Here is a 111,748-nt window from a genome sequence, read left to right as displayed (position 1 = left end):
GCACTCCGGTTTCAGGTTAATTGGCCGGTCCAAATTGTCCCTAGGTGTGAATGAGCGAGCGAATTGTCTGTCTCTGTGTGCCCTGCGCTGGCTGGCAACCAGTTCAGGGTGTCCTCTGCCCACTGCCCAGAGATGGCTGGGATGGGCTCCAGCACCCCCGCGACCCTACTGAGGATAAGCGGTGCAGCTAATGGATGGATGGATGGAAAATAATAAGGTTCATTAATTACGACTAAATTGTTAACGTAAATAAAATATGGATTCTGAAAATAATGAAAATTAGATAACTAGGAAAACTTATCTTATTTTGAATAGAACGTTGTTGGGGCGTCGCCCCAAAAAATACGCGGAGAAGAGAAATGACAAAAAGGGAAACGCGCTTTATTGCATTCGGGACATGTTCAAAGTTCCAGACGTTCAACATTGGCTTGTATAGTGTTCCCAAATAGAGTTAAGATATCTAGTGAAGGTCGTCCGCCCAGCTTGTGACCTCTTGCAACAACGTCATCCCACGACCTTCACCAGATGTCTACATACTTATTATTAGTTATTTTTCACATTCCACAACACTTTCAATTCACAATATTCGCAGATTCGCTGGCCAAAAAACTGAGAAGAAAAATGTTGCAGTCTGATCACTTTGAATCTACATAATATGTATTCTTTTTTCTGCTTTGTAGCACTCCTTTTTGGTTTCACCCAATAATACAGCATCATTTTTTGGTTAAGTGTTACAGTATCCCTTTAAAAATGTCTTAACATTTTAGCTTAGTCGTGTTACTTTTTATTTCATGTATTTGTGTTAATATCATTCTCATTTTTTTCAGAGAAAGCTACCCAGAATTTTGGGTTGCCTCGCTTACAAATCACTAGTTCTTAATATTTGACATAGTCTTCGAGTTCTTTGAATAAATGTGAATTTTAAAGATGGCGAGCATAAATAATGATGAAATGTGCTGTCATTTCATTGCTCCAATTTATCTTTCGTGGAGATTTAAAAAAGGAAAATGATTTGAATAACAAGTGCACAGGAAATGAACTCGCATAGATTGAATTTTACGCTTTACTGTGTATTCATAGCAGTTGTTTGAGCTAAATTGCGAAATTATTCCTGGTGCGGATTGCATAATCTAAAACTCAAGCTTCCCTTCATAAAAAGACTGATTCTCATTCAATATAGATTGAGTTTCTCCGTGACTGGCAGTTTGTGCTGATTCTGGTGTCGGCCCTTAATCACTGTTTTTCTTCTGCACATCTTCCATGTGATGGATCAAAGATCGCTTCATATTCACACAGAAATATTCATGGAACCGATCTCTGCCCCGAACTCTCCGAACCCGCACCGCTCGTCTTCAGTTCCATCCGTCTTGAAACTAGATTTCAGAATCTCAGTCCAATCACTCGCTCTTGTATTCAAGGGATGTTTCTTGGCTTGCAAAGGGAATTCAATTACATGCTTTTGTGTCAAGTGTTTGTCACAAAGGCATAAAAGGCACTTGGGACTCGCTCATTTATGATTGCATTGCAGAACAGAAAGTCAGCCATTTTCGTTTGCGACGGCCGATTCGCTCGTTTATTGTAGTAGACGAACTTGACTGTTTTATGCGTTACGTTACCGCTTTTCCATCCTTAAAAACAATAACCAATTTGTGTAAAAAAATCTACCGTTTTTTTTTCAACTTTAAACAACAACAAGTCTTTACTCAAGACTATTATTTTAGTTTATGGCTGGATCATCTTGAAGTGAGACTACAGTGCCCTAGTGGTATTGGCCCCCAGATAACTTTTTGTTATTTTGCCACATTTCACTCGTTAAAAGTTAAAAGTAAAAATGGAAAACATTTTCTAAGAATCAACAATATGTAAGACACAATTGTGAAGTGGAACCATAATATTTCTGCATTTTCTATTTAAAACGGGAAAAAAATGAAAAGTAGGTGTTGCAAAATATTGCCCCCCTGTTCTCTCATCTGATCCAATGTCCACCTACATGACTGACAATGACAAAGTGCATTTATCCTCAGTTTATATGCACCTGCTCTGTGATAGACTCAAAGGTCTGTGAAAGGAAACAGACAGCAGTATGACGACCAAAGAACACACCAGGCAGGTGTGTGAGAAATTTATGGAAAAGATGAAAGCAGGAATGAGATAACAGAAGATTTTGCAAAATATACACATCTTTCGGAGCACTGTGCAAGCAATAATATCAAAAGGAGAGAGCATAAATCCACTGCAAACCTCCCAAGACCGGGCCGTCCCGATAAACATTTGGCCCAAAAGAGAAGAAACCCAATTTAGAGAAGCAACCAAAAGGCCCATGATTACTTTGGATGATCAGCAGGCATACACAGCTGAGGTGGGACAATCTGTGCATAAGACAACTATTAATCAGACTCTGCATACATTTTCCCTTCATGAAAGAGTGGCAAGGAGGAAGTCCTTACTTAAAGAAGACCATAAAGAGGACTCTGAAACCACATGGGAGACAAATATAACATGTGGAACAAGGTGCTCCAATCAGATGAGTTTAAAATTAAACTTTTAGGGCTGGATGCAAAGTGTTATATTTAGAGTAAGACTAACACCGCCCATCACCTTGAAAACGGGATCCCCACTGTCAAGCATGGTGGTGGCAACGTCAATCTTTTCTTCAGCACGTACTGGTAAGATCGTTAATGGGAAGATGGGTAAGCCAATTACAGTGCGATTCTCGCAGATAATCTGTTGCTTTCTGGAAGAGACCTGAGATTTGGTCGCGGGTTTACCTCCCAACTGGAAAACGACCTTTAACAAGTAGTAAAATCTACAATGGAATGGTTTAAAACTAACAAAAGGGGTTAGAATGGCAAATCCAAAGTCCAGACCTCAATTCCTCTGGAACATTTGTGGAAAGATCTGAACAATCCTGTGCTGTATAATGTACAGAAAAGGATGGCATTTTTAGCTTTTTTATACCCAACAAGTTAAGAAAAAAAAGATGCTTATTGACCAATCACAAGACAAAAAAAAAGCGTCTTAAAGGTAACCGGCTTTTGGTTGGAGGTGAGCCTGCTCTTGGTGGTCACTTCTATAGAGCTAGTTCGTAAAGGCCATCAATTAAGGCCTTGGTGGGATCGCACAGCCCGCCACTGGTATGCTTCGCTGACAACCAATCAGCTGGCACAAATTTGACCCGTTTATTCTTTAATAAGCACAAAGCAAAAGCACAACAATCTCTTGCTTTCGACCTCCTCGAAGTCCACATGTACTCACGACCACAATAAGAAAATGCTCATTTTTTCAAAGCAGTTGCTTTTTTTTCTCAGTCGATTATAATTTTTAAAATCCAGTGTAAGGTGACCCCATCAACACATTCACCCGTTTTGGCTGCAAGCCGGCACACCAATCTGCAACTACCCTCAATACAGAAAGCAGACACCGTCTCGGCAGCAGACGGCGCCCTTGTTACAGATAAGACCAGTTGGTCGGAAACAATCCCGATTGTATGTTGGATGTTACTTACATTACATTAAGAAAATAATGGGATCAAGATATGAACCCAGAGGGACTCCACACAGTAGGGGGGCTAAGGATGAAATATTTCTTTTCATCCAGACGATTAATTACTTTCTCTCAGAAGGACCTCATTAGGACACTGTTGTTGTCTGCTGTTGTAAATTCTTACACCTGGCGGGAATTCATAAAATAGCGGCAGCTTGCAAAGCTCATCCATAAACTTTCCCCCCACCAGATAAAGAAATCATACTGAAGTCTGTAGTAGATAGGAGGTTTTTGGGGAATTCGTTGCCAGGAAAACAAAAATGCCAAAACATGTGAGTTGACCTTAAAGAGATGGTGTGTATTATTGGATTCAGAGTAACCAAACTGCAATTTTTTTTTCAAGACGTTTGCGAGGTTTCTGTTTTTTAGGTACCTCTAGCGGCAAAATGGCGGACAATTATGTGTTCTTCTTCTCGGTGAGGCTCAAATTATATGAAATAAATCCAAATATCTCGACCTAGGAATCTATGTAAAAATAAAAATGCGTCATATCGTTGGTGTATTTTTGCCTATTATTTAAATTAATATTGTCTTTTAAAAACATTTTTTTATCACTAGGAGGTTCTAAAACTACGCACTGTCCTTTTCAACTACAAAGACATTCAGGTGCTGTTTTTTTTTTTCCTGATTGCCTTAAATAGCGCATACGTGGCTTTTATTTTAAGTAAAATAACATCAGTGAGGGTTTCTTCATTGTTTTCTGGTTGATTAATGGTTTTCAGCCAATACAGCAACACTGGGTTCCCAGCGAGTGGTCCTTGACTTTGGCGACATCCAGTTGACACATTGAAACATGTAGGTCATTGTTTGACTTACTTGTCTCTTGTGCTACTCTCACTACACACAGAATAATGTAGCTGGGGTTTTATATATGTGATGTAGTGCAACCGAAAACGAGTTTAATATTCCCCTTATATTCCATCGCTCTGAAAATGCTGGTCTACTCCCAAGAGCCAAGAAAAGAACCGCAGGTTCGAGAGCTTTCTCCATTCGGGCCCCGGTGTTGTGGAACGTTCTGCAGATTCGATCTGCAACCTCAGTGGAACCTCAGTGGCTTAAAACACACTTCTATTCTCTAGTTTATGAATGACCTATATTTCTCGTTGATGATATCTGTGAACTATTTGTTATTGCAACATCCATTGCAGCCTGGTCATCCAGGTTTTTTCATTTTTCTCATGTTGAGGTTTTTGAGTTTTTCCTTGCCCTCGTGTAGGTTTTAGATCAGGAGATGGAGTAATAATGGTCTTTAGTTTGCAAAAATCTGTGGTCTGTGCAGCCCTTTGAGACTCCTTGTGAATAAGGGCTAAAAAAATAAGCATGACTTGACTTGACTCCCCTTAGCAGCAAGATGGCTGACAATTATCAAAAAAGTTGTTTTACCACCAAGAGGCGCTAAATAATAGAAACTGAAGTCAGCAATGAACATTGGTTCGTACAATATGTTAGTTCGCTTTGAAATCAATCTTTTTACCTCAATCTTCCGAATATAAGAGCGTGTAAATACTGTATTCCTTACTGAGTTCTTTTCCTAACCTAATGTCTCAAAACCTGTCATCCCGGATGGATGGATGACAAAATCATTACCCTAGTAGCGATCTGCGCGACCATGGCAACGGTAAGCACGTCAGGTTATCGCAAAACTCAAATGATCGCATAATCACTTGACAGTTTGTAATTAAATAATTATAAGCCACGGAGATGCTGGATTTGTTGATTTCTAAATGGCTTTAAGATCACAACAGGGGTCCTTCAACGCTCCGAGGAACACATCATTGTTAACCTAATGAGGATTTCCTATTTACATTCAAAAATGATTATCGACGTTGCAAAAATCATTTGCATAAGACGTATGCGAAAGAATAAGCAATTAGAATTTATTACGAAGCCTGCTACTGATGTGTTTCTTGTTTTTTTTCACCTTGTACAATTATTAGCCTAGCATGTGATATGAAATTACAGGTCGGTAGCGCACTGTGAAAAGTAAGAAAAACAAATAACCTGCAGAGCGGAGCAATACTTGGAATGTTGGCATTGATGAGTCACTACCACAGTACCAATACTAATTGATTTTTGTTTGATTCGATATTTTTCATTTTTTAACACATTTCCTTATCAAAACATGTTTGATCAGTTTATTTCTTTTTTTTTTTTGTTATTTTGTGCAGCAAATCAAAATTCTAAACAATGCTAAAACTTGAAATATTGTAGCTACAGCATGTCCCAACATGGACTAAAATAAATTACCAATCATATTTCAGCGTTTGACAAAAGAGTACTTTATGAGTTAGTATGAGTATCTTTAACATTTCTTGTATTGGGTTATCATGGTGATATACGATATTTAGCATTTGTATATCGTGTTAAAAATTAAATGTACGTGATCATTTCTCGCTTTTCATCACCAAAAAAGTACATATGTTTGCTTTAAAATCAGTTACAGTTCATTCACAAGGAATTGAGAAAATTTAAAGGGACAGTGTGTAATAGTTGACCTTTAGGTTTTGCTGTAATGTAAAGTGCAACTGAAAAACGGGTGCTAAAAGACACAAGGAAAAACACCATTTACAGGGACTCAAAGTGACCTTTTTTTGTCTTCCTTTGTTTAATCTTTTGTGAACAAATAAAAAGAGAAAGAGAAAAAAAATAAAGACAAAAACAAAAAAGAACAGAATAAAATAAATAAAACGGAAGGTAAAAAGAACAAAAGAAAAATTAATAAAGAATAAAGGAAAAAAAGTGAAAAGAGGAAAAAGAGGAAACAAGAAAGACAGAAAAGAGAAAGAAAAGAACACAGAATAAATAAAATAGAGGGGAAAAAAGTCAGACAGAAGAAAGAAGAACAAGAAGAAATTTTACAAAAACAGAAACAGAAGAAAAAACGCGGATAAAAGAAAGACAGAAGAAGAAAATGGTAGATACCATAATAAATAGATACAAAATAATAAAAGGAGGAAAAGAAGGAAAAAATAAGAAAAAGAAAGAAGAAAAGCAAGTAAAGAGGAATAACACAATTTTTTATATTTTGGGGGTACCCGTAGCTGCACAATGGTGGACAATCGTGTCAGGAGGAAACCCACACAGGCATGGGGAGAACATGACCCTCTTTATGATTATAATTTTTATTTTTTATTTTTTTTATTTTTTTAATGAATTCATTTTTTTCCTACCATTAGGAAGCACTAAATGAGACATACTGTCCATTTGAATCAATTCCTTCGATACTTTGACTGATCCTCTCCACCCTACTGGTAATGTCAGTTTTATTCACTATGAATTGAGAAATTTTAATTCAAAACGAACCCATTGTAGAAAATGACCAGGAAGTCAGTCATTTTTATTTTATTTGTATTCGGAGATTCAAGATCTTACAGTCGGACAGAGAATTTGCATAAATGAGCCCCTAATCGTAAGAAAGTGTCGTAGAAAAACTGATGATGCTAAATGATGCATTTTTAAAATTTTAATCCAAATCTTCTGATGTTTGTAGAACATACCGTCCAAAAGAATTGTCATTTTGATAGTCGGAGATTAAAGAGCAAAAGCCATCGATGCCAGTGCCCCTAATCCACAGCGAATTGGTCGGACGCTGTTAATCGTCATCATATGCATGATAAAACATAAAGGTCTGACCTCTGTTTGAACAGCAAACATAACTTGTATTTGAAGAGTTTGTTATAACCAGATTATTTCGAACATTTGCACCCCATCTTTTTCTGTACTACAGGCCGGATTAATGTCTGACAGTATTTTTAGGTCCCAATCCTAATAATAACGGTGTAATCATTAGTAATTATGCTAGAGAAGAAAGGAACCCTCCAACTATGCTCCAACTACAGAACCATCAGTCTCATCAGCCGTGCAAGTAAAGTTATGCTAAAGGTCCTAATGACCTGACTGAAATCACACGCTGAGAACATCCAAGCCGAAGAAGGTTTCAGAGAGGAAAGGAGGACCACAGAACAGATAGCAATTCGGTGCATCCTATGGAAGAAGTTTTGACAACACCAGGGAACCTCCATCACGTCTATGTGGATTTTATGAGGGCGCTTGAGTATGGCAAGCCACTTTGTGGGCCACCATGTGGAAGTACAACATGGACCAAAACCTAATTCATACTAATGAACAGCTGTATGCCAATGTCAACAGTGGGGCCTTGGTACCATTGGAGTATGGTTTCAGACCACAGTCGGTGTACGGCAAGGATGCATTCACTCTCCAACTCTATTCAACATCTTTCTGGAGAGGATTATGACTCAAGATCTGGACCAAAATGAATGTACAGTCAGGACAAACCTTCGATTTGCTGATGATATTGTTGGATTGGCAGGAGAAGAAGAGGAACTCAGAGATCTAGTCAATGAAGTGGATCAAGCATCAACCCAGTACGGGATGAAAATCAGCACAGGAAAAAAAACAAAAGTAAGGATAACAATCCCCAAGGTATCATCACAAACATCACCATCAAACCACTAGAGCTTGAACCAAATTTAAACATGTTGGAGCTGTCATATCAGAAGAGGGTTCAGAACCAGAAATAATGGCCTGGATGGATCTAACCACAGCCGCACTTGCTACACTTAAACCCATCTGGAGGAACAAGAACATATCAGTGAAAGACCAGACTTATGCAAGCGCTGATTACTTCCATCATCCTCAATGCTTGTGAGACTTGGACTCTCACAGAAAAACTGGAAAGGAAAATTCATGCCATCGAGATGCTATAGGAAACTTCTAGGCATCAGCTCCATAGTCCATGTGACAAACAAAACAGTGCGCAACACCATCAGGGGGCACATTGGACCCTACTAAGAACAGTTGTCAACTGTGCGCAGACGGCAACTTCAGTGGTCTGGTCATGTCACAAGATCATCAGGACTGACCAAGATAATTCTCCAGGGCACAGTCCAAGGAGGCAAGAGGAGAACTGGGCCAACTACATTGAGGAATGTAATAGTGTCAACTTTGCCACTAGCCAAAAACAGGCCAGGAACTGTCACCGGTGGAGAAACTTCTCCAGAGTTGCGTCCTCATTGGAGCCCCAATGGTTGAGGGACCTGTGAACCGTGTGGAATACTTGGGTGTCTTTAAACAGGCCCCAACATTACATAACATGGGCAACCTAGCGCAAACTCACTGTAACACACTCTGGGTGATATTGTACATTTTAATGCAACATGTCATGTTGACCTCGAGTAGCACGTAATAAAAAATACAAAATCAACAAACACACAAAAAGTGTGTTGGTGTTGTGTGTGCCCTGCTTGCGTGTTCTCAAGGTAGGCATTCCATGCATCCTGGAACTGCAACGATCGATCTTTGCTCCATTGCAAAGGTCTTTTGACCCCAAGTTTGTTTACATCTATTGAAGACATGTTTAGGATAATCATTGTAACAAGACATAGTGGGCTGGAGTTAACCATTTTCTATGCAACTGACAAGCAACTGCGCCTACACCTGCAAACTAGACCGACTTTAATTCAAACATATTTCAAATCTCCGATTGATGTTTGGTTTGACCAAAGTGGGGTCGATAAGACAATGATTAAAAAAAACATAACAAGAGCATTCTAATCAATCATGAAAAACAATTCTAATGAGGCCTAAATATATAAAATAAGTTAAAAATAAACAAATATTCATAAAACACAAATTAAATCAATGTAGCCGATGTTGAATTTTTGGGTTTTAAGGTTTCTGTAACGTCTTGCTAGTTTCAGCTAATTTTTCCATTGAGTAACATTTGGCCTCATTTGTAGAACAAATATAAAAAAATAAAAATATGTGTTTCCCAGTAAAATTAAAATTAAAAATTCCAAAAGTATGATTTCAGAAAAACCCATATCTGATTTCTGTAAGAGTAAGACCTCTTTTACATGAAAGAAAATGGAAATAATGAGTTTATTCTGTTTTTCACCTCAATTTAAACTCAGTGTTTCCCCAAAAAATCTCAACCAATAAACTTTATATTTATGTCTATAAGTTTCCCCTTTGTATGTGTTATTAAATCCTACAGGCCATTTGTTTTCCATTTAGGAAGAAAAAAACAAATCTAACAGTCAGGGAAAGGTTACAAAGTAAATTCCAAAGCTGTAGGCCTCCAGCGAACCACTGTCAGAGCCATTATCCACAAATAGAGAAAACTGAAAATAGTGGTCAGTTTTGTAGTCAGTCGATAACAAGTGTATGAGGATTTACAATTATCCATCCATTATCTGTACCGCTTATCCTCAGTAGGGTAGCGGGGGGCAGTGGGCAGGGGACACCCTGAACTGGTTGCCAGCCAGTCGCAGGGCACACAGGGACAGACAATTCGCTCGCTTATTCACACCTAGGGACAATTTGGACCATTTGACAATTTACCCTGACATGCATGTTTGAGGAATGTGGGAAGAAACCCACGCTAGCACGGGGAGAACATGCAAAGGTTGGTAGCTGGATTTGAACCCATGACCTCAGATCTGTGCCGCACACGCGCTAACCACTGTTCCACCATGCTGCCCGATTTAGAATTATATTTTATATATTTGTTGGATATATATTAAAAAAATTATGTAGAAAAAATATAATTCGAAATCCTCATAGACTTGTTATAGACTGACTACAAGTGTTAAAACAAAAAAGCCGTAATAAATGAATCGGTTTTTTTGTCTCTAAGACTCATTTAGAAACTCCAAGGTCAAGCATTATACAATGTTCTTGCTTCTGCACGGTCTGTAGAATGTATTCAATACTATAAAACGTTAGATAACAATTAATACCGCTGACTTGGAGAGCTTTTGCCCGTCTTTGCTACGTGCCGATGGATTATGAAAATAAGACTTCGCTCGGTTGCTGTCAAACTTATCTGGTTGGCTCTCGCAATTTGGAGTGACAGAGTGTGAAAAATCTCTTACAGGAAACGCTGGATGTCTTATCTCATGACGGGGAGTAAACAAAAAGAAAAAAGGCGCTTAGATTTAGACTTCCCTCAAAGCGACCGCTTTGTTCCATTATGGTTGGAGGATGAACGCTAATTTAAAAGCTAACACTTGTCCGCCTGTTTTGAATGTAACATTGCCCCGGGCCAGCAATGAACAACCGTGACCGTTTTGTTCTTCTCACTATTTTTGGGGAGCCTGCAAAATTTCGCTCATCAGTTCAGTGACTAAAGATACTGTATTACTGGCGGGCGCTTTTCACGCAGAACCCAGCGAGGGCGGGATTTTGTCGTATTAACACAAAGATTGGAAGTTCGTGTCTTGCAATTTCTGAAACGAGTATCATGGGTGTCACTTTTCGCACGAGAGCAGTCATGGGCACGTTTACCCTCAAGTCATTTACTGTTACTGATTACGAGTTACTTCATCTAAAAAGTAGTTGAGTTACCCCTCAGATTACTGACACCAAAAGATATTGTGTTACTTGGACTTTGTGACCTTTCAGACATTTCAGACTTTAAAAAATAAAGAAATAAAACTGTAACTTCTTTAGCATCAACAATAAGTAGGACACAGTCATGAAATGGAACGCACGTTATTGGGCGCCATGACAACCGTGCAGGACATGACAATTCTAATTACTAATAATTACCTTGTAAATATTAGCTATCTATCCTAATATTATATTTTTTTACCTCATTCTTTATATTTTAATTATTTACAACATATTTATCGTGCAGTCGAATAAACAATGTACAGTACGTTGTAATCAATGAAAAAAAAGACAATTCTTAACTGTTCTACTCTAAGTTAGAAAAGTCAAATCCACAAATAATTACTCCACTGTATTTCCCTGATTGGGAAAAGGTAGGTGTGTATTCGTGTGGGGTTATTTATTTATTTGGTTGACCTTTGAAATACTCATTATATTGTCAGAACCTGATAGGGTCAGCACATGCTATAATCAGTAATTTCCCTCATTGGGTACAGGAAGGCATTTATTTTCATTAGTCGCATGAGTGAAATTGTTTGAAAGATTTAAATGAGTTCCTTTGACGGTGAAGCTATTGAACAGGTTGAGAACATACAGAAAATAAACTTTGGTTTTTCAAGAAAAGGTTTGACAATATATGATAGAAATTGTGTGCAGTTCTCAAAGACTGGATGTTAAATCTACTGCTTGTTTTCCTACAGCGATGACTAATTTAGATCATCATGCATGGTTACCCTTTATGACTTTAGATTATGGGAAGCATGTAGTTTTCAGGCTCATCAGTTAAGTGATGCATTTATCTTTGAACTCGACTTGGCTCTTTCTCTTTTGTACACTATGAACCTACAAAGATGATTTCCTATTCATTAAAGGTATATCATCAAGTCAAGTCATATTTATTTGTAAATCCTTTAATCTCAATCAGAAGGAGTCTCAAAGGGCTGCACAGACCACAGATTATTGCAAACGATGGACTACTGTTAGACCATCCCCTGATCCAAAACCTACATGAAGGCATGTCCTTTCAAACACACGTTAATAATATTACTAGAACAGCTTTTTTCCATCTTCGCAACATTGCTAACATTTGCCCTGTGCTGTCTCGGTCGGATGCGGAGAATAGAATTCATGCGTTTGTTACCTCCCGTCGTGATTACTGTAATGCACCACTGTCCGGTCTCCCGAAGTCCAAAATCAAGAGCCTTCAGCTGGTACAAAATGCTAAAGCGAGGCTTTATCAAAGACAAAAAGTTTGATCATATTACCCCGATTTTAGCTAACCTGCTTTGGCTCCCTGTTAGCTTAAGATGTGATTTTAAGGTTCTGTTGGTAGTATACAAAATCATGCATGGACTTGCTCCCACATATCTTTCAGATTTAATTTCCCCCAATGTTCCAGTCCGGAGCCTTCACTCTGAAAAAGCTGGTCTACTAGTGATACAAGAGCCAAGAAGAGATCCGCAGGTTCGAGAGCGTTCTCCATTCGCCCCCCGGTACTGTGGAATGCTCTTCCCCCTGATATTCGATCTGCAACCTCAGTGGAAATGTTTAAATCTAAGCTTAAAACACATTTCTATTCTATAGCATATGAATAACCTATGTTTTTTATTGACAATATCGGTGTATTATTTGCCCTCATGTAGGTTTTAGATCAGGGGATGGTGTCATAAAAGTCTGTGGTTTGCAATAATCTGTTGTCTGTGCAGCCCTTTGAGACTCTTTGTGATTAAGGGCTATACAAATAATCATGACTTGACAAGGTAAAACTCAAAAACCTCAACATGAGGAAAATGAAGAATTTAGCGCCTTCTAGTGGGGAAAATAAACTGTGTTCATTAAAAAAACATTGATTTGAACTATTAGAAAAATTACATGCATTATCATGAACATATTTGTTTTTGTAAATTGTTGTCGGTCAAGAAATTGGTATTTATTTTACAAAATTTGAGGCTCACCTTGATCAAGGTGGCCCTTTAGCGCTGCCCTAGTGGCTCAGTTTGATTTTTCTCTGAAATGTATGTAAATGGTTAAGATGGGGCAGGGAGATATATACAGACTCGTGAAAAAGTATTTGCCCCTTTCCTGATTTCTGTGTTTTTTTGCATGGATAAATCACTCACTCAGGTTTTAGGATCATACAATTGCTTTCAATATCACACAAAAAAATGTTCAAATCTAGGCTTAAAACACACTTCTATAGCATATGAATAACCTATATTGGATGTTGACAATACCTGTAAAATTTGTCATTGCGACATCCGTTGCAGCTTGGTCATGCTAGAGGAGGGATTACCTCATGTGCGGTCCCTTCTCAAGGTTTCTTCATTTTCCTCATGTTAAGGATTTTAAGTTTTTCCTTGCCCTCATGTAGGTTTTAGATCAGGGGATGGTCTAATAATAGTCTGTAGTCTGTAAATCTGTGGTCTGTGCAGCCCTTTGAGACTCCTTGTGATTAAGCGCTATACAAATAAACATGACTTGACTTGACAAAGACAACCCTAGTAAATACAAAGAGTAGTTTTGAAATGTTGATTCTATTTATTAAGGCACAAAAAAAAAACCTATCTGGCCCCAGCCGGCTGGGATGGGAAGCTGCGTCGTTGCTGTCAAAGACTTTTTGGACAATTTTACAGGCTCGAGGCGTCGTTACTGTCATGCACTTTCTCAACAAATTTTTACATATTACCAGAGCAGCCCCAGACTATCAAACTTCCACCACCATGCTTTACTATTGGCATCATGTTCTTTTTGACAAATGCTGTACCTTTTTACGCCAGAGGTAACAGGCTTCACACCTTCCAAAAAGTTCAATTTTTGACTCATCAGTCCACATAATGTTTCTCCAAATGTCTTGAGGGTAATCAAGATGTTTTTTGGCAATAGTCATCTGACTCTTGGTGATCTTCTGTGACAGCAGTAGTTTTTGCGTGTGAATTCTCCCATGTATGCAATTTTTGAATAGTGTCTTTTTTGTAGTGGAGTCATGAACTCTGACTAGACCTAAAGTAAGGCCAGCAAGGCCTGCGGTTCCTTGGAAGTTTTTTGAGGTTATTTTGAAACCTTCTGGGTTATCCTTTGCCACACTCTTGGAGTAATCTTAGTTGGTCGGCCACTCTGGAAAGGTTTGTCATTGTTCCCAGTTTTCTCCATTTATGGATAATGGCTCTGACAGTGGTTCACTGGAGCCTTACAGTTTTGAAAATGGCGTTGTAACCCTTTCTGGACTGATAGATTTCAATCCCTTCTTTCAAATTTCTTCTGTAATGTCTTTTGATCGAGGTATGTCAATTGTGTGTTTGAGATATTGTGTCTTACTTCACTTTGTTTAACAGATTTAATTTAGGTGATTTCTTGGTTCAACACAGGTGGTGGCAATCAATTTTGGGTGTGGCCAGTGGAATTGAAACTGTGATAAGTGACAGGTACTTTGTGATTCAACATGCGGGGGTGGGGCGGGGGTACATTTATTTTTTCACATAGGACCAGATAGGCCTGGATTTTGTTGTGCATTAACCATTGGAATTAATCAGGGGCAGTCGAGGGGCCTTGTCCTTCCCCACCAAAACAGGGACCAGAAACAGCTGAGTGACTTTCTTGTCCCTGGGAAAGGAACCTTCTCGCTGCCAGAATAGGATACAGAAGCAGCCGAGGGACTCTTCTCCCGCTCCAGGGACCCTTTCTCTCTTTACTGGGGCAGGATACATAGGCCAGGGCACGGATGTGGAAGCTTCTCGCGGGGTATCTTGGTGGTCGGGTCATTGCCATTGTCATCCTGCTTGCCATATCCATGTCATTTTCGCTGTCTTCCGAGATCATGACAGGTATGGTTTTGTTTGGATATTTTATTGTTTTGTGACCACTTGTTTTTCTGTTTGTTACTTTGTACCACCTTTCATTATTAAATACCATGCCTCTTTTTGAGCGCCGCTGCCTGTGTTCTGGCTTCCCTGCATTTAGGTCCACCTTTGCCAATGTGACTAAGCAATGCTTATAAGCAACACTACATTCATGGCAATTGGGGAAAGAACTAAGAAAGATGCTGAAATAACGGTTAATAGGGTTTTTTTTGAAAAATGAAACTTGTTTACGCAAATTATCTTTTTTTATTCTGGGTAGTATGACTTGTTGTGAGTAAATAGACACCGAGTTGTGTTTGTAAGGTTTATAATGGCTAAACAAGGGGAATTGCAATCATTGATAAGGGTAGCAATTGTCTGGAGTTGACAGGTATAGGTTCCCTTTTAAAATTCAGTTTCCTGTTTTTATTTTTCAGATGTGTTTTGGGAAGCAGTGTTTCATTTGTCGACTCCGCAACCAAATGAAATAAAAGTCAGTGTAAAATTTCAAAATAAAGTAGTGTTCCCCCCAATGATTTAGGATCTAGTATCAGTATTGTCACACCACTCATCTCTGAAAGGTGGGATGGTACTTTACACCCAAAGATAACAGTAACCAGATGATGAAGGTGCTGTATCTGAAATCCGACCAGGAGGCTTATCCTGCTACTGGAAACCATGAAAATCACTACTATCTGTTTCATTTGGGGGCAGGGAGCAAACCTCTATGCTAAAAAACTGTGTGGGCTGTACTCGCCCAAGACTCACCAGAAAAAGTAGAGTCCTGACGACCCAGGCGGTTAAGGGATCCTTGAACCCTGATTATTCCAAAAATGGAACACTTAATCACACGAAGCTGAATTTTAAACAAAAGGAACAAGAACCTTTTTTTTTTAGTTTCTTTTAACGCACCTCTACGCCAAAAGCCCATCAGCCCCCACCTGCTTTCCGCACCCTCGCATGCGTCATGGATTCTTCTAAACCTCTTCTCTGCTCACACATCGCTCGCTTCACTCAGCCAGCAGATTGCTGCGCCGGCGGCCGTGTCCTTTCCCACTACGGAGTCAGCTGAAATTACTCTGTTTTTCATTTTGCAAAGGAACAATTACAACAGTGACCATGGTGAAGATCTCCTATCATGTTGGATTTTCACGTGGTTTGGTGATCCTCGTGGTGGCTTTTGCCATGTCAGGTCAGATCAACTTTTCGCTTGTTTTGTTTGTTACTCTGAAGACTGTTCACAGTCAGATTGTCAGCTATGTATTACATATAAACGTTTCATGCCTATGTTCCTCTATTTATACGAACGTCTATTCAATAGACTCTATTGAGTAAATTACTAAAAAAGAGCCATATTGGACCTGAAGGTGAAATATATTCCGGTGTCTCGCTGCACGTTTTTTTCCGGAACCAGACCGAGTATCCACAGCTGGAGAGAATCAATGCAGTTAAGGACATTTTTTACAAAGTTTCAGAATGAAGATAAAATCCGAGTGCACTCAGGACCAGTCGATGGGAAGCGTCCCACACCAAAAGGCTAGGAGTGCTCTCCCTCCAAAAGGCATGCAAGAATGTTTCTCCCCCTGTTTTATAGGAACCGTCTCTCCTTCCCCCTCGTCTCACTCGGTTGAAATGTAATATTTATTTGTACAGCATTGAAAAATGTTAAAATTCTTTGTGTCATATTTGCCCTCTTATTAAAACAAAAATAGTTTTCCCCTCCCCCATCTTTTTGTATTTGTAAACATGTATTGAAACACGCCAGGGAGTAGTTCGGCAGCGCTCAAGAGCCTCCTGGTCCGCAGATTGCCGACCATTAAACTAGTTTTATGTAACGATCAGAACGGAATCAGGACCCAAATGCTTAGCGTTAACCAAAAGTTTATTGAATAAAAAGAGGAAGGGCAGCGCCTGCGATCCGGTGCTCGTTGGATGCAGGAAGCAAGCCGCTCACGCAATCGGATTGTGATCCGAATACTGAAGTGGATCTTCCGTAGCGGGAAGTGTCAAGGACGGAAAGACAGGTCGATAGCCGAAACAGGAGAGCAAAAACGTGGTCGGGATCAAAAACAGGTCGTAAGCCGGGACGGGAGAGCAGACGTGGTCACGATCAAAAACGGGTCGTAGACCGGGACGGGAGAGCAGACGTGGTCAGGATCAAAAACAGGTTGTAGCCGGAGACAAACGGGGAGCGAACAGGTGGAAAAACGGGTACAAAAACGGGACAGTCAGGGTCAAAAAAGGCTTGCCTTGTAACAACAGAGGTTTGCTGACGGACTAACAAAAGGAGAGTGACAGGACTGGGCTTAAAAAGGGACAGGGAACCAATTAGGTAGCCCGCAGCGGCTGGCACCAAATAAGCGGGCACAGGTGATCCAAATCAATAATCATGACAGTTTTATTGTCAGTCTTTTCAAGACTTATCTTTTCTAAATAAACAGAATTTCCATTGCAGTTTGCGACAACTGCCGGCGTTTAAATGACTCGGGGCCGGCACATTGAATGAATGCCCTCCTTGATATTTATTGATTTTTTTTTTCACTGCCAATTAGCAGCTACTTTGGCATGCCACACCAAACCACTGACTGAATGGGTACAGGCGAACAAAGCCAATCAATCACTTTAACAACCAATAAAGGTATGTTTTGAGAAAATGTTCAGAGGACCGGAGTCGTGTTTTGGTTTAAAATATGTACTGTTATAACAAAACTTTGATTAGTGTAATGGTTTTGGAATTTATGAATTTCACATCCCACAAGATATATCATTTTCGGATAATGGGACCTTAATCTATTCTTGCAGAAAGTTGCACCTTTCAAAGTGCTGCTGGTTTTAAATGTGTCTTCCTTCTGATGTGACTCAGAGTTGAAAACATTTGAAGTAATGGTTTTGAAAATAACGCCTGTACACTTTGTGTTCTCTCCTCATAAAACAGTACCGGTAAATGTAGTACTTTAAAGACATTTTGTGGTGTCTTTTTTGTTGAGGTGAATTAAAGAGCTCAATATAACCCAAAGATATGTTTCTTTGATATTTCATTAGACTACCTTAAAGACATCCTCGCGCCAACACTCGGAAAAAGAAATGTCAATGATGCGCTGTTTTTACTGTATTTATTCGTGTATAACACACACATGTATAAATCACAGCCAGTATTTTTTATGAAAATTTTGGTTTCACTTTTTCTTAGCACAAACTAATCATTGTATGTGACAAGACTGTTGAATACTTGCGGCCATGATTAAAATCTTTTATTGACAAACTACGAAAGCAATATTAACATAACATCCATCCATCCATCCATCCATTATCTTCCGCTTATCCGGGGTCGGGTTGCAGTGGCAGCAGCCTTTACAGGGAAGCCCAGATCCCTATCCCCAGCCACTTCTTCAAGCTCATCCGACGGGATCCCGAGGCGTTCCCAGGACAGCATAGATACAGAGTCTCCCCATCCTGTCCTGGGTCGTCCCCAGGGCCTTATGCCGGTGGGACATGGCCAGAACACATCCCAAGGGAGGCATCCAGGAGGCATCCTTTCTAGATGCCTCAACTGGCTCCTTTCAAAGCGGAGGAGCAGTGGCTTTACACAGAGTCCCTCCCGGATGACTGAGCTTTTCACCTTATGTCCAAGGGAGAGCCCAGCTACCCTGCGGGGAAACTCATTTCGGCCACTTGTATCGGGATCGTATTCTTTCGGTCGATTTATCTAGGCCGGACGCGGGTTACCGGTGCCCCCCTTCTGGAACCAGGCCTGGAGGTGGGGTCCGCTGGCGAGCGCCTGGTGGCAGGAGTCTGGCTGGCCACAGGGATGGGCCAAAGGTGTCGGGTGCATAGAGAGCCGGGTAGCATCAAAAGGAGGGGTCCTTGGCGCGCTTATCCCACCTACAGAAATTGGCTTTTGGGATATTAACATAATATTTAAAATGTATTTATTTAATATAGTTGAAAGTCTAATTCATTATCAAATACACCAAAGATTTGTTTCCGTTTCTTTGCATTTACTTGTACTTTTTCCCCACTCCCTTACGTTCATTTCTGGTCATGAATAAACATAGTGTATTATTGGAATAAAATCGAATGTCCTTTCATGGGTCCTCTATATCACTGGTGGTCTAGTGGTTAGGATACTCCGCGACCTGAGTTTGATTCCCATTGCGTGGTCTGTGATATCTTTCAACTGATCAATCATTGAACAAATTTGGTTGTATACCACCGTAAAACTTTGTGTATAACATGCACTCAAATGTATTATTATTTTCTTGGTAAAAAGAAATACGTTTTATTGTGGTACTTTAAAGTATTGTGTCAATACATGGAAAACAAGAAAATAATCTGGATATAAATTTATATTTGAAGTAGATGTATAGAAGGGATGTTCATTACAACGATTGCGATGTATTTGTCGATTGTGATCGACCGTTCGATCATAATCTACTGGTCGATCATGATCTACCAGTGGATCACTATCTACCCTTGGATCGCAGTGGCTTTAATCGTTGATTACCTTCTGACAATCAAAAGAAAATCAGCCTATCCTCACTCTTAATTGATATTCAGGACAGCCAGTTAAATGACAACTCAATTCGACATTCAGGTTTACCAATCAAGTGCACAAAGACCAAATTTACAATATCAACCGCAATGATGCTAAGCGCTAAACTAGTTGGCATAATAGCTAAAACAATCAAATACTTTTAAATTAACCAACGTCGCTTAAAGGGACAGTGTGTATCATTTACCCTCTCTTGGTGGTAAACCAAAACTTAATAAAAAAACAAAACAAGCAAACATTATTCCTTTACATGATAAGTAAAAATACATGAACTATATCTGTGCTTATTTTTAAATACTCGTAGGTCGAGAAATTTTCTTTTTTTTTTTTCTTCTTTTTTTTTAACATAACATGAGCCTCGCCTAGAGGGAGCTGACGTAATTGTCCACCATCTTGCTCCTACAGGTACCTGAAAAACAAAAACCTTTTTTAAGTATTAAGATGAAAAATTCTGCTGTTTGGTCACTTTGAGTTGCTGTAGTTTGTATTTTACTTGTGCTTTTTAGTACTTGTTTTCTCACGAGACAATACAGCGTCATCTAGTGGTCAAATAATAAACACTGTGTCCCTCTGAATTTTAAAACTTGCAGACTGACAAAAATATACCTTTTGGGGTGCCAGTAATCAATCATGAACTGCTTGTCCTCCCTTAATGGTAAATTTTCTACCATCTTGCGTTAAAGTTAACTTATATTAAACAATGCTTAACTGCAAGTAAGCACCAAAAAATCAATCCACTTACATAAAACTTGGAAGTAATATTTTGAGTGGAAATAAAGCTTTGTGGTGCCCTGATGTATTATGTATTATGTATATGCATTACTTAAATTGAATATATATGGATCTCAAAAATTATTTTCAGGCATTTTTGGTAAAAAAAAAAAAAAATCAAATACATTTATGAGTGTTTCTTACGCGAAAAAAAAGTGTTGAAGTGATTAGAGTTACTTCTAGAAAAGTATGTTAAATACGTATTCAACTGGCATCTTGTACTTGCACTTTGATGCCAAATATTTTTTCTTTAAAGCCCCAGTGTGTAATATTTAATCACTAGATGGCACTGCATTGTCTACTGCGAACGAGTGCCACGGAGCACCGTGTAGCAGCAAGTTGGCAGACAAACGTGGCGGCGACCCTAGTAGGGATTACTTTATGTAAAAGAAATATGAAAATCTCGACCTATGATTTTTTAATACAAATTAACATTGTTATGATGGTTCAAGTATTTTTGCCTAGTATTCAAATCCATTGGATTTTTCCTTCCCGAAATTTATACATATGTTAATTATTTGGACCCACAAGAGATATTTTTCCTTGCTACCTCATTTGCTTACTAAGAGAAAGAGTTCAAATACTGGAAAAACACAGATAAGACAGACACACACAGACAGACTGCCACACAGACTGACAGAATGATAGAAGATGGATGGATAGACAGACAGACACAGACTGATAGACTGACAGAAGATGGATAGATAGGTAGAACGACGGACAGACAGACAGAAACACAGACAGAGAGACAGAGAGACACAGACAGACAGACACACAGATAGACAGACACACACTCACAGAGTGACACACAGACTGACAGAGTGACAGAAGATGGATAGATAGACAGACAGACAGACACAGACTGACAGAAGATGGATAGATAAATAAGACAGATGGATAGATGGACAGAAGATAAATGGGCGGACAGAAGATAAACAGACAGACAGACAGACAGAAGATAGATGGACGGACAGACGGACAGATAGACAAAATGATGGATAGATAGATAGACAGACATCAAGGTGAAGATTGTTGGATAAGATGATTACAAATAGTTAAGTGCAGCAATAGCAGAAGGGACAAAGCTTTTACTGAAGCATACCCGCTCTTACCTGAGAGTTTTGTACTTGTGGCCCAAGGCCAATAAATAAAAATAAAACCATATTTGACACAGACTTCGACATATGGTATCTTCCGTTCAGTTAATCCGTTCCCGACACACAAAGACACGTGTAGCTTTCATCATTGCAGCAGGAAAAAAGCAAACAGATGATGCATCTTTACATACATATTTCCTTCTGTGAAAATCGATTGTACACGTCGCAGTTCCAGCATCATGGTACAAACAGTGGGGCATCGACGGGAAGTTTTCCTCCGAACGCTTCACCGTAATTTGTCTACCATTCCGCCGGCTTCTATGAGCAAGAAACAAAGAATGGAAATGAAAATGATCGTAAGGTGTCTTGGAGCTTTTAGGGGCGTTTTTACTCCTGTTGAAAATGCCAAAGACTTTTTTGAGGCTTTCTTGAAAGCTTTTTTACAGGCAAAGTGAAGAATGAAGTTTTCCCCTGAACAACAAGAGTCGGTGTCAGAGACAAAAAGTGCTGTTTTTTGTCAATTGCAACCAATCTTTAAAATCATAGGGTCAATCATGACTTTTCCGGCTCAAAAAGAATCACACAGAGAATCGCAATAATGATAGTGAAGTGTCCTATGGTACGGTTGAAGATACTCTCATAGAGTATATGGCCGTAAAAGTGTCCACCAATCTTATTACCTGTGGGACTTTTGATGATAACCTTTGTCTCAGTTGTCTTGATTTTACGAAGCGGTTACACACAAAAAAGATTCTAAAAAATATGATTATGATCGTGATGTCTCAAACAGCCTGTTTGTCATAAGACTTTTCATTTGAATTTCTGCCAACTTTTAAATCTGACAATTTGATTGTTATTAATCAAACGGGAATTAAAATACAGAAATAGTTGAGGAAGGTATTTGGTTAGATCAGCGGTTCGCAACCTAAATTGTTGAGCTATGTTGGACCATCTATCATTTTATTGACACTTTTTCATGTGTGTAGTTTGAAAGTCAGTGTGTTCTCCATAGCAATATGCAAATCATAGCATAGAAAACTTTTGAATGTCCTCGTCATACCTTTAGTTCTAAATGAAGTCCTTGAACTTCTCTTCAATCACATAGATCCCTTAACTGACTGGGTCCTTTGATCAGATTGGGTTTTATGGCTTGGGGTTTGTTTTGATACCCTACATGAAACAGTTGCAAGAAGTTTCTATAAAGTAGCTTCGTGGTCTGACTCAAATACAGCACCCTTATCATCTAGTCGCAGTTGTTGGTCTAAAGCAGGGGCCAAGAACCTATGGCTCACGAGCTATATATGGCTCTTTTCTTAAGTATGTATAGTTCGAAGACAAAATTGATTGTAAGTAAATTTTCTCATAATGCGCTACAAAGCCAAGGGGCCGAGACACTTGCTCTCAGCCAAGAGGCTGAGTCAAGGTCCTAGCCACAGACAGGAATGAATGAAACCTATTTGGACACACAGCCAATCCCAAGCCTAAGGTAGAAATGGTACTGTCCAGTATATATTGGGCACTACAGTTTACAGTAAGGATGTGACACCCCAAAAAACTCGTTTTGATTGTACATCGCTAGGGAAACCTTTGTACGGAAGCTCTTTTAATAATCCGTGTTCACTGTTGAGACACTTTATCATGAATCCACATAACAAACTCTAAATACGCGGTAAGGATGGGTGGAGCTATACAAACAGCGCAACGACGCCCTCTCGTCTTTCGGCCTGCCCCGTCTGCACCGAAAGCAAATACGCCGGGCTCCTGTGACGATTTTACAAAATAACTGCTTCGACCCTTTTTTGAAACCTTTATTTATGAAAAAAACAAAGGTCAAAATGAGCTTCAACAATCCTAATTTACTGCAGGAGAGAGACAAGTTTAAAGTGGTATATTTGTAGACAATCATCAAACGTCACAGAGTGAGATAAAAAGTTCTGAAGAATAAGCTTTTGTCTGGAGAGCGGGTTTTGTTTAATTTTCTCTCCAAATATTTGGTGTGGCTCTTTTTCAAAATAAAATCAAAATATTTTGCTTTTATGGCTCTTTGAGTCAAAAAAGTTCCTGACCCCTGGTGTAAGGTGTCCTCCCGCTCTTTGAAGAGGAGCCTTACCTCGTCCTACCTTTACTTATAAATTAAGTGAAGGTTGGTCATCCTTTCCTCAGCATCTTCTGCTTTGATACAAAGTCCAGTTTCTAGATGGCTGCACTTGAATTGCTGTCAGTTTGCTTCTCCTACTTGTATTGATCGGCCCCAAGAGCATGCGTAAAAGCAATCACTGGTTGTGGTCTCACAAAGGCACACACTACTCATTTTGAGTTAAAACATTAGATTGGGGCGGCAGTAGCTCAGGAGGTAGAGCGCTCGTCTTGGGATCAAGGGATCCCAGTTCGAATCCCGGCTAGTCCGTGTTAGATGTCGAAGTGTCCTTGGGTAAGACACTGAACCCCTAATACCCCCAATAAGCAGGTTAGCGCCTTACATGGCTGCAAGGCCGCTATTGGGAAATGTGGAGCACATTGTAAAGCGCTTTGGGAAGTCATTGACTTGAAAAGCGCTATATAAATGCAGATCATTTCATTTAATAAAAACCCGCCAGTAAAGTCCAGTAAAGTCTGGGTTGTGAAACTTTAATTTCAAGATGTAATCCTCCATAGTTTTAGATAAAATGAGTAATGTGACAAAAGTTTTTGGAAAGTTGCTCTTGAATCGCTGTTATTGCTAAATGCCAAAAACTATTGCTTCAATGGATTGGCACAGAGAGAGTATGTCAAAACAGAATTTCTGGTTGTGGTCTCAGTATTGCCCTTTGAAACCAGATAAACAGTTTTCTTATCACCCCTCCCGGTGGCGATTATAAGTGATTCTCAGAAATCTGTCGCTTTTGGTATTTGAATGGTAAATGTGAAAGTTCAGTGATTATAAAAAAGATCGAAAGAATATATATTTCTACAGCCTCACCTGGGTCTCCTGATTGCACGTCACTGGTCAGTGTGTCATGATTGCCCATTGCCCTCACCTGGGCCGGCTCGTTTGCTGATTAACTCCCCTCCTATTTTAACTCAGTGCTCTCATTCACTCCTTGTCAGTCCGTCAACGAACCTCTGCACTTGCAAGGCAAGCATTTTGACTCTGTCCTGTATCCTGCTCGTTTATCCAGTATCCGGTATTGAACCCGTCCGTCCTGTCCTGTCCGGTGTCTTGCTCGTGTATCCAGTATCCGGTATCAATCCCGTCTGTTCTGTCGGGTATCGATCCCGTTTGACCTGTCCTATCCGATATCTTGCTCGTGCATCCTGTATCCAGTATAGATCTCGTCAGTTCCATCCTGTCCAGTATCCTGCTCGTGTATCCAGTATCCGGTATCGATCCCGTCTGTCCTGTCCAGTATCTTGCTCGTGCATCTTGTATCCGGTATCGATCCCGTCAGTCCCGTCCTGTCCGGTACTTTGCTCATGCATCTTGTATCCGGTATTGATCCCGTCTGTCCCGTCTGTCCCGTCTGTCCCGTCTGTCCCGTCCTGTCCGGTATCCTGCTCATGCACCCTGTATCAGGTATCGATCCCATCTGTCCCGTCCTGTCCGGTATAGCTCTAATATCTTGCATCTGTTATCGATCCTGTTTGTCCTGTCTGGTTTGGATCCCGTCTGTCCCTGGCTTCCTGTTTTTTCGCGCCTGACTTCTCTGTCTCACTTCTTCTGCCCAGCAATTGGCGAATCGCTGGCATTTGTGTTCCCGCGCATGACTGCCCTGTTTCCGTAAAATAAAGCTTGGTGGGAAAACGCTATGCGTTTGGGACCACTGTCTGTTCGGGTTCTGAGACAGTGCGCAAATTTACGTGTAGTGAATAGTCAAACCGAGATCTAGTCATGTCTTGTTCATTTAGATAGCCCTTAATCACAAGAAGTCTCAAATAGCTGCACAGACTATTTTAACACCATCCCCTGGTCGTAAACCTACATGGGGGCAAGGAAGAACTCAAAACCTCAGCATGAAGATAATAAGAAACCTCGATACGGGGCTGCACATGAGGTAATCCTTATTCCAGGAAGACCAGTCTGCAATGGATGCTGCAGGGGAACCAACAAACAATACACAGACATAATCAAGATGAAATATTCGCACAGTGTTGGGACTAATGCTGTTAAAACGCCGTTATCGCCACTGAAGGTCAGAAGTGGTGCGTTACTTTGGCAGCAGAATGAGTTGGTACACCTGGGCCGGTATCCCAGTTCAGTCATGTTGTCATGGAGGATTGAAAGAATATTCCGGTGGCAATTCGTGAGCCTCTGGTGAAATCTATGGCCAAGGGGATGAAAGTGGTTCTGCAAAATCATGGTGGCCACACAATATGTTGAACTTCAGGAACTTTTACTTCAGGGTGTACTCACTTGTACCAGGGGTTTTGCTACTAATGGCTATATTTTGAGATTTTTGAGGGAAAAATATTTACACTGCAACATAAGCTTTACACATACTACCTTCAATTGTGGCAAAGCGATGTTTCTTCAGTGTTGTTCAATTAAACATTATGATGAAATCCCTTCAGAAACGTAAACTCATTTATGTGACATACTGTATGTCAGTCATGATCTAAAGAATATACGTGTGTTTTAAGCCCAGATTTAGACAGTTCCGCTGATGTTGCAGATTTAATCTCAGAAGGCAGAGCATTCTGCAGCACAGGGGCCTAAATGGAGAACGGTCTCAAACCTGTGGATTTCTTGTCGGCCCTTGGGATCACTAATTCACTTGCACAGCGTTTGTGAGCTTTCCGAGAAGCTGGGCGAAGCATGAGGGAAGACATAAGTCATATAGACACTGCTTTCACATTTAACTTTTGACATTCAGTAAAATATTATTTAATTCATGTCACTTACCACTAGGCTATTGGTTAAGGGATCCAACCAACCAACCAACCACTCATCATTATCAAAGAAACACTTTGCTTGTTTATTCCTTGCTCCAAAACGGGCACTTGTATGTTGACAAAGGCATGGACTTAGACTTTACATGAATATATACAACCGCTGTATTTTCACCCTGAAGGATACAAAATAATATGGAAATATCCATTGGACCACTCACAGTCGGCTTAGGACTACAATAGGTTTTCTGAGCGCATTAACATGGCTGTGCAGCCCTTTTGAGACTCCCTGTGATCAAGGGAATTACAAATAAATGTTACTTGACATAACCGGAATACCAACACTATATCGGTCAGACTACTGCCTGCATGTAAATTCACCAAAAGAAGTGTTGATAATTTTTTCCAACCTTCCATCTGTTCATCCATCCATCCGTCCACCATCCATCCATCCATCCATCCATGTAATAGGGTGAATTACATAATAGGAAGTATGTGAAATGTATCAACCAGATAGAGGGTGTCGGCAATGTTAGGTACGCTTCTGAAATAAAGTAGTTAATTACTGTTACTAGTTACTTCATTTCAAAAGTATTTGCGTTAGCGCCCCCGGATTACTGACACCTAAAAGTAGCCTGTTACTCTAAAAGTAACTATCTAGCTACAGATTACAATACAGTACGAACTCACATTGAAGCCGACCCCCTTTAACTGCTTTTAAATAGCCACATGATAAAAGAAATATAAGATAACATGTACACTCACCTGTGGAAGCAATGAAACCTTCATATTTCTTGGCTTGTGCAATCTTACATACTAACAGTTGAGACACTCCATATTCATTTTGTCCTTTGTCTTCAAACCACTCAAATATTTCGTTTTCAGTTTCTGGGCAACGCCCAAGACGTTTTGATTTTTATCTCCAGGGATGGTATATTGCAAAAAGTTTTTTATAAATAAAAATACAGACATTAAGCACTCTTTTACCGTAAAGTCTGTGCTCACGTTGGCCCATTTAATTACGTTGTTCCTGTATAAGCCATGCTCCCTCCTCATGCACTTCCTACCTTTAACCACAGGTGATACACAACCATATCTGTGTATATAAACTGAAGCCCTATTTTTTTTATTTCGTAGTTGTAAATACCGCTTGGATGTAAGTAGGAAGAATATCATCGTATTAGTAAAGAGAAATTACACGTTTTTGGCCCCACTGTACCTGTATTCAGTTATAATTCACATAAACATCCTAGCCCTGCTTTATTTTGGATCAGGTGCAATGAGAACTGTATGTTACTTCATGAGCAAAGGCAAACCCGCCATAGTACAGTAAACACTGTGTTCCACGAACTGTTTTTATGATAGTAGCAGAATGACGCACCACGTGTAATGACCGTTGAGTTACATTATGTTCTCAATAGTTCATTCCCCGAGAAGATAATTGCGTTCCAAGAACGCTTTCCTTTGTAACATAATACTCCTAACACTGCTGACAACACAGCCACTTTAACTGAAACCAGAGCGTCCTCCAGTTAGAGACAATCCTTGGTGACAATTCAAGTGTGAGCATCCATCTATCTGTGGGTCAAAAACAAAGTGAATGACAAAATATGGAGTCCGTGAATGGCATCCACCTGAGGCAGCGTGTTGCCAACACAGCCACTTTGGCTGCGACCAAAACACGCTCCAATTAGAGACGATCCCCGACGATGATTTAAGTGTGAACATGTCCTCCTTAGACAGGGACGTGTCGCATGCACTCAATGTCATTTCTGCAGGGCTCCCTTTGCCGCCTGCCAAAATTTGAGAACTTGCATATTCTATTTTTGAAAATTAGAAGCTCTTTGCTGTGTTCTGGAAGCAGATAAATTGAATATGCTGGTTTGCAACAATCTGAATTGTTGCTATTTTCACAGAATTAGCGCTTCTTGGGAACACATAGAGTTGTTTTGTTTTTTTCAAGGAGATATGTACCAACTTTCAATCTGCTGACCTCTGTCCTCATCCTTCAGCTTTTCTTCCTCAGAGGGATGCCAAGTGGAATGAAATACTGTAAAAAGCTGTCATTGTGATTTGCAATGGTATGGAACTAAATGTCAAACAGTGAGAGAATCATATCAATTGCAGTTCCACATGACTACAGTCACGGCAATAGACCCATTAATCTCAGAGCACTTTTTTTGATTTATTATACATTTTTTAATCCTGCAAAAAAACGTTTCTTATTGAGTGCTGTAGTCAAAATATGTCTGTATATTTTCCTTGACTAAAGTACTAGTGAAACTGGTAGATAATTAAGTCAAATGATGAAATCAAATACATAATGTACCTGAGCTTATGAATGACCTGTCAGGTACCAGGGCAGGAAACAGGAAGCAGAACCCACTCGCGTAACGTTACGAAGTTTATTGGGGAGCAGAGAAAGGAGCGCACACTTGATCTGGAGATCATTGGTCGCGGGGAGTAGATTACTCGGAACGCGGAAGTGGTCAAAATCAAACAGATCGTGGCGAGAGCAAAACAGGAGCAAAAATGGAGATTCACAGGGCTTGGCGAAGAAAGAGCAAAAACACAGAAAAAAACGGAGATTCTCAGAGCTTGACGTGTCAAAACCGAGTTTCGCAGACGCTCCGACAATAGGCGACTCACAGGATAGCGTTTAAGTAGTCACAGGGAGCAATCTGTTATCGAGTTTCAGCTGGTGTCCATGGGCGGGGCCAATTGGGCACCCTCGCAACCTTGGCAGAAGCTGGCGCCACATGGCGGGGGCCAATTGGGCGCCATGGCAACCGTGACATGACCTATATTTCCTGTTGACAATATCTGTGTATTATTTGTTTTTGCAACCTCCATTGCAGCTTGGCTATCCTGGAGGGGGATTACCTCATGTGCAGTCCCTTCTCAAGGTTTCTTCCTTTTCCCATCTTGAGGTTTTTGAGCTTTTCTTTGCCCTCATATTGGTTTTAGATTAGGGGATGGAATAATAATAGACAGTAGCTTGCAATAGTCTGTGGTCTGTGCATCCCTTTAAGACTCCTGGTGATTAAGGGCTGTACAAATAAACATGACTTGACTTCAAATATTTTCGCTCATAAAATAATATTAAAACAACTTGTTTGAAAAAAAGGGAAATTAAACAACCAAGTTTTTGTTTACCTCTTTTTCTTTGGGCAGAGGGGGGGCGTTTTACTCAAGTAATACCCTAATTATAGATATACAGAGGATATCTGTCATACCGTAAAGAAAAACAAACTTCTCTCCCACTTAAATTTTTAGAAACCATAAAAGAACAAAATTATCTTAATGTTACAGGATTTTCCCTCCTTTTTCCCTAATACTTTAAACTTTTTTATTTCAAGTAAAAAAGGAAAATAGCATTTTAAGTATTATTTTGAAAAGTTTATAGCTTAGGAGACATCCAAATTAGAGAGAGAAAACATGGATGAATTTTGAACCTGCAAGGAGAACAGGAGAGGACTGTACAACCTCAAAATGCGAAAATTCCAACCCGCTTTTCTTTTTATTAAACGTCCTCTGTTACAAAAGCAGATCAGCCCTAAAGGATGTGGGGATCAAAAAACTGCAAAAATAGGTGGTCAATATTAAAAATGATTTAAATAGCTCAGGAGGTAGAGGTCGCAGGTTCGATTCCCGGCTCCTCCGTGTTATATGTCGAAGTGTCCTTGGGCAAGACACTGAATCCCTAATGCCCCCAATAAGCAGGTAGGCGCCTTGCATGGCGTGTGAGTGTGTGTGAATGGTTAAGAGTGAAGCACATTGTAAAGCGCTTTGGGAGGTCTTCATTGACTTAAAATGCGCTATATAAATGCAGACCATTTACCATAATAGTCAAAATAATGGACAACAATGAAGTATGATAGTCAAAATTACAAACTGGCATACTATGAAATCTCACTTGCAGGTGTTAAATAGTAAAAAAAAAAATCACACTACATTCTTTATTGTTAAAAAACAAAATTAACTTTTGATTGTTAGTTCAAGAATTGTTAAAAAATAAAAAAGTTTAATTTTGTTACAGTGTTACAGTTTTTTAAATAAATTAATTATTTGTATAAGCATCAATATCAGAAAAAATATATATACTTGAAATAAGCATAATGATCGACCATATATTTGGCTAAAAAGGAAGTACAGTATTTTCTGGTATATAAGGCACACCCGAAAACACCAAATCAGCCAGAAATTGAAATATGCGTATTATAATCCTTTGCGCCTTGACAACATTGGTTATGCCTAATATTATATAATCATCTTAGTGCAATTATTAATCAGTAAATATCTAAAAGTGACCACAATTGCGTAAAAAGGTTACAACGGGAATCAAACCGAAAAAGTGCTGCTCAGGGTGCTGAATCTCAACCCTAGGCCATTGAGTCATTGAGTTTTTATCTTATAATCACACTACTTTTACTCACAGTACTAGTTACAAAGATAACTTTTAGATATAACATTTTGTTTTTCTTTTTTTCGCTCAAACTCAGAATTGTAAGTGACAAATGTTGTTCCATACGTGCGGCACTGTGTTAATATATCTTTAAGGATGACCGAATTACTTTCCACAATGGCTTTCCCTTCATTCACTTCATAATCGCGTGCGCTTCGTAAAGACTTGGGCAACACAATACAGCAATTCAGATGTCCCCCACCCTTTTCTGTAAAAAATAAGATAAGGGGATAAAACCTAATGCCTTTTCATGTTTCGGCCCCAATGGGTCTAGTAAACAGGAAATAGCACTCTACCCTCCGCAATCAGGGTACGATTCCTGTTGCATCTAAGTTTTACATTCATGATCAATCGATTCCTGATGCATCATGATCAGTGATATATTTCAATTGATCATTCATCGACTAATCAATCAATGCACAAAAACGGTAATTTAGTTTAAGTGCATCCTTATTCATTACTGTAGTTGTAATTTGATGATTAGGTGCGGCTTATATTTCAGAAAATAACGTATCTTTCAAGTATTGAAAGTAACCAAATAAAATAACCTTCTTTGTTTGCCAGCTGCCAATACCACTGAGGAAGTGTCGGCCTTGTGCCCCCTTGGCTTTTTCCCTTGTGGAAACCTGAGCACTTGCCTACCTCAATTGCTGCACTGCAACGGGGCTGACGACTGCGGCAACCAAGCGGACGAGGAAAACTGCGGTGAGCTACACTGACATTTTCTGCTCGAAAACTGAACGTATCACATTGATTTAACAGGAATGAACTAAGCTGTGTTGATCCCACCTTACACACACGTCAGGTCTCCTATATGTCAATCCGAGACTCTTCACGCGAGAGGCTCAGATGGTTTTTCTATAGGAACATGATTTGAGGTGTACCAGGGGTTGGATGGGTGGTATATACATCTCCTCTTCAGGGGGTGGCTGTATGGTGTACTTAAAAGTTTATGTTAGGAATTGAACAGGGGAATATTTTCTTCCTCTTCTTTTTCCTCGCCTTATCCCTGATCAACAAGGGGTCGGCTCCCATACACACATGTGCAGTGTTCTCGTTTGCCCGCGTCCCTGCGTCCTAGACGCATCATTTTTGCTGGGAACGCACAGTCTCAAATCAACATGACACAAAAATTGTCATTACCTCCCGATACTTTTTTTTAACAAAGATTTACCGGACTCAACTTTTCGTCAGGCAAATATGCCATTGATGTTTTGGTCTCGCGGTTCGAGATTTCGTCTGCACGCCGATCTCGGCAAACGAGATCTCGTTGCTCCGAGATTACCTCATTGTTGTGGTGGTTGTTGTCAAGTGAAAGAGAAGTATGCCTCTGAAAAAACAGTTAGTATTAGGTGAAAATCAACATAAAATTGGTAATTTCTCTTTAGTGTCAACGGCAATAATTCCGGCACAAAAAAACGGCGGAGATATTCCTCGGAAGATCGCAGAGGGAAGGAAAACACGTGTGTTGAAGCGAATGATTTCGACGAAAGAAAAACAAAAGAATACTCTTAGCAAGAAAAGGACTTTTCAGCCAAAATGGACTAAATTATATTTCTGGTTACGCTATGAGAAGGATGATAATGGATTGGACCCTGAGAAGTCATTACAACTGTGGCGGGACTGCAAACCAAACCTCGAAGATTATACAAAGTGAAAAATCTGAAGTGATAACAGCTTTGTGTTACCAATTAACTGTGATAATTAAAACTACATGAATATATAGACAAATATTTCAGCAATATTATTTTGTATAATGTACAATATTTTTGTAAACTGAAAAATCTGAATTGATAACTGATTTGTATTACAGTGGAACCTCGGTTCTCGACCACAATCCGTTCCAGAACCCTGTTCGAAAACCGATTTGTTCGATCACCGAAATCATTTTTCCCATTAAAAATAATGTAAATCGTTTTAATCCGTTCCAACACCCTGAATGTTTACCTTGAATGTTTAACGTAAACATAAAGCTTACCCAGGCTAATCGTACGTCCGCGTTATCGTAATCTTCCGTACAAAAGATTACGCTAACATGAACGTGTAAAAATTAAAAAATCAGGTCGTTTACAAGTCATTTAGCACCCGGATCTCCACAACAAGTGGTGAGCGTTTCATTGGAAAGGGGGCTCCGTTCCAACACCCTGAATGTTTACCTGAATGTTCAACGTAAACATAATGCTAACCCAGGCTAATCGTACGTTTGCGTTATCGTAATCTTCCGTACGAAAGATTACGCTAACATGAACGTGTAAAAATTAAAAAATGGATAAAGAAAATAATTATGAATAGGATTTCTTACCTTTGTGGTGGTCAGCAGAAGGCGCAGGTGGACGGTGGGGTATTCCCTAGCAAGATCAGACACTCCACCTCCTTCATATTTTGCTATTATTTCTTTCTTAAATGCAATAGTTGTACACACTACTTTTCTTTTTTTCACCTGTAGCAACTTTGCTGCTTGCACTGACTTTCTTCTGAGGCATAATTAGGGGCTAAAACACTTCGTACACCTATGTTAAAAGCGAAAGCAAAAAGAAGCACGTTCGCACGCGATAACAGTTGGTCAAGAAAAGAGCGATCTACACCCGTACGCCGCTCAGCATCGCGCCCTAGTGTACCCACTCACGCATTACCAGCGTTCGAACTCCGATTTTTTGACCGAACAGCGAAGCAAGAATTTCTCGAAATTTTTGGTCGGACTCCGATTTGTTCGAACTGAGAGGCGTTCAAAAACCGAGGTTCCACTGTACCAATAAACTGTGATGATTAAAACTTAATGAATGTATAGATTTATATTAAATATTTGTCGCCGATTTACAATTTCAACCTCGATAACACTAAATTTTGGGGACCCATAGATCTGTGTTGGGACCCATAGATTTTTGAGCATGCGAGTCCCCGGGACCCATCACTTTTCAGAGGTAAAATGAACACTGTATGTGTACGATAGTTCTACCTTACAGACGTGTCACAACACCCGTCAATCAGAGTCCCAAGGTAATAAGAACGAAATTCTAACCCCAAATGCCGAGTGCTAAGCAGGGAGGAAATGGGAACCATTGTTTTAGGCCGTTGGTATGACGCGAACCAGTGACCTCCCAGTCCCGGGGCGGGCGCCTTACCCCAAGGCCACCAAGCTGGTTAATGGAGGGGATATGATTGGGAAAATAACACGTAATAAGTTAAAAAGCAACATCAGCCTGTAACCTCCTTTAAAAAGCGGGTTAGAAATAAATAAGAAAAATTCTAGACATCATAGTGAGTGCCAATCGCCAGTCATTTGTCATTGTTGCAGAGAGAGCACGCACACAATCGTAGACGATGGACAGAACCTGTGATTATGATAGCAAATGTAGCAAGAAATTGGTTGTAAGTGGAAAAACAAATCTCTCCTTTTTTTGGATCCGTCATTACACTTAAATAGAAATTAAAGAGGGTTAGAAAACCAATTGAAAACATTTTAGAAAATGAGTTGATCATCCCCAAACATGTTTTCAATTGAAAGAATAAGAAAGCTGTCCAAAATGTCAATGTAAACATGTGCATATTTTGCAGATTTGACCACAGCCATCTCCCCAGTGCCTTTGTCTGACATGCAGCCCCACATCATTAAGGACTGGCAGAATTGGATGTTTTCTTTAAACAGTCCTGTCTATAAATCTCACCGGAACGGCACCAAACAAAAGTAACAGCATTTTACATTGTCCAATGCATATTCATGACTTATCACTGATCCAAAGTCCATGCTTGCCTTTCATTAGCCCATTCTTTTTTTGTTTAAGCGTCAACAATGGTTTCCTTTTAGCTTTCCTATAAGAGAATCCCATTTCCTTAAGGCAATTTTGCACAGTTCTGTCACATACATTGACTTAAACTTTCTCCTATTCTCTCTTAATTTTTCTTGTTGTGCCTTTTCTGGTTTCAAGACATATGGCCTTTAGTTGTTTGTTTTGATGCCTACATGTCTTCTTTGGCATACCAGTACGCTTAACTTTAACAACCTTCCCATGCGGTTTGTACTTGGACCAAATCTTGGATACAGCTGGCTGTGAACAGCCCACATCTTTGGCAACCATACGAGTCGAGTTACCATCTTCAAGAAGTTTGACAATCCTGTCTTTGGTCTCAAGAGACATCTTTCTTGTTAGAGCCATGATTCTTACCAATCCACTGAGTCCAGGAGGTGTGATAAATGCACTGTTTTTTAACTTCTGACTAACAAGCAGACGTTATCTAAGCCAGGTGCCCAATTGAGGAAAGGAAATTGACTGGGTGAGTCCTTATTTTTCACTCAAAACGCATTCCATTTTTTTCCCCTCAGAATTGAGTGATTCCATATTCATTTCCCTGAACTTTCTCCATAAAGGTAACATTTACTGACCATTGCAAAGTTTTCCCTAATTCATTTTTGTATTTCTCAATGCCAAATTGTTGCACTTTGGAATTACCTTACGGTTGTGATCTGAGAATTACTTTTCCCATGGGTTGTAGATGGTAAAGGGAATTGTAATGAATTTGGTTACATATTTAATTTTTTAATTAAGGGAGACTGAAAGGAAATTCTAGGTATAGGTACCCTGCCTATTTAGGAAGAGTATGCGGTAGGAAGAGAGCTTGTTGGGATGGAAGTGAATAAGAAGGAAAAATGTACCTATATCTCTTTCCCTCTGACATCTGAGCCCATATTGATTTAAGGTAACGAATTCTCAGCAGGAGCAAGAAACTCAGTTTTCTTTGCATAAAATCTCATGCCCGTGAGCGTGTGCTCAACATTGTACGCTGTACTTTTTTTCATACCCTCAGTTTTTAAGCCCTCCCGTCCGTGACCCAAAACTAACTGGCAGAATGTCACAGCTAACACATTATCTTCTGCTGCCTGGTAACAAGAACACAAAATGCTATCGATCAGCTCTATAAGGGCCCATATTTGCCTTGGTTTTCAAGACGTGCACCCGTGTCGGTGCGATGAGTTAAGGCTGCGAGAAAAACGTCATTTTCAACATTTTGCCCCTGGATATTCTTTGTGATTTTTACAACATTGTTAAAGAAAGGCTTCCTACTGTTGAAATAACAAGAATGCTCAGATTGTGCTCCATGGTAGGACTGTGGAGAAGTCTGCTTCCACTAAGCAACATGAAATTTAATCACTACTGTTTTTATTCATGTATTTTTTAGAATAAAAAAAAATCAAAGTTAAGGTGCATGTTCTACATGAAGTTTTACCGATTGTGTAGTCAAAAAATATTGCAGACCACAAAACATTGGGCACAACAAGATATGGGATACGGATGACAGATGAAAAGGTATTTATTAGGTTTCATCTCATCATCACACTATTTTTAGTCACATTACCAGAGACAAATGTTAATTTTGTTGAGCATTTCACACATTGCAATGACAATAAATTCCCTTACAGTATATTCTTCTATTGTATTCTAAGCATTGGAAGTGGCAGATTTCTTGTGATTGTACATGTGAAATTCACAGCCAAATTAACATTTGTCTATGGTAACGTGACTAAAAGTAGTTTGATGATGAAATTAAATCTACTACCTTTTCACATGTCATCTACACCAGTGTTTCTCAACTGGTGGGTCAGGACAAAATATTGCTACGAAGAAGGAAAAAAACAGAGGCTCAATTACACTGCTTTACAGAAGATGGCAATAATGCCCTGCTCGACCTATTCTACCTGTTTAGTAAATTGGCGTGTTTAAGAAGGACCGCAATCTGATTTTGTTGTGATTTTGTTAGTTTTATTTCATTCTTCTTTCCATAATAGTCGGTCCCAAGGAAGTTATTGATTGGAAGGAAAAGTTGAAAACAGTCACAACAACAATTGAGTCCAAGAAGGGAATTATTACGAAATATGAAAATGGTGTACGATTGCCATTGAAGCGCTGGGGGAAGGTACAGTAAGTGGTATGAAAATGTTTGATTTTTAGCGATTTACCATTATATTAATCTCATAATAATTATTGATATTTAGGTACATGCTTTATTAATATTTTGAATTTATTTTAATTTCTGGCTATTTTAAAGCAATTTTCAGGGTTTGCTTGTATGGGATGTAGGCTTATATGCAAGTGTTCATTTGAAAAATTGATTGTTTTTCCTGTTTTGGGACGCAGCTTGTCATTGGGGTGGATGGTGGGTCCCGAAGACAGACCAGTTGAGAACCAGTGATCTACACTATAGTAGTACAATGGTTAGTATTAGGTGCTCTAATACCGCGACCTGGATTCGGTTCGCGTATTATCCAACCGTAAAGTAACTGAGATGAAATGAAACAAACTTTTATACCGATTTTTCATCAAAATATAGGGGTGCATGTTATGCATGAGTGTGCGTTATACTCTGATACATATGGCATGTTCCTGTTTAGTAGACCCACAAATCGAAACCAAGTGCAGAAATGCACAAGAAGTCTGCCAAGTTGGTTTTAATCCTCAATTTCGGAAGAATATACGCTGGCCCTTGAAGTGCACCGATACGACACAACAGCCAGAAGGCAGAGGAAAGAGCGAGCTCCATTTGTCGGTATCTCCGTCGTCGGGTTGTCTGGGGCGCTGCGAATCCATCAACTTGGCAATCAGGATCGCCCCAGAGGGATTGACAACGTACACAGTGACTAGAATTTTCACCTGGGAGAGAAAGAAGAATTAAAGATGAGCCAGACATATAAAAAGCTGCCCATCACGATTATCCACCAGTCCCCAGTATAATGATCAGCACCTCTCAGTTTCTCTTGACCCCAGTACCCTTGGAAAGCAGCATAACAGCATAATTTACCCTGCATGCTATGAGATACACCAGGTCGGTTTACTAGCAGTTAGCTTAGATCATTGGTTCTCAACTTGTTTGACTTCAGGACCCACCATCGAACACTAATAACAAGCTGCGACCCAAATCAAGAAAAAAATTCAACGTGTCAAATTAATGGAATGAAAGTACCGCAAATTCCGGACTATAAGCCGCTACTTTTTTCCCAAACTTTCAACCCTGCGGCTTATCCAGTGATGCGGCCAATTTATGTAATTTTTCTAACGGCCGCCAGCGGCGCTCGAGTACAAAAGGTAAGATTTAGACTGCAACTTCTTAGCTTGTGCTCAAATTAAATTAGCGTAGACATATCCTCATCATGCAAATTGCAATAAAAAAGGCACATGACGCAACTTTCAAGTTAAACGCAATCGAGCAGTCCGATATAGAAGGAAACAGAGCTACCGCACGTAAACTTTACTGAGCGAGCGTGATGCTAGCGTTTTTTTAGGTAAGGGAGCGTGGGACGACGCCTTTGTAACAAAGTCTCTTTCCCATACTGAAGGTAGATGACTTTGATGACGTCGGTTATAAGGAGGAAGATGAGGACGGTTTACGTGCTTAGTACAAGTACGGTATGTTTTTTTAACAGAGTCATTTATTGTATTGAGAGCGTGTTGCTAGTAGCGTTTTGCTACCCTTCACAGGCACGGTTTAGGATGAAAGTTATAATATTATTATCAAAGCTTTGAAAACTCTCACGGTGTACCGTCTTTCGATGTAAATATGTGTAATCATGTATAATATGTATTTGAAACTGTATATTTTTGTAATGCATTTATTTTAGAAACTTATTCTGATATGTTTTGTACGAGCAAATGAGAAAGAAGGGGCGGGGCAAACGCGGGCTGATGGGAAGTGGAGTAAAGGTGAGACGTGTTAGTGGACGCGGCCGACAATAGTGGATATATATTTTTCCCACCCTTACCTTTGGAAATATACACTTTTTTCCTTGGATTACTTTCAACGGGCACCTGGGATCTGCAGGTCTGCATTAAATCTTAAATACCGGTATCATTTTCCGTTCAATTTGCCGGTTGTGTTTTTTGGACTTTATGAGGTATTCGTTAAATTTGAGTTTTAATTGCGTTTTTTCAATGTGGGCGCATGCGGCTAATATACAGGTGCGGCTTGTGTATGTACAAAATCTGTGTATGTAGACAATCGGTTTCCCTCACGAAATGTGGTGGCTGCGGCTTATAATCAGGTGCGCTCTATAGTCCGGAATTTACGGTACTGTATTGTGCAGTAAAAGCAAATATAGTACAATATTTTCCCCTTTTTTATTTAAAAAACAAACAGCAACGCCAAAAGAAATTCAGGTACCGTATGTACTGGCAAGTTAGCCTGCATTGCATACAAGACACCGTTTTTACTTGTGCAATTTTTGGAGCTGAAAAGCTATGTATTTTTGTCGTTGTTGTGCTCTGTAAAGCCCTTTGAGACTTCTTGTGATAAAGGGCTATACAAATAAATGTGATTTTACTTGACTTTTACCTATCTCATTATCCTTAATTTGTTGAAACTATAAAACAGTTTTACGTATTAAGATGAAATTAGTCATGGATGTCGACCTTTACATTGTATCACAAAAAAAAAGTTTCAACATGCCTAAAAAAACTCAGTAATCATTTTTCTTCCGGAGAAAAAGGGCAGTGAAGCGAATTAATCACTCATGTTGAATTTTCACGCCTATGGCTTGTAAGGCTCATTATAGTTTTCAAATGTGATCGATGTGTTGTTTAGGTGGCAGGGCAGCCGAGTGATTAGCGCGTCCGCGTCACCGCTCTGAGGCCATGGGTTCAAATCCAGTGACCAGCCTTCCTGTACGAAGTTTGCATGTTCTCCCCATGCTTGCGTGGACTTTCCTCAAGGCACTTAGGCTTCCTCCCACATTCTAGTTTAATTGGCCTCTCCAAATTGTCCCTGTGTGAATGAGCGAGAGAGTTGTCTGTCTCTGTGTGCCCTGCGACTTGCTGTCAACCAGTTCAGGGTGTCCCCTGCCCACTGCCCGAAGACAGCTGGGATGGGATAATGGATGGATTGATGTATGTTGTTGTTGTTGTTTTTAAATACCACTGACCTTTATTGAATGTTTACGTTGGTAATGATTAACATTTGCAGTGAACGTAGTGTTGTTGTTTTTTTAAATCCTGCAGTTTAAAAACTGTTTATCTCATAGCAAAAAAACAAATGAGGCATATGGGGCCCCAGTGTGTTTATTATTACAATATAATATCACTTTTATTTTTCAGCATTCGAGAATTGAACATGTTTTGATTTCTTGTAGTGGGATCTTTATTTTAAATCTTGAGTGAGTAAAAAATAATGAGTTAATTGTACGAATAATAATATAAAACATTTAAAAAGAAACGGGGAAAAGAGAAAAAAGGAAAAATGAATAAAGATAAAAAAGCAACAACTAAGAATTAAAGGAAATAGTGAAGGACAACAAATTTATAAAAGAAAAAGAGAAAATAGGGAAAGAAAAAGAAACTATAGCCTGAAAAAGAAAACACAAGAGAAAGAAAAGAAGGGTTTGCCAGAAAATCTTGTCTCCCTCATGGTGAGCCTAATGTTCTGTAAAATGAAAATAAATTTCTCGACTTCCTAAGTATCAAAAAATAGCCCAGACATTTACATTATGAATGAATGAAAACTTTATTTTCGAACATAAAAATAAAAACAGGACAAAAACAATGAGTCAACAACAAACACAATCTTTATCATAATAATTAATAAATTTCTTTGCTCTTGGAGGCGCTGAATAATACACACTGTCACTTTAATTGAGGCCTTAGGTGATCACGGAGTCATTTATCATACGTTGCTTGTTTTATTTTCATATTTATTTGTATTAATTTTTTTTCCAAATCTTATTTTGTGTAGGGAACAAAACTATATTTGAGAACAGTGGAATGTTTTATCCGAAAACTAAATTTGGACCAACCTATACGACTGGTGAATTCAAAGGAGCTGTACAGAATTGGAAACTTCTTTGCTTGTTGCTGCCATCTATGTGCTTGAATCAGCATTGCACCCTCTGTCAAGCTCCTTATGTTGCGCGTGCAAATACATGCGCTTCCTAGCAGCTCTCAAACTTAGTCTTTTTTCATCTTTTTAGGGTTTGGATTGGCGTTTCGACTGAACTTGAAAAGGGCATTTTCTTCCATCCATCCATCCATCCGTCCATCCATTATCTGCACCGCTTATCCTCAGTAGGGTCGCGGGGGTACTGGAGCCCATCGCAGCTATCTTCGGCAGTGGGTAGGTGACACCCTGAACTGGTTACCAGCCAATCGCAGGGCATACATGGACAGACAATTCGCTCGCTCATTCACACCTAGGGACAATTTGGACCGGCCAATTAACCTGACATGCATGTTTTTGGAATGTGGGAGGAAACGGGAGTGCCCGGAGGAAACCCACGCAAGCACGGGGACAACATGCAATCTCCACACAGGAGGTTCAATCTCATGACCTCAGAACTGTGTCGCACACACGCTAACTACTGCGGCGCCATGCTACCTACAGGCATTTTCTTAATTTAATTATTTTCACGTCACACCAAGAAAATAGAAACCAAAAAATGTGAGGACGAGCATGAAGTTGCACACCACATTACCCCGTGCCCCCCATTCCTCCTACCAAATCTGTTCCGCCCCGAACAACTTTGCTAAAAGTGAGATTGAAGCAGATAGGCGCGGTGGGAACAAAAGACACAAAGTTATCTCTAAACTCAGTTGGGCATTGTTAACACAAACTAAATAGAGAAAATATTCTACTTTCACATTTCTCGAGGACTCAACAAACGATGCACCCGTAATGCACTCAGTAAACAAAAAACATTCTCTATTTGGTGCGTAAAAGGCCCGCTTTGTGAAACCGGTTGTATTCCTACTACGTGAGGGTCTATCCAATGCACAGTTGCGGGTATCTCACCTGTGCTCCATTCAATTCACAAACTATTGTTAAAGTTGCTTTGGGGCACATTTCGACCTTACACATCGTGACAATATAGTCTGTCGCGCAGGGTGGCCGACCTATGCAAGCCTTCACAAATTATTCCTGTAATACATGTTGATATCTGCTGCTCACTTCAATCTTGTCAGTGTAATATATCTCTGTGCTGGCAGCTAGCTGAGCTCATGCAATGGCGCTGCGGTAATCCTTACCGAGGAAAGCCTCCGAGGTGAACTGCGTCGCTCTGTAAGGTGTTAAGCTTGACGGTTATTGATATTTTCGAGGCGGGGGATTTAATGCGCAAATGTGGGCGATTGGTATGGAGTCTTGACTTTATGAACGTTTAAAACCCTCTTTTCCCCTTCAGAGGCACCTGTGAAGTTTTTCAGATCTCATATAAACCTAAACAAGATCAACGTGTACCTGATATGTTCAAAAACAAACTAATGCTTTGGTGGTTGTTGGGTGTTTTTTCCAAATAATAAAAACTGGTTGGATATATGATGCATGGGAGAAAATAAATTCATGGAAATAATGGATAAAGTGCTTTTTGGATGGAATGAATAGTCCACAGCATTTTTTATAATGGATTATGATAGGCACACAATTTGTGTTTGTGATGTTTGAGGAAACAGGAGAAACTTTCATTCAAAAGAAGACAGAATGCTTAAACTTCGTCAATGAGCAATAGATTCTCATTTGTTTCTTGTCTGATGAGTAAAATTATTTAAAATTGGTTCAGGTTTTTTTTATTCTGCTTGCTCTCTATAAAGAATGTATTTCTGTTTATACTAGTGGATGCTTGCAAAGGGAATTATTTAGGATAAAAGGATTGCTCTTTATTTTGACTATTATGCACTGTACATCATTGTCACTATTGGCTAATCACTACTTTTTGTAACCTAGGAAATTGAATAAAAGAAAGGGCTCAGGGAAGTTCCTTTATAACAAGTTGGAATTTTATGTCTTAAGGGTTTTGTATGGTTCTCCTGTTTTCTTTGCAAGCACAAATGTCTTAGACATCATCTCGCCTTATTTTGAGTGTCTACTAAGCTATAATCCAGGTATGTCAGACGTACAACGGCGGGCTGGACCCGGTCCGTTGGATGATGTAATCCGGACCGCCATAAATTTCTGAGTATGCCAAAAAAAAAGTGACTCTGAGTGATTTCGACCAAAAGTTATGAATTTTGAAATAAAAGGAGATACTCTCAGCTTTTGTAGGCCTGGCCTAGTAAATTCATCTGACGTACTGTAATCTTCTTGCCTATGCACTACTAAAACATTTATTTTGTATTTCTTTTTTTATAAAGGTCAAACCAGTTAGACAATTAAGACAAAAATGATATTTTTTCATAGCTCCCACTTGAGTTTGTATAGGATGGTGAGTTGGTTAAGGTGTAAAGCTGCATATACTCAACTGTTAAAATAAACCAGTTAACACATTCTATGCCAAACATGAAAACCTTTGTTTGTGAACAAATGTATTATGCAAATAAAAGACCCATTGTCATCCATTAGTATAATATTTAGGGTAAGCTACTAAAGTAGACTGAATGATAATACATAATACTGAAAAACTTCAGCTAAAGAATGTTAAGTTGGCCCCAAAGCCAAACTGAGTTTGCTATCCCTGCTATAAATGTATCAAAGCTGAAAATAATTTCAAAACGATCTAAACTTTCAATAAAAAGGCAAACGTATAGTTAGGCTTTGTGTATTTCCAAACATTTCTTAACACCATCGTTCAATGTGTCTTTGATGATCCAATGTCTTTTTAAGACTCGTGGGTACGTTGTATTTGCCGTTTGGAACATACCTGCCGCGATCCCACCGTGTTATCTGTTAAACCCACAACTTGTTTGATAGAAACCATCCTGCAACTAGCAAAGCGCAACGCACAGCTTTGAGGCATCGCGCGCCTCTCCCAGGAATTTTTTTTTAAAAAAAAGGCAAAGGTCGAAAAGAAATCTATGATGAAAAAGCAGGCATTACATGCGATTATCCGCGCAAGGAAAAATCAGATAAGAAGCGAGCGCAGGTGGCTGCCGAGAAATCCATGAATGTTTTATTTGCGCTTGTTTTTATCACTTTCAAGATTTCCCGGGATAACGGGGAAGAAAACGCTGCCTTCTTTTTTTTCTTCTTTTTTTGTTAGACTGATGAGCCTTCATGGTGTCTTATTGAGCGGAATACATTTTTTTTGCTATTCCTAAATAATGGTTTTATACCATTGCTTCCGCAGATTATACACTGGATATCACCTTAATTTTTCTTTTCGCGTATTCTATTTCTGTATCACTTTCTAGCTAAGCTGCTGTTTATGAATATGCCAGCTGAGTTTAAAAAGTAAAAATTTGAAGAAAAATTCCAACAGTGCTCAACAGTCAGACACCGATTAGAGATCATCCAAAAGAAAGAAGCCTCTCTGATGAAGCATTTGGAAACATAAGTGAAGGGGATCAAAATTTTATAAACACGTCGTCATTAGTGAGCAAAGCATCCATCTGCCAGGGGGAAATTTGTTTTTTCCTTCTAATGTGAACTCTAAAAAAACTGGTTCTCAACGTGTTTGACTTCAGGTCCATGATTCCACTCTAATGACAAGCTTCGACCCAAATCCAGAAAAAAATTCCACTTTTTAAATGTATCCGATGAAAGGATCTTTCAGTTTAAGGCTGAGATAGTATAATATATTCACCTTTTTTTTCGAAAGACAAAATGATAAGCAAAACCATAACACTCTGAAGTACAGTATATACTAGCATAAAAGCCCACATCACATACAAGCGACCGCCAAAAACTGCTTTAAAATAGCCACATACCAAAAGAAATTGAAAGTTTTAATGAAGTGTATACCTAAACATCAATTATTTAATTATGTAGTTATTAAAGATGAATATACTGGTAAAAAAAAACGAATAACATATTTAAACGATTTACTCTATCATCCAGCAGCGCTTTAAAGACAGACACTCATACACCATTTTCGTATCTTTCAATTGTTTCCTTCTTCTAGTCGACTGTTGATGTCCCTGTTTATCACTTTTCTTCCCCCTTTCCTGGGACTTATTATTATGGGCAGAAAAGGGAAATACAACCAAAAAAATCACAATAAAATGAGAGGTGGACCTTCTCAAACGCACTGATTGATTGAACCTGTAGAAGAGATAAAGCATTTTTAACATCAACTGTTAAGCAGTGTTATCAATCCTCAGTTTTTTTCTCCTTAGCATATATTGCCAAGGCAAAGGTCCGCGGCCCACTTTTGGGACCCGACCGACTAGTTGAGAAACACTGTTCTGACTAAGATTATTTAACTTAAATTAAATTATAATAATAAATAATGATTTCATTTAAACAAAATAGATAAACTTGTCAAAATTGTACTTTCCTACTTGGTCACATATTTGCCTCAAAATGGATCATTTTAGAATATACTTCATAGCTTTTTTTTCTTTTCAAAATACAAATTGGAAAACTTGTGAAACAAAACAAAGTCAAATTGTGATTCAGAAATTGTCATACACATTTGTATGAAACTTATTTCAGCATCTAAAAGTTAAAGAAGAAATAAGAAAATACTTGTAATTCTATGTGCGTTTGTTCTAAAATAGAAATAACAACTGTCTTCTGTAAAACGCAGCATATGTATGACTTAACTTGACTTGTTCCAGAAAAGTGTTTCTCAACTGGTGGTTCAGGACCCAAAGGTGCTAAGAAGAAAAAAAAACTAAGGATCAATTACTCTCAATTACACAGTAAATATTTTATAGTTTATTTAAATTTTTTTGTTCGTCAATGCGATATCCATTGCAGCCTGGTCATCCTGAAAGGGGGTTTATCGTATGTGCGGTCCCTTCTCAAGGTTTTTTCATTTTCCTCATGCTGAAATTTTTAAGCTTTGCTTCACCCTCATGTAGGTTTTAGATCAGGTGTCATGTAATAATAGTCTGTAGTTTGCAATAGTCTTTGGTCTGTGCAGCCCTAAACATGACTTGACTTGGCTTGACTAGAAAGCGACAATGCCCTACTCATTGCCGTCCAATTGTGTTTGAGAGGGACCATAATCCATTTTATTGTGATTTTGTTTGTTTTATTTATTTTTTGCCCATTTTTGGTCACAACAAAGTTAGTGATAAGGGGAGGGTATAGTGGATAATAGTGACAACGCCGATGGAGTTAAGGAAGGAAATGATTAGGAAATACTAAAATGGTGCACGAGTGTCTACCATTAAAGCTGCTTGAAGGTACAGTGAATGGTTTAAAAATGTTAAATTTTCAGCTTTTTTACCCGTGCATTATCTTTTTAGTTACATAGTTGAATGATTACAGTTGTTTGGATACACATTGCGCACAAATTTTAGGTGTGTATTTTTTTATATGTGGGTATTTTAAAGCTGTTTTAGGGGGTTGGCTTATATGCTATGTACACTTATATTCAAGTGTATGTCAGGACCAGAGCGGAAACAGGACCCAATTGCTTTAGGAAAGAGAAAGGGCTGCGCCCACGATCCGGTGTTCACTGGACGTGGGAAGCAAGTCGCTCTCGTACACGGATTGTGCTCCGAACGCGGAAGTGGATCTTCCATAGCGGTGACAGGAACGGAAAAAACGGGTCGGTAGCCGGGACTGGGAGAGCAAGGCGTGTTCGGGGTCAGAAACGAGTGGTAAACCAGAACGAGAGAGTAGAGTTAGTTGGGGACAAAAAGAGGTCGTGAGCCGGGACGGGAAAACAGACGTGGACAGGAGCAAAACAGGTTGTAGCCAGAGACAGACGGGAGCAAAAACGGGACAGGTGGGAGTCAGGGTCGAAAAAGGCTTGCCTAGTATTCACTGAAGTTCGCAGACGGACTGACAACAGGGGACAGACAGGACTGGGTTCAAATACTGACAAGGAGCCAATCAGAACCCGCGGGAGTTGGCGGCAAATGAGCGGGCACAGCTGAGTCACATCAGTAATAATGACAGTGTGTACAGTTCTTAAAGTTGTTTTGGTTTTGCTGGTCATTTGGTGTGTTTAAAAAAAAATTACTAAACTATACTACTTCTGCTTCAAACTGCACAATCACTTCAATAAATACATTTGGGAAGTGTACTTTTCTTGATTTGAGTCATGGCTTGTAAGAATGACCCCCTAAAGTTCGACCAGTTAAGAAACACTGCACTAGAACTAGAATTAGAAAAGTTTTAATTGACATTGATAACAACATAAAGCAAGATTAGACATGGTACTCCAGGATGAACACTCCATATACGGATGCGGGTTATGTTGTCCGCCTTGGATCACCGTAATCAATCTAAAAACAGTTTGGGTCAAAATAACCCAAGTTATGGTCAGAAATTGATTAATTCAATTCTGGGGCTGATTTGATTCTGTGTTATTTTGCAGACCCCGTCCATAACTGGTTTTAAAGTCAACCATGTGAAATTTGTTTTTTTAATTGTGTGTGTTCTTTTTTTAATACACAACAAAAATACTTAACACCAACAAAATTAAGATCTATATTTTATAAATTATTTTCTTTCTATAAGAAATTGTTGTAATTTAAGAAACACCCTCATTTCATTTATTTATTGAATGGCTTAATTTTAGTTCAAATGTCACTCCAAAACATATGTTTTTATGTGAAAAAATTAGGTGATGTTATTTATAACAACTACAACTACCCCAAATTATTTTATTTATTCATTTTATTCATACAAAAGAATGCTGTAAAAAAACACTTTAGTTATTGGGAAACCACTACTTGCGGTGTCTTAGGCAAGTACAGCCTGGTGGCGCTTATCCTTCAACAGGTGTTTTTTTTTTTTTACTGTTTGACACCTCACATGAAACAGATTCCATGGATACCAGTAGCAGGAGAAGCCTCCTGATCTGACTCTGATACAAGGCGCCATTTCTATCATGCACTTTTTGGACACATTTTTACATCTCACCTATGTTTTTTTTTTTTTATCAATTTTTACTTTGTTTTGTGTATTGTTACCGAATGCTAAATCTATTGTACCGTGGTCATCCTGAAAAGGGGATTACCACTTGTGAGGCCCCTTTTCAAGGTTTCTTTATTTTCCTAATGCTGAGGTTTTTGAGTTTTCCCTTGCCCGCATGTTGGTTTAAGATCAGGGGATGGTGTCATTGTAACCTGTGCAGTTCTTTGAGACATCTTTGATTAAGGGCTATACAAATAAATGTGATTTGACTTGAATTTTACCATTTCGTCACCATTGTTGTTGGTGTAAAGCATCTTACTGCTCTTAAGATGGCTACATACAAAATAAGCCGCCTTGTTCATTTTGTATAGAACAACCCAAACATTTGGGTCATTCCTTACAAAATGCCCCATACAAAATGTGTCAAATTAATCCAAATATTGGGCTGGTCCCAATTTTGGAACAAAGCGTTTTAAAAGTGAAGTTTCTCCTTGACCTGAAAAATCTTATCTTAATTGCTCTACTTGTATTTATTTGCCTGGAATATCTTGATACCTTTTTTATTTTAACATTTATAAATAAAGTCAAGTCAAGTCATTTTTATTTGTATAGCCCTAAATCACGTTTCATATTTTGTAGATCCATTTATAATGCTTTCAATGGCTCATTCAACAGCAAAATGATGATGACCTCTGTTTGTTTGTTTTTCTGCTAAAAGTCAAATGTCAGAGATGGTTAAGACAAAACTGGCAACAAACCCCCCAAAAACCTAGCTGATGACAAGAATCAGGCATGAAAATAGATCGGTGATTAAAAAGGGGAGAAGAAAGAGTTTTATTCCGGTGCACTGAACCACCCAACAAAATAGTGAGGAGATTATTATCTTGGTTAAATTTAGCCTCAAGTCGTTTGCATGAAAGCAGGTTAAATTTAGCTTGGCTCAGTTACTGAGCGTATTTATTCTATATAGCTAGCTTGCTCATGAACAGGCTAACAACTAGGTTAAGATTATACCCAGAGATCCGTCCCTTCAACTGTCTCACGTGTGAAAACAATTGGATTTTATAAGACACGCCCCAAACCCCCCTCAAAACATTCTCTCCTTGGATCTACACAATTCACGTAGGTCACCCTGATGGACTTTAAAATTTTGAATTCTTCCAATGCTGAGAGAGATTTTTATACCTGCAAAATTTCTCATCCTATGGTTTTTCTGTAACGACAATTCTTATTTTGAAAAAGATTTCTATTTTGCTGCACAAGGAATCTTAAAAAGACTTCCCGAGTACTTGGAATACATCCTGAAGCCTGATTGCCCGAACATATTAGCTGATGTTGTCCCCGGGGAGTCAAGTTGCGCACCATGCGGCAGACGTCTGCGCAGGGCCGAAGAAACGCATTTGCTCTTGAAAGACTTTCCCTTTTTCTTTCACTTTCTTTTATCACCACTATGCATGTTTCCTTTGAAAAAAAAAGAATTAATTAGAAAAGAAAACAAAGCCATTAATGCAGATGAAGGCATCTACGCACGTATAAAACTGTAATTAAAAACCAGCAATATACGTTTCCATCATGCGCTTGAAAGACGTGCGGAATAGAATTATAAAACATCTTTGTCATCGCTTTCCTTTGATTCTGCACGGCTGAACCTTTTTGTGCCGCCTGGTTGAACGCAGTCACAGAACAGGCAATCGTGTGGGGTTTTTGTATTGTTTTCTCCAAAACTTGGCAATTGCTGTCTATCAATATGGAAATGAAAATCAGATGGTGGCGTGATTACTCCAAATCATTGAAGGTGGTTGCATGTGGTTCCATCTCTTTGCGCTTTTACAATTTGTTTGTGTGTATTTTTGCCCATTAGCTGTGTAGGGATTTTTCTGGCTTTAATTTTGAAAATCATTAGGATTTAAATGAATTTGCCTCTAAGTGTTGCTTGTGCTCAACCATAAATCTTTTTTTTGTCTGATGGATGCTAGAATTTCGAACACTGATAAAAGAAAAAAAAAATGTTATTACTTTGTATTCTTTGAGTTCTGATATGAATTACTAATCCCAAAAAATGGATTCAGTGAACCAGGCCGATGGAAATAGCACACACAATTTATGAACACAGAGAATGAGTGATGGGAAAAAAAGGTGGAGGGGAAGGTGCCGGAGATTATGGGAGTTTTCGACCTCTGACGGTTACTTGCACAAAAAGAAAGTTTCCCGGTATACTGCTAGTCGATTTGAGGAGATTCCCTTGTACAGAAAAACAACGCTCATTCCCAAGCACCAGCAAACATGGTGTTAATTCTGAAACCGTTCTCTTGTTATTGCGGAGAGATTTGGTCTCATGCTCTGGATGGTCGCAACGCATGGCCCACATGCTGAACTCTAGCATCATGCGGCCACGCCATGCGGCCGGCGTGCGTTGAGTCAGTCAGGGAGGTGAAAAAGAGAGCGGCTATTGCTCAGCTAAATTGACCAGATCATGTCTCTATGGGCATGGTCTTAGGTATCTGATACTCTCGGTATCGGGTGACGGTGTTTGAAATCGCTAGACTTGTTAGAAAGCCAAAGAAGTAAGGAATTTGAGTAATGTTCTGTACTTGAGAATGTCCCTCCAATCGACATAATTACGTATGGTGAGAACATTATTTTATCAATACATTGCCTTGTATGTTTTCATTACATTCAATACTTCATGTTATCAGATTTCATTATGGGACATGGTGAGTTTGTACAACCAGGAACTGTACAAAAGAGGACTCAGTCATTCCATCCATTCCAAAATGAGTTACAGTGGAACCTCGGTTTTCGAACGCCTCTCAGTTCGGACAAATCGGTGTTCGACCAAAAATTTCGAGAAATTCTTGCTTCGCTGTTTGGTCCAAAAATCGGAGTTCGAACGCCGGTACGCTAGGGTGCGATGCTGAGCGGCGTACGGGTGTTTTAGCCCCTAATTATGCCTCCAAAGAAGGTCGGTGCAAGGCAGGACAGGTGAAAAAAGACAAGTTGTTCGTCCAACTATTGCCTTTAAGAAAGACATAATAGCTAAATATGAAAGAGGTGTACGAATTTCCGATCTTGCTAGTGAAACAGCATGGCTAAATCTACTATCAATACGATAGTAAAGAGTAAGGAGGCTGTGAAATCGAGTGATGCGGCTAAGGAAGTTAGCGCTAAAAGCAAGCAAGTGCCGCAAGTTTTGGAAGAGGTTGAAAAACTTTTGAGGATTTTTCTCTCCCCAACGTCCACCACAAAGGTAAGAAATCCTTTTCATAATATTTTTTTTTATTTGTACACGTTCATGTTAGCGTAATTTTTCGTACGGAAGATTACGATAACGCGAACGTATGATTAGCCTGGGTTAGCTTTGTTTACGTAAAACATTCAGGGTGTTGGAACGGAGCTCCCTTTCCAATGAAGCGCTAGCCACTTGTTGTGGAGACCCAGGGGCTAAATGACGTGTAAATGACCTGATTTTTTTATTTTTACACGTTCATTTTAGCGTAATCTTTCGTACGGAAGATTACGCTAACGCGAACGTACGATTAGCCTGGGTTAGCTTCATGTTTACGGTCATGGTAAACATTCAAGAGTGTTGGAACGGATTAAAACGATTTTACATTACTTTTAATGGGAAAAACGATTTTCAGTGATCGACCAAATCGGTTTTCGAACAGGGTTCTGGAACGGATTATGGTCGAGAACAGAGGTTCCACTGTATTTGAAACAAAAAGGGGGAATTCATTTTTGTGCTGGGCTTCTTCGCTCGACAGCTGATTTTGACCAGAAAAATATAGAAAATACATTTGTGGTTATGGGTGTAACCAGCCCGTTTTGATAAAACATTTTTAAAACTAAATTTTTCCTGAATAAATTACAAGATAGGCTTAAATATGCCAGATTAAAAAGAAAGTAGAGCAAAACTCCACTGCCTTGAAATGGTTGAATACATTTTATTCCTAGCACCACATTGTATTATTTCTGCAATATTTGTTAAGTAGTATTTTTGTAGTTTTTTTATACTTAGATTTTTATAGTATATCAGTAGTACTACTGTAGTTGTACTTTTTGTCGTATTTTTGTAGTCATCATGTTGTACTATTTTGTAGTATTACTGTAGTTTTATTTTTGTAGTATTTTTTTGAGTATTTCTGCAGTTGTATGTTTGTAGTGTTCCATAGCAGTATTTGTGTAGTACGTTTGTAGTATTTTTGTGGTATTTTTTTAGTATTTCTGCAGTCACATTTTTTTAGTATTTCTGAAGTATTTTTTATAGTATTACTATACATTTATTTTGTTGTATTTTTTCAGTAGTATTTCCATAGTAGTTTTTTTGTAGAATATTTGTAGTATTTTTCTAGTATTACTGTACTTATATTTTTATATTATTTCGGTGAAGTATAACCATACTAGTATATTTGTAGTATTTCCTTAGTATTTTTAATGTTACTGTAGTTGTATTTTTGTAGGGTTTCTGTTGTAATTATCCTGTAATAGTATTTTTGTATCATAGTATTATTGTAGTAGTATTTTGTAGTATTTCTATAGTATTATTTTTCCTATCAGAATGAAGACAAAATTGTACGTTAGGGCCCTGTTTTCAAGCACTAAATTGGACATTTAGTTTGGTAGTAATTTTGTAATATTTTGTGACAAACAGTGACAAAATTGGCACACACAAAAAATATTACTGGTACCTTATTTACCACTGTAAATTTTTTCATTAGATTTTGACATTTTTGGGGGGGCGGGCCAAATGAAAAAGCCTAGAGGGCTGCATGGGCCATAGTTTACCCACCTCTGATCTGATCCCAAAGTTTTTTTTCTCTGTATAGTGATTTTAATTATTTCTTATTGTGTGTGTGTGTTTCAGGGATTTTTTTTTCCAACCAGTGTGCCATGAAAGCTTGTTAAGTGCCCTGCAGGAAATTGCCCAATTTTCTCCTTACAAAAAAGACGGCCATTTTTCAGTATCTTTGCTTTCTTTCGGTTTCTTTCAGCTGAGTACTGTATTTTCGGAACCATAGATCGCTCTGCAGTATAAGTCACACCAGCCGGATATTTTATTATTAAGAAGGGAAAACACAGATAAAAGACTCACCTGGAGTATAAGTCAAATATTGGGGGGAAAGGTATTTGATGAAATCCATCACCAAAAAATATCCATGTCCCTTTAAAGGGTATTTAAAATAAAAATAAAATAAATAACAACAGTTTAAAATAAGTGTACGGTATACCAACTTTACATGATTGACATGCCTGGTCAAGTCAAGTCATATTGATTTGTATAGTCCTTAATCACAAAAAGTACAGACTACAGACTAGACTATTATTACACCATCCCCTGATCTAAAACCAACATGAGAGCAAGGAAACACTTAAAACTTCAGCATGAAGAAATTAAGAAACCTTAACATATAATATATATATATATATATATATATATATATATATATATATATATATATATATATATATATATATATATATATATTCAGTAATATGCAATGTAGGTGGTGTGGTTTACTGTGGGCTTTTACTCTGCCGGGTAGAGTTAAAGAGCCTCATGGCATGAGGAAGAAAAGATCTCTTCAGTCTGTCCGTAGTACAAGACAGTGACAGCAGTCTGTCGCTGAAACTGCTCTTCTGTCTGGAGATAATGCTGTGTCGTGGATGCGATGGATTGTCCATGATTGACCGCAGCTTGTTCAGTGCCCGTCTCTCAGCTACTGTTGTTAGGCTGTCTAGCTCTTTGCCCACAACAGAGCTCGCTTTCCTAGCCAGTTTATTGAGACGAGAGGCATCCTTCTTCTTGACGCTGCCTCCCCAACACACTGCCGCATAGAAGAGGGCGCTTGCCACTACTGTCTCGAAGAATATTTTCAGGAGCTTTTTGCAGATTTTGTAGGAGGCCAGCCTTCTGAGGAAGTAAAGTCGACTTTGCCCTTTCCTACATAGAGCTTCTGTGTTGGCAGTCCAGTCCAGTTTGTTGTCCAGCTGCACACCCAGGTATTTGTAGGTCTGGACAAATTCTACACATTCTCCTTTGATGGTTACAGGAACCGGGTTCTCCTGAAGTCCACCACCATCTCTCTGGTCTTGGTGGTGTTTAGGTGCAGGTGGTTTGCATCGCTCCATCGGACAAAGGCCTGAATCAATTTCCTGTACTCCTCCTCCTGCCCATTTCTGAGACATGCCACGATCGCAGTGTCGTCGGCAAACTTTTGCACATGGCAGGACTCAGAGTTGTACTTAAAGTCCGATGTATATAGAGTGAATAGGAACGGAGAGAGCACGGTCCCCTGCGGAGATCCTGTGCTGCTGACCACAGTGCCCGATGTACAGCCCCCCTGTTTCACATACTGGGGTCTGTCTAAAACAAGTACCAAATATATTATATTGTAAATCAACTACTTCTTCCTCGCAAGTCCATATGATCCCGCGTAGCGGGAAGTTTATCAGAATAAAAGCTGAAGGTGATGAGCAGTTCTATTTTATTTGCAGTTTTATTTGCAGAACATTCTGGGCACAAACGACTTACAGACAATGGCTTTAGCAAATCACAAGTGCAAAGACAAACATTGTCATTCTTACACTAACAGGCCAGTCCATAGGCTGAAACGAAACTTAAACAAAAATGAAACCTAAGGTTATTTCCACAAAAAGCATCTGTGTAAACCGGTCTGGTACGCTCAAGGTCACGTCTGGATAAAAAATAAAGCACAGCTCAAATAATGGAGAAGTTGTACAATCCCAACTGAATAAATGACACAATTATAAATGACAGAAACAATGAAGAAGTTACACTCTATAATCCCAACCAGGTAAATAAAGATGTTAGAAATGAATTAATTACAATCATGACTAAATATGGGAAATCACGCACTTAGATATTACGACAATTGGTTGGTATCATGAAAATACCACAAAGGAAGGTCACCATCTTCATTTTTATTCCAACTTCGAACATCATTGTTGAAAGCCCACTTCCAATTTATTGTCAAGGCCAGGTTTTGTGAGTGCATGCCAATTGTAGGAAATAAAATGAAATCTCATTTGTTTTTCAATTTGGTTAAAGAATCAAATATGTACTATGGGTTTTAATGTCAGTAATCAGTTAGTCAAATGTGTTATTTGTTAAGGAAAACATTTTGTGAATCAACAAATTATTTTAAAATATAACTGTTAGCAATTGGAGGTTCAATTCCAGCTACCTGCCTCGCTTTATGGAATTTACATGTTCTCCCAGTGCCTGAGTGGTTTTTCTTTGGACATTCAGGCTTCCTCCCGAATCCCCAAAACGTACAAGGAAGGTTGATTGAAAATGAATGACCGACCGACTGACCAAATTACTATATGTGGTAGCACTATTAATTATTTGTATTGTTGAAATCTGCTGTCCATTGTCTATTCATGCCCTTGCAACATCCATTGCAGCCTGGTCATCCTGGAGTGGGGATTATCTCATGTGCAATTCTTTCTCAAGGTTTTGTCCTTTTTCTCACGCCTAGGTTTCTTTTCTTTCATTTTTTATTGGATTTTTGGTCACAGGAGATACAAACACAAAACTATTTCAGTTTGTACAACAGTATTACAGCATCCAAAGTGACAATATAACATAAAAACAAACCAACCCGATACATGCTCAACAACAACAACAACAAACGAAGAAACAAGAACCAATAATACCAAACAGAAAAGCAAAAGGACCTTGACAAACCCAAAAAGAGCAAATGAAGTAAATCGACCCACTGCAGTGGGTGGTTTGTGTAGATAACACTCCCCACACGAGAGACACCGAAACCAATTTTTGTAAGAAAAAGGACAAATACCTTATTTTCCAGTGTAGCGAATATGGGTGGTAAATGAATTATTCTAACAAACAATGGATTGACCAATTGGATCAAAGAGCCGAGTTTATTCTTTTCAAAACTCGTCTTGCCTTTTTGGAGCACCACATACGTTTTTCGATCAATATGTCAGGAAAAATGATGAAATTGGTTATTCTGAAGGGTGGCTACAAACACTGTTTTTACAGTTTTTGATACTTCAACACACTTTAATCAAGACACACACACACTCTTGGATTTATCAACTTTTTTTTACTAATCAACTACTGAAAAAGCTTGAATAGAACACAAAACAATAATAAGAAAAGAAAACAAAAACAAAACTAGAAGTTGAGAACTCAGACTGGTACCATTTGGATGGATAACAACGTTGGCTTGATTTATGCGTGATTGTATTTTGATAGAGTTCCCCAATTTAGGTCACACCAATACCAATACCTAGCAACAACGAGATGTTCTGCAAAGTTCTGCTTCGATGTCAATGACGGCCCAGTCTTTATGTCCTCGGCTGTAGAGCGATGAGGAATCTTGGTAGGCTTGAGAGCCGGTTGGGTCGAGGACCACAGGATGCAGAGTGTTAAAGGAGAGGTTGACTGCTGGTGGCTTGAGGCTTCTTTTGAGGTCGCTGGCTTTGTCCCACTGGTTTAGCCGCTAGCTCGATCAAGCTTGGCTGCTGACTTGGCAAGTTCTGTGGCTGCTTGTTGAGCTCAAACTTGGCCAGGAACAGCCAGGATTTGGATCCAGTTCTTCTTGTTAGGATGTGCCCTCTTCCCTTGTTGCCAGCCGAATTCAGAATGCTCTTACGAGGTGAATCGTGTACCAACTCTCGGCAGACCCCTGTGGTGGAGTTGTCACGACAAACTTTGATGCGCCAATGCAAGCTAACGCCCCCCTTCCCAATCTCACATTCCACCAGTATCAGTCTGATAACATATCTATGTGATTGACCTAAAACACAGTAATTACTTCACATGTTTTGACATTGTTTGATCAGTTTCTGACATTGCAAAACGGGATTCTGACCAAAGATTGAATACTCTACACTGGGTTATAAAGCACGCCTTATATCTAATTTTCACAACCATAAAGCGCACATATAAGTCTCCGATTTTCTTCAAATTCTGCAGCGCGCCCTATTATGCAGTGTGCCCTGTGTCTCATACAGAAGGATGGATGTAGACCAGCTCGGGTCAGGGTTAGGTGCCCGCCCCTAAAACTGAGCGGTCACAGGCCGAGCCTTGGCCAAGTCAAAACTTACAACATTTTTGGCTGAAATGTGATGTTTTTGTGAGATCATTCACATTTTCAACTAGATGTGATCTCCTGTGACTTCTACATGTCTCCTATGTAACACCACCATGTCCCGCTTGCACGAAAGATGACACCACACGCAATACATTATTGGCGGAAGTACTCTAGATGCTAACACCGTAGCCTATCTAGAAATTTGTGATATACGTATGTGTTTTCTTACAAGGTCTTACGGTACACTACCGTATTTGAACAATGAATACTACAACATGATGACTACAAAAATACTACAAAAAATCTATTTCTTATGTAATCTATACTGATGATGGTGATAAGTCAAGTCAAGTCAACTCATGTTTATTTGTACAGCTCCTTATCACAAGGAGTATCAAAGGGCTGTACGGACCACAGACTATGCATAGTTCCCACAGACAATGTGAACCCCTCCGGGTCGGCCATCTTTGATGGCAAAGACCTATGTTTACACCATTTTACCTGCAAATTTCATCCAGTGTGTAATACTTTTAAAGCCATCATAAGAAGACAAGGTGACCCATAATATAAAGATACTCTCATACCAGCTCAGTAGCCTAGATGGTAAGGCGCCCGCTTTGAGACTGGGAGGTTCGGGTTCGCGCCCCGGCCGAGTCATTCCTAAGACTTAAAAAGTGGTCGGCGGCGCCCTCTGTTGGCTGCGGCTGCATCGGCTCGCTACAACGGGTCAGGTGCAATCGACATTTCGTTCTGTGTACATTGTTACACAGAATGACAATACAAGGAAATTATTATTATTATTATTATAAAAATAGACACAGATATGACGCGAAAATTTCAGTTATCAATGCGGTGGACCCATATGAATTAAAAAAAGGAAACAGTCAGCAGAGATTATGCAGATTTGCCTCTGATATTATCAACGTGGAATATAAGTCATTCATAAGCTATGGAATAGAAGTGTGTTTTAAGCCTAGATTTAAACAATTCCACTGATGTTGCAGATCGAATATAGAGGGAAATTAAATCTGAAAGATATAAGGGACCAAGTCCATGCATGATTTTGTATACAGTGGGACCTCGCTACTTCACGCTTTGACGTTCGCGGATTCAGAGCTTCGCGGGCCTAAAAAATAATAATAATAAAATAAAATAAAATAAAATGTTCTTTTTTTTTTAAGCATTTTTGAAGGGGCGTCGCTACTTCGCAGATTTTCACTTTTTGCGGTTGGTTTTGGTCCCCATTAACCGTGATAACCGAGGTCCCACTGTATTACCAACAGAACCTTAAAATCACATCTTAAGCTAACAAGGAGCCAATGCAGGTTAGCTAAAATCGGGGTAATATGATCAAACTTTCTTGTCTTAGATAAAGCCTCGCTGCAGCATTTTGTACCAGCTGACGGCTCTTGATTTTGGACTTTGGGAGACCTGAGAGTAGTAGTTGGCCATGGAATGAGTGCGTCGGTAAAGGGGCTCTCTTCACTTTAGTGCGTTCTAAGTGTAAAGCCTTAACACCCCCAGAAAAAAACATTGTGGACTTGATGTAAACATGAAAGACTGGATACAGTCTTAAAACAAAGACCCTTGATTACTCGCCTTTGTAAACATCAAAGCTGTTTGCATTATCCTGTACATTTTACATGCTTTTCACATCTTTCATCAGTCCCCTGCAAACATAATGAGCACAAACAAATTAGTATGCATATGAATGTTGTCATGCCCCCCAATTGTCATAAAAGACCTTACTTAATTCAAGATGCTAGATCCTGGCGGCCATAAGTAAGGAGATAAAATCACGTGTCTCAGAAATAAATCGTTCTTCTCGCTGCATTTTCAATACCTTAAATACAATCATTAATGCGTGCCTTGCATAAAATGTCTGCGGGTCTTTCAGGGGAGCAAAGATTGTGTTGTCAAGCATGCCAAATCGCTCAGAGCTTTGTTTTGCTTTTGAAATTTTACCACAAAGTGTACTGTTATTATTTCATTTTTCTATTATAACTTGGGCCAAGAATGTCTCTTCTTTCTTGAAATTCAAAGCAGGCAAATACATTAGCGCGGACACAAAAAAAAATTGGTTCCGCTTCAGAAGAGTGCAATAAATTGATGCATTCAGCAAATGTATGCTGATGCATGCATTTATACAGCAAACAAGGTCTCTGTCACAAGGAGTCAGTTTGTGTGGAAATCAAGATAAAGGTACCAATTCAGCAAGGAGAGGTATAGTGGGAGCACGCTTGCTGGCAGAAAACACATCATAAATACAGCCCGGAAAATCATAGGCTGCTTTCTGCCCAGTCTGGAGAATATTGCCGGCTTGTGATACCACAGCAGAGCAGACAACATTACAAAGGAATCCTCCCACCCCGACCAACGCCTCTTTAACCTGCCCTCCTCTCGTAGGTGCTAATAGTCCTTTAGAACAAGTCAAACTAAAGGGATTTTTATTCGTAAAGCCCTTAATCACAGAAAGTCTCAAAGGGCTGCACGGAGAGCCATCGCAAAATACTTTTTAACTTTTATTCAAAAAACTATTTGGATGACTACTTTTTACTTCTACTTGAGTTTGTCATGTCCAGCATGGTCGCCGTGGCGACCGGCTGGCCCCGTCCCCTTGGCACCGGCTGTAGCAGATTTTCTAATTTGCATGTGTGCTTCTTAAGGGCGGCTTTTGGGGATTGCCGGTTGCGGGTTCATTGCATTACTCTGCATTATTCTGTTCTGTTTGACTTGAGGAAACCTGTACTTGCCCGTTCTGAGTAAAAGCCTGTTTTGTGAGTATTCCTAGTCTGAGTTCCTGTTTGCCTGTAAGCCTGTTTTTGTTTTAGTCCCTGAGTGTTGGACGACTTTTATTTCCTTAATAAAAGTAACTGATCGTTAACGCGAATGAGTTCACCCTTCCTGCCTCCTGCCTCCGATCTGGTCCGGTCTCGTGACAGAGTTGTATTATTCTGAAGTAACAACACTTTTACATGAGTAAATATTTTCTCTACTCTACCCACCTCTGCCCTTATTAAGCGATAATATAGTAAAAACTTCAGGCCAGTACGAAATATCAGAGGCAAATCTGCATAATCTCTGCAGACTGTTTTCTTTATATAATTCATATGGGTCCACCGCATTAATAACTGAAATGTTCGTGTCATATCTGTCTCCCTCTGTTTTTGTGAGAGTATCTTTATAATATTGGTCACCTTGTCTTCTAATGATGGCTTTAAAAGTATTACACACTGGATGAAATTTGCCAGTAAAGTGGTGTAAACATAGGTCTTTGCCATCAAAGACGGCCGCCCCAGAGGGGACACGTGGTCTGTGGGAACTACGTATAGTCTGTGGTCTGTGCAGCCCTATGAGACTTCTTGTGATTAACGGCTATACAAATAAACATGACTTGACTTAACCAAACAAACCTTACAAACACAAAGCTTCACCTCTTTACTCACATCAAGACTGACTATGTAAATAAAAAGAGATATGGTTTGTGTAAGAGCCTTTTAGTTTGCAAATTAAACATCACTACGGCTTGGGGTCATTAGGATGGTCCGGGAGGGAGTCTAATATCTGCCAGATCAAATGATTCGTAAACCATGAAAATCTTAAGAGAAAACGCATTCAGTGGAGCCAACCCATAGATTTTCTTCAAAGATGTTTCAACCATCAAAGACTATTTCAAGTCCTTTAAAATGGTATATTTTAGCAAATATCAAAGATGATTTGAACTTAGCATATTTGAAACATTAAAGACAACAGAGTATGTAATCTTGTGTAAAGCCGTCATGGTTGGAAAAAAAATGATTCTATAATATACCAAGAAGTGTTTTTCACTCACCGCAGGGATTGAGAAATTGACTTTAGAAAGCTTTGAGAAAAAGATGGCGGACCTGAAAGGAAAGGCGGAAACAAAATGACAGCTGGAATGGAGTGATGAGAGACATACTTGATGTAAGATGTCAAGATGGGCAGAGAGGCTACAATAGGCTGTCGCTACCCTTAACATCAGGGGTAATTGATTTCGGCCGACATTCCCCTTTTCTTATGGTCAATATTTGCTTGATCTGGCACCCCGTGATCACAGTTTATCTGAAAGGAAAAAAGAAGTTAAAAAAAGAAGATGTCATGTCAATCATTCATTTAATAAATGTATGTTCCTGGCCAAGTTGCACAAAAATGGAACTTTGCCGAATACTGTTATCCCTCTTTTTTCGCAGGGGTCATTTTCCAGAATTGATCCGCGATAGTCAAAACCCATAAGGTAGAAACCTATATTTCATTCATTATCTGCACCGCTTATCCTCAGTAGGGTCGCAGAGGTGCTGGGGCCCATCCCAGCAATCTTTGGACAGTGGACAGGGGACACCCTGAACTGGTTGCCCGCCAGTCGCAGGGCACACTGAGACAGACAATTCCCTCACTCATTCACACCTTGGGGAAATTTGAACCGGCCAATTAACCTAGAATGTGGGAGGAAGCCTGAGTGTCTGGAGGAAACTCCACGCAAGCACGGGGAGAACATGCAAACTCCACACAGGAAGGTTCGATCCCATGACCTCAGAACTGTGCCGTACATGCGCTAACCACTGCGCTGCCGTGCTGCCCTAAAACCTATATGTATTTATTTATTAAATACTGTATTGAAACCAAAGAACAACCCCAATTTAAAGGCTCAAGTATTTAACAGTTAAAAGTACTGTACTTTATAAACATTTTTATACAAAAAACTTCTGTAGAATAGAATAGAATAGAATATACCTTTATTGTCATTGTTACAAAATGGGTTAACATATTGTGACAATGAAATTGGGCATGACACTCCAGTTTTACACATTCACAGTGAGGTATGAGTCAAGAAGATAGAGGAACAGAGAAGATAAGGTTATAAAACAAGGGGGATAAGGCTATAGTTATAATTTACATGGTATTTACACAAGAAATGTCGGCATGTGGGATGTTACATACAGTGTTATCGTGATACAGTTGGTATCGTAAAATACTACTGTCAAATCATAGTTTTAAAAATGATAAAATTGCACACAGTATTGATTTAGGATACGATCCACTTTACTTTAGATGCTGTTTTGTCACCATCATTTGGATGTTATTGGGCTTGATAGAACATTCCTAACAACAAATACAAGTATTGTACTTTATTAAGATTTATTTTTCTTTTACAAACGATATTTCTATGGTCCTGGGTTCAAATCCAGCTACCAGCCTTCCTGTGCGGAATTTGCAAGTTCTCCCCATGCTTGCGTGGGTTTCCTCCGAGCGCTTCAGTTTCCTCCAACATTCCAAAAACGTTTCAGGTTAATTGGCCGGTATAAATTGCCCCTAGGTATGAATGAGCAAGTGCTGAGATAGGCTCCAGCACCCCTGCGACCCTACTGAAGATAGGTGGTTATCAGAAATAAGGTTGATTGACCCATTTGGGCACAGCTCAATCTCAATTTGGCACATATATATTAGTGTGACGATATATTAAGATTCTATTTTTGCCATTTTTGTTTGGCAGGCTGTATTAAAAAAAATTTGAATATTAATTGTTAACGTTTCAAAACTTTCCACTTTATTCCAGATGATATTTTGTCGCCATCATGTGGACGTTAATGGGGGCAAAATGCGGCGTAAAAATGTTCTCACCTTCCTTTAGCATGTAGAGAAGTCTAAGTTTATTGTCAATAGAAAGCATCTTTCCCTGCCATTTGGGCGTGGCGGCATGTGCTTTTGTTGGTTCAAAGCGTTTTGCTGACATAAGGGCTTTAAGAGAAACTCCAAATTGAAAAAGATTTATATTTCGAAGTGTCTTTGGGCAAGACACTGAATCCCTAATAGCAGGTAGGCGCCTTGTATGCCTGACTCCCTATTGGTGAGAGTGTGTGAGTGTGTGTGTGAATGGGTAGTGTGAAGCACATTGTAAAGCTTTGGGAGGTCTTCATTGACTTGAAAAGCACTATATAAATGCAGACCATTTAGAATAGAATAGAATTTACATACGTAATGTAGGTTTGCAAAGCTGTTTTAGGTACCTGTACAACTTGGACCGCAACGCTACAGACGTAAAGGCAGACACAGGCAGAAAAGAGGCGGGGTTAACTGTTAGGCCAATAAGAATGCGGAGACTAATGCACGGTAATAATTGTCAAGTAGTGAAACCACAAACAGCCATCTGCAATACAGCGAGAGATTACTGTATAATTGTCAGCGACAATGATTTATACAAAAGAGACAAGACCGTTCTACCTTATATTTGAGTTTTTGTGTACTTGTTTCAAATCCAGCAAATATGTTTTTAATAAGATAAAAGGTTTTTTTTCTCTTTTATGTCAAATATGTTTTGTCTGTTGCTGCTCATGCAACATCCATTGCAAGCTGGTCATCCTGAAAAGGGATAACCTCTTGTTTGACCCTTTACAAGGGTTCTTACTTATCCTCATGACAGAATTAGTTTAGTTTTTTCTTGCCCTCAAGTAAATTTCAGATCAGGGAAGCCCTTTTAGACTCTTTGGGATTAAGGACTATACAAACAAGTGTGACGTGATTTTTCTTGAAAAAAAATCAGATGAAAATACCATGAGTCCATTGCATTTATCTTTCGAAGGTAGTCAGTGCGAATGACCAATTCAACATTAAAAAACATGTTTGACTTAGAACATAAAAGACACACAATAGAGGCTCATGGAAAAAATAGGAAAGACCAGTCAGCCTTTACCGACGTAAATATGAAAACATGAAAAAACAAATGCAGGCTCTCCAACGACACAATTCACACTGTAATCATCAAAGACTCTTCAGAATCTTGCTAAGTCAATTCGAGTCATGTTTATTTGTAAAGTCTCAAAGAGCTGGAAAGATTACAGCCAACCAATACACCATCTCCTGCTCCAAAACCTATGTGAAAGCAAGGAAAAACACCTCAACAAGAGGAAAATTAAAAAACTTTGAAGAAATGATGTAATCCCCCTTTCAGGGTGACCAAGCTGCAATGGATGTTGCAAGAACGTCAAAAGACAATACACAGACACAGACTTGTTGAATGAAAACATTGGATGCTGAAGCCAATCTTTGAAGTGTTTTTGTGTGGTTTTCAACATCAAAGACCTTGCCAAGGTTTTTCACAATAGCAACTGATAGAAAGTGTTTCTTATCTTTCTTCAGGAGATAACAACGGATGGCCGCACTTATTTGACAAGTACTTCGGCATGCCGATCCACAGTGGCAGAACAAAGTCCAACGTGTGCTGTGGGTCATTTTGCTTCTTCTTGTTGGGTTCACTAACTGTTGACTTTCAAGTGTGAATAGGGACAATTGAGAATAATCTTGTCAGGATAATATTTTTATAAAAAACATGTGGAAAATGTATACATTCTATGTATAGTTATTACATTATTTGATTGAGACATTAGTCTTGGTTCTTAGAAATGTTCTCAAATGTTTTCTTTGAAATTAATGAACGGATGAGTCACAAGCATGGCGAGGTCAACTGTCTTCTGAAAAGTAAGAAAAGCAGTGAAGACTGCGGACAGCAAAAAGCTTAGTCAGAAAAATAAAGAGTGATAATCCTGTTTTGAATGTTTTTTTTTCTTACCAGCCGATACTTTTGTTCAATTGAAATACTTGTGTTCATATCCCATTTATTATGAGAGTTCTATATTATTGACGATATCGGTCTCATTTTAATTATTTTATTTACAATAGTTGAAACTTTTTTCATGTAAAATATAAGAAAACAAATAAGTATTTTTGATATTTTACTGTATTTACTGTAATTAGAAAACTGTAATCCCTAATTTTTTCATGGTTGAAGGGGACCAGAACACCCTGCCATATGTGAAAATAAGCAAAGTCACCCATTTTTAACATGCTCTCTGCCTGGCCCGCACACAGCTATAGTCGACCGAGGATAATGGTTCATGGCTGCACGGGTGCTGTTAAATTTAGTCGAAAATAATGTGAAAAAAAGCTGGCACGTATGACACAAATTCGATCTCTCAATTGACTACCCGGGATAATGTATCACGGCCAAAATTGTTCAGTTTATTTTAGGCAGGCCACAATGTCATGGTTCAGGCACCTGATCCGGAAAAATGCATCCTGATGGCCCCTGCTTTGAGCGATAGTCGACAAGGAAAAAAAAATTCCCGGACGCACGGGTTGTTTTAATTTTAGACAAAAAAAGTTGAAAAAAATCCGCCACCAAGCATTCCACAAATTCGCTCTCTCAAGAATTGTCGACTAGGGATAACCAGTGCAGTTCATCTTAGGCGGGCCCTTCAGCTTCCTAAAGATCGAAAAAAATGCTCGGCTGGCCCATCCTCTCAGCAATCATCGACTGGGAATAATGCATCTTGGAATATCTATCAACTAACAATGTACTTCATTGTAGGTTAGCCAGAACTGCACGCCTCCTAACATAAGTGGTTTCTGCCGGTCCCTGCTTGCAACAATAAGTGATCACGAATAATGGATTGCGGCCACACGGGTTCAGTTCTCTTTCAGGCAGAAATACAGTAACAGCAAAAAAAATCAGCCACCAGGCCTCACAAAATTGCAATCTGTTGGTACACCCCCAAAGGAAAATGGGATTGGGAATACAATATCAAAGCCAAATGGGTTACAGTTCAGTTTTTGGTGGACAGAACAGCAAAAAAGCCAGACAAGAATGTGCTCTGCTGGGCCCTCTTTGAGGCAATATAAAATCTAGGATAATGAATTAGGGAATATCTTTTAACCCGCAATGCACTGAGCCATCAACGTACGAAGCGCGGAGTAGCAAGTGATAATAGTTGGCATAAAATGAGCTCATTAAACTTAAAATCAGCAAGTAGAACAAGATAGTTCTTTTTTCTGTATAGAGAAAAAACTCCGGGCTAAACTTTGCTATTCCAAAAACTGCCTCTAAAATCCCATTTCATATTCCAATTAAATATCAACATCTGATTAGCCTGTCTTTGATTTACTTCTCCCAGTACTTGGCTTGATTCCTGACCTGTGCTTGTGCCGGGACCTGGAACTGGACTGTGACGGGGCACAGCTTCGCGAAGTGCCGGTGGTGGCAGTGAACGTCACAATGATGTGAGTAAAGAGCAGTGATGGGCGTGATACTGAAAACAAGTAATTACAGTTACTAGTTACTTCATTGAAAAAAAATAATTGCACCACCCCCAGATTACTGACACCCAAAGTAGAGGGTTACTCTGAAAGTAATTATCTAGTTACAACGGACCCTATATACTCACATTGAAGCTGACCCCGAAGTACTGCTTTATGATAGAATACAGGGAGTGCAGAATTATTAGGCAAATGAGTATTTTGACCACATCATCCTCTTTATGCATGTTGTCTTACTCCAAGCTGTATAGGCTCGAAAGCCTACTACCAATTAAGCATATCAGGTGATGTGCATCTCTGTAATGAGAAGGAGTGTGGTCTAATGACATCAACACCCTATATCAGGTGTGCATAATTATTAGGCAACTTCCTTTCCTTTGGCAAAATGGGTCAGAAGAGGGACTTGACAGGCTCTGAAAAGTCAAAAATAGTGAGATATCTTGCAGAGGGATGCAGCACTCTTAAAATTGCCAAGCTTCTGAAGCGTGATCATCGAACAATCAAGCGTTACATTCAAAATAGTCAACAGGGTCGCAAGAAGCGTGTAGAAAAACCAAGGCGCAAAATAACTGCCTGTGAACTGAGAAAAGTCAAGCGTACAGCTGCCAAGATGCCACTTGCCACCAGTTTTGCCATATTTCAGAGCTGCAACATCACTGGAGTGCCCAAAAGCACAAGGTGTGCAATACTCAGAGACATGGCCAAGGTAAGAAAGGCTGAAAAACGACCACCACTGAACAAGACACACAAGCTGAAACGTCAAGACTGGGCCAAGAAAAATCTCAAGACGGATTTTTCTAAGGTTTTATGGACTGATGAAATGAGAGTGAGTCTTGATGGGCCAGATGGATGGGCCCGTGGCTGGATCGGTAAAGGGCAGAGAGCTCCAGTCCGCCTCAGACGCCAGCAAGGTGGAGGTGGGGTACTGGTATGGGCTGGTATCATCAAAGATGAGCTTGTGGGGCCTTTTCGGGTTGAGGATGGACTCAAGCTCAACTCCCAGTTCTACTGCCAGTTTCTGGAAGACACCTTCTTCAAGCAGTGGTACAGGAAGAAGTCCGCATCCTTCAAGAAAAACATGATTTTCATGCAGGACAACGCTCCATCACACGCATCCAAGTACTCCACAGCGTGGCTGGCAAGAAAGGGTCTAAAAGAAGAAAAACTAATGACATGGCCTCCTTGTTCACCGGATCTGAACCCCATAGAGAACCTGTGGTCCCTCATCAAATGTGAGATTTACAAGGAGGGAAAACAGTACACCTCTCTGAACAGTGTCTGGGAGGCTGTGGTTGCTGCTGCACGCAATGTTGATCGTGAACAGATCAAAGCACTGACAGAATCCATGGATGGCAGGCTTTTGAGTGTCCTTGCAAAGAAAGGTGGCTATATTGGTCACTGATTTGTTTTTGTTTTGTTTTTGAATGTCAGAAATGTATATTTGTGAATGTTGAGCTGTTATATTGGTTTCCCTGATGAAAATAAATAATTGAAATGGGTATACATTTGTTTTTTGTTAAGTTGCCTAATAATTATGCACAGTAATAGTCACCTGCACACACAGATATCCTCCTAAAATAGCTAAAACTAAAAAAGCCCCACTCCAACTTCCAAAATATTCAGCTTTGATATTAATGAGACCTTTGGGTTCATTAAGAACATGGTTGTTGTTCAATAATAAAATTAATCCTCAAAAATACAACTTGCCTAATAATTCTGCACTCCCTGTAGAATAGAATAGAATATACCTTTATTGTCATTGGTACAACATGGAATATATTGTGACAACGAAATTGGACGTGGCACTCCAGATCCACATTTTACAGTGAGGATATAAGGAAAACAAAGAGATGTTTGTACTGTCCTTGTTGTATAGGCTTTGTTTTCCTCCGGAGGGGGGGTGTATGAGGGGGCGAGGGACAGACAGAGATGGGCGGATCCAACTAGATGTTTGATCTTACTGTACACATAGTCCAGTGTTTTTTTCCTAATTGCTCAGTCCACGTATTGAATGGATTTGGGAAGTACAGTCCTTAAACATACCCGATTAAAGTCGCCGGCGACGATAAAAGCTCCGTTGGGGTGTGCAAGCTGCTGTTTATTGATAGCAGCGGGCAGGAGATTTAGCGCTATGCTAACGTTAGCATCCGGTGGAACCTAAACAGCAAGCACAATGACCACAGTTAGCTCTCTCGGTAGATAGAAGGGTCTACACAATACTGCTAGAAACTCTATATCAAGTGAGCAGTGTAACGCAATAGCCATATAATAAAATAAATAGAAGAAAAGAAGAAAATGTGTATGTGTGGAAGCAGTAAAGCCTTCATATTTTTTGGCTGAGGCAATCTTGAGAGCTTGCAAAAGAACACTTAGCCGAGACACCCCATATCCATTTTGTCCTAAAACCACTTGAAGATTTCCATCCTCATGTGCTGTGGCTAAACTACAACAAAGCACCCGAGAGCATCCTGTTAATCTGTTAATAAACAACAAAGGTGACTGCTGGAAGTGTGAATTTATCTATCTATCTATCTATCTATCTATCTTCATTTAGGGGTAATGTCCTAGATGTTTTCTTTTTTTTCTCCAGGCATTGTGTATTAGAAAAAAGATTACAAATAAAAAGACCAAATTCTGCCTTCCGTCATGATCTGGCACGCCACCTTCACTAAAGGGCGGCAACCTGTGGAGCTGGGCACATCTGTGCCCAATCTCCTCACACCTGATAATGATTACCCTGTCTGTTTGGACCGCACACAGGGTTGAGTCACTGCATTTCCAGGCCACTTCCATCTTGTCTTCTGTTGCCAGATCAGGTTGGGTTTATGTTTATGATTTGGACACTTTGCTAGATGTTTTAAAACCTGATTTGTTTTTGTTTGTTTTTCGTGGTCTTTTAACAAAAAAACATTCTTTTTTGAGCACATCTGCCTCCATTCCGGCTTTCTTGCAATTGGTTCCACCTCCACAAAAGTGACACTTAAACCGTAAATTCTGTGCTTACGTTTGGCCCATGATTTGCGCTGTTCCTGCATAAGCCGCGCTGCCTACCTTTCGCTACTGGTGACACACAACCAAATATGCGCATATAAACCGACCCCCTGATTTCAGTATTTTATGTATAATTGTAAATTTGGCGCAGTTGAGAGTATATACGGCAGAGAGGATGTCAGACTACCAGTAGTGAGAAATTTCACGGCCTTGTACTCTATGCTGGAGATGGGGCCGCCCTGTCTGTAATCAGTTGTATTTTGTAGGAGGGTAGAAATACGCTCACCCTTCTTGGTTACTATATCCAGCTTTGTGTTTGCCAACAGATTTAAGGTTATACTGCTTATTTATTCATGAGCAAAGGATGAACAATCAAAGGACAGATGACATTGGAATAAATGTTCTACTGCACTTTTAAGATGTCGCGAAGTAATGTTATTGTAAGCGAATTATAGTTTGATTATAGTTTGAATGTGCCTTTATATGATTTTATCCCCAAAAGTGGCTTACGAAGCCAAATATTATATCTAGGTGCTGTTTGTATTATTGCAACAATTGTATCTTCTTGGGGCCCTCTAACTATTAATCAAGATGGCCTTCGCTTTGGTGCTGGGAAGTGTCGGGAAGCCTGGCCAAAAATTTTCCTCCCTACATTCCTTTCTTTTCTTTCCCTTACTGCTCATTTATATGCTCACACGCCATCAAGCAACCAGCATTGTTCACTTCATTTAAACATGTCTTTTCTGTCTGAACCAATCAGATTATTATCTTGTATTCATATGACCACGCTTAAGCCAATCGGATGTGTTGTTCTATGCCTGTGCTTTCCAATAAATAAGTCTCTAACCATAGGCGGAGTGTGATTCCTTCCTGAGCCGATGTTGGAAGCGATTTTGGAAGCACGGGCCTCCAATAAAAGGGCTATCAAAAACCTAAATCTCTGACTTAGAGTGTATTCTTTTCTTCATACAAATACAATCTCAAATTTTAAGCTTGACATTTCTAATGACAGTTAAGTTATTGCATTCATACCACGTTACAGTACCCGTTTCAGAGAAATGTAATTACGTTCCAGGAGCGTGTTCCTTCGTAACGCATTACTGACTGGTAACTTTGTAAGTCAACGGTGGTAAGGAGCGATCACCGTGGCGACCAAGCAAAAAGAAAAAGAAAACCAATGGTCACTGTGAAATTGAACTCTTTCCACATCAAATGCAACTGTAATCTTGTGGATTATATTATGTTATCACTTATCGAGAAAACAACCTTTGCTTTCTTTTGATAGAGTTACCTCCGGAAAAGCTCTGACAGCATCCGTCAGGATTAGTGTCAGAATGTGACCATATGGTGTGGTAATTTGTTCCCCTTTCAGGTCCTTGCAGAGGAACCATCTCCAGAGGCTGAAAGCAAACACCTTCATCAAATACCAGAGCCTACAGAAACTGTGAGTTATCCCTCCGACTCGCGGTGGCAAGAGAATATCCAGTGATGGTAATTTGTGATTAGAAAACAAACAGAATTCAACAGCACCCATTTCAAACTTTTACCTTTTTTTTATTCTTTTTTTTTGCTACAGCATGCAGTTTGCATTACGGACTGTAGTTTTCCAGGTGTTGACATAACAAAGAGATCTATTTTAGTATTATTAGACCACAACATTTTCTTTTTTCTCTTAGCTGACGCTTTTTTCTCAATCATGCATTTTCTATGGACATTCAGTTTTAATGAAGGCCACTAAGCTCATCAGAACATTCGAAGCAGAAAACATTTTTCTTTATGTGTATATACTGTTTGTGGTCAAAGTGTGGTGTTGTGAATACTACTACAAAACGATGAATTAAGCGATTTCCATTGGCAGATAATTGTACAACCATCAATTATCTGCACTGCTTATCCTCAGTAGGGTCACACGGGTGCTGGAGCCCATCCCGGCTATCTTCAGGCAGTGGGTAGGGGACACCATGAACTGGTTGCCAGCCAGTCGCAGTGCACACAGGGACAGACATCACACTAGCTCATTCACACCTAGGGACAATTGGGACCAGACAATAAACCTGACGTGCATGTTTTTGTAATGTGGGAGGAAACCGGAGTGCCCGCAGGCTTGGGGAGAACATGCAAACTCAGCATAGGAAGACTAGTAGTTGGATTTAAACCCATGACCTCAGAACTGTGCAGCGGACATGCTAACTACTCAGCCGCCGCGCCGCCCACAGATCATGTGCTTGTTCCAATTATTATTCACATACGTGTCAACCTCGGCCAATTGCTCCCCCTGATTAATTATAATCCCCTAGTCTAAATCATCTAAACTACTTCTTGAATACCGATTTGTGTGTGTGTGTGTGTGTGTGTGTGTGTGTGTGTGTGTGTGTGTGTGTGTGTGTGTGTGTGTGTGTGTGTGTGTGTGTGTGTGTGTGTGTGTGTGTGTGTGTGTGTGTGTGTGTGTGTGTGTGTGATTCTAGACTCTGAAACGGCAAAACCGATTTTCGTGAAAATTTACACAGTTCCACTTTAGGCCGCTGCGAGTGTTGTCAGGTAAGTTTCGTATCAAGGCAACACCAATAAAATTGAAAAAACGAAAAACATCGGCTTTCGTATGATCTGGTTTCATGGGATCTCGAACGCCCTCTGGCCGCCAAGTTGGATACCGCAGCTCTTGACCACCGACCACTCAGAGGAACCGAATACAACCTTCTATTTGACCGGAAAAGCTGGGCCATTTCGCTTGTTAAGTGATAATAAAATTTACAACCATATAGCATGACCAATGTACCTACAACACAGACTTTGCAGACATAATTTGTGTATTTTTTTTACAAAAAAACAACACAAGCAATTCTTTCAGCATTATTCTTAGTTCTTTCCCCTGCAGTAAATGTTTTTTTTGATGGAGGATAACATATGCTAGTGTACTGTGATAATGTTAGCAATCTACGATGACGATGTCATTTGCTGCTAATGATTGAAACGATCTGGAATAGACAGAATTGGTCTAACAAAAAAAAGGACTACAAAAATTGTATCATGACCAGTGTTCCCTCTAAGCTGCGTGCGTGCGCAATTGTGCACTGCTCGCACATTCTCAGCCAGCGCACAAAAATGAGGGCTCAAAATTACCAATTAAGAAGCGACGTAAGTCAAAGTTACAGTGCATGGAGGTAAAAATACACGGGTTCCCCTGACGTTGGGTCCTAAATGCGGTATTTTGAAGTCAATGTCGAATGAAGTTGAAAAGTAAAGTTAGTAGAGTTTGTCGAGAACTGGCTTCTTCGGCTCGGCTCACTAAAAGGCTATTTCGGGTCCTAAACGGCTCTTCAGGTTGTTTTTGCTTCTTTAATCCCAACATGACCAAATATTATGTAAAACTATGCGCAAAATGACTTAAAAGAAGGGGGGAATAGAACAAAAAAATGAAAAAATTGCAAAATGTAAAGTATTGAAAAGCTGAGAAAAAAAAGAAACTAAAGGAACAGAAAAAAAGAATGAAAAATTTAGAAAAAAAAGAAAAGAAAGAAATGTAGGAAAAAAAGTAAACAAAGAACAAAAAGAAAAAAGTAACAGCTCAGAAAAAATAAACACAATGAGATTTTTTTTAAAGGAATTTAAAAAAAAGTAGAAAAAAAAAACATGGAAAAAAGAAGAAAAAGTTTGTGTTGCATTCAAATAATTTCCAATTATATCAAGTGAATCTTGTTGCCAACATTGTACTTCCACTAAAAAATGTGATTAAGTACAGTTCTGTATCTTGCAACCGACTAAATAAGCCCCCAAAAATGTTAATATTATGCGACAAAATATATCAGGAAATAAAAAGAAATGGATATCTTGTGAAAGAATTGTAAGAACAAACGACGTTTGTAGGCCGTACAACCTTTGCAATAGTACATGAGTCAATTCATTCAAAAGAGAAAAATAATTTTGCATTGCCGGAAACTCAGCAAAATGTAACTTGATGTCAACTTTTGGACATGTTTGATAATTAATTATCTTGCCACACTTGGGATTATGGTTGCTCACTGTTGTTTAAAGCGTTGCTCACCGACTTTGTGTGAACGCTCAGACCCGTGGAAAATTAGAGGGAACATTGATCATGACACAATTTGAAATGATCAAAAACAGGGAAAAATCTACAGTGTAACATAACCGATGATCTGAGAGCGAGAAAAAAGTAAATTGTACTTGATTTAGCGCCTCCTTGTGGTAAAAACACGTAATTTGAAAAATATATATTGATTTGAATATATAATAAGCAAAAATACATGAAGTATTATATATACATGCATTTTGCAAATAGTCTTTGGTGATTTCAAAAATATATAGGCTCCCCTAAAGGAAAATGACATGATTGTCCGCCATCTTGCTGCTACGGTGGCGGTTTGAGGCATGGGCGAGGCAGGGCGGCATTTTCCCCATGAAGCATGGGGGGGCGGCATGAGAACTTCAATACTAATAATCAAATCAAATGTATTTTTAAAGAACTTTTCAGGCAAAAAATTGCCACTCAAAGTGCTGTATAAAAATATTTAGCTTACAACAAGACAGTAAAATCCGCACTAATATAAAAATATAGAATAAAATTGAGCTCAGAGTTAAAAATAACTCCCATATAATATAATCTAAAGGTCTAAAATCTTGTAGTTTTGGTAAAAGTTTCTCTATCTGACTTTCAGGAACAATGAGTAAAACCTCTGTTTTGTCCTGGTTCAGCTGTAGGAAGTTTTCTGCAATCAATGACTTAATATCTGAAATGCAATTTAAAATAGTATCTATAGGACTTGTGTCATCAGGGGACTTGGCAATGTAGAACTGGGTGTCATCAGCGTAACTATGGAAGTTGACTCCTAATGACATCCCCAAGGGGAAGCATATACAGGTTGAAAAGTACTGGGCCTAAAACTGAACCATGGGGTACCCCACACATAATTTCATGGGTTCTGGAGGAACATGTGTCCATAGATGTAGAGATGTAGGCCGTTTTGTATTATCTAATGATATGACTTGTATTTATATCATTGTATTACAACACATAAACAAACTAATTAGTATGTGAATTTCCTTGCGGGGATGAATAAAGTATCTATCTATCTATCTATCTATCTATCTATCTATCTATCTATCTATCTATCTATCTATCTATCTATCTATCTATCTATCTATCTATCTATCTATCTATCTATCTATCTATCTATCTATCTATCTATCTATCTATCTATCTATCTATCTATCTATCTATCTATCTATCTATCTATCTATCTATCTATCTATCTATCTATCTATCCATCTATCTAGTTGGCAGCTCACATTATTCATAACTATGAAAATACATGCTGCGCATTTTCAGAACTATGTGAAATGGATCCAATATGTAATACAAAATCGTTTATAAGGTGAGTGGCCTTACTGCAATCAGAATTAATCATGAAATAGGGAAGCAGATTGCTTATGTTGATTTTGCATCAGGGAGAGCAAGAAATGTCAGCTTTTAGTTTGTGTTTTCTTTTCATTATACAACTACATTTCCTTTAGTGTGTTTTCAAATGTGTGTGATTGTGTGATTTGCGGTATAAGAATATAAGTTTATTGTATGTGTCAGGACCAGAACGGAAACGGAACCCAATTGCGTAGCGTTTACCACAAGTCTTATTGAAAGAAAGAGGAAGGGCTGCGCCCACGATCCGATGTTCGCTGGACGCGGGAAGCAAGTCGCTCTCGTACTCGGATTGTGATCCAAACACGGAAGTGGACCTTCCATAGCGAGTGAAACTGGTCGGTAGGCGGGACTGGGAGAGCATGGCATGGTCAGGGTTGGAAACGAGTCGTAAGCAAGAATGGGAGAGTAGACATAGTCGGGAACAAAAGGGGTCGTAAGCCGGGACGAGAGCGCGGACGTGGTCAGGATCAAAATGGGTCGTAGCCGGAGACAAACGGGAGCAAAAACGGGACAGGCGGGAGTCAGCGTCGAAAAAGGCTTGCCTAGTATACACTGAGGTCCGCAGACGGACATACAACAGGGGATTGACAGGACTGGGCTTTAGTAGAGACAGGGAGCCAACCAGAACCCGCGGCGGTTGGCGCCAAATGAACGGGCACAGGTGAATCACATCGGTAATCATGACATTATAATTTTTTATTATTGTTGTCTTCATATTTTTTGTATATAGTTTGCTTGTATTTATTATCCAAGCATTTTTGATAACTATCTGCCATTTTAAGGTATATAGTGTATTATTTTATGATTATTTAAACATTTTTTTAATAAATATTTGCCACTTTTATGTATATAGTGTATGTTTTTTATTTAAGCATTTGTGCAATTGACAAATACATCTACCTCTTTTATCCGTGTTAAATATGTGTCGTGGCAATTTTGGGGGTGGGGAAGGAGGGCTTGGGAGGGGTCTCGCCCAGGGAGTTATATGTGTAAAACCGCCACTGGGTAACCCAAAACATCAAAAACTTTGGCTGGGCTAAAGAGGAACAAAATGGTGCTGTTTCTTCACTTTCTTTGTAGTTTGTCATCTTTCTTGTGCCTCGTAGCACTCGTTTCCAGTTGCACTACACAATACAGAGACATCTATTTTTTCAGTGTTTCTTTAAAAAAAAAAGTAATCACTCTTGTTTGATTCATTTAAACAAATTTACATTTCTAATGATGGAATTTGTTTCTTAAATAATTGAAATGATGCTTAAAATGTGTCAAATCATTTAACAGAACAAAGAAATTGGTCATTTCAGAGGCGATCGTTTGAGATATTGAATTCTATTTTCCTTATCGGACTTTTCGCAGCGATAAGACTCTGCAACATCCTGGTGCGCGAGATCATTTTCCCTGTGTGTGTATGCTTGTATAGATACCTGCAGCACAACGAAATTGAAGACGTGAGTCCGTCAGCTTTCAGGGGGCTCTACAATCTCACCAGGCTGTAAGTCTCTGTGCGTCACAAGAAAAGTTATCGAATGGAAAGTCGGGATAAAAATCACCTCCGCATTTCGATTTCGATGTCGGACACAGAATTGGGTACACCTTAATCTAACGATTCAGGTCGGAAAGCGAACCGAAGGTCTGAATTTTTGCATTCAAGAGACCATTTCTGCCGTCCGACTTTTGCCATTCTGTTAAACTTTTATGAGGGGGCCCTCAAGCTGGATGGAATGTATCCATTTTTGCTACCACATTTTATCTGGGAAGAATATATAAAACGGCGCAGTGCAAAAGTCACAAATAATGACTGTTCCCGTACATGTCAACCGCAGCAGACTATGAAATAAAAAATCTGCTCGGAATGTAATTCGAAAAAAATAACTAGTGTTTTTACGATGGCTGTATCGGTGACTAAACAAATCAAATTACCCATATGAGTATTAAATTCAACTATATGTGATACTTATATACGGTACTTATACACGATATTTCATTAAAGTATTAAATATCAGTTCTGCAGCTTTTTTGATGGCTGCTATGACAGGATGCCGGTTCTTCTTCAATGGTTTTCAGGAGGTTACTGCATACATGTCAACCTCAGCTAATTTGCTCTTGTATTAATGATTGCAATTATCCTTATTAAGCGATAATAAAATGTACAAACACAATGCGGCACCTATTTACTCAGAGCAAGACGGAACGTGTACACTAAAAACAAAGGTAAGATGCATAAACACGTTTATTTCATTTACCAAATAAACCACACAAACAATTCTTTTAGCGTATTTATTAGTTATTTTCCCTCTTGCTGTAAATTCAGTGTTGCTTTTTAATCCTTGGAGTATTTTGTTTTTTAATCCTGCGCAAAAAATGTGTAAAATACGGGGAAAAATTATGAGTTGGCAGATTTTTGTTCGATGTCTAATTGTATTTTTTCACTGGCAGGTATGCTGATCATATTACCTATTTCTTTTGAAAAGTATTGTATTGTATTGGTATTAATAGATTAAAAAAAAAAATAAAAAAAAAATATTGTATGGTTAACTTGTTTTCTGGTAAATAAAAAAAATCTGTATAGTCAGGTAAATAATTCTGGTAATTTTAAATCGTTACTTTACTTACTTTACGTTTATTTTGAGAATTAACATCGTTAGAATAATAAAAATTATACTCTAGCTGAGCAACATTATCTACCATCTGTCTCATTTTGAGTAATATTTTGTTATATTGCAAAAACAAATACAAATCATTCAATTAAGAAGAGCAATTGAAACAAATTATGAGATTTTATTTTGACCCCTCAAAAAAGAGATCCTGTTTTTGTTTTCACTCCATTTTCAATCTTCCTGGTGCTACAAAATTCATTTTCACCAACTAAACTAGACAACAAAAACAAAAAGAGGCATGTCTGAGCTCAAACCAATGCAATTTTTAATGAACACTGTTTTTTACCATTTGAAAATATAAGCCTGTAAAATTTAAACCGATTTTACATTGTTTTATTGTATTTTTTTAGCTACCTGAACTACAACAAGATTTCTGTGCTGATGCCTGGTGTGTTCAGGGACCTAAACAAGCTGGAATGGTTGTATGTGTACCATTAAATTTTGATACGCACTCACCCCCCCTCCACTAAAGATCAAAAATATATATTCTTTTGACACATTCTAAGACAGACAAATTGTGTGTTGTAGGATCTTGGAGAACAATAACATCCATCACCTCTCATCCAAAGCCTTTTCAGGACTGAACTCTCTGGTCTTGCTGTAAGTCGACCCCCACCCCTTTTGTTCAGGCCCTCTGAAATTTCTTTTTTTAAACTTAAATATATTGTGTGCTTGTGTGTCCCAATGGTGATTGACAGAGCCCTTTTGAACAACACTCTTACACGGATTGACGACATCTGTCACGGAATGGCCAAGCTCAATTGGCTGTGAGTACAGGAGGTTTTCCGAGACATTTCATTGTGCAACATCAACTGTCTTATTTGTTGGAAATGTATGACATTTGGGGATGTACCGGAGTGAAAATTCGAGAATGTCAAACGGCCGTTTCTCTCTGTGTCTCTCTGTCTCTCCCTCTTTCCCTTTCTCCCTCTCTCCCTCTCTCTGTCTCTCCCTCTCTCCCTCTCTCCCTCTCTCCCTCTCTCCCTCTCTCCCTCCCTTTCTCTTTCTCTTTCTCAATCTCTCTTTTTGCTCTCTCAGTCACCGAGTCCACTCTAATGAAGGCTACCATTAACAAAAAGATGGTAGGCCAGTACTTTGCGAATTTTCACTTTTCGTGTCGAGTTCTGGTCTCTATTTCTGCAAAAAAAAAACAAAAAAAAAAACGAGGGATCTCTGTATTACGCTCTAGAAAAATGACAACAAGTATGAAACCAAGCTAAAAGTAACTTTGGCAGTTGTGTACAGTTTAGCAGTTTGCAGTAGAAAACCAATAGTTAATAGCTGTAAGCACTACAGGAAAAAAACAAGTATCCCAGCAGTTACACGTGCAGTATTAATTTTAGTGCACACACCAACGGTGCAGAGTGAAAACGACAACAACAAAAAATAGTGAATTCAAAATTGACTACTACCGTTCAGTGTTCCCTCTAAGCTGCACGTGTGCGCAATTGTGCACTGCTCGCACATTCTCAGCGCACAAGAAAATCTAGCCAGCGCACAAAAGTAATTAAGAAGCGACTTAAGTCAAAGTTACAGTGCATGTAGGTAAAAATACAAAGGTTCCTCTGACGTTGTGTCCTAAATGCGGTATTTTGAAGTCGAGTCAAAGTAGCACGAAGTTGAGTAAAGTTAGTAGAGTTTGTCGAGAACCGGCTTCTTCGGCTCGGCTCACTAAAAGGAACCGTCTCTTTCAGGTCCTAAACGGCTCTTCAGGTTGTTTTTGCTTCTTTAATCCCAACATGACCAAATATTATGCAGTTTATTATGCATATGCGAGGAAGAGATGGGTTTTGAGTAAATATTTGAAGATGGACAGGGTAGTGGAATTCCGGAACTCAGGTGGTAATAAATTCCAGAGCCTGGGGGCCTTGAGATATCTATTAAATGCCTGTGCTTAATCCCAATTGGCCTTGAACACAGTATCAATCCTGCCATCTTCCCGAACGTACCCATAGTTATCCAAAATGTGCTAATTTAACAGTTCGATGCACGTTTCGTTGGGTAAACTACAAATCCCTCATAAGGCAAGGTTTTTGTGCTCTTGCGTCTCCGTCCAACGTCCGAGTTTTGTTTTATTTTCGCATTGATTTTGAGTCTGTCAACATTCACATACTTGCACGTGCATCATTAACGCACTCGATTGAGGCTGCAATGATGACACCAGCCAGAGGTGAATTCTATCAGATTTTGTGCAGCTCCTTTAAGTACATAATTTGGGGGTATTTTAGCTTTTATGAGACAGAAGAAGGAATACTGAAAAGAAAAGGGGATTATGAGGGAATTGATGATGATGATGATGATGGTGCTGTAGTCAACACTTGCATATTCGTCAAAGTAGAAATTGTATTATGAATGAATGGTCTTTATTGTCATTTTACAATAGTACAACAAAATAGGGAGGATTCACCTTGTAGTGCAAGAAGCGAGGTTAATAGCAGCATGCTACCTGCACACAAGTGTCAGGGATAATTTGGTTGAGCAATGTCACCGTGATGATTTAAATTCATTCGTCATCCATTTCATGGGTAATGGATCTGGCGTTGGTGAGATACAGGCTTGACTCTGCTTGTAGTCGTGAGAGTAGTTACATAGCCGCAACATTAGGCCAGACCTCTGACTCCCCCTCCTGAATTCCTGGACCCGATAACAATCTGTAGAGCACCCTGCAGATTTGCACTTTTGTCGGTGATGTTGTATCGATGTCGGTAGTCGATGTCCTCAAATTCGATGTCCTGTGTAGGGGTGTAACACCAATTTATGTGTGGATGGAATCCAAAAACAAACATATAGATGGTAAAAAAAGTGCTAAATGGGAGAGCCTAGAGCTGCTGCCTCCATGCGCGCTGCCAATAATAATAATAATAATAATAATGATTATAAGAATCACAATAGTAAATTAAACTGTGGCTGTACGTAGCTTTGCGCCAGCCAATCGACCTCAAAGACAAAAAGACTGAAAGTCACGCATAAGTTAGTTAACAAATTAAAACAGTCTTTAGTTAGATCTTCAGTGTTAATATGTGAACATTTGCCAAAATCCAACTAACAAAAACTTGGAAACAGACAGGAGCACAAACCTTTGATGAAATTCTTTGTTCGCAAAAACATGTCTTAGCTCCTGTTTCGACATATGCTTTCTTTCCTTCATGGGTTCAAAATAAAAAATCAACAGCCACATCGGTCACATTTTTGCTCCAAAGAAAACGCTAAGTTTACATAGATGCCTTAGTTTAGACGTCACATCGTTCTTTCGAAATACTTTTTTTTTTCAGCCAAAACCAAAAGCACGCTTTTAGTAATCTAAGGCGGAAACATTTTCATTGCCGAAAATTCAGCGCTTCACTGATAACTTTTGTATGGTATTCTTTCAGGGATTTGGAAGGAAATCTGATTGAGACATTGGGGAACGTGTCTTTCTACTCGTGCAGTATGCTGACTGTCTTGTATGTATTCGTGTTTATTGTTAGTACACATTTACAGAACACAATGGGGTGGAATAGCTTCGTCACCACCACTAATACATTGATTTATTGCATTGTGGTAATACGCAAATTCACAAAAATACACAAAGATCCAAATCCATAATTTAACTTACAAAAGATAAAAGAAGCGTGGTAAGTAAAACCAATTTTCAAAGTTTTTCACATTCTGCTCCATCCCAAGGTCTGAAGCGTGACGATTGTAGAACTACAAGTACTACTACTCTTTCTCTTGTGCTTAGTTCTGATTGTGAAATAAGAGCAAGGCCAAAATGTCAAAGGTCCCAAACATCGGCTTTGATAGAAAAATGTTATTTTTGAATCAACAATAATTGCCTGATTTATTGAATTAAAGTCAAATCATGTAAAGTGCCCAATTGAATATATTTGGATATCCCTCCCTTCACTCATGTAAATGTACTGTATGAAAAATAGCACTGCAGGAATTTAATGCACTTTTTTTTACTTTGGATTAATTTTCCTATACATATGTTAAATCTTTTTTAATGTTATTGTATTATTTTTTTTATTTTACAGGGTACTTCAGCGCAACCGGATCAGCCACATACATGAACATGCCTTCTCAGTCCTCCAAAAACTTGGAGAGTTGTGAGTATAATACTAAAGAAATATATTATTTGGGGATTACACATTCCAATTAATTTTTGTATTTATATTCATTTATTTCACAGGGATCTCTCCAGCAACAGATTGATGCAAATTCCACCTAATCTATTTGTCCTTCTGGGGGATTTACTTCAACTGTGAGTTCCGTTTGTCAAGCAGTCCATTATCATGTTTTAATTTTGTTTTAAAACACGTTCATTCCAATATGAAACTCGAATAACCACAATTTACCTACGGTACATCTAAGGACAGTGTTTGAAACCAACCCTACCAAGTACGGGTGGGTGATACTGGGAATTTTGGTATCAATCGGATCCAAGTAAATACATGGTGGTCTTGAGCAACACAGATCTGATACTGATACCGTTTTTCACGACTACATGGCGCACTGTGTCTCAGTTGCTGGTTCTAATTCTGTGTTTAACACATACATACGGCACACCTGATTATTGGGCGCTGGTGTCCTCTACTACTGTAGAGTGTCGTTTTGGGGAGGATTTGGGTTACTCCTAGTTAAAGGAAAAATACACATGACCGCGTACAGCTTCCTTGGAGGCCATTAAATGAAAACACACATCACCGAACTTCCCTATGGTTGTGAAAATACGGTTCTTAGAAATGGCACGATCATTGAAAAAGCAAAATCTCCCACTTGAGTTGGTTTATGGTTACGATAAACACAGCACAAAGATTTTAGGCACTAAAAATGTTTGTACAGTAAAACAAAATGAAAATAAATATTTCTGTTCCACCTGTTTCAGGACAAACCCCAAAAGATTTAAATCAAAAATGCAGGAATGTAACTGAAAGACAAATACTACATATCTGTCAAGAACCCGCTCGGGGTGGTGTGGAATCACAATGCTGAAACACAGATAGAACGCTTTTTTTTTTTTTAGATTTTAACCAGCGTTCGGTTCCTGGGGAATCGGGCATTGGGGCAGCAGTATCTTGATCACCAGAGGCACTAGTCGAGAAAGGGAGGCAAGGATTCGGTATACCTTAAATAAACATAGACATGACAATGACAAGAGGCAACGAAACTAGCACTGAGCCCAAAAACATAAGTACTTAAAAGGTAAACAGAAGAGGTGATAAGGGAGCAGGTCTGGTTGGAAATTAGAGCCAAGGAGGAAGTGACCAAAAAAGCCAAGGTAAAGTGAGAGGGGGAGAAAGGGAAAATCAAAGCTCAGACTTTGACTGTCACTAAACTCCCCCTCATGGAAGGCTCCTGATGGCCCAGTTCCCTGAGCATAAGAGGCATAGAACTCCCGAATTAGGTCAGGGTCCAAAATGAGATGGAACCCATGACCACTCCTCAGAGCCATAACCCTCCCAAGCCACCAAATACTGCAACCCCCAACCCAGATGGCAATCAGACTTTTAACTGTGTTGACAGAGTCGCCGTTGAAGAACCCCAGAGGGCACAAAGAGCTAGTCTTAACCGGCTTTACCTGACTGACAACAAAAAGAAGGATGAACGCGCATCCCCTTGGAAAGATTGTGGCGTACCGCCTGAGGATTGATTACGTTGGAGACTGTGAACGGTCCAACAACCAACAAGGGGCGAGCTTGCAAGACGCCATTCTGAGTGGAAGGTTCGGCATGGAGAACCAAACCTTTTTCACCACCTTATAAGGAGTGGCCACCAACTTCATCTTGTCGGCTGACCTTTTATACCGCAGAAGACACCTCCAAGCTCGATCCTAGGTTCTCTTGCGACTTTGAATCACCCTATGAGCAGAGGGACCAGACGAGGCCGAGGGGAGCATGTTGTGTGCCATCTCTACCCACATTTATTATGAAGACAGAGACTCAAGATTCTCCGCTGCCAGAATTCTCAGACCTTTCTCAAGCTCTTGGTTAAGCCTTTTAGTTTGCCTGTTGGATTGAGGGTAAAACCCGGACGATAAACTGACTGTGTGCCCTCTAAGTTTACAAAACTCCTCCCAGAACTTGGAGATGAACTAGGGGCCCCGGTCAGAGGCAATGTCGCCAGGGAAACCGTGAATGCGAGAAACCTCCTTGAGTTTCTGCAGTGGCTATCTACATACAGGGGCGGCATGTTGAGGAAATTGGTGAAAGAGCGAATATCAATATTTGGATCGATCTGCTCACCCCTACTACTATGCATAAGGCCAAACTTTCATTCAGAAACTTGGGCATTTCAGAATTATCAATTCTGGATAAAACCACAAAAAACTCAAGAAGCCATGTGGAAAAAGCATTTTTTGGTCTCTTTCATTGACAAACTTGTCCTACAGTTTTGAAGTTTTGTTTTTTCTATGGGTTCAAAACTAACATCATGTATACTCTGTACAGGATACAAAACACATACTTTAACATTCACACCAAAAACTGCTTTTTGTTGGATGTGCTAACCAATTTTGTGTCTTCTCCAGGAACATTTCATACAATCCCATCAGAGAGCTGCAGGTTGACCACTTCGACCAACTGCATAAGCTAAAGTCATTGTGAGTACAAGTGTGGTGCAACCAGCGTAAGGCATGGGTCAGCTGTGTGATTTTGGGTTTTCCTGCTGGTTCAGTCCTTCATAAAATAACTCTTCCATATTAAACGATGTGCCGTGATACCTACGTACTTCATCAAAATCCATTCGACGTTGGAGTTCAACCACTGATTTGTCCGAGTACCGAACCCTTTCTTCCCATGAGAAATTATGGGACTTATAACATTCCTTCACCTTCAAAAATATCCTAAATATTAATTAAAATATTAATAAGATGTGTAAATATTCAACAACTATTGTTTAAATGTGTACATAAAAAAGACTAAAAAGATTAAACATAATCCAGTGGTACCTCTCCATATGATCTTAATTTGTTCCAGTATCATGCTTTTACGTCCCCAGCCTTCCAAAATAATCAAAGATAACCTGATAGCTATAAAACACATAATCCATATATTATGATTAGATAAATAATTAACGAATTAAAATTACTGTGGTGTCGCCATAATGGATGTGTATGCGAGGTTCAAGAGGAATGGGGTAAGGAATTAGGGATGGAGCACAAGAAACTGAAATCCGTAAGCACATCATACTGTAGAGTTAAAATTAAAGTTATTGTTTATTTAATTAATGCACACGCAATTAATTTTTCAGTATACTGTTTTTATTTTCGTTTATTTTTTTAATGAAGTGAAATGCTGCGTAAACTCTTACGTGGCTTTGTATCCTGCACTCCAAACCACAAAGTATATATGAGTCCTTTTCTTGAATATCTCAAACCAGCCATGGCTGGCCTTGAAATCCATTCCGTCTGTACATGACAATGACTCCCCATTTGATGACGCTGCCTCAAGTTGTTGGTCCTTGTAGATAACGTGCCTTCTCGCATATGATGCTCTCCGTGACGGTATATCCTGCCAGCTCATGATAAAAAAAGTCTCTCCATCTTGAATAGTGGTTCACAATTTTTAATGAACAGTCATGCCCATAGACGGTTTTATAGCCTTGATGACATTTTTCTGTTTTAGTAGCGTACAAATAGTAAGTGGTACTCCTAAGCTAAGTTACTGCTTAAACACCACACTAATGTTTTAATATTATTTTCTGCTTTGTTTTAATTGACATTAATCTCATTTTTTTGGAGCGATACAACAAAAAGAAACTTGCCGCGGAATATAACCAAGTGCGCGGGATCAGGTGTCTAATGACAGGAACAACATGTGCTAACTGGAACAAGCTGATGATGGCGGTGAGCAGTCTCGATCGATGAGCGGTCTCTAGTGGTAGCCTCTGGGAATGCTTGTAACTTGGATTTTCCCTCGTATGTCGAGCAAGATTATAGTTCCAAATAAATCTCGCATATTGAAATTCAAATTAAAAAAAGATAAAAATATGAAAGAATTGTGTAGCTTTGAGCAGCGGTTTGATGCGTGTTCCGCAATATTTTCTTCTTCAACTCCATCGTTGTTCTCACTGTTTTCTTTTCCTTCCCCTTGTCACTAACTTTTTGGGAGCCATGATTGTTGTCAAAAAAGGCAATAAAACACACCAAATCATATTAAATTATTTTTGTCTAAAAGACAATCTCTCTCAAAATGATGCTACCCTACCGGGCAAGAGCAGCCAACTTGGCCGCTCATCTTACTCGGCCAGTATCTTACTCGGCCAGTGTTCGGGTGTTAGAGTTCTGATGCAACATTTTGGGTCAAACACCAATTAGTTTTAATGTACAGCATGTTCTAAAACGGCTGACCCCATTCTAAATGCCCTTACTCAGAAACCACTTGATGAATCTTTTTTTTTTGTGTGTGTTGGGTAGGCGTGACTGTCTATGTGATAGGCTGGTGTATGCTGTCAGTCAAACAGCCTGGGTGGGCGGGTGCACTAGTCAATGTGTCCAACCCCCCCAAAACGAACTTCACCATTATATTCTGGGACATAATTGAGCAAAACCACCAAACCAGCTCCCAGACATAAAAAAAAAAAATCCATCAGCGCATTTTATTTCATGGTGTGACGCTTGATGATTTGATAAAATCTATGAAATAATAATAATGCCAAAGCCTGTGTCCCATATCCACAAATATACCACTTAAAATTTGTTTCCCTCCCGCGGTTACTTAGGATTGTTGAGGCTCATTTGGACCAACATTTATGTCTTAAATTATGGTTTCAAAAATAAATGCGAGCAGAGTTATTTTGTAAAAATGTCACAAAATACCACAAGCGAGAACAATGTGGATGTATTTAGGGGAGTGCTCTTTGTGTGCCCGTCTGGTTAAATAATAATCTTTAACTGGAATGTTCAAAGATGTTCACTGTGAGCACCATTGGTCACATAAAACACATCAAGCCGCTAGTCAAATTATTGTCCCAGCAATTGTTGCAACAGCTTCTGTTGTTTGTGTCTTCAGCTCATCCATGTATTTTCGAATAAGAGAACATAAAACCAGCCCTTTTCACAAATCCCCTGAAATACAAATCATATGGAGTGAGATCTAGAGATCTGGGTGACCAGCCCATGAGATTGTAATCATTCTTCCCAGATGATCCAATCCATTTGTCTTGCAGTGTTGTGGTCAGAAACTGTCTCACCCTGAGGTTCCAGTATATTAGTTCCCCATCCTGTTGGAAAATTAAGTTAACAGACTCCTTCTCACTCACTTAATTCTTTAATCAGTTTCCAAGCATGTTGGGGTACATCTCACCATTGGTTGTTGCTCTTTAAAAGATGAATGCTTTGTAGACAGCTGTCTTGGACATAGCACAAAACACGGTCACCTTTGGGTAATCTCGCTGAGGCTCAAGAATATCATGTGGGTTCTTCGTACCCCATGTGTTAGTGTTATGCTTGTTAGATTTTTGATTTATTTGGAAAATGGCCTCCAACTTGTGTTGCAGTGAAATGCAAAAGTGAGGACAGCCTGGTTTATATTGCATCGCCCTAGCAATCAACACAAGCAAATACCATCAAGCCCCAAGCAAGGTAGTCAATTTCCTCATAGCAGGAGAGAAACCCAGGCATTGTGCACAGACAACATCAGGACTCCTCCACATTGCCTCTGATTGGCAGTTGCATGTCTACCTTTGGAAACAACTAAGGTTCCCCCAGCACATATCAGCAACATCGCTCCGACCAGAAATGATAATCACCTGTGAGACTTCAAAAAACTTGATCATGCTGGAACTCACAGTCCCGTGGGAAGAGCGCATTGAGGAAGCCAATGAAAGGAAACACCCAAAGTACCAGGAGCTGGTGGAGGAGTGCAGGGGCAGGGGCTGGAAAGTGTTCTTTGAGCCAGTAGAGGTCGGTTGCAGGAGTTTTGCTGGACGATCCTACGGTAAATTCCTAGGACGGTTGGGTGTGACAGGGGCAGCCAAGAAGAAAGCCATTAAATCCGCTAGTAAAGCTGCAGAAAAAGCCACCAGGTGGCTTTGGCTCAAAAGGGCAGATCCGTGGGTTGCTACTGGGACGCAAGTTGAGGCATGATCAACCTCTGCTGGGTCAACTGGGCGAGAGTGTCTGATGTTGCGAGACCCGAAACACTCAATGAACCCAGGATACATCACTGATGATGCGTCCCAGTTGCATCCAGGAGATGTTTCTTTCCAGCAAGTTAGCTCGTAAGATGTCATGTGCAGTCGTCTCTTTAAGACATACCAAAAAGTTGTTGTAGGTCACCCAAGTTCCCTCCTGGCTCTTCTGAATGATTTAAGAGGGCTCCGCTGGAAAGCATTCTAATGACATCTTCTAAAGTTGATGGGCGTCCTGTTTTAGCTGGCCCTAATAACCGATCCGTTATGAATTTACCATGCCATTTCATTATGGACTTACTCTCTGGGGGCTTCCTTCCCAATTTTCTATGAAATGCACATTTCACACACAGTTTATAATTCTGTTTTTGCACATTCAATCACACTAAACATATTTTCTGGTTGAGTGAAAGCCATTAATGAGTCTGAAGAAAATAAAATCAATAACTTTACAAAATACTGAATCACATTAGCTTTCAAATGGCACAATTTCTGTTGCAGTACCATTCATAGTGAAGGAGATATGAAAACTTTAAATGTGCCCATCACTTTTGGAACACCCTGAAAATGTATCATTAGGATTATAAAGCCTGAAAAGCCTAGTGTGGCCCGCAGGCCGTAGTTTGCTGTCCCCTGCTCTTAATCGTGTCCCTTGTGTGTCTTTCTGTCCTCCAGGAGCATAGAGGGAATCGAAATCGCCAACATCCAACGCCGGATGTTTGAGCCTCTCAAATATTTGACGCACATGTGAGTAAAAACAACCCTCCTCACTTGTGCAATTTTTCCACTAATTCGTTGAAAGAGAAACTCTCCCTCATTCATGTGATATGAGAGTTCACTGTAGGTGCCACATTCACAGATTGCCTTGATAAATCTTCAGTGTTCCTTTCAAGGATAAAACCAAATGCCTGCTATGTATTGATTCCAGTGATGCATTTCTTCTCGTTTTTTTTCTTTTCTTTAGCCCTCGCTGTCTCGTTTACCTCCAATCTTGTTGAGGCCGAGAGCAACTTCAAGGGCGCAGAGTAACACAAAGGGCACCTTGATAACGCACTTCCGAAACAAGAATTATAATTTAAACAATTAATACGTTCAATTTTCTATCATTCTGATATTTTACGTAAGAACTGATTTTTAATGATTAATAATCATTCAGAATGATTCAACAAGGTAGAAAAAAGATAAACTTCAACATGCAATATTTGATTTTTTTCTTTACCCCGCCAATTGTTTCAATTACAAATGCGCAAAAAGAAACAAAAAAAAAGAAAACTTTCACAACAATTTTGCAGGAAATCACGTTAAATTTTTCAAGACACTATCATCAGTTTTAGTTTTCATGAACTCTGCCCCATGTTTGTACAAATGATAAAATGACAAAAACCACAATTCACTGGCTGTCGGGACCAGTGGCCTTGTCATGGAAAGTAAAACTGAAATTAATTAGCACCCCCCTGAATGAAGAAGAAGAAGAAGAATTTACTTGTATTCTTTATTCTTTGTAACCATTGCCACAGAACGAAATGTGGATACATCTGACCCGCAAAGTTAAACTGTAGCGAGCCGATGTGGCCACAGCCGAACAGGGCGCCGCCATTTTAGACCCAACTGCTGTGTTGGGAGTCATTAGGTGACCAAACCCCCCAATTCCAACCCTTAATGCCGAGCGCCAAGCAGGGAGGCAAAAAGAGTTTAAACTTAAAATTCAAATTCGGATCCTCAACACTTCCCCGGTACGTGCTTTAAAAGGAAACCCATACACATAGATAGATTTGATTTCACTAGACCGAAAAACACACACTGGATAAACATACGCTTACCATGTTTTCCGCACTATCAGGCGCCCCCCCCAAAAAATTAGACGTTTGGCATATATTTTTCATAAATAAGACACACCGGACAATAAAGCGCATTAAATTAGACTACAGTAAGAGCTACCGTTTTTATTCGTGTATAACTGTTGGGCTATTTATACACCCACTGCATATAATAAGGTAATAAGGTAATGACTAATCAGTCAATAAGTGTCGCTGAATGATATCTCAAAACATTATTTTAAAAAATATCGCATTTCTACTAAAATGTGCAGCCATTGAAACAAAACAAATATTTTAAACTTAATAACACATTTTTAACATTTTTCAAGATTTTAACTCCATCTTGGCACTGAACTGTTGCCACCAACGACTTTGTCAGTTGTTTGTTTGCCTCTTTAAGAATCTCCCCGTCTGAAAATGCATTCCTCCTCTTTATCAAAAATTGTGTGGCTCTAAAAGAGGCTGTGGTTTCATTTTTGAGAGTTTTTTTTTACCGGCCCTATAAAAAAAGACTGCTGTTTGTCCAAAGTTGCCTTTAACTCGCAGGCCTTTCTGTTCGCCGTGTGCTGCCGGGCGGGCAATTAGCATGGAAGCTTTTGTGACAAGTGCTGGTGTGGCGCTCTACATTGTGCCGCTTTGCTGCAGCCACGGTCCCTCCGCAAATGAGACACACTCCGTTTCTTTTCACATTCTAAAAAATAATTCTTCCTCCCATTCACTATGGAAATTACAAGGTCTTTATCTTTTTCCGCTATGTTTATGTATGGAGAAATAGATTTTAAATCCTTCATGACGCTCAAGATCGAGTTCTTCAGATTATCCAACTCTGCTACTTTGTTTTTTGTTTTTTATGTTTTTATATATTTTTATACTTTTAGTATTTAATTTACCTCAGATAATGTGATTAGGTCTATTTGTAGAACGGCCATGCGGGCACGGGATAATGTCGCTGCAGGCTTGTTTTTTGTTGTTGGTTCCTTGGTAGGCTGGCTGTTTACTGCATGTTTTGAGTTGGCCAGCCTCCTGTTTTTTTTGCCGATCTGTCCCGGTTATCCCTCTTTAGCAACCGGCTAACCTGCCGTCTTTAGCCCCTGTTAGCTCTCTGTGTGTTATTTTGAGTCCACCTCATTTTGGCTGCTTTTTGCTTCATTTGTTGTACCATTGCTGCACCCACCTGCGATACAACACCTCGGCATCCTGCATAAAATCTACCAAAACTTGGCTTTAAACACTCAAAACCTATTTGACTAATTAACAAATTTAGCATAATTAACCAATATGGCTTTTGAGGGTGCTACCCTGATGACGTCACTGTCAGGACCAGAACGGAAACAGGACCCAATTGCGTTACGTTTCTCACAAGTTTTATTAAAAGAAAGAGGAAGGGCTGCGTCCACGAGCCGGTGATCGCCAGGTAGCAAGTCGCTCTCGTACTCGGATTTTGATCCGAACACGGAAGTGGATCTTCCGTAATGAGTGATGGCGGTGTCAAGGACGGAAAACAGGCCGATAGCCGGGACAGGACAGCAAAAACGTGGTCAGTGTCAGAAACGGGTCTTAAGTCGGGATAAGAGAGCAGACGTGGTCAGGATCAAAACAGGTCGTAGCCGGAGACAGACTGGAGCAAAAACGGGACAGGTGAGCGTTAGGGTCAGAAAAGGCTTGCCTAGTATACACTGAGGTTCGCAGACGGACTGACAACAGGGCATTGACAGGACTGAGTTTAAATAGTGACAGGGAGCTTATCAGAACCCGCGGCGATTGCCGCCAAATGAGCGGGCACAGGTGTTTCGCATCCGTAATCATGTCAGTCGAAGCTCAGGAAGTCAAAGACGAGACAAGCTGTATTCAAAATGCATTATTTCAGAAAGTACTTGGAATATACCGATGAAATATATATAGACATGCAAAAAAACTTTTTTCTCACATTTTGCACACTCTAGAATTTGGGTATGCCTTTGTGTTTGAAGCCTGAAATGTAGCAAAATGACAAAAAGTCGCAGTGTAGTTAACTATATTGTACTAGTCGCAGCTAACGATCTCTAAACACATGCCAACCTTTTGACATTAAAAATCCATATAGTTTATGAAACACAATTGTTCTTCAGAATGAAAAAATAATACTTGCATGCATGCCAAAACGTATGCTGGAAGGGTCTAGATGCCCGGGCATACACAGATACAACATATCTGTATTCACGACATATGTCTATGTTGCAATATACCTTAGCTCTTATTGAATTATGACAGACACTATTCATCTATCAGTGCATTATAGATACTGTAGGTAAATATACTTTTAAATACAATAGTTATTCTGTAATCCTAATCTTTACAAAATATACCTGTATATTGGACTATGTCTTTTTTTTCTGTATCTGTCATGCAATACGTTTACATTTTTTATATCCAAATTATGTATTCTGTTACTCCCCAAGCCTGACGATGAATGTTCTGGCTTATCACTCGATACTGCGTCTGTAGGGCAAAATGTTGTTATTATTAAATGAATGATATTTTAATGAGAGCATAACACAGACATTTTTCATTAATTAACTACTAGCTAACTCTTTGAACTTGTGTGTGGGAAAAAACTCACAATATGTGTTGCCGCATCCGATAAATGAGTCATTTCTTTGTCAGAGACAATTTCATTAGGCAAATGCCTGCATCTTGGGAAAAGAACCATCGTTGTGCCCTTGAAGGCGTTGCCTGGGCTGCTTCAGTGATATTTGAAATTACCAGAGAAAAAAAATCAAAACACAGGCAGCTATTGTTTTAATGAGATCTTATTATAAAACAGGATCTCCTGGAATTATTTGCCGCATTGTCCTTTTTACTGTCGAGGTCCATGTATAGAAATAAACGTATTAATGAATAAATATTTGCAAATTTCTTCCTTATAAATAAATGAACCTGAACAAATAAACAAATCATGTAATAATGTTTTGTTGTGACAAAATACACTGATATGACATAAATGCAATGAATTCATTTATTTAGGTACGCGATCATTAAGGTTTATCATTTATTCATTTCATTATTCATTCTGTCACATATTTTGTTGCATTTTTTGTCGCGTACTTTGTCATGTATTTTATTTTTTCGGGTATTTTGTCACAACAAAACGTTATTCAAATGTGGGGGCAGGTCACACTGGCTGAGCTGTTCACTTATAGCTGAATCTCAGGTAACTGAGCCACCCCCTCATTTGAATAGGGTTTGTTCTGACAAAATAAATGACAAAATACATGAAATACGTGAAATTAAATAGTTGTTACTAACCATATTATTATCATCTTCATCTGAGTAAAACTATGGATGTAGATTGTTGTGTGGCAGCACGGCACCTGGGTGGTTGGCGTGCAGCCCCATAGTGCAGAGGTTCAGGGTTCAATTCCAGCTACCGCAGCCTTCCCGTGTGGAGTTTGCATGTCCTCTCCGTGCCTAAATTGGGTTTCCTCCGGGCACTCTGGTTACCTCCCACATTCCAAAAACATGCATGTCAGGTTAATTGGCTAGTCCAAATTGTCCTTACGTGTGAATGAGCGACTGAGTTGTCTGTCTCCGTGTGCCCTGCGACTGGCTGGCAACCAGTTCAGGGTGTCCCTTTTCTACTGGAAGAGGTGGAATGGGCTCCAGCACCCCCGCAGCCCTACTTAGGATAAGCGGTGCAGGTAATGGATGGATAATAGATTGTTGTGTATTTAGAAAAATACTACAATAGGTAAATCAATTTATTAGTGACTGTGACAACAATTAGTTCAAAATTTGAAAGCGCGCCTTTTAACCTGGTGCACCTTATATACCGCAGAATATGGCGGATAAGTAATTACAGGTATGTGTTACCATAGTGGAAATGCATACAGTGCACCATTTAAGGCTTTAGGGTAAGAGCGTATTTGAGCAATGATTGTGCAAATCGACAAGCGTCGCTGACCCCATTTTGCATAACTTTGCTGCAAAGAGAATCAAACTCGAGTCGTGGCAGTAAGACTTCCGACCCTTTCCCACTAGACTACGGGTCCCGAACCTTCTTGACCCAAAGAGCCATAGAGCAAGATTATTTCGTTTTTGTTGTTGTTGTTTTTTTGAGAGAGCCCCTACATATATTTTAAGACAAATTTCAACAAAACCCCCAAACCTGCTTTCTAGACAAAATCTAAATCTTAGCATATTTTATTTCACTGTGTGACATTTGACGATTTGATAAAATCTATAAAACAATAATGCCAGAGCCTGTGTCCCATATCCATATAAAAATACACTTTAAAATTCATCTCCCTCCCGCGGTTACTTAAGAGTATTGGGGATCATTTCGACTGCCGTTTTAGTCCTAAATAATGGTTTCAAAACAAGGTGCAAAGAGAGTTGTTTTATCAAAATGTCAAAAAAATACTGCAAACAAGGTTACCGACATATTTACCTTCAGTGCAGACGACGTTAGGAAAAGGACAAAGAGTGTGCATGCCCTGTGTATAGCTCCGCCAATTCCTACCACTAACCCAATCAAATAGGTGCTTTGCTAGAGCTTCTGGGTAACCATCCAAGCTATCTTGGGCAGTGGGCAGGGGACACCCTAAACCGGTTGCCAGCCAGTCGCAGGGCACACAGAGACAGACAACTCTCTCGCTCATACACACCTAGGGACAATTTAGACCGGTCAATTAACCTGACATGCATGTTTTTGGAGTGTGGGAGGAATCCGGAGTGCCCGGAGGAAACCCACACAAGCACAGGGAGAACATGCAAACTCCACACAGGAATGTTCGATCTCATGACCTCAGAACTGTGCCGCACACACGCTAACCACTGCCCCACCGTGCTGCCCTCATCATAAAGTGTCTCAACAAATAACATAGATTGTTCAATGAGCTTCTATATAGAAGATTATTTAGCGATTCACAGCCAAAACAGAGTCTGTTAGTGTGACACCTTGACTGTAAACTGTAGTTAAAATTGTGCCCTGTATATGCTGAACTGAACTCATCCAAACATCAATAGTGTATTGCCTTCTTATATGCAACAATCAGTTCTGCATCAACTGTAATATTAACTAATTGCACAACATGTTTTTTTCAACTTCGCTCCATATGTACTCATGAAAAGCCATACATGACTCGCGAGCCATATGTTCCCCTCCCCTGCGCTAGACCACCAGTGGTACAATTGAAATACGAAAAGGCATTAGATCACACTATTTTTACTCAGGGTGCAAGAAACACTGATTTGCATGGTGCATTCTGAGAGGTGACAAAGTCTCTTCACCAACGAATGTTAACAAATGTAGAAAACAGAAAGTCTTTCAACAATACACCCTACAAGCGCTTTCACGTACACATATTAAACAGAGAGGTTATTGACGCATAGGTAAAGAAGTGAAGAGACTGTGTAACCTACAAAATGCATTTAGCAAATTTTCACCAATGAATTTTAGAGAATGGAAAAAACAAAGTATTTCCACAACTTACTATACATACCTTTTTACCTATGCATAAACATTATATCAAGCAGTTATTGACGCACAGGTGAAGAAGTAGAGAGACTGTTTAACCAGAATGCACTGTGCAAATCTTCATAATTGAATTTTAGAGAAAGGAGAAACCAGAAAGTGTTTCCAAATAATAATATTAAAGCTATTCTACGCACGCATACTTATTATACCGAGAGGTTATTGACGCACAGGTGAAGAAGTAGAGAGACTGTTTAACCAGAATGCATTGTGCAAATCTTCATAATTGAATTTTAGAGAAAAGAGAAAACAGAAAGTCTTTCCAAACAATAATATTAAAGCTATTTTACGCACGCATACTTATTAAACCGAGAGGTTATTAACGCACAAGTGGAGAAGTGAGAGAATCTTTAACCTATCAAAATGCACAATTCACAGATTCACCATTGAATGTTTGAGAACAGAGAAAAAAGAAAGTAACAAAACAACATGCAAACTTTTTTTACATACGCATACATATTAAACCGATAGATTGACGCACAGGTGAAGAAGTGAAGAGACTGACTAACCTATCAGAATGCACCATGAAAAAAGTGTGATCATGGGATAAGCTCTAATGGAATTTCATGTGTCATCTGTGCCAATAGTCTACCTGTAATATATCAGTGCTCTCAATTCCACAGCTCGGTTTCGATTCCTATTCCATTCAACGTTTCGCAATTTCAGTCACACATTTATGCATTGCATTAATATGTTCCCCTAAACATGGATAATATTACTATAGTTTCAATTTCATGCACATTATAGCCCGTTGCGCCTTATGTATGAAAAGTATATAACAAACGACGTTTCATGGGGGTGTGCCTTACACTCCGAATAATACGGTATTTGTATGTCATATATTTTTAGGTACCGGTATTTATTTATTTATATACTGTACAGACGCTGCCCTACTTACGAACAAGTACGTAAGTTGAATTTGTAAGTTGCTTCAGTGGTATATTTTGTATGTTTAAGGTTTATATAAGTATGTTTAAGGCCTGTATAAGTAACCTGTATTGTTTTGAAACTGAAAAACTAATGTTTAATAAAATAATGTGCTCTATCACGCCACAAAGCAGGCTGAAAGATAAAGCATAGTACTGAAAACAAAGCTACACATTAGACATTCTGTTGTCTTTGAAGCCCTTTGAGACTCCTTGTGATTAAGGGCGTCACAAATAAACATGACTTGACTTGACTATATAGATAAATAAAGTTAACTTGAACTTACTTTTGGAAGAGTTAGGTGACTTTCTCGTACGTGGTAAAAAGTAGGCGAAAAAAGCGATCCAACCATTTTCTCAACCGCATCAAGCTTTCTTATTGCACTTTAAATTCAAAAGAAACAGCACACCTCTTCTTTACACCAACCGTATTGAATGGATGCACGAGATATTAAACAATAAAAACGTCAAAGTTCTTAGCGTGCTAGAGATACAGTGCAGTGTGCATACACACAAACCAGAAAGTAGTAGCCGAATTCCTTCTTTGGTGTGGATACTGGGTGACCTCTCACAGCGCAACGGGGCGGAAAGAAGCACTACAGTCCTGTCCTGTACTCGGAAAAAGGTGCACTCAATACAAAATCTAACTAAGAGAAATGTCCAGATATTTTTCGACATCCGTAAAAAAAAATTTGTATCTACCGTTTTGCATAAGTTGAATGGTCGTAAGTAGAGGAGCGACTGTATTTATTTCTACACATGGCATGATCCGTCCTCCATAATTTTCCTTTCAAGGATTTTGTGTGTGTTTTTTGACATTTCCCAGCTACTTTAAGAAGTTCCAGTACTGCGGCTACGCCCCTCATGTGCGAAGCTGCAAACCCAACACGGACGGCATCTCGTCCTTCGAGGACCTTCTGGCCAACATCGTTTTGAGGGTCTTCGTCTGGGTGGTATCGGCCACCACCTGTTTCGGCAACATCTTTGTCATCTGCATGCGTTCGTACATCCGTTCTGAAAACAAGCTGCACGCCATGTGCATCATCTCTCTCTGCTGTGAGTCAGCGCCCTGGTTATGGACAATGACAGTGATAAATCTTTGTAGATAAGGGAAGAGAAAATTATAGGTCCGTATTTATTTTCATGCAAATCACAAAGGAAATTAGGATCCTTTTATTTTCATTTTTTATCATTGAACTTGTCAAAAGTGGTGGGAAAACAGCTTCTGCCCTTCGGCAATAATCATCACTCAATGACAACAAGGTATGATTAAGTCCTTTAATGTTTTATTTATCTTTATTTAATATTACTCGTTTTCATTCAACTGCCCGTCAAACTGTGGTATTTTATTTTGTAAATGTTCTTGTTACAATGACAATAAGTCGTATTCTTCTATTCCATTCTAACCATCCATCCATTATCTGCACCACTCAGTAGGGTCGTGGGGGTGCTGGACCCCATCCCAGCTTTCTTCGGGCAGTGGGCAGGGGACACATTGAACTGGTTGCCAGCCAATCGCAGGGCACACAGGGACAGACAATTCACTCGCTCATTCACACCTAGGGACAATTCAGACCGGCCAATCAACCTGATATGCATGATTTTGGAATGTTGGAGGAAACTGGAGTTCCCGTAGGAAACACACGCAAGCACGAACATGCAAACTCCGCACAGGAAGGCTGGTAGTTGGATTTGATCACATGACCTCAGAACTGTGCCTAGGAGGCGCTAACCGCTCAGCCAATGTGCCACCCCTATTCTATTCTATTCTATTCAAATCCAAATATGAAATGTAACATTATCTGAACACGGGTTCTTAAATTCCCAACAAAAACATTATCACCATGCTTGTTTTGCTTGTGGATGATAAAAAGAAGGAAAGATAAAAAAAGACAGAACAGAAAATGAAGAAAAAAGAAAAAGGCAGGATTTGGGGGATACCTGTGGTAGTAAGAGGGCGGACAAATATCCCTTTATGCGAAGATCGTGTTATTTAAAATAAATGTGAATTTCTCAACCTTCGGCTATTTCGAAAAAATTATCTTGAGATAATAGTTCTTTTTTTTTGCTTGTTACTTAAAGTGTTTTCCCACAAGGAGGCGCTAAATAACACAAATTGTCCCTTTAAGCATCGTGTCTATTCTTCCGGATGACAAATACCTTGGAATCCTTCGGGCTTCTCTAAATCCCTTTGTATCGTACCTTTGACACACTCAATTTTCTGTTATCTAGATCATGAAGATGCCCACCATGTTCCCTTTGAAGAAGAAGAAGAAAAAGAAAAAGAAAAAACCTAGCCCGCATTAGCATTTCCAGCATAGGCCATTTCGTTATCTCCCCTGAATTCCGTGACATTTCTCTCCACATTAAACTTGGCATGAGGGTTTGATGTGTGTCACATGGGGAAATTCATCAGCCCTTCGTTGCCTGAAATGTCTTTCAGACTATGTAGCTTAAAAAAAAAAGATTAAAAACCAAGAAACCATTCAGTATTCTTTAGGCGACTGATTTACATCAATCTACTCTTTTGTCATATAGCATTAATCCTGTATTCGACTCAAGAACCTCTTTCAAATCTTTTGCTAAAATTAGATTCTTTCTTCAAACCTTTGCAATTATGATAGTGTTCATTCATTACTTTTGAGACGCTTCATCTTAATTGTAAACACACTCACCTTTCTGCTCATTTTCTTTGGGCATTAATATTTTAATTTGTGCAAAACTGATGTTGTAGCAGAGAATATACTCAAACGTTGCTACTCATATGTAGTAGTAAAAAATCAAAAAGGGACATTCTACAGCCTAGTATGTGTGTTCAAATTTGTCATTAAAGAAAAAAAAAACATTTGGATTAAAAAGAACAAAACTATTGAATGAAAAGTGGACCGATCCTACACTTAAGTTGATTTAAATCAATGTCCCTGGTGTTTTTCACTGACAACGCCCCAAAAAAGTGGTTTATTTTGTTTAGAATAACTTCCCTAAATTCTTCAATTTCTTTAAAATAATTCTCACAAATTGTGTATGAACAACACCATTGAAAATGATTTCATTTTGTTTGAAAATAATGCCAACATTTGTTGAATTTGTTTGAAGTTATTTCAAGATTTGGGTAATTTGCGATAAAAAAGTTTACATCATTGTCACGACCGGCCAATAATGTTGCTGTTCTTTGATTTCCAAACCATATAAGGTGGATCTGCTTTTGGTAACGGAAGAGTTTAACAAAAACTGGGCTATGGCATACAAGTTTCAGAAATGGGAAATCGGGAGATTTATTTTTTCGACACGATTATTATTATTATTATTATTATTATTATTTGAAAAGACAACAATGAAATTCGTTTTTCAATCTACTTTATTGTTATTTATGTTTACATGAGATTATTACAATGTTTAATTATTCAAATGTTCTGGTGTTCTTTAACATAGTCATATGAAGCACTCTTATGCTGCTCTCGAAGGAATTAGATCACGCGGGGTTCGAGATTATGATTGCCGATTCTCGATAAAAGCTTTTGCTGGTGCAGAACGGCGAACAAGACGATGATAAAGACTATGGATAATTCGGCTACATTTTAATCGGCAAAACTTTGTTCACATAAAAATTTCGGTGACCAAAAATTTAAAAAAAAGGAATTTTTAGATATCGGTAGATGTTGCTCTCAGATCGGTAGGCGGGAGAATCGTAGTCAAAGCGGTAGTCTCCTGACCAAATCGGAAAACTTAACAAGGTTGGCTATGGAGAAGGCTTTTTGAACAGGAATTTACTATCTGAGGGTTTGCTCCTCTCCTTTTCTCCTTACAAGTTCCAAATCCATTGTCTTCTCTCTTTATTTTACTCTATTTTATTGTATTCATTTATTTTGTTCTACTAAGCAATAAATTTAAGTGATGGGTCATTCGTGAACAAAACGGCTTCATGAGCCGACTCTTTATAGTGATCAACGAGAGCCCCATAAAGAAGGACCCCTTGAAACAATCTCTCGCTGTCTCTTTATCTCTTTTGTCTCTCTCACACATATTATCCTTACCCTGTGACAGGCTGGCAACAAGTTCTGGTTTTCCCCTGCCCACTGCCTACTGCCTATAGCTGGCTGAGATGGGCTCCAGCACCCCTGCGACCCTACTGAGGATGAGCGGTGCAGATACGAGATGGATGGACATTTCATCTTTCTCTCTCTCTTTCTCTCTTTCTCTGTCTCTTTCTCCATTTATCACTTTCTCTATGTCTTCCTTCCTCTCTTTCTCTCTCTCTGTCTTTCTCATGCTCTCTCTTTCTCCCTTTCTTTCTCTCTATCATTTCCTTTATTTCTTTCTCTCCTTGCCTTTATTTTTCTCTCTTTACCGCTCTCTTTTACTCTTTCAGTTTTCACACTCTTTCTCTCTCGTCTTTTCTTTCAGTTTTCAGTCTCTCTTTCTCTGTTTCTCTGTCTTTCTATCACTCTCTTTAAATCTCTCTTTCTTTTTTCTCTCTTTCTATTTTTCTCTCTTTCTCTTCCTCATTCTCTCTCTTTCCTTTTATTTCTCTCTTTTTTCTCTTTCTCTCTCTCTCTCTTTCTCAGGCGCTTGTGACTGATCTATATGAGTGGTGTCATCTGTGTGTTGTTTGTACAGTTTAATCAATCTTTAAGTGTAAAATTAGGTAAAAGTTCACCGTATATTAAAAAATTAAGGTTATTATATTAAAGTAACAATACATTTTTGAAAGCAATTAATTTGTTGCAAAGTGATTCACTATTATTGGTAATATGTAATTAAAACGAAAACAAAAATTTGAAGAACTGATTGGGAGCCGAGAGAACCGTCTATTTTCAGTGAGGCGAGCCCAAAAAGCTTGGTTCTCTAGAAAGAGCCGGAATTTCCATCACGAATATACTTACCACATACCCATCAGCAGGTACGATCTTGATCCAGTTTCTAACACCAAGCCTTCCTCGGCAGGTGCAGACGGAATGATGGGTATTTACCTGTTCATGATCGGCGCCTACGACCTAAAGTTCCGCGGCGAGTATAACCGGCATGCCCAAGCCTGGATGGACAGCGGGCAGTGCCAAGTCATCGGTTCCCTGGCCATGCTCTCCACCGAGGTGTCGGTTCTCCTGCTTACCTACCTGACTCTGGAGAAGTACATCTGCATCGTATACCCTTTCCGCTACCTGACTCCGGGTCTACGCCGCACCGTGACGGTGCTCCTGGGTATTTGGGTCTTCGGCTTCATGGTGGCCTTTCTTCCCCTGGTTCTCAAAGGGCTCTTCCGGAACTTCTACGGCACCAATGGCGTGTGCTTCCCGCTGCACTCGGAACAGCCCGAAACGCTCTGGGCGCATGTTTACTCCATTGCTATCTTTCTGGGTGAGTTTGGTTGTTGTTCAAGATCCAGAGTTTTAAGTTGCATTATGGATCTTTTCAATCGATTTTAGGAATGTATGCTTTTAGTATCGGCTCCAAGGGTTTATTCAAGTGCCTGAGTTTAAATTCATTCGGTTAGCTTGTAAGCTCTCACTTAGCTTATTTTCTGCACTAAAAGGCCCAACACCATAAATTTGTCTGGTGTTTTTTTATTTATTTGTTTATTTTTTTTTAATATAAAAGGCGCACCGGACTACATGGCGCATTAAGAGCAGGGTTGCACCAAAATGAAAAAAAGTATCATATTTCTTCATTGATTGATCAGTCGATATAAATATCACTGATTACAATTGACCTATGGCTAAGCCATCAACAAGATAAGCCAATCACAGTGCGTGCAGCCAACCCAATACAGCCGAACATTCTCAGCTCTCTCGTGCATTGAAATGCATTGCAGTTTGTCATTTTTAATTCGTATTTTGTTTCTTTCTGACATCTTAAACTTTAAAATTGTTAAACGGTGTTCACACGCATCTGATATGAGGTATCTTGAGAGGCTGGGTGATGGGTTGTATTTTTTTTTGTCCCAAGCCACATTTAAATTGAGTCGACCGCGGAACCAACTCAACGTTTGTTTGACGATTTGTACACAACACGTTAGGGCTGCATGATTAACCAAAATCGAATCGACATTGCAATGTGACGTAGTGCGGTTGTGAAACCACAAAGCACTGCGGTGTTTTCAAAGTTTTGTTATGAGTGATGGAGTTTTGGCAAACCACAATTGTTACTGTTCGAGTTTTAAAAGTGCCGACCAATCAGAGGCAAGTTTTAATTATAGCACCAGCCAATAAGCGCGATTCAAAGTTTGCAAGGCCCACACTATGCCACACCCACCGTGTGAGCTCATTGAGTGTCATGGTGGACTCTGTAAACATAGTCCCAGAGTCAACAAGCGAGAAGGAAACGAGCTAAGGGGGGAACCATTGAGCTAGATGATCGCAGTAGCCCTTTGAGTGTCTTGCCCTTGACCTTTTGTGAGATTTTTAACCCACCCCGTTTCCGACATAGCGACTGTAAGTAAAAAAGGAAAGTTGATTGTCAGGATCGCTTTTTCCAGGACTAGCAGAAATTGGAGTATTTTATCACTAAAATCTGAAACAACTCTGCCTGATTTGCAAAGAAACCGTGGCCTTTTTCAAAGAATATTATATCAAGAGGCACTGCCAGACAAAACATGCTGGTGACAAAAAGTCAATTAGAACGCTGTGAAAAAGTGAAGCAACTGCAAGCTGTTTGGACGGCACAGCGGCACTTTTTCATTAGACCCTTGAAGTCATATGAAAATGTTACAAAGGCAAGCTACGAGGTCGCCACCCTGATCCCCAAGCACTGCAGACCTTTTACGGAGGGTGAATTTACTAAAGACTGTTCACAGAACGACAGGCTGAATTGTCGGCCCTCAAACATTTTCAGTTTACGAAGGTTTGGACACCTCTAGTGTAAATTAACAGATATTTACAAAAGCCTACTATAGCATTAATCTCTGCTTTAGCAGAGAATAATCTAACTCGGCTAACACGGAGTTTCAAGCTAGGTTTAAAATAATAAAAGCTATGAGCAACATCAAAGCCTATTTTACAAGTCATGTCAAATTAGGGTAATTTCGTTGATGGTTACATTTCTTACCCCTCAGTGCAAGACTTTTTACACATTTTACATTTTTGTTAGTTATCAGGCTAAATTTTGGCCTCGTTTCTAGCTAGCCGTCTAATCTTCTTTTTTTAGTTTTCCATCTGGCTATTTAGTGGGCTTTTTACTCTTTTAGCTTGCTATCCAGCTCCCTTTGAGTTTTTTACGTATTTACTTTTTTGGCTAACCATCAATCTACTTTTTGAGCTATTTAGCAAGCCATGGAGCTAAGTTGAGCTATGTTAGAAATTCATATCAAACTTGGTGCCCTTCGCGCTAATTAGTAAGAAAAAGTAGAACTTGGCTTGAAAATGGTTTAAGACCCCTGCATTAAACCATTGAAAAGCAGTATTGTACCGCAGACTTGCATAGCTTTTGCGACGTACGCGAAATTCTGAACTGAAGTAAGAGAAAGACATTGTGGGAAATAATTTGATCATCCTAAACTATATAAACAAACACACTGCAGTACGTATTCAACGATGTTTGTCACTTATAATGTTTAGTTTGAGCTAAGGAAAAGTGACACCATTTTTTCAATGTCGGTTTTCTCATTTCTCTAACATTTGTATCTGGTAGTGTGACTAAAAATAGTATTATTTTCCCACGTCATCTGTGTTTCTTGTGGCCTGCTGGGTAGGCGCGCTTACTGTCGCTATCGGGGTTTGTTCCCCGTTGCCACCATTGTTATAAAATTGTGGTCAGCGATAGATTTTGAATAATCACTAATTGCACAAACATAATAATAGACCAGTATGCATTTCCAATTATCTTCCGTACACAAGGGTTTTGTGGCGCATGCTCAAATTTCTGGCCAATTTTGGATTTTTGGGTATACCTTTTAGTCTGGAAAATATAGTTAGATAAAAAAATAACCCAAATTGAATATGTTCACTCTTGACACAAATTGGGCTACTGTAATCCTTCATTACGACACGCTTCATACTTTACAGACTTTACACAATTTACCTTTAAGGAATTTTGCCAGTGTTGGAATGGGCTGAAAGTTTTACAGATTTAAATGTGAAATTCTGAAATTCAGGTGTTATAATTTGGCTATGGTCTGTCATCTAAATTACTATCCCGCTCACTGCCGATCTGGTCAGATTTTACAATATTTGGCCAATTCCGTTGGGAGACTGTCTCGATCTCTACCGCCCCCTTAGGTCTGAACCTGGTTGCGTTCTTGATCATCGTGCTGGCGTACGCTAGCATGTTCTATAACATCCAGCGCACTGGTACGCAGACCACCAAGTACAGCAACCATATCAAAAAGGAGGTGACCATTGCAAAGCGCTTCTTCTCCATCGTCATCACGGACTCGCTTTGCTGGATCCCCATCTTCATCCTGAAGATCCTGTCCCTGGTGCAGGTTGAGATTCCCGGTAGGCTACCATGACACAAGAGTTTTAAATTTTCACGTCATTTTATAAAATAATTAAAGAATTCCTGGTAAGGTTTTAGGAAGATTTAAGGATTATTCTGAGTTTAAAGGGTAACTAAGGAAGCGTGTGGGTATTTTTTAGATGATTGAAATTTTGTACAAAAAATATTATTGTATTAAAAGTTGAGAACCTTCTGCTCCTATGTCCCCATCGTGTGCTACAAGGCGTCGCCTTCTAAGGTTTCTGTAACTTATGCGCTTCCCTCGTTTTTACTCACAATAGCTAGCATGGCTCAGACAACCTGTGGGAAGTATGTTAGGAACCCCTGGCATTTTCAAGCCCGGATTCATTGCATTTTTGAGGTTGCCGCGAGCATTACCTAGTCACTAACGCAGAATGTTGGCAATTTTTTTACCAAATTAGCAGAATATTTTGTTAATTTTGAATACTTTTGATTTTTTTTTTAATGTCTTTGAACTTTCTCTGTAATAATAATCAATAGCGGTGAAGATGACAATACTAATAATAACTATCATTGCAAAAAATCATAATCCTCATTTAAAAGAAGACTTTTTTTTTATATATAAAAAACTAATTTATTTTCAACAGTGTGGATGCTTACTATCAAGTATGATGTATTTGTTGTTTATAGGCCAAACAAATTTAAATCCAAAAAGTTTGGAATTGTTCATTATTTTATGTTTTCTTCAAAGAAATCTGTTAAAAGCGCAAATAGAATCTCCCATCCTTAAGCACATGTTGAGTATATGTATTTATTCATGTATGTGAACTGCGTTGGGGTTTGAAGTGTTTATTGTTGCAAGGACTAGCATTAGAGCTCTAGCTTCCATTAGGGTTAGGCTTTTGAACATTAGTGCTTGGCAGATGCGTCTTCAGTGTCCAAAAGGCCCTCGTTCCCTTTTAAGAGCTACTTGTGGTGTGTTTGCATGGGTTAGTGGCATGGATTTCTAATGTTTTGCCTGCCGTGCATCCTAACGAGAACCCCTGTTGGGATGAGAGAGATTCATTTTGTTGCTTAATTGCTTTTGAGTCAAGGGCTTTGGTCAGGGGGGTCCTTCGAAGCAAACAGCCTAACAACCACACAGGATGAAAGTTAAGTCCATATTTATCCTCCCTAAATTATATTTTCCTGCCGCCTCTTTTGTCTTTTCTCCTCTCCTGTAGGTACTATAACCTCATGGGTGGTCATCTTCATCCTGCCCATTAACAGCGCCCTCAACCCCATCCTTTACACACTAACCACACGACCGTTTAAGGAAACCCTAATGCAAGTGTGGGCAAATTACCGGCAGCGGCGGCCGGCTGTGGCCAGCCATCCCATTCATCAGCCGACACTCACCTTGCAGGAAATGTGGCCCTTGCATGACTCCAGCCCAGCCACGGGGCCTCGTCGAAACGCGTCCACTGCCAAGACGGGCATCCTCACTGAAACCGACAACGGCGTACCTGTGTAAATCCGCTCAGGAGTTTTCCACTTCAAATCGAAGTGGTACAGTGCAGAACTCTAGAAAAAATGAACAATACTGTCCAAAGGACAAATTTGCAGGTCAACTTGAACACATCATCCAGCATTTGTACTTTACATAAGTGGTCGGCATCCTTTTCTGTACCAAAGATCGGTTCCTTGTCTGGTTTAAGATCAGGTAATTGTGTAATTTTGTAATTGTAATCCTGTGCAGTCCTTTGAGACATTTTTGTGATTAAGGGCTATATAAACAAATGTGACTTGACTTGACTTGATAATATTTTCACATCCTGGCCCAAGGGTGCCGTTAAAAATGTTTGTAATTTCTAAAACAATAATAACGATGATATTAACCATAACATTTATCATAATAACTACATGAATTGGATTGGATTTTCTACTTTATTGTCTAATATCCTATATGTACAACATAGTCAAGTCAAGTCATGTTTTTTGGTATAGCCCTTGATCACAATGAGTGTCAAAGGGCTGCACAGACGACAGACTTTTGCTAACCACAGACTACCATTACACCATCCCCTGATCTAGAACGTACAGCACAGATGAAATTATTTTCACTAACTCCACATGCAAACACATTATAAATATGACACAAATACAAATAACAACTAGGTCCAAAAAGTAACTTATTAAAATACAATAACATTTAAGGTTTAGAAAAAAAAACTTGCAAAGTATATGTACATTGATTTGGCAGAAGGCAGATGGGTGGGAGGGTGTAGGTTAGGGAGAGAGTTCAGAGTTCTGTCAGCTTGATGAAAGAAGCTTTCCTTAAGTCTGCTGGTTCTTGCTTGGATACTCAGCAGTCGATCCGTGTGCCAAGGAATTAAAAATACAAACTAACCAAATGAAACAACCCTGCCAAAGGTTTGTCCTTGTTAGGTGGTCTAGGTATAATGTCTTGAGTTAGGAATCCATGCATCTTCCAACTCTGTTAACAAAAATGTTCTATAGCAGCAAGTTTGTTTGCAATCGTTCTAGCATGACATCGTGTAAAATACAATGATTTTAATTCACCATGTCAAAACCCTGGTTCAATGTCAGTCTGAAATATAGCATTGTCTGTAAAACAACCATAGGCAAAAAAATAATGGAACGTATTTTTCTTTCCGTGTGGCCCGATCAAACTACCCACGGCCTGGTACCGGTCTACGGACCGAGGTTTGCCGACCACTGCCTTACATTACAAGTCAGGAAATCGACAGGGGAAAATCGACTTCATCATCCAGCATGAAAAGAGTCTTTTGATAAACCCATCCACAGCCCAGCATACTAATCAATCTTGCAGGCTTTTCACAGAGAGATATTTATAACAGTTAATTCCCGGCACCAGTTTCGTTTTGTTTGTTTGTTTGTTGCTTTCTATTTGGGCACAGTATAAAAAAACATAAAGCACGACTTAACAAAAGGAAAATACAGCACATTTACACAAAAACAGCTTTACAGTACAATGATTTATTGTATTGAATTGAAAAGTCTTAATCATCATTGATATAAAAAATGTGAAACATTGAATTTCTAAAAATAAATATTGAATTGAAACATATAATGCAACACATGTGCCCAAAGGTAGTAGGCTGAAGCAGAAGCTTTTAACTGTCTACCCCTACACGTTTTTTTTTCTTGCAAGAAAACAGAACACCAAAAGGAAATAAGAAAAGAAATACATTTCAGATCTGCTATTATGGTGCTAGAGCATAACATATAATAAAAAAAAATTTAAAAAAGGGATTCAATGATCATATTGTCTAAATAGACAGTGTTGCGTTTTTTTCTGATGATGTGTAATCACTAAAGATCAGGAGGTTATGCAGGTTATTTTTTGTTAATCATTTTACTGTAATTAAGAATTTGATTACATTTTAACATGTTTTTTAAGTTGGACTATATTTCTATCTTGTTTTTCCAGAAAAATAACTCAAATAAAACTTCAAACTTCAAAGTCATCAGCTGGTGGAACAAAAAATGGTTTACGATGTCCTAACTTTTTTTGTTTCTTGTTTTGTTTTTTTAGTAAAATAAGAAAATAATTATTAAAATCATCGAAGTTATGTGCAATATATTTAATTTATTTTATCATTTTTACTGTGCAATATTAAACAGCTTCATCATGCTAAACAAGTTGTAAATATATTCTCCTTCACTACCTCATGGGCAGACAATTTGTATTTGTATAAAAAAGAAGTCTGCTGCCACCTACGGATATGGATGAATGTTACTGTTACTCAGCAGATCAATGCAAAACAATACTTTTTTTTTTACAAATATAAAATTGGGCGATTTCCTGTGGCACACTAGACGAGGTCTCAGGAGTGTCCTGGCACCCTGTTTGAAAAACACTGGTGAATAGGACCAAACAGCATTAGAGAAATAAATTTGCTAAAGTAAATAAAGGTAAACTTATTCTATATTTACTTACATTTGTTTTGAAAACACCTAAACAAAGTGGTCTGTGTGTGTTTTCCACAAACAGACGTTAAATGTTAAAAATATAAAAATATTGATTGAAGTTTTTGGGTGGCATTGACTATTATACAAAATTTGGAAAACTTCTTTGGCTTTTTTTTTAAATTTTTTATTTATTTTTAAACTACAATATTGAAAGTAGACCATGCTGTCTCAGATTTTTTTCAATAAGGTTGAGATGATTTAAGAATAAAAAATATGGAAGTAAATACCAGTAACGTGCAGTCAAGGGAGGCACGTGAGTGGGGAAATTATACAATTACAAATATATGAAATGGTTAATTATTTAGAGTTACAGTTGTTTCTCATTCAACTTCACAAATTTTGGTTTTACTTTTATAAACGCGCTGAATTTTCCATTATATCATGCATATTATTAATACAGTTCGGTTGTAACGTATTACTGTGCTAAGCGTCTGCATATGCGGAATGAGACACTCGGTTCTCTTGCCTCGTGGCAGAGGGTGATAGTGAGACTAAGAATTCTGATTTGGCGCACAACTCACCCCCAAAACAATGGAATAGTGATCGTATTAGCCAGCATTTTTTTCTAGTTGCGTGATTGTCTTTCATAATGGAGGAATTTCTATTGGTGCTTTTATTTAAAGTGAACAGAGAATAAACTGCATTTATACGTTAAAGTCATAAATAAAAGTTTTTTTTCTATGCTACAGTTTATATATGCTTTTATTGCTCTGCCAATCAAATGATAAATAAGATTTAAATTATTTTATTTGTAAATCTAACTGTGCCTCACCAGACACGAACCTCATCACTCGTCACTGGTAAATTACTATTAAGCATATTTTAGGAGTATAAGTCATTTTTTCATAGTTTTGCCAGGTAGTCACATATACTCTGGTGCGATTTATATGTGAAATCATTAGCACATGACAATATCAATTCATTAAAAAAAAAAAAAAAAAAAAAAAAAATGAATATCATTTCACGTGTTATTTTCACACTAAACTGCAAGGGGGCGGTCTCTGCCTGTGTTGATAATTAAAAAAAAAAAAAACAACTGAGAAGAGCTGAACGAAAATTGTATTCTGCGGATTGTGGGCTGCAAATGTTGAAACATAAATATAAAACCGTAATCTAATGATTTGGAGTGAAACTAATGGTTTGGTAAGCATGTTTGCATCTTTATAAAGTTATCTGAATAATTCTTAATACGTTAAGTCGTTTCTGACATTACCAGGCATGTCGGTCACGTAATGTTAGTGTGCTGTACTTACTCACCCTGTTGTTGTCTATTTTATTTTATTTTTGAATTGCCTACCAGGATGAAATGTATGTTTTTGGTGTCCGATTTTATCAAAATGATTTCCCCCAAATATGTGACTTAAACTCCATGTGCAATTTATCGATGTTTTTCCTTCTTAATCATGCCTTTTTTGGCATACTCCGGAGCGACTCATAAATAAGATAGATACTAACATCGAAATGTTGACATTACGAATGCGCTCATGTGAAAGCACTTACTATAGGATTTGCAGGGATTTGTTGACCTGACGGGCAAAAAATGTTAGGAAATTACTTCTGCCACATTTTATCCATGAGTTGGTGGCCTCTGGTAAAACTCATTTTACCCCTTGATTGGTTTTCACTTTCAAGCCTCCACATAATCAATTTGGGTTTTTTATAATTAAAGCAACAGCTACCTCAGCTTGATGGCACGCCCCCACAGCGGCCTTAAAAAATTAAAAAGAATACGATGAGATTTTATTTTGATTAAAGGAATGTCTAATTAAAATGAAATTTAATTTGCCACGTTGGTCTTGTAGTCCACAGAATCTCAAATGTTCCGGAACTATAGCCTGTCATTCTACAAGGAAAAGTACTATCACTTTGAATATGTATTTGTGAATTTTATAGAAAATGAGTAGAAGGGAAATGCTGCTTATAATTGTATTATTTGCTAGCAACAACAACAAAACTCATTAGCACTAAAAAGTGTTTCAATGGTGGATTCAACTATTTCCTTTCATTTCCTAAATGTACATTACCCATTTCCCACAACTGAATACAATTTGAAACAACCAATTTTATGCATACAAACAAATATTATTCATTTATTTATTTTTTGTTTAACCTTGGAAAACCCAAGGGCCATATTTTGTTTTTCTTGAAATATTCACAGATTCCATTGTGTTGTTTGTCTTTGCCCTGAAACTATGAATTTACCAGTCAGGTGCAGTCAAGAAGATAGGTCATCAGGGAAATATCTATCTATCTATTTACCTTGGTCATATCCCTCAAGAGGGGTGACCGGCAGCAAGACAAACACACACAATAACAAAGAAAATAAAAGGGGAAACAAAATGCAAAAAAAACACACACAAACATTTTTGGACCATGGCCAACCCAATTGCCCAAACACCCAAACAAGTTAGGCACCTCGGCACCTAAGTTGGTCATGCTTTCGTCCCTCCAGATGAAATGGGACACCAGAAAGCGGCCATGTCACTCGGGTCAGGGTGACACAACACACTCTTTTGTTCAACAGCAGGGCCCGACAGCTTTTGCTGGTTTACCCCTGCCGCATCATACGGGTGCCCAGCCCATCCTTAAGAACGCGTCCACAATCCCACTATCCTTTCACAACACCTCTCCACTCCTTTCTATCACCAACAAGAGCTCTAGCTTCCATTATATTGAGACCTCTTTCCTGCAGTGCACTCATAACACCATCCATCCACGCCAATTGCGGCCTTCCTCTTGGTCTCCTTCCATTGACTTCTGCTCTATAGATCTTAAGGGAAATATAACAATGAAAATGTAGTAAATGGCTAAATTTATTCAGTGTTTAAGTTCTTTCTCATTTAACTTCCCCATTTTGGGATTTTATATTTCAATATCACATACATTTTACGTTAGATTATGAATAATATCAATACAATTAATATGTAAACCTATGACTGTGCTGAGGGTCTGCAGATGCACAGACTTATGGCAGAGAGTGATAATTCAGATTCAGATTCAGATTCAGATCTACTTTATTGTCATTCTAGTACACGTGTATACAGAACGAAATGTCGATGGATCTGACTCCCACAGTTTCCTTCAGTGTCCTTCAGTGTACAGATATAAATAAAGCTGTATTGTGTTATGGCTTCGTATAGTATTTTACCATAGTGCCGATAGTGCAAGAAGAGACGCTAACCAGATGTGCAAGATGGGCAGTCAGGTTAACAAGTCAGGTACACAGTACCATTATATTGTAACAATAACACTGTAAGTACAATAGTGCAGAGATCAAATGTGCAAGGAGTGGCAAGCTATAAAAAAAACTGCCACTAGTGCAAAAGTCAAATTAGCAGCCGTTTAGATTTAAGTTAACTATATGTTAGATTGACCATTTAACAGTCTAATGGCCAGGGGGACTAGACTATTGCGGAGCCTGGTGGTCCTGCACCGCACACTGCAGTACCTCTTCCCAGAGGCTAGCAGAGTGAATAGTCCATGATGGGGGTGAGAGGGGTCCCCGGTAATGAGACCAATGATTTAATTTGGCGCACACCTTTGACCAAAACAATAGAATTAGTCAGCAAGCCAAAAGCAAGTCAGGCCATCCATTATTTTTTTTCTAATTCCATGGACTTTTTGGGATAATGGAGGATTACCTATTTATTGATGCTTTTATTCAAAACGCGCAGCGCATAGACTTCATTTTTTAGTTAAGACAATGAAACGTTTTTCCTCTATGCTACAGCTCATATAGTATGTCACAAAAGTGAATACACCCTTCACATTTCTGCAGAGATTTCATTTAAATGTTTATTGGAACATCACTGAAGAAACACTTTTTTGACACAATAAAATGAGGTCTGTCAACAAAGCCCATGGCTTACTGGAAAGATATCCTCGAGTTTATAAGATTATTTATTTGGGCTCAGGTCGTGTGAGGAGTACAAACCTATTTGTGTCAGGTCTAACGTCAAGCATAGTGTTAGGAATTTCATGCGGCAGCATGAGTGCAACTGAAATTGGAAAGTTGCATTTCATTTGGGGAAACAAAAACTCAATGATATACTGAGGAATATTGGAGCATAAATCGATCCCCTCCTACCAAAAACTGGGTCGCAGGGCAATGATGATAATGATAATAACCCCAAATACACTTCTAAGATGACCCAGGCTTTCCTAAAGGGGCTACGGGTAAAGTGGATGGAGTGGCCAAGCATCTCTCCAGATCGAAATCCAATAGAAAATCTCTGGGGCATCTTTCAGTAGGTGACATAGCACAATATCTTGAATATCCCCCAGCTCAGTCATGTTTTCATGGAGGAGTGGAAGAGTATTCCAGTGGCAGTGGAGGCTCTGGTGAAATTCATGACCAGGAGGATTAAAGTGGTTCTGCAAAATGCATGGTGGCCACACAAAGTATTGAATTTTGGGGACTTTTACTTAAGGGTGCACTCACTTTTGGTTACCAGGGGT

The 111,748-nt window shown here is 39.1% G+C and overlaps 1 protein-coding gene across 1 annotated transcript; it reads left to right on the top strand.

Moving 5' to 3' along the window:
• The first annotated feature begins 15,855 nt into the window (after window positions 1–15,855).
• Window positions 15,856–108,223, top strand: rxfp1 (relaxin family peptide receptor 1). Its single transcript, XM_088343278.1, has 18 exons — window positions 15,856–15,984; window positions 31,108–31,248; window positions 63,504–63,587; window positions 65,315–65,420; window positions 69,820–69,891; window positions 75,302–75,373; window positions 76,889–76,960; window positions 77,067–77,138; window positions 77,237–77,305; window positions 79,910–79,981; window positions 80,555–80,626; window positions 80,710–80,781; window positions 83,047–83,118; window positions 87,324–87,395; window positions 95,730–95,959; window positions 99,848–100,258; window positions 103,114–103,332; window positions 104,518–108,223. The coding sequence occupies exons 1-18, from the start codon at window positions 15,912–15,914 to the stop codon at window positions 104,805–104,807; spliced, it is 2,271 nt and encodes a 756-aa protein (XP_088199404.1). The 5' UTR covers window positions 15,856–15,911; the 3' UTR covers window positions 104,808–108,223.
• Window positions 108,224–111,748: the final 3,525 nt, after the last annotated feature.

Source organism: Urocampus carinirostris, chromosome 9, assembly GCF_059441175.1.
Source record: "Urocampus carinirostris isolate Australia breed hairy pipefish chromosome 9, RoL_Ucar_1.0, whole genome shotgun sequence".
In the NCBI taxonomy this organism is placed as follows: Eukaryota; Metazoa; Chordata; class Actinopteri; order Syngnathiformes; family Syngnathidae; genus Urocampus; species Urocampus carinirostris.
Note: the sequence above shows the minus strand (reverse complement) of the source record. Positions and strands in the feature narration are given on the sequence as shown.

What these genes read in the sequence shown, in the direction of transcription:
- rxfp1 (XM_088343278.1), top strand. Translation starts at nt 15,912, where the DNA reads ATGGTGAAGATCTCCTATCATGTTGGATTTTCACGTGGTTTGGTGATC. An exon ending in AGCGGACGAGGAAAACTGCG is followed by an intron (nt 31,249 to 63,503) that starts GTGAGCTACACT and finishes ATCTTTCTTCAG; the next exon opens with GAGATAACAACGGATGGCCG. An exon ending in CTCCATTGCTATCTTTCTGG is followed by an intron (nt 100,259 to 103,113) that starts GTGAGTTTGGTT and finishes CCGCCCCCTTAG; the next exon opens with GTCTGAACCTGGTTGCGTTC.